This window comes from Cibotium barometz, chromosome 6, assembly GCF_041138505.1.
Source record: "Cibotium barometz isolate CiBa-2024 chromosome 6, ASM4113850v1, whole genome shotgun sequence".
In the NCBI taxonomy this organism is placed as follows: Eukaryota; Viridiplantae; Streptophyta; class Polypodiopsida; order Cyatheales; family Cibotiaceae; genus Cibotium; species Cibotium barometz.
In genome coordinates this window covers 64,550,373-64,694,551 of record NC_141051.1, presented here as the reverse complement: position 1 = coordinate 64,694,551, position 144,179 = coordinate 64,550,373, and positions in this window count along the sequence as shown.

Sequence of the window (144,179 nt, the reverse complement as noted above, 5' to 3'; positions counted from 1 at the left end):
TAGGGTTCTCAATAAAGGCCACATAAGTGTAAACAATCTACTTCTCTTTGAGGTACCACCTTTTGGTCTTTGACTCAAACTTCACTGATTTTGGCTCTTCTGATATAACCCTCTGATATCCTGAAAAATATAGAGAAAACCTATTAGGCTCAGCCCAGTATGTCTGAAAGTCTCCCTAGAAGGAATAGGAATCAAACTATGCTTGCTTGCATCATCTCTTCCTTATTCAGATTATTCACATAGTAAAAAGACCAACACATGTATATACATTTATGCATCATCTCTGTCACTCTTCTAACTGTTCAGGCTCTTTCTAGCCCGTTCAAATCCCGCCCCACTTTCCTCTTCTAGCTGGGATTTCAGGCTTTTTCCACCCCATTGAAATCCCAAGATAGCCTCCTTGACCCATTATTCTTCAAGTTCTTAGCTAATCTGAGATTTTGAAGGGCTAAAGGAGGGCTAAAGGAGGGTTAAATTTGTGGGTCCACCATATCCCCAGGCTTAATAGAGAATTTCAGCTCTATAGCATCCATCCCATACCATCAACCCCAGAGACTCTTTCCATTTGCTCTGCAAAGCATTCTACAGAAGGGAGAACCTTTGATTTTAAGGGGGGCGTAAGAGAACAGTTTGATTTTAAGGCGGGCGTAAGAGAACAGTTTGTCCTTCCATCCTAGATCTTGCCATCTACCCTTTGAGGAGATATGGGACTTCTCCACAAGATCCTTCAACATCTTAGTCCAAATCTCCTCTTGCTGAAGACACTTAGGAAGAAATAGGACAATCCTTGCTACAGTCTGAGAGGGAAGATGCAGAATACCAATACCTCCTTCAGTCTTGGGTACGCTTAATTTATCCCATGCAAACCAGGTTGAGATTTTCTTGTTAGAGCTTCCATTCCTCCATAAAAAAATCCCTTGTGGGACTCACAATCTTCTGCTAGTGACACTTCCCAAACTCTAGCACAAGGCATTAAAACATGATGTAAGCATTCAACACAATGTTACAAAACCTCTTTGTAAATTTTCCAAACTAAGTCTTTTAATGATGGCCAAAAGCCAATGAAGAATTCTACTGACAACCCATTCCACCCAGGGGATTTCTCTTTCCCTAGCTTTTGAAGGGCTACCCAACATTCTTCAGTATCTATCTCTCTCTCAAGACACTTGGCTATATTAGGGTCTATTCTGTTGTTAATTAGTCCTAACAGTTTCTTCTCAGCTTGAAACCTTCTACATGAGAAATCTTCTTTTAGACTAAGAGTGGAGCCCAAAATTCTACCCACCTTTTGGCAATCAAGTCAATTACTTCCAACCCTTGCCCATTTTCATCCAATACCCTTCCCATTATTTCCTTACAATCTTTATCCTCATCCATTTTGAAAAGATACCTATCAGGTTGTCTCCTATTATTAAAAGTTTTCCATTTATATATCTGACGTCCTCTCTCCTCACACATTTTTCATCCTCATTTTTCAAGCATGTTTGACACTTAAGATACAAAGCAACTTCTTCATCTGTGAGTTTCCCTATTTGTCTCTTTTTCTATAGAGTTCCCAGAAGTTCACTCCATCTCTTCCTTTCCTGTCTTTTTTCCTTAGCTCTCAGTTTTCCAACTCCCCTTCTTATACCCTACATCTCATTAGCAAAATGCCTGTAGGAGCCCTAGGAAATTCTTCTCTTTTTAAATCTCCCAATTTCCGCCTCAGTATATCTAACAAAGAGCATGATCATCCTTGAGAAGTAGGTTGTTCACTCTTAGTTTCCTGGTGGGGAACTTATTCAGTTTGGCCTCCTCCCAATTAGTTGTATGCCAATCACATTTCAAGGGCATTTGATCAAACAAAGCAGTGTTGGAGTCCAGTGTCATCTTCAGAGTGTGAGGAACCCATATAGCTTGTTGGTTGAGAAAGAATCTATCTATTCTAGATGATGAGCCAAAATATTGTAGGCTAAAATAAGTATGCCCAGGGTCAGATCCCCAATCACCCATATCCCACCCATCCATCAATGCCATTCTCCCTTTTAATTCCTCCCACCTCTTCTTTTCTTGCGCCATCAAAATAGTGCTCCCCCCACACCTATCCCTCTGTTTCTCAACCATGTTAAAATCTCCTAGAATAATGCATTTCCCTTGGATATTTAGATTAGCTATCCATTCCCACATCCCACTTCTAATTTTATGATTATGGGCCCCATAAATATTCACTACCCATATTCTTTCCCCATTCACTAGAATCTCCATTACCAAGATCCTACCATAAGGATGATTAGCTACAATACTAAGATTTAAGCTATTTTTTATAATAGTCAACACTCCACTAAACCCATAATTCACTCCCCCATAAAGCATAGTCCAATCCTTATATCTATCTTTTCTAAGAGACTTTCGACCAAACAAGTTATGTTCCTAGATAGCCATAATAGAAAACCCCCACTCCTTAACTAGTCCCCAAAAAGCAATAAATAAATAAAATTAATTCCCTTAACATTCCACGTGCATCCATTAACTTCTGATGACTTACTCATGTTAAGGCTATTTTGGCACCATGTCCGCTTTCTCCTTATTCCCTCTGTCAGCCCCATCTTAATGTATCTCTTTTCAAGCCTCCTCCACTTGCTAGTTAAACTTTTGAACATAAGAAGTTCCACTATCCCAATCACCCTAAGGGCTAAAAGGATTTGAATACTCAAATTTATTGGAGGCCTATTCCCTTGATTTTCTCTAGCAGCCCCTTTGTTGAGAACTTTCCTTGCCTCTTCTTTAGCTTGTCTCAAATTAGTTTTCCCCTTGTTGCCATATATATAGGCAGTGATGTGTGTGAACACACTTAAGACCGTCGGGGCACTTTTTCCCTCCTTAGGAGGTTTTTTTCCCCGGCTTGTATATACGCCCATCATTCTAGGGCTAACTTATCTTTGTACATTGACACAATCTAATACACTGTGTGTTGTGTGCATTCTTGCTTCTTCTTCTCCAAGCTTTGTGTGCTTTTCTGCAATCCTAATTCCAACAATTGATATCAGAGCAGGCATCGGCTCCTAGGGCTACACCACTAGCACCCTCCGACTCACATTCTCCGATTGAGGTGAGCTTTTCACGAGCGCTTGCAGGTCTCTATACTTTGCAGATCGGCCCATAGAGCTATGTGTTCTCAAAAATTGCATTTGAGGTCGTTTCGGGCTCCGTTTTTGCATTACAAGTTCTGTACAGGTGTTTTCGTCATTTTGTGCACAAATTTTGATAGTGCAGTTTTTTGCAAAACAGGCATACGTATTCCATTTGTGGACCATGCTATATAGCACAAGTTGTTTTCTGTTCAGTCTTTGCTTCATTACAGGTAGCTTTTGCATGAGTTTCAGTCAGTGGCCATGGCTGATAATAGTAATGATGTATTTTGCATGTTGTCTGCTCTGCTTGCTGATGTGATAAATTAGATGGAGACAGCAACTACCCACTTTGGGCATACATGATGCAGCATGTTTTGGTTGCAAAAAGAGTGTGGAACATTGTGTGGGGTATGGATGTACATCCAGGTTGTTGAGATATCGAGCTTATCTAGTGAGGCGGTGGACACTGATGACCCGCCTGGGGGATAGGCCCCACACTTATACCACTGGCATGGTTGGTGAGATCATGGGTGATATGCGGCCAGTGGGATGACAGGCTGTGTGACAGCCACTCTAGAGACTGGCATAGTTATAGCACCAGCTCACTTTGTTGGGTTCACACTATAGAGAATCCTTGTATGTATTTGGTTGAGTACCTTTTCATATATGTGTACTCTTATCTTGTATATGTCGTGTTGAGTGTTGAGTGAAGAAGAAGAAGATTTTCAACCTCTCACCTTGTGTGTTCTCTATTAGGGTTTTGTGAGTGTGTGTGTGCTTGTAACAGCTCAAGCTTTCTTCCCCCCTGCATCATGGTATCAGAGCAACCTGGTTCATGCTAAGGGCTAAGCTTCAAGAAAGAGAACCACAGGAAGCGGTATGAGGGTAAGAGCTTCAACTACTCTTTCCTATTTGTGTTGGTGACTACACCCTTGTCGGGAGCTTTATTGTCGGGAGTTCTACGGGAGGCACCGGCAAACGATCTCTGAGATTGAGGAGCTTTTTTCATGGGAGTAAAGCTATAGGGCAACTATACTGTCCTATCAGATAAAATTTCTGGATCGAAAACGTATTTCGGGTGCGTCTGGACCTCCATTTTTCACAAAGGAGGCGATTTCGAGCACTGCGGGTAAGTCATCGTCGATTCTCTGCAGAACTCTGTTTTAAGAACTACAGGAAGACAGATTGGCTGTGCAGACACTGTGTGGGTGCTGCAAAGAGGTCAACAGTTGTCATTGGGTGTATGTATGCACATTGAGGTCACTGGTTGTGACATTTAAGTGTACTAGAATACCGCTGTAGAAAATACAGCAGTTTGTGTAGGACAAATCAGAGTGTTGTTTTTGGTAAAATTGTGTGTCTGGCAAGATATCAAATTGTTAGATCATTGTAACGCCACTACGGGCGTTACCACAGGAGGGGACGACCTCTGGCTCACCACCCAGCCATAGAGGAAGAATGAGGGTTGCCCCTCATCCCCCAGGCTATATAGTGTGTGGCCTACCGTCCACACTAGCCTGGCCGCCCATGACTCTGTATGGGTGTCCTCTCCCACTGAACCCCGGATGGCCACGTCCTTGGCCATCCGGTCTGCCACGCCGTCGGTCACAGGCGTTACAGCCTACGTGACATTACCCCCCTTAAGAAGAGTTTTCATCCTCGAAAACAAACTGGGGAAACCTCTTGAAAATTGCACTACGACGTTCCCAGGTAGCTACCTCCTCATCCGTATCTGTCCATTTAACAAGTACCTCTTGGTACACTTTATGTCGGGTTTGTCTATCATGATACTGTAGAATCTTTTCAGGTTCATGTGGTATCTTTGGTGGCTCTATCAAGTCCACCAAAATCTCTGGAGAAACTACGTTCTCTAACCCGTGAACTGATTTCTTCAGTTTACTGACATGGAAGACAAGATGGACTTGAGAACTCTCCGGTAACTCAAGTTTATATGCTACATCCCCAATCTTCTTAAGGATTTTAAAAGGACCACAATATCTCGAAGAAAGTTTATCACACTTTCCCGTTTTCATGGTTTCTGACTGCGCAGGAACCTTGAGGAATACAAAGTCACCTTCTGCAAAGGTCACCTTTCTACGTCCTTTATCTACATCAGTTTTAGCGCGATCATGAGCGCTACAAATGCTCTCACGTGCGGCTCTGAGCATATCATTCATATCTTCAAGGAAATCCTTGACAGATTGAATCTTCTTCTTTTCTAGGCCTACAGCCATCAGAGATCTCGGCTGGAATCCATACATTAACATGAATGGTGTAAATCCAGTCGTTGAGTGTTTGGAGCTGTTATAGGCAAACTCCAATAAGGGCAAGTACTCTTCCCAATTAGATTGCTTCTTACTAACATAAGAACGCAACATATCCTCTAGAATTTGGTTAACTCTTTCAGTTTGACCATCAGACTCCGGATGATCTGCCGTACTCATACTCAGAGTAGTATCCAACTTTTTGAAGACTTCCCTCCAAAAATGCATGTTGAACTTTCTATCTCTATCTGACACTATATCTGCGGGCAGGCCATATAGCTTGTAGAGATGTTCAATAAAGAGTTTTGCCAACTCTGGCATTTTAACAGTTTTCTTCGTGGCGATAAACTTTGCCATTTTAGTTAACCTGTCCACTACCACCCACACCGAGTCATTCCCTCGACTCGTCTTGGGTAAACCGGTAATGAAATCCATGGAAATGCTTTCCCATTTCCCTTGAGGAATCTCCAGCGGATGGAGTAGTCCTCCAACCTTAAGACGTTCATGTTTATTGACCTGGGACTTACTGCATTTCAGCACATAAGTCTGGACGTCCTTAAACAAACTAGGCCAATAAAACTATCTTTTTACTAGTGCATAGGTCTTCTGAATCCCGGGATGACCCGCACTTGGACTATCATGACTTTCTTTAGAATTTGGGCTCGAAAGTCACCAATAATTGGTACACATACTCTACCCTTGTAGAGTAAGTACCCGTCGTCAATGGAGTAATTAGCATATTTCTCCCCCCGACAAAGTTTATCACTCCCCTTTGAAGCGGTGGCAGTCAAAGGTGATGAAGGGCCTACGTCAGAGCTCTCCGGCTCCAAACTATACCCAGAAGACACGGCTAGTCTCTCCGGACTAACTCTCGCTTCCCTTCTCCAAGAAATCATTCTTGAAACTGTGAAACTAAGTTCATTAATTTGTGGCATGCGACTAAGTGCATCTTCTACCACGTTATACTTACCTTTCTAGTAACGTATCTGAAGGTCAAACTCCTGTAGAATCTCCGCCCACCAAACTTTTCTACCCTTCAGTTCATTTTGACTTGAAAGCCATTTCAGACTTTCATGGTCCGTCCGGACCTCAAAAGTAGCACCATATAAATAGTGTCTCCTCTTTTTCAGTGCATGAACTATCGCTAGTAACTCTCGCTCGTAAGCTAAGTAGTTACGCTGCGCACGATCTAACTTTTTACTCTCAAATGCAATTGGGCGTCCCCTTTGCATAAGTACGGCTCCAATGGCCTCATTACTAGCGTCTGTTTCCAAAACAAACGGCTCATTTGGATTGACAATAGTCAAAATAGGTGTAGCTGCTACTACGGTCACCTTGAGCTTATCAAAGCTCTTCTGTTGGGCTTCCCCCCAATTAATGTTTTTAGTTTTTGACTGTAACTGGTCAGTCAACGGGATTGTGATCTTCGCGTAGTCCTTCACATACTATCGGTAGAACCTCGACATGCCAAGAAAAATCTGCAGTTGCTCGAGATTCTTCGACGATGGCCATTCAAGAATAGCCTCTACTTTTTCTGGCTCCATCTGCATACCATCGGCGGATATAATATGGCCAAGGTAGTGAATTTCTGTTTCAAAAAATTTGCAAATAGTTTGGCTTTCGCAACAACTCAAACACTAGACACAAATGCTCTTTGTGTTCTTTCTGTGTCTTACTGTACACAAGAATATCATATAGAAAAACTACTACGAATTTTCCCAGATATGGACGTAAAATGCTGTCCATCAGTGTCATAAACGTCGCTGGAGCATTGGTTAACCCAAATGGCATAACCAAAAACTCAAAATGCCCGAAATGGGTCCTAAATGCTATCTTCGCAACATCTTCTGCTTTAATTCTAACCTGATGATATCCTGATCTCAGGTCTATTTTTGTAAAGTATCTCGATCCATAGAGTTGATCAAACAACTCATCCATGCGTGGCATTGGATACTTGTTCTTAATCGTTATCTGATTAAGAGCCCTATAGTCTATGCACATCCGCATAGATCCATCTTTCTTCTTTACCAGAAGAATAGGCGATGCCCACGGACTTGAACTAGGCCGAATGAAGCCTTTGTTCAAATATTCCGTCAATTGCTTTTCCACCTCTTGTGCCTCGGAGTGGCTTAATCTATAAGCAGGTTTGCTTATAGGTTTTGATCCTGGCATAACTTCGATGCCATGGTCTACTTCTCTAGATGGTGGTAAACCATCTGGTAAATGATTAAGAAAAACATCCTGAAATTCCTCTAATAAATTCATTAAAGTATCTACGTACTTTTTCTTTAATGTCTCTTTCACCTTTGAATCGCATGCATTCCAAACAGGGTTTTCAAACAGTGGGTCTCATCCAAGGCTATTTTGTTTTTCTTGTTTGTCTACGCAAACATCAATTACAGTTTCATCAACGGAAACAGAATTCAAAAGAGGGTAACAAGAATATACCTCTGCTATCACGGTGGTCTCTGCGGACCGCTGTGCATAGCTCCATGGAGAAAATAAGTAGTGTGGCGGGGATAGTACGGTCGCCTTGTAGGGTAATGACTCTACCTCCATGCTCAAAACATAGCGTATTATGTAAGTAATTCCGAGCTAGACTAGGACCCAAGCCATATAGCCACTCCCTGCCTAGATATACGTCTGCTCTGGCTAGGTGCATGACCTGAAAGTCAAGCGGAGCCTCGTAGTCCTGCATAGATAATGGGACCCCCAATACTACGGTATTCCATACCGTTTTGTCATATCCGTTGGCTAGGCCAACAGTATACTCATGATCACTTCGGGTCTCAATCAACCCCAACTTCTTGACTAACGAGTAGTTCAAGAAGTTGTGGCTAGCTCCATCATCAATAAAAATTGTGACTCTACGGCCACCTATGGTGCCATACATGCGCACCATGTCATGCGGACCTACAATAGGCTGCCACATCGCTGGTGTCACTGAACAAGTGTGATGCTCATCACAATGACACACTGTCACCTCTCTGAACTCTGCGGAACTGAGAGGGAGTCTCTGCACTGTATGCAACTGCCTAGAGGATTTACCATCTTTTTTGGGCTCATTGCCACTCGTGCTGGCTTTAGGCTTTGGACACAGCCTTCGTGTGTCCTACATCATTGCAATTAAAGCAACAATTTTCCTTTCGCGCTTTAATATACTGCTCTTTCTTTTGGATTTCAATGTCTCTTTTCTTCTTGGATGGTCGCGGTTTTTTAGAACAATGACCACCCTGTCCTTCCTGGTTCGTCCTATCCCCTTGTTTATCACTGCCGAACCCTTTTCTTTTAAGGCCTGACCTCCTCTTTTCACTACCCTCGGCCTTGCTCGAACCACCACGCGCACTACGGTGCTTGATGTCATCAAATATCTGCGCATACTTAATTGCCTCTACTAAGTCTTTAGGCTGTAAGGGCTCTACGTACTCAAGGTAATCATCTTTGAGGCCTCTTTTAAAGCCTCACAATGTCTGGAATGCATCGATCCCCTTTAGCTTGAGTACTATCTGCCTATAGTCTGAGATGTACTGAGTTAGGGATTTGTTCTCCATCGAGCACTTGTCCCATAACTCCCAACTTCTCTCCGCCTCATTGACAAGAAAAAACTCTTTTCGAAACATCGTTTCAAACTCCGTCCAAGTGGCAGGACGAGTTGTCAAACTCATCCACCACTTGTATGCTTTGCCGGTTAATGAGAGGCTAGCCTCTACGGGTTGTATACAGCTAGGCTGCTGTCGCAACGTGTGCTAGAAACATGTTGATCGAGTCCTTGTTTCTCCTCGCCACCAAAACTAGGCGGCTTTAAGTCTTTTAATAACGACGACGCTATCGCCTAACGGACGGCCCCGCAGGCGCATCAGCCTGTACTCCTACAACCACTGGTGAGGCTACGCTCACCCATGCCGCAAGAGTTCGTCTAGGAGTCGGAGTACTAGCCGAGGCGGCTATCAGTGCATCTAACCGTGTGGAGATGCTTTGTAGCATCGTGACTAAGTTAGCCTGGACTTTACCCATATTGTTTAGTTTGGCATTAAGATATTTAAAAAGTCCACTAGAGAGCTCCGTCTCTGTCAGGATGTCGGCAGGGTCTAATAGGTCATAATCATTGTCGTTATACTCCAAGAGCTCCTCCTTGGTCCCCTCGACGACGTCGGTGTTTATGTCCTCTGGCTCATCTGCTAATGCAGCCGCTCTGCGGGCTCGCTGGGTCCTAAGGCAGGGTCAATAGATGAGGAGGGCACTGGCGGATCACGCGTGATCGACGAGCGTACTCCGGACCAGACAATGGTCGGGCGTGTACGGCCTGACAATTCGGTTGGGGTCAAACCTGCGACCGAGGACAAGAGACCTAAAAACCCTAGAGAAGTAGAAGGCGGTGGGGACACACTACGCCTAGCAGACATCTTTAATTCTTGCACAAAAGACAATGCGAGAACTCGTAAATTATAAAAGAAAAACGCTAATAAAATGAGCAATGGTGGAGAGAGAATAGTCACCCCCCTTACAGTCGCTTGCGACTGTCGTCGACTTTCGATTTGTGTTGCGCTGCGAGCCTCTACAAGCGTCGACTTTTGATTTGTGTTGCGCTGCGAGCCTCTACAAGCGTCGCTACTCCGGGATGCTCCGATCCGAGAGAAAAATGCTTGCAGATTATTGCTTTGGTGTGTGCGATGGAGAGAGAGAGTGAGAGAGAGAGAGAGAGAGAGAGAGAGAGAGAGAGAGAGAGAGAGAGAGAGAGAGAGAGAGAGAGAGAGAGTTCTTCCTTTCAATTCTGGCCGTCTCCCTCCACACACTCCATTATTGTGGAGATAAGGATGAGATTTTGAATGGTTGAAAACCATTGAGTGGGCTCCAGTCCCCCGATCATGCGCGGATCCTGACCCAATCGAAACTCATGCTCTGATACCAGTGTTAGATCATTGTAACGCCACTATGGGCGTTACCACATAGGAGGCGACGGCCTCTGGCTCACCACCTAGCCATAGAGGAAGAATGAGGATGGCCCCTCATCCCCTAGGCTATATAGTGTGTGGCCTGCCGTCCACACTAGCCTGGCCGCCCATGACTCCGCATAGGCGTCCTCTCCCATTGAACCCCGGATGGCCACGTCCTTGGCCATCCGGTCTGCTGCCGCCGTTGGTCACACAGGCGTTACAGCCTACGTGACACAAATGATGGCATAACCCAGATTGTGGCTGAGAAGCTTGATAAGAATAACTTCTTGGAGGTTCAGGTTGACGAATTTCCTGATGGGAAAGGGCTATTGGGACTACATAGAAGGTGAGCATGAAGAGGCACCAGAGATACCGGACATAAATTCGACTGCTCTGCAGATGTGAAAGAGTTTGAAGACTGGAACCAAGGAGCCAGGAAAGTTATGTATTGGCTCTCCATTAGTATACAGGACACTATGATTAGGCACATTCAGAATGCCAAGTCCCCCAAGGAGGCGTGGGATACCTTGGTAAAGCTCTATGAAACAAATGTTGAGATATTGAGCTCATCTAGTGAGGCGGTGGACACTGATGACCCGCCTGGGGGATAGGCCCCCACTTACGCCACTGGCATGGTTGGTGAGATCTTGGGTGATATGCGGCCAGTGGGATGACAGGCTGTGTGACAGCCATTCTAGAGACTGGCTCATTTAGTTGGGTTCACACTATAGAGAACCCTTGTATGTATTGGTTGAGTACCTTTCATATTATGTGTACTCTTATCTTGTATATGGTGTGTTGAGTGTGTTGAGTGAAGAAGAAGAAGATTTTTAGCCTCTCACCTTGTGTGTTCTCTATTAGGGTTTTGTGAGTGTGTGTGTGTGCTTGCAAGAGCTCAAGCTCTCTTCCCCCTTGCATCTTTTCATGGTATCAGAGCCTGGTTCATGCTAAGGACTGGAGCTACAAGCAAAAGAACCACACGAAGTGGTACGAGGGTAAGAGCTTCAACTACTCTTCCCTATTTGTGTTAGTGACTACACCCTTGTCGGGAGCTCTACGGGAGGCACCGGCAAACGATCTCTGATTGAGGAGCTTTCTTCGCGGGAGTAAAGCTATAGGGCAACTATACTGTCCTATATCGGACAACATTTTCTGGGCTGAACACGCGTTTCGGTCGCGTCTAGATCTCCGTTTTTCAGAAAGCAGGCGATTTTGGGCACTACCCAGGTAAGTCATTCATTCTCTGCAGAACTTTGTTTTAAGAACTACAGGAAGACAGATTGGCTGTGCAGACACTATGGGTGCTGCAAAGAGGTCAACAGTTGCCATTGGGTGTATGTATGCACATTGAGGTCACAGGTTGTGACATTTGAGTGTAGTGCAGTACCGTTGCAGAAAATACAGCAATTTGTGCAGGACAAACCAGAGTGCTATTTCTGGTAAACTGTGTGTCTGGCAAGATATCAAATGATGGCATAACCCAGATTGTGGTTGAGAAGCTTGATAAGAATAACTTCCATGCTTGGAGGTTCAGGTTGACGAATTTCCTGATGGTGGGAAAGGGCTATTGGGACTACATAGAAGGTGAGCATGAAGAGGCACCAGAGATACCTGACATAAATCCGAGTACTGCAGATGTGAAAGAGTTTAAAGACTGGAACCAAGGAGCCAGGAAAGTTATGTATTGGCTCTCCATTAGTATACAGGACACCATGATTGGACACATTCAAGAAAGTTATGTATTGGCTCTCCATTAGTATATAGGACACCATGATTGGGCATATTTAGGATGCCAAGTCCCCTAAGGAGGCGTGGGATACCTTGGTAAAGCTCTATGAAACAAATGTTGAGATATCGAGCTTATCTAGTGAGGCGGTGGACACTGATGATCCGCCTGGGGGATAGGCCCCACACTTACGCCACTGACATGGTTGGTGAGATCTTGGGTGATATGCGGCTAGTGGGATGACAGGCTATGTGACAGCCATTCTAGAGACTGGCATAGTTATAGCATCAGCTCATTTAGTTGGGTTCACACTATAGAGAACCCTTGTATGTATTGGTTGAGTATCTTTCATATTATGTGTACTCTTATCTTGTATATGGTGTGTTGAGTGTGTGTGTTGAGTGTTGAGTGAAGAAGAAGAAGATTTTCAACCTCTCACCTTGTGATGTCCTACATCGGACAACATTTTCTAGGCCGAAAACACGTTTCAGTCGCATTTGGACCTTCGTTTTTCAGAAAGCAGGCGATTCCAAGCACTGTCCGGGCAAGTCATTGATTCTCTGCAGAACTCTGTTTTAAGAACTGCAGGAAGACAGATTGGCTATGCAGACACTATGGGTGCTGCAAAGAGGTCAATAGTTACCATTGGGTGTATGTATGCACATTGAGGTCACAGGTTGTGACATTTGAGTGTACTACAGTACCGCTGCAGAAAATACAGCAGTTTATGCAGGACAAACTAGAGTGCTGTTTCTGGTAAAATTGTGTGTCTGGCAAGATATCAAATGATGGCATAACCCAGATTATGGCTGAGAAGCTTAATAAGAATAACTTCCATGCTTGGAGGTTTAGGTTGACGAATTTCCTGATGGGAAAGGGCTATTGGGACTACATAGAAGGTGAGCATGAAGAGGCACTAGAGATACCGGACATAAATTTGAGTGCTGTAGATGTGAAAGAGTTTAAAAACTGGAACCAAGGAGCCAGGAAAGTTATGTATTGGCTCTCCATTAGTATACAGGACACCATGATTGGGCACATTCAGGAAAGTTGTGTATTGGCTCTCCATTAGTATATAGGACACCATGATTGGGCACATTCAGGATACCAAGTCCCCCAAGGAGGCGTGGGATACCTTGGTAAAGCTCTATGAAACAAATGTTGAGATATCGAGCTTATCTAGTGAGGCGGTGGAAACTGATGATCCGCCTGGGAGATAGGCCCCACACTTACGCCACTGACATGGTTGGTGAGATCTTGGGTGATATGCGGCCAGTGGGATGACAGGCTGTGTGACAGCCATTCTAGAGACTAGCATAGTTATAGCGTCAGCTCATTTAGTTGGGTTCACACTATAGAGAACCCTTGTATGTATTGGTTAAGTATCTTTCATATTATGTGTACTCTTATCTTGTATATGGTGTGTTGAGTGTTGAGTGAAGAAGAAGAAGATTTTCAGCCTCTCATCTTGTGATGTCCTATATCGGACAACATTTTCTAGGCCGAAAACGCGTTTCGGTCGCGTCTGGACCTCCGTTTTTCAAAGCAGGTGATTTCGAGCACTGCCCGGGTAAGTCATTGATTCTCTGCAAAACTCTATTTTAAGAACTACAGGAAGACAGATTGGTTGTGCTGCAGACACTGTGGGTGCTGCAAAGAGGTCACTGGTTGTGACATTTGAGTGTACTGCAGTACTACAGAAAATACAGCAGTTTTGTGCAAGACAAACCAGAGTGCTGTTTCTGGTAAAATCTGTTGAAATGTCAAGCTCGTATACAGCTGGAAGATAGCACATGGGTGCTGACAGAGTGACAGTATGGTAGATAGATATCGTGTGGTGTGTTTATGACCGCGTCCAGCTGGTCATGTGTGGTATGGACATTACATTAGGTTTACTTTGTAGTGTGGACATAACACTATGTTGTGTTCTCCTTTGTGTGTGTGAGAGAGGTGATGACTATGGCTTCTCTCCTTCTTTATGATTGATGGATATGGATTAGGGTTTGCTTCTCTTGTGTGTGCTCCCTCCTGCTTCTGTTTTTTATCATGGTATCAGAGCCTAGAGCTCATTAGCTGTGTTGTGAGAGTGAGTGAGAGAAGAGGGAATAAGAAGAAAAAGCTGTGAAGGAAGCCATTGGAGCTTGGAGCAAAGGAGGAGCTGTGGAGCACACATCGGCATCAGATCTGAGAGCTAAGGACCATTGGTAAGTGTAGCAAGACCCCCTCTGCGGATTGCAGGTATCAAGAGCAAGTGTATGAGAAGATTAAAGGTGCAAAAGCAAGCAAAAAATTTTTGTTTTGAAGCTTTAATGGAAAGCTTATGAAGGAGTGTGTCTTGGCAAATATATTGGATCAAATGCAAAGCAAACACTGAGGCTCTCATGTATTGTGAATGAACACATGTATTAGCAACTTTGGGGCAAGTCATTGCATGGAAAATTGATGCATTACAGGCAATTTGTGAAGAAAAAAACTCTAGTTTTTTGGACTCTACAAAAACAGAGAACATATGCCCGGTGGAGGATCGATTGCAGAAGCTAGAGGAAGAATTGAGTCAAACCCTTCAAGCACAAGTTGGTTTAGGTCATTGCTAAGAATCTTATCACCTCAATTGTGAATTGCCCCTCTTCTACAGCCCCCAGGAGCAGGCAGCGCCTTCTGGAAGAGCTTCTTGGACAGTTTGCAATGATTATGGTCTAATTCCCTCATTTGGACACCAAATTGCATTAGTATACATGACACCATGATTGGGCACATTCAGGATGCCAAGTCCCCCAAGGAGGTGTGGGACACCTTGGTAAAGCTCTATGAAACAAATACCAAGGCACGATGGAAGAATGAACTTCATACAATGGAGAAAAAGAGCAGGTCTGTGAATGACTATGCGTTGAAGATAAAGGGTATTGTAGAATCCCTTGCATCTATTGGTGTGTCAGTAGATGATGATGATAAGGTGGAAGTCTGTCTACGTGGTCTCGAGCCACAATACAAGGTGTTCAAGACGTCTATTCAGACTCGGAAAAACATTCCCAATTTTACAGATTTGGTGTCTATGCTGATTATAAAAGAGAAGAGCTTGGGTGAAGACCAACAGTCTTCACAAAATAAAAATAGTTCAGAGCAACAGGCCTTCTACACAAGCTCAGGAAGAGGACGAGGTAGAGGAGGCCATGGACGCGGTCAAGGAGGTGGCCGAGCAGGTAATCAGAATTATAGCCACAGCAGCAACCAACAACAACAACAGTCCCAAAATTCACAACAACAACAACAACACGCAGGTGGAAGAGGCCAATTCAGAGGTAGGGGGAGTCAAAGAGGCCGTGGAAATTAGCAAAGGTAGTATAATGATGCACGTGGATGTTTTTATTATGGTAAGCCTGGACATGTGCAGGCAGAGTGTTATAAGAAGCAGGCCGACATGCAAAATGAAAAATTGCAGCAAAACAACTATGCATCCTCGAGCAGAAACAATGAGGATAATGAAAGGTTGTTTGTTATGCAGCATGTCATGAATGCAATGTCTAAAAATGTTGAAGCAGTACAGAAAGATGATGTATGGTATGTCGATTCAGGTGCTTCAAACCACATGACAAGTCATGGGGAGTGGTTCAAGGATATGAAAAACCCGGAAAGACCAGGTTTTGTGGAAACAGGGGATGACACTACTCATCCAATTGCCTATGTTGGAGATGTGCCATTGTCTATGCAGGATGGCAAAGTGAAGTACCTTGTAGATGTACTACATGTACCAAACATAACAAAGAATCTGGTTTCAGTTGGCCAGATGATTGAGGAGGGTTTGCAAGTTTGGTTTAACCCTGATGGTTGTTATGTTGAAGACTTTAAAGACAAGTGCAAGCTGGTTGCAAAAGACAACAGAGTGGGCAGAATGTTTACGTTGAATGTAAACATGCCTGAAGTGAGTGCTGCAATATTTGCAAATGGTTCAGGAATTGTTGTAGACACAGACATTTGGCATAAAAGGATTGGACATGTGAATGTACAGAGATTGAAGTCTATGCAGACTAAAGGAATTGTGACAAGGCTGCCAAAATTTAAAGTGGAAGGTATGCAGAGAATATGTGAAGCATGCCAATTTGGGAAGCAAACAAAGCATGTATTTCCATGTAACAGATATGTGAGTAGAAATGCACTAGATGTTGTGCATTCAGATGTATGGGGTCCTACAAAGACCATATCTATGGGAGGCTGCAAGTATTATCTCACGTTTATTGATGACCACACAAGAAAAGTGTGGGTATACTTCATGAAGGAAAAGAGTGAGGTGTTCACTCACTTTCAGAATTTCAGAGTTATGGTTGAAAAGCAAATAGAAAAATATGTAAAGTGCCTAAGGTCAGATGGAGGGGGAGAGTACTTCTCCAACGAGTTCTCTGAATTTTTGAAAAAGAATGGTATTCGGAGATAGTTCACATATAGATACACTCCGTAGCAGCAAAATGGAGTTGCTGAGCGAGCAGAAAAACAGGCACATTGCTGAGATTGCGGGAGCATTGATGGAAGAGAAGAATATGCCGCAAGCTATTGGGCTGAGGCTGTTTCTACAGCAGTTTACATCATGAATAGGACAGCAACTGTAGCCATACATGATGTAACTCTAGAGGAGAGGTTTACTGGCAGAAAACCTGATTTGTCTCATCTGAAAGTCTTTGGATGCATTGCATATGTGCATGTGCCAGATGAGCTGAGAACTAAGCTGGATCCAAAAGCTGAAAAATGTGTGTTTATTGGATATTCCCTTGAGCAAAAGGGATACATGTGTTATAACCCTGCTACACGTGAGTTGAGAGTAGGCAGGGATGTTTTTGATGAGATGAGCAGCTCGTATGCTGTTGAAAAAGAAGCTATTAGGGCTAATGTGAGTGGAAGTGTGGTTGCACAGAATGCAGGTCAGCAAAATCACAGTATTTGAGTAGACCAGGAGAGTCCTCATCTAGTGGGTCTGTTGAGAGACCATGGAGTGGCAGGTTGCGTCATAATACCAGCCCTGTTGAGAGACCATGGAGTGGCAGGTTGCGTCATAATACCAGCCCTGCAAATGTGATTAGTACATCACGTAAACGAAAAGAGAAAGTGGTTGAGCCCCTTAGTATGCCTGAAATTTCTACAGGGCATTCTCATGTTGATGGAGAGTCTAGTGGCTCAAAGATGAGCCTTGATAAGGAGCTTGGGATCCCAGCTATGAGAACACCTGGTGTAAAGAAGGCAATGGAAGCCATGAATGAAAAGCTGCAAAGATCTGGGAGAGTGAAAAATCCTGTGCAGAGATTTACCTATGATGGTTATGTGGCACATCACTATGAATATATGGCAAAAGTTGTGTAAGTTGTTGAGCCCACATGCATTGATGAGGCTGTTGGAAATGTGTGTTGAGAGAAAGCTATGGATGAGGAGATGAATGCACTATATGGAAATGAGACTTGGGATTTAGTGCAATTGCTTGAAGGCAAGAAAGCCATTGGATGCAAGTGGGTGTACAAAGTAAAACATAACAGTGATGGAAGCATAAACAGGTACAAGGCTAGATTGGTAGCCAAAGGATATGCGCAGACATGCAGCATAAATTATGAGGAAACTTTCAGCCCAGTTGTGCCAAGATGACAATAGTGAGAGTTGTGATAGCAGTGGCTACGTCAAAGCAACAGTCTTTACATCAGATAGATGTAAAGAATGCATTCTTGCATGGGGATTTGCAAGAAGAGGTGTATATGTTGCAGCCACCTGGTTATGAGGATGTGAGTCACCCCTCGCGCATGTTTGCAGGTTGAAGAAAGCCTTGTATGGCTTGAAACAAGCACCAAGAGCATGGTCTGACAAGATTTCTGAATATCTTATCACTATTGGCTTTCATGTAGCCAGATTTCTCGTTGTATGTGAGACATGGTGATAGAGGGGTTATGCTTGTTGTCATCTATGTAGATGACTTGATAATTACGGGGGACCATGATGCAGAGATCTTTGATGTAAAGGTCTTGTTAAGACAGAAGTTTGAGATGAAGGATCTGGGGGAGCTCAGATATTTCTTGGGCATTGAGGTGATTACGTCACCACATGGTATTAGATTACTGCAGAGACAATATGGCTTGGACATGTTGTCCAAGTATGGTATGAGAGGCTGTAAGCCTATCTCAGTGCCATTGGATCAGAATGGCAAGTTGAGTGTAGATTCAGGAGAGATTTTGGGGGACCCTACTATGTATAGGCGCATAGTAGGAAGCTTGATCTATATGACGATCACCAGACCAGATTTGAGCTATGCTATTGGGTTGGGGAGTCAGTTTATGTAGGTTCCACGAAAATCACATTTGGATGCATTGAGACGCATACTGAGATATGTGAGGTCTACTTTGCATTGTGGACTATTCTATGAGACTGGGACAGAGATATGTGTACATGGGTACACAAATGCTGATTGGGCTGGTAGTATCTCAGATAGAAGATCTACCAGTGGCTTCATGTTTTCTTTGGGGAGTGATGCTGGGACTTGGAGCAGCAAGAAGCAGCCTACGGTTGCTCTATCCAGTACAGAGGCCGAGTAGTACAGAGGAGCTGCTATGGCAGCATGTGAGGTAGCTTGGTTGAGAAAGCTACTTGCAGATTTGGGTCTATCAATGAATAGACAAGTTGTTATTTTCTGTGACAACATTAGTAGTATACAGTTGGCCAGGAACCCAGTTTTTCATGCTTGTACGAAGCATATAGAGGTCCACTACCATTTCATCAGAGAGAAGGTCTTGGCAGGAGATCTTGACCTTGTTGCCAGCATAGAGGATCAGGTAGCTGACATCTTCACCAAAGCATTGGATACAAAGAAGCTCCGCAGATTCAGGGCTTTGCTTGGTGTACATGAGATGGAGTTGAGCTCGAGGGGGAGTGTTGAGATATCTAGCTCATCTAGTGAGGCGGTGGACACTGATGACCCGCCTGGGGGATAGGCCACACACTTACACCACTGGCATGGTTGGTGAGATCTTGGGTGATATACGGCCAGTGGGATGATAGGCTGTGTGACAGCCATTCTAGAGACTGGCATAGTTATAGCGTCGGCTCATTTAGTTGGGTTCACACTATAGAGAACCCTTGTATGTATTGGTTGAGTACCTTTCATATTATGTGTACTCTTATCTTGTATATGGTGTGTTGAGTGTTGAGTGAAGAAGAAGAAGATTTTCAGCCTCTCACCTTGTGTGTTCTCCATTAGGGTTTTGTGAGTGTGTGTGTGTGCTTGCAAGAGCTCAAGATCTCTTCCCCCTTGCATCTTTTCAACAAATACCAAGGCACGTAAGATACAGTTGAAGAATGAACATACTCTGGAGAAAAAGAGCATGTCTGTGAATGACTATGCGTTGAAGATAAAGGGTATTGTGGAATCCCTTGCATCTATTGGTGTGTCAGCAGTAGTGATGATGATGATAAGGTGGAAGTCTGTCTACATAGTCTCAGGCCACAATACAAGGCGTTCAAGACGTCTATTCAGACTCGAGAAAACATTCCCAATTTTATAGATTTGGTGTCTATCCTAATAATAGAAGAGAAGAGCTTGGGTGAAGACCAACAGTCTTCACAAAACAAAAACAGTTGAGAGCAATAGGCCTTCTACACAAGCTCAAGAAGAGGAGGTAGAGGAGGCCGTGGATGCGGTCAAGGAGGTGGCCAAACAGGTAATCAGAATTATGGCCAGCAGTAGCAACAATAACAGTCCCAAAATTCACAACAACAACAACAACAACACACAGGTGGAAGAGGCCAATTGAGAGGCAGGGGGAGTCAAAGAGGTCGTGGAAATTGGCAAAGGCAGTATAATGATGCACGTGGATGCTTTTATTGTGGTAAGCCTGGATATGTGTAGGCAGAGTGTTATAAGAAGCAGGCTGACATGCAAAATGGAAAATTGCAGCAAAAAAACTATGCATCCTCGAGCAGAAACAACGAGGATAATGAAAGGTTATTTGTTATGCAGCATGTCATGAATGCCATGTCTGAAAATGTTGAAGTAGCACAAAAAGATGATGTATGGTATGTTGATTCAGGTGCTTCGAACCACATGACAAGTCATGGGGAGTGGTTCAAGGATATGAAAAACCCGAAAAGACTAGGCTTTGTGGAAACAGGGGATGACACTGCTCATCCAATTGCCCATGTTGGAGATGTGCCATTGTCTATGCAGGATGGCAAAGTGAAGTATCTTGTAGATGTACTTCATGTACCGAACATAACAAAGAATCTAATTTCAGTTGGCTAGATGATTGAGCAGGGTTTGTAGGTTCGGTTTAACCCTGATGGTTGTTATGTTGAAGACTTTAAAGACAAGTGCAGGTTGGTTGCAAAAGGCAACAAAGTGGGCAGAATGTTTACGTTGAATGTAAACATGCCTGAAGTGAGTGCTGCGATGTTTGCAAATGGTTCAGGAAAATTGTTGTAGACACAGACATTTGGCATAAAAGGATTGGACATGTGAATGTGCTGAGCGAAAAAACAAGCACATTGCTAAGATTGCGCGAGCATTGATGGGAAGAGAAGAATATGCTGCATAGCTATTGGTCTGAGGCTGTTTCTACAACAGTTTACATCATGAACAGGACACCAACTATAGCCATACATGATGTAACTCCACCAGAGGAGAGGTTTACTGGCAGAAAACCTGATTTGTCTCATCTAAAAGTTTTTGGATGCATTGCACATGTGCATGTGCCAGATGAGCTAAGAACTAAGCTGGATCCAAAAGCTGAAAAATGTGTGTTTATTGGATATTCCCTTGAGCAAAAGGGATACAAGTGTTATAACCCTGCTACACCTATTACACGTGAGTTGAGGGTAAGCAGGGATGATGTTTTTGATGAGATGAGCAGCTGGTATGCTGCTGAAAAACAAGCTATTGGGGCTGATGTGAGTGTAAGTGTGGTTGCAGAGAATGCAAGTCAGCAATCACAGTCTTTGAGTGGACCAGGAGAGTCCTCTTCTAGTGGGTCTATTGATAGACCATGGAGTGGCAGGCTGCATCATAATATCAGTCCTGCAAATGTGGTTAGTACATCACATAAAGGAAAAGAGAAAGTGGTTGAGCCCCTTGGTATGCCTGACATTTCTGTAGGGCATTCTCATGTTGGCTCAGAGATGAGCCGTGATGTGAGGAGCTTGGGATCCCAGCTATGAGAATACCTGGTGTAAAGAAGGCTGTGGAAGCCATAATTGCAAAGCTGCGAAGATCTAGGAGAGTGAAGAATCCTGTGTAGAGGTTTACCTATGGTGGTTATGTGGCACATCACTATGCATATATGGCAAAGGTTGTGCAGGTTGTAGAGCCCACATTCATTGATGAGGCTGTTGGAAATGTGTGTTGGGAGAAAGCTATGGATGAGGAGATGAATGCACTATATGGAAATGAGACTTGGGATTTAGTGCAATTGCCTGAAGGCAAGAAAGCCATTGGATGCAAGTGGGTGTACAAAGTAAAACATAACAGTGATGGAAGCATAAACAGGTACAAGGCTAGATTGGTAGCCAAAGGAAATGCGCAGACATATGGCATTGATTATGAGGAAACGTTCAGCCCAGTTGTGCCAAGATGACAACAGTGAGAGTTGTGATAGCAGTGGCTACGTCAAAGCAATGGTCTTTACATCATAAGGATGTAAAGAATGCATTCTTGCATGGGGATTTGCAAAAAGAGGTGTATATGTTGCAGCCACCTGGTTATAAGGATGTGGGTCACCCCGAGCATGTTTGCAGGTTGAAGAAAGCCTCGTATGGCTTAAAACAAGCACCAAGAGCATGGTCTGACAAGATTTTTGAATATCTTGTCACTATTGGCTTTCATGTAGCCAATGCCGATTTCTCGCTGTATGTGAGACATGGTGATAGAGGGGTTGTGCTTGTTGTCATCTATGTAGATGACTTGATCATTACGGGGGACCATGATGCAGAGATCTTTGATGTAAAGGTCTTGCTGCTAAGATAGAAATTCGAGATGAAGGATCTGGGGGAGCTCAGATATTTCTTGGGCATTGAGGTGATTAGGTCACCACATGGTATTGGATTACTGGCAGAGACAGAGTATGGCTTGGACATATTGTCCAAGTATGGTATGACAGGCTGTAAGCCTATCTCAGTGCCATTGGATCAGAATGGCAAGTTGAGTGCAGATTTAGGAGAGATTTTGGGAGGACCCTACTATGTATAGGCGCATAGTAGTAGGAAGCTTGATCTATATGACGATCACCAGATCAGATTTGAGATATGCTGTTGGGATGGTGTGTTAGTTTATGCAGGTTCCACAGAAACCGCGTTTGGATGCATTGAGATGCATACTAAGGTATGTGAGGTCTACTTTGCATTGTGGAGTATTCTATGAGACTGGGACAGAGATATGTGTACATGGGTACACAGATGCTGATTGGACTGGTAGTATCTCAGATAGGAGATCTACTAGTGGATTCATGTTTTCTTTGGGGAGTGCTGCTATGACTTGGAGCAGTAAGAAGTAGCCTACGATTGCTCTCTCCAGTACAGAGGCCGAGTATAGAGGAGCTGCTATGGCAGCATGTGAGGTAGCTTGGTTGAGAAAGCTACTTGCAGATTTGGGTCTATCAGTGGATAGACAAGTTGTCATTTTCTAAGATAACATTAGCAGTATACAGTTGGCTAGGAACCCAGTTTTTGATGCTTGTACGAAGAATATAGAGGTCCACTACCATTTCGTCAGAGAGAAGGTCTTAGCAGGAGATCTTGACCTTGTTTATGTCAGCACAGAGGATCAGGTAGCTGACATCTTCACCAAAGCATTGGGTATACAGAGAAGCTCCGTTGATTCAGGGCTTCGCTTGGTGTACATGAGATGGAGTTGAGCTCGAGGGGGAGTGTTGAGATATCGAGCTCATCTAGTGAGGCGGTCGACACTGATGACCCGCCTGGGGGATAGGCCCCACACTTACACCACTGGCATGGTTGGTGAGATCATGGGTGATATGCGGCCAGTGGGATGACAGGCTGTGTGATAGCCACTCTAGAGACTTGCATAGTTATAGTGTCAGCTCACTTTATTTGGTTCACACTATAGAGAACCCTTATATGTATTTGGTTGAGTATCTTTTCATATATGTGTACTCTTATCTTGTATATATCGTGTTGAGTGTTGAGTGAAGAAGAAGAAGATTTTCAGCCTCTCACCTTGTGTGTTCTCTATTAGGGTTTTGTGAGTGTGTGTGTGCTTGCAAGAGCTTAAGCTCTCTTCCCCCTTGCATCTTTTCATAGGTTCTGTGGATGTAGGATCTGTTTTGAGGATGTTGCAGGTTCTAGCAGCTCTACTGTTGCTGCTATTGTAGAGCGGTTCTCTCTACCGTGCAATATAGTGCTCATAGAGTACTACCGATCAACAAATGTGTTAAGAAACACAATGTCAATCCGAGGACTCGACCCGATTAGTGCATGAAGGCTTATCCCACGAGGGAGAGCTCACATACACAAACCACCACTTGACGATTCAACCATTCAGCACCTCAATCAATCTCTCAATCCCTAAATCCACTACACTAAACAAGAGAACAAGTATTGCATAGCAATCTCTTAATCCCATTCAAATATTGATTAAATCTTAGCTTTCCGTAATGCCCACAAACCCATAAGCATGCATCTACTAACCCACAAGGTTAAGCAAGCATAGAATGTAACATTCACAAACCCACAAGGTTAAGCAAGCATAGAATGTAACATTCACAAACCCACAAGCTCATAGAGAGAGTCTATCCATGAATAACTCATTGCCAAAAATGAAGTGGGCAAGAGCTTGCATCAATGGAGACTACACACATACACACACTACAAGCATGCAGCATACACAAGAGAAAGAAAGAAGCATTCAACTAATCATAGATTAATCTACTTCAATGATGCTAAAATAGATTAAGAGAATGAAGTGGAGCTATACTCATTGGAGCTTGATGCTCATTAGAGTACAATAGAGAGAGAGTTAGAGAGTTGCCATAGCTTGAGAGCTCAAGAGCTTCACTCAATAGCTTATGAGAATGGCCAAAAACGTCCACTTTCTTTAGCTAACATCTCTTTTGTAGAGATGTCACTAACCCTAACCCTAACCCTAGGCCTCTTTCACACATGGGCGGACAACCCCATAAGTGAGCCTTGCTTAATACACTTAGAACTCTCATTTAGAACCCACATTGCCTAAAACGATTTACACTGCACTTCGGCACAAAAATATGAAAAAATTATGTGCGTCTTTATGTTCCCATGGCTACAATCTCGCTCTCTTGCATTAATTGCTTCCGGCCTCCTTCCATAATCCATTTTCCCGTGAGTGTTCCCGTGGAACATTCCCCCCTTCCTAAATCGCGCACATCCTCGGGCACGGTAGAAGCAAAAGCTGCAAAAAACAATGGAAGACAAGTAAAGCCTTTTATTGAAAAAAAAAACCAGCAATGACAATCTCACACATGAGCATGCAAGTGAAAGGCCGATTAGAGTTTTAAAGAGTGCTAAAAAAAGTGAGTAAAGACTAGTCAAAGTGAGACTAAGTGGTAGATAGTGCTTTGCAAAGGCAAGTGTCCGCAGTCTCAATGTTGTTGAGATTCAAGCTCGATGTCAGTGTGAGCCAGTTATGCTATGTGCTGGCATGTTAGGTAGGAACATGTGTGAGACATAAATGACCGCATCCAACTGGTCATAGTGTGTGGACATTAGCTAGGGTTAGATGTGTGTGGACACAACTCATAGTGTGTCGTGTGTATTATGGATTATGGCTTTATGCATTGTGTGAGAAGGGAGATGGCTTCCCTCTATGGTTTATGGTTTGGGTTTGCAATATACATTAGGGTTTGCTCCTATGTGTGTGTCTTCTCTCCCTCTACCACTTTTTCAACATGGTATCAGAGCCTTGTGCTGTCTATTAGGGTTTATGAGTGAGTGAGAGAAGAGGGAGAAGAATCTGTGAAGCTTGCCATTGAAGCTGTGAAGCTTGGAGCACACCGATTACTATCAGATCTGAGAGCTTGGCCTACCGGGTAAGGTCTTCTAAACATCCTTGAGCATATTGCAGGTGATTCAGGCAAAAGCAAGGCAAATTAGAGCAACTCAAAGCAAAGAAAAATTTTGGTTTTTTGGAAGCTTTCCATTAAAGTTTGGAAGCACTGATGTATGGTGGAAATACATGTAAATCTGGCAAAGACACATGTATCTGACAAGGAGGAATGTATTGGCAACTCCTATGCAAGCCCTACACTGATTTTGGAGCATTTTACATGCATTTAAATGAGTGAAAAATTCTGGTTTTTGAGCTCTCACAAAATAGAGAAAAGCAACTCAAAATTTGATGCATTTGGAGCATGTTTTTGGCAAAAATCAAGGCATTTACTGGTTGCACACATACCTGTTGAGATTCAAGCTCGATGTCAGTGTGAGCCAGCTATGCTATGTGCTGGCATGTTAGGTAGGAACATGTGTGAGACATAAATGACCGCGTGTCCAGCTGGTCATAGTGTGTGGACATTAGCTAGGGTTAGATGTGTGTGGACACAACTCATAGTGTGTTGTGTGGAATATTGATTATGGCATTATGCTTTGTGTGAGAGTGGAGATGGCTTCCCTCTATGGTTAGGGTTTGCAATATACATTAGGGTTTACTCCTGTGTGTGTGTCTCCTCCCCCTCTACCGTTCTTTTAACATGGTATCAGAGCCTTGTGCTGTTTATTAGGGTTTATGAGTGAGTGAAGAGAAGAGGGAGAAGAAGCTGTGAAGCTTGCCATTGGAGCTGTGAAGCTTGGAGCACACCAAATACTATCAAATCTGAGAGCTTCGCCTACCGGGTAAGGTCTTCTAAACATCCTTGAGCGGATTGCAGGTGATTCAGGCAAAAACAAAGCAAGTTAGTGCAAATCAAAGCAAAGAAAAATTCTGGTTTTTGGAAGCTTTCCATTAAAGCTTGGAAACACTGATGTATGGTGAAATAGAGGTGATTCTGGCAAAAGACACATGTATTTGACAAAGAGAGATGTATTGGCAACTCCTATGCAAGCCCTAAACTCATTTTTGGAGCAAGTTACATGCATTTGAATGAGTGAAATTACTGGTTTTTTGAGCTCTCACAAAACAGAGAAAAGGAAGCCCAAAATTGATGAAATTGGAGCATGTTTTTGGCAAAAATCAAGGCATTGATGGATTTCACACATACCTAGGAGTGTTGGGGACTTGATTACCTCATCATTGAGCATTACAACCACTCCCAAAACCCTCTACAGCAGGCGGCACTGGCTGGACAGTAGAAACAGAGAAGATTTTGACATTTTTACTGAGTGGAGGACCAAATTACACCTTGGTACTTGATACATTCCACAATTGATTTAGCAATTAGTTGCTACACACATTGGAGAAGAGGTCTATGTGATTGGATTGATGAATTATGCCTTATTGAGCTAGGAATGAGCTGATTAAACAGGCTGTCCACTGGTTGTAGAGAAACAGAGCAATTTTAATTGAGCAATTAATCTTTGGTCTTAAACAATTGGACAAATTTCTCTTACATGGAGTTGATGGACACTATTGCTAAGCTAATGAATGCCTGGTTGCTCAATTTGGACAAATATTGAAGAAATTAGAGCCAAATTACTACTGGTTTTTCTGGTTTTTTTGGTTTTTTCCAAAACAAAGAAAGGGGTTTTCAAGAATTGACATGTACACATGTCAGATGGTGTTGATACTCTACATTGAGGTTGTTTAGGTGTCATTACAAGTTGTACATACTTGATTGCACCACTACATTGTGATTTGGAGCCGTGGATGCGCATCAAAGCAGGGTATCTTGGACTGCGTGAGACAGTTCATTTTGGATGATTACAGGTTGATTTTCTACATCAAATTTGGAGATTGTTGGCTACCTTGGAGTATCTGGAACATTCATTGGAGTGTGGTTGAGCTGAGGAAGGCTCATTTATAGATTTGAAGTGAGCAAAAGGTGTATGCATTGAGCAAACATGTCGGATAATCCAGTTCATATTGTTGGTGAAAAGCTGGATAGGAAGAACTTCCAGGCATGGAAGTACAGGATAAAGAATTTCTTGAAAGGAAAAGGATTTTGGAATATCATTACAGGTGCTGAGCTAGAGCCTGAGCTACCTCGACAACCTACACAGCAGCAGCATATTGCTCATAAGCAATGGTCAAAGAGAGCATTCAAAGTGCAGCATTATTTGTCTATATGTATTTCTGATGCTATGCTCATACACATACAGGATGCTGAGAATCCCAAAGATGCATGGGATACTTTGGTCAAAATGTTTGATGCAGACACGAGTGCTCGCAAGTCTCAGTTGTTGCGACAATAGATACATAATGTGAAAAGGAATAAAAGGAGCATACATGATTATGTGCAAGAAATCAAGAAGTTTGCAGATGCATTGGCCACAATAAATGCCCCCATGCTTGATGATGATTTAGTGGATATTACCTTGCGTGGTCTTGGCAAGGAATACAAATATTTTGATACATCTATCTCAGTGAGGAGTACAGGTTTACCAGACTTTGATGAGTTGGTTTTGCTCTTGCTTGTTGAGGAAATCAAACTCAGTGATTCATTTCTGGATGCATCTACTAGCCATGATGATGGCAGAAATCAGGCTTTCTATTCTCAGAGAGGCTTTAGAGGCAGGGGGAGATTCACATCACGTGGACGTGGTGGTAATAGTCGTGGATGGTAGGACAGGTCTCCACAACAGAATTTTCAGCCTTCATATGGTGCTCGAGGTGGTCGTGGATATGCACCTCACAGAGGCAGAGGTAACCCTCGTGGTCGAGGACGTTGTTTGGCAAGGCCAACAAAATTCTATGCAAGATGTGGAATGCCATTACTGTGGCAAATTTGGACATATGGCGAGAGATTGTTTCCGCAAACGGAATGATTTGAGAGGGGGTAGAGCACAACGTGGTGGTCATTATGGTGGAAATTATGCACAACATGGTGGTGGAAATTATGCATCAAGAAGTAATGATGGCACTGCAAATCATTTGTTTGCAATGAAGCATGTTGTGGGTTCTATGACGACAAATGCTGAGAATGATGACACATGGTATATGGACTCAGGAGCATCAAACCATATGACATGTCATGGTGAATGGTTTGAGCATATGAAGCCTATGGATGTAAAAGGCTATGTGGAGACAGGTGATGATACCCAGCATGTCATTACACATGTTGGAAGTGTACCATTGGTTATGCACAATGGTCAGACAAAGTCTATGTCAGATGTGTTGTATGTGTCTTCTATCACAAAGAGCCTCAGTTGGTCAAATGGTGGAACAGGGATTACAGGTTCGTTTCAACGAACATGGTTGCTTCATTGAGGACTTCAAACATGGATGAGGAGTCTTTGTGCAATTTCCTCTGATCATTAACAGTAAGTTTAAATTGTGCATGTGAAAGGGAATCCTTTTCTGAATCAGGAGTGTTGAGAGTCTTGATATCCCAAGCTCATCTACATCTTCATCGACAGTACATCATGAGCTTGAGAGGGGCTGTTGAGATTCAAGCTCGATGTCAGTGTGAGCCAGCTATGCTATGTGCTGGCAGATTAGGTAGGAACATGTGTGAGACATAAATGACCGCGTGTCCAGCTGGTCATAGTGTGTGGACATTAGCTAGGGTTAGATGTGTGTGGACACAACTCATAGTGTGTTGTGTGGATTATTGATTATGGCATTATGCTTTGTGTGAGAGTGGAGATGGCTTCTCTCTATGGTTAGGGTTTGCAATATACATTAGGGTTTACTCCTGTGTGTGTGTTTCCTCTCCCTCTACCGTTCTTTCAACAATACCTAAGTGTGTTGGGCACTTATTTAACTCATCAATTAGCAACTCAAGTACTCCCAAAACACTCAGGAGTAGGCGGCGCATTCTAGACAGCAAAAACAGGGCAGTTTTTGAATATTTTGCAAAGTGCAAGATCAAAATCAACTCCGGTGCTTGATATATTTCAAAATTGGTTTAGCAATTGATTGCTATACACACTAGAGAAGAATGCTACATGATTGGTTTGATCAATTATGCCTAATTTGTAAGATTCCTTTCCAGTCTCTCAAAATGTCCAGCATATTCCCCTGTAATCAATTCCCTCTTCAGAAATATAAGAGATCTTGTCTCTGCCTGTTTTGGCATAGAGAGAGAAAATATTCTAGAGAGAGAATATTCAGATTTTGAATATTTTTGGATAGAAAAATATCTCATCTTATTAAAATGAATTTCCCTGAAACAGAAATTCAGAAAGAACTTTCCAATGTGCAATTGGAATTATTTCGAAATGGGTATAAAGGACCTTAGCCTAAGGGTCTAGATTTTCACAAATTTTTGGATTATGGTCCAATTAAGGTTCCTATGAGCCAATAAGATCAATCCATGTGTGGGGAGGAGATAAATCCAATTTTGTAAAAGAAGATACCCAAAAATGAGTAAATGCTCACATAAGGTGAAGAGTTGAATATGTACAAGGTTTATTAGTAAAGCAATATTAAAAATATGAGATATTTTGGGTATAATGATTCCATTTTGACACCTATGTAAGGAAGGGGAGTCCCTTCAATTCTCACATAAGATGAAGAGTTGAATATGTACAAGGTTTATTAGTAAGAAACTACGAGCAATATTAAAAATATGAGATATTTTGAGTATAATGATTCCATTTTTGACACATATGTAAGGAAGGGGAGGGCCTTCAATGAGGCGCCTAATTCACATGCTTGAATGAGTTTTAAACTCATAAAAATTGAGATATTTCATCTCTCCTCTCTCCTCATTCAAGTCTAGTTCCAAAAAGTTAGCTTAACTGACCTAAAAATGGTAAAAAATTGACCAAACTGACTTGGAAAATTCTAGAATCAGTTTGTTTGGTTAGGAGCTCAAGTTTTCCTATAAATAGAAGCCTCCCCCTTGTTGAAAATAGATAGTGTTGTTACTCTATCTCACCCAAGTCAAGAACTATGAATTTATTAATAATTCATTAGTTTTTGACATTTCCCTCTTCCAAAGATTGGTTGACCACTCTTGTTCAAACAAAAGTTGAACCCTCAAACCATCAAGCCAAAGGAAAGCTTTCAAAGTCATTAGTAAGTTGGTGATTCTTCTTTTCACTTATTTTATGGTTTTTATGGCTTTAAATGGTTTTTATGCTTTATGTCTTCTCTAAAAATGTTATACCTCATTACGAAAAGGTCCTCTCTTTTCTAACAAAACCAACCATTCTCTATCCTAGGTGAATGGTTAATTGATTAATGTCAAGTTTTTATAATGATTATTTTATTATAAAAGTGTTACTTCTAGCATAATTGAATTTCATGCATAGAGGTATGCATAAAAGATGAATATTTTATTATAAAAGTGTTACTTTTAGCATAATTGAATTTCATGCATAGAGGTATGCATAAATGATGAATATTTTATTATAAAAGTGTTACTTTTAGCATAATTGAATTTCATGCATAGAGGTATGCATAAACGATGAATATTTTATTATATAAGTGTTACTTTTAGCATAATTGAATTTCATGCACAGAGGTATGCATAAAAGATGAATAATTTATTATAAAAGTGTTACTTTTAGCATAATCAAGAATTTCATGCATAGAGGTATGCATAAATGATGAATATTTTATTATAAAAGTGTTACTTTTAGCATAATTGAATTTCATGCATAGAGGTATGCAATAAAAGATGAATATTTTATTATAAAAGTGTTACTTTTAGCATAATTTAATTTCATGCATAGAGGTATGCATAAAAGATGAATATTTTATTATATAAGTATTACTTTTAGCATGATTGAATTTCATGCATAGAGGTATGCATAAAAGATGAATATTTTATTATAAAAGTGTTACTTTTGGCATAATTGAATTTCATGCATAGAGGTATGCATAAAAGATGAATATTTTATTATAAAAGTGTTACTTTTAGCATATTGAATTTCATGCATAGAGGTTTGAAAAAAATGATTATTTTATTGTAAAACTATAAAGTAAAAAATTATTATTTTATTATAAAAATGTTACTTTTATCATATTGAATTTCGTGCATAGAGATGAAAAAATAAATAAATTATTATTTTATTATAAAAATATTACAGAGAAAAAATAATTATTTTATTATAAAAGTGTTACTTTTATCACATTTGAATTTCATGCATAGAGGTATGCATAAAAGATGATTATTATATTGTAAAAATGTTACTTTTATCATAATTGGATTTCATGCATAGAGGTATGCATAAAAGATATTTTTATACTAAAAGTGTGATTTTCATCATAAATGGATTTTATGCATAAATTAGATGCATAAGAGAAATTCTTTTATTCTAAAAGTGTAATTTCTACTAAATTGAATTTATGCATAAGAAGATACATAAAAGATTGATTTTAATTCAAAAGTGTCATTCTCATTTAAAATGAATTTATGCATAAGAAGATACATAAAGATTGATTTTTAATTCAAAAGTATCATTCTCATCTAAATTGAATTTATGCATAAGAAGATGCATAAAAGATTGAATTTTAATTCAAAGTGTCATTCTCATTTAAAATGAATTTATGCATAGGAAGATGCATAAAAGATTGATTTTTATTTCAAAAGTGTTAGTCTCCTTAAATGGAATTTATGCATAATTAGATGCGTAAAGAAATCTTATATCAAATATAAGAATTTTCTTGTATTCTATAAATAGATATGGGAAGGGATAGGATGCGATAAGAGATGTATGAGATGTGATAAGATGTGATAAGATGTATATGAGATGAGTTAGGATGTGACAAGATGAGTTAGGATGTCTCTCGGACAAGATTGGTTAACTCCATTAAATAGGTCCGACCCATTGATTAGGGTCCGTCTCGGACAAGATTGCTTAACTCCATTAAATAGGTCCGACCCATTGATTAGGGTCGAGATGACCAGTCAAATGCTTGACGACATGGAGCAATAGATGCAGGCAATTCATAAAGATATAAAAGCTGCCCAGGATCGACAGAAACAGTATATAGATAAGAAGAGGACAGTCAGAGAATTCAAAGAAGCAGATATTGTCTTCATTCGAGTACGGCCCAAAAGAAGTTCTTTATCTCTTGGGGAGTATAAGTAGTTATCCCCCAGATATTGTGGACCATATCTGAATTCAAAGGAAGTAGGTGACTTAGCCTACGAACTTCTTTTATCTCTTCATCTCAAAGTTCTTAATGCCTTCTATAGAAATATGTGTCAAACTCGAATCATGGAAAGACGGTAAAACTTCAGAGGCAAGATACCCCGTTGTGGCTTCTAAGTTACGCTAGCTTCTTCTTTTATACAAGTCGTAACTCTTACTTGTCGCTCGCAGTAATCTTACTTCCATCAATCACCTTTCTTTCTTAATCTCCTTTATGGCTTGGCAGCAGGACTTGGTTTTATCCATGATGATTTCTCACCTTCAAGATGCAAACGAGTCTATGAAGAAGGATTTTATAGAACTGTATGAGCACTCACTTTTCCCTCACTTGGGAACTTCTGTAGCTCAGACCAAATGGCGGACCTATCAAGACATAATTAGGGTAACACCGTGGGGTCAGCAGCACTTTCGTAACAATGTCCGCTTGGCTATGGTTATTGAAGCTTTGGGTTTGGGTCCCCGATACTATTGCGTGATGAGATCAAGGCATGTTGGGTTTTCTGAGCGGGTCTTCTTACTAGCGTGTTTTCTTCCTCATCAGAAGATATGCCTTTATCCCGTTTTTGGCTTGCCTCTCAGAGGTCCTTTTAATAGGTCACCTCATACCAATGAGATAGGTGCTGCAATAACCGACCGAATTATTCCCATAGACGAGATCAAGGCATGTTGGGTTTTCTGAGCGGGTCTTCTTACTAGCGTGTTTTCTTCCTCATCAGAAGATATGCCTTTATCCCGTTTTTGGCTTGCCTCTCAGAGGTCCTTTTAATAGGTCACCTCATACCAATGAGATAGGTGTTGCAATAACCGACCGAATTATTCCCATCGACGAGTTACCTTATACGTGTGTAGCTTGTGAGTGCTGCTTTTGTGACCATATGATGGACGGGCTTATGGAAGTGTAAAAAGTTCTTCTATCTTTACTGTATTGTTCCAAGAGTGAATAAAGTTGAAATCTTTGTTCTTGTCTTGAGTCTTGCTCTCTTTGAGACTTTTCTTGGTGGTTAATCTTAATTAAATTTTCTCTCAGTCTCATATTCGTGCATCTTGCAAAATTATCCCAAGTTTGCAAGATGAGGACATCTCGCGTTTTTCAAGTGGGAGAGAATGTAAGATTCCTCCCCAGTCTCTCAAAATGTCCAGCATATTCCCCTGTAATCAATTCCCTCTTCAGAAATATAAGAGATCTTGTCTCTGCCTATTTTGGCATAGAGAGAGAATATTCAGATTTTGAATATTTTTGGATAGAAAAATATCTCATCTTATTAAAATGAATTCCCCTGAAATAGAAATTCAGAAAGAACTTTCCAATGTGCAATTGGAATTATTTGGAAATGGGTATAAAGGACCTTAGCCTAAGGGTCTAGATTTTCAGAAATTTTTGGATTATGGTCCAATTAAGGTTTCTATGAGCCAAAAAAATCAATCCATGTGTGGGGTGGAGATAAATCCAATTTTGTAAAAGAAGATACCCAAAAATGAGTAAATGCTCACATAAGGTGAAGAGTTGAATATGTACAAGGTTTATTAGTAAAGCAATATTAAAAATATGAGATATTTTGGGTATAATGATTCCATTTTGACACCTATGTAAGGAAGGGGAGTCCCTTCAATTCTCACATAAGATGAAGAGTTGAATATGTACAAGGTTTATTAGTAAGAAACTACGAGCAATATTAAAAATATGAGATATTTTGAGTATAATGATTCCATTTTTGACACATATGTAAGGAAGGGGAGGGCCTTCAATGAGGCGCCTAATTCACATGCTTGAATGAGTTTTAAACTCATAAAAATTGAGATATTTCATCTCTCCTCTCTCCTCATTCAAGTCTAGTTCCAAAAAGTTAGCTTAACTGACCTAAAAATGGTAAAAAATTGACCAAACTGACTTGAAAAATTCTAGAATCAGTTTGTTTGGTTAGGAGCTCAAGTTTTCCTATAAATAGAAGCCTCCCCCTTATTGAAAATAGATAGTGTTTAATGCATTGTTACTCTATCTCACCCAAGCCAAGAACTATGAATTTATTAATAATTCATTAGTTTTTGACATTTTCCTCTTCCAAAGATTGGTTGACCACTCTTGTTCAAACAAGAGTTGAACCCTCAAACCATCAAGCCAAAGGAAAGCTTTCAAAGTCATTAGTAAGTTGGTGATTCTTCTTTTCACTTATTTTATGGTTTTTATGGCTTTAAATGGTTTTTATGCTTTATGTCTTCTCTAAAAATGTTATACCTCATTACGAAAAGGTATTTTCCTCTCTTTTCTAACAAAACCAACCATTCTCTATCCTAGGTGAATGGTTAATTAATTAATGTCAATTTTTATAATGATTATTTTATTATAAAAGTGTTACTTCTAGCTTAATTGAATTTCATGCATAGAGGTATGCATAAATGATGAATATTTTATTATAAAAGTGTTACTTTTAGCATAATTGAATTTCATGCATAGAGGTATGCATAAATGATGAATATTTTATTATAAAAGTGTTACTTTTAGCATAATTGAATTTTATGCATAGAGGTATGCACATAAAAGATGAATATTTTATTATATAAGTGTTACTTTTAGCATAATAGAATTTCATACATAGAGGTATGCATAAAAGATGAATAATTTATTATAAAAAAGTTACTTTTAGCAGAATTAAATTTCATGCATAGAGGTATGCATAAATGATGAATATTTTATTATAAAAGTGTTACTTTTAGCATAATTGAATTTCATGCATAGAGGTATGCATAAAAGATGAATATTTTATTATAAAAGTGTTACTTTTAGCACAATTGAATTTCATGTATAGAGGTATGCATAAAAGATGAATATTTTATTATATAAGTGTTACTTTTAGCATAATTGAATTTCATGCATAGAGGTATGCATAAAAGATGAATATTTTATTATAAAAGTGTTACTTTTGGCATAATTGAATTTCATGCATAGAGGTATGCATAAAAGATGAATATTTTATTACAAAAGTGTTACTTTTAGTATATTGAATTTCATGCATAGAGGTATTAAAAAAATGATTATTTTATTATAAAATTATAAAGAAAAAAAATGATTATTTTATTATAAAAATATTACTTTTATCATATTGAATTTCGTGCGCATAGAGATGAAAAAAAACTATTATTTTATTATAAAAATATTACAAAAAATAAAATAATTATTTTATTATAAAAGTGTTACTTTTATCACATTTGAATTTCATGCATAGAGATATACATAAAAGATGATTATTATATTGTAAAAATGTTACTTTTATCATAATTGGATTTCATGCATAGAGGTATGCATAAAAGATATTTTTATACTAAAAGTGTGATTTTCATCATAAATGAATTTTATGCATAAATTAGATGCATAAGAGAAATTCTTTTATTCTAAAAGTGTAATTCCTACTAAATTGAATTTATGCATAAGAAGATGCATAAAAGATTGATTTTAACTCAAAAGTGTCATTCTCATTTAAAATGAATTTATGCATAAGAAGATACATAAAGATTGATTTTTAATTCAAAAGTATCATTCTCATCTAAATTGAATTTATGCATAGGAAGATGTATAAAAGATTGAATTTTAATTCAAAGTGTCATTCTCATTTAAAATGAATTTATGCATAGGAAGATGCATAAAAGATTGATTTTTATTTCGAAAGTGTTAGTCTTCTTAAATGGAATTTATGCATAATTAGATGCGTTAAGAAATCTTATATCAAATATAAGAATTTCCTTGTATTCTATAAATAGATATGGGAAGGGATAGGATGTGATAAGAGATGTATGAGATGTGATAAGATGTGATAAGATGTATATGAGATGTATGAGATGTGATAAGATGTATATGAGATGAGTTAGGATGTGACAAGATGAGTTAGGATGTGGTAAGATGTATATGAGAAGAGTTAGGATATGATAAGATGAGTTAGGATGTGATAAGAGATGTATGAGATGTGATAAGATGGGATAAGATGTATATGATATGAGTTAGGATGTGATAAGATGAGTTAGGATGTGATAAGAAGTGTATGAGATGTGATAAGACGTGATAAGATGCATATGAGATGAGTTAGGATGTGATAAGATGAGTTAAGATGTGATAAGATGTGTATAGGATGAGATAAGAAGTGTATGTAATGAGATGAGTTAGGATGTGATAAGATGAGTTAAGATGTGATAAGATGTGTATGGGATGAGATAAGAAGTGTATGTAATGAGATAAGATGTATATGGGTTGTGATAGGGTGAGAATGGATATGATGTAAAAGAATAGATGTGAAGGCGTACGGGGCTATACGAATGTGAATGTGGAAATGGATGTATGTATGTGGATGTGCGGATGTGAAAATGGGAGTGTGGATGTATGAATGTGAAAATAGATGTATGCATGTAGATGTGTATGTATAGATGTGAATGTGGATATAGATGTGGATGTATAGATGTGAATGAGAATGTGGATGGATAGGAATCAACGGATGTGCCTCTTCATGGGGAAAAAAGCATTGATCCCAATGATCCAAGTGCAAGTTTCTTCTTTGATCCGACCGAGTATCTTTATAGGTGCAGTCGGATCAGCGTGATCAGTAATGATCTTGACTACGTTAGAGGAAAAAGTTATCCTGGTGGAATCGCCCGTGCTTTCCGGGTAAGGGAAGTTTTTCCGAGTTCGGTTTTAGAAAAACCGATGGATTAGTCTTTTGTCCGGATATCCGTGGATGAGGCCCCGAGTGTGGGACCCTGCCCCGTGCAAGAAGTGCTACTTCCGCTGCTAGTACCCCGAATCCAATGCGCGGTGGGGACAGGGATCTCACACACACTATCACAAAGTGCTTGCAATCTAGTACAAAACATAAGAGGTAAGTTAGCACTTGGATTTGTGAGAATCTACCTCCCGTGCAACACTCATGCAACATCAGAGGTGAGTTAGCACTTGGCTTTGTGAAAATCTACCTCCCATGCAACATTATGCACCGTAAGATGATACAATGTGCAATGTATCAACGTGCAATGTATACAAGAGAATGAAGTAGGATCTTTCACAACATAAAACTTTAAAACTCAAATTGCACAATAATAGAGATAGAGAAGAATATCGTATTACTGTAGAGATATGATAGACAGCAAAGCTCCACATTCGTGTGCTACTATGTGAAGGGAGCTTCAATGGAATTGCTAAGAAAGAGTTTGTGTGCTACCTAGAAGCTAGGGAGTAAACTCACAGGTAATGATTGATGAATTGTGTGGACAAGGGGCTGGTCATGTATTTAGATAGGCTTGTATATACACGGGGTATGGCCATGACATGCCGTAGGTTCGCGACGGCCATTGTCGATGCCATCATTCGCGGTGTAGAGTCAGCCCCCATAAAGATGAACTAAAAACTACTATACAATTTGGGCTCATCTTAGGCCCCATTTGGGCCTCACAATGTCAAGGCAAGGTGTCTAGGAGTAAAGTCTACCTACTCCATGTGTGGACCATTATGACATAACGGTCCAGTGTAGAATGTAACCTATTTATAGCCCTTTCAATTTTTAAAACAAAAATATTTATGTTGCATTTCTTACGTTATGCTTGGCTTGAACAAGCTAGTCACCGTATCTTATTGCTTTCGATGTCCTTTTCAATTTATAAAATAAAAATATTTATGTTGCATCTACCAAACCTCATCCCCAAAAAATAATGCATGAGCCCAAGGTTTGTCATCTCAAACTCTATATCCATTATGTTTGTGAGTTCTTTTTCTCATAATTCCCTATCAAGATAAGGTCATCTACATAGACAACAATGACCACATAGTTTCCATACTCACAAAAGACATGCATAAGAGACTAACACTCACAAAGTCATAGTAAGCATCAATCCTCTGGTACCATGTTCGTGGGGCTTGTTTCACCCTATAGAGTGCCTTTCGTAACTTGTTTGTTTTTAGAATCGGGAACCATGAAACCATGTGGTTGATCCACATATACCTCCTCCTCAAGGTTCCATTGAGGAAAGTAGATTTACATCCATTTGAAGAACATGTCATCCCTCTTGCGCAATACAAGAATAGTGTGGATTGTGGTTAACCTAGCTATATGAACAGGTTTGTAGAAGCAAAGGTCTTTCTTGAAAGTCATGACCTTCAACATATGTAAAACATTTGGTGTCCATCCATGCCTTATACTTTTCAAAAGTGTGATCAGATCTACATTTTGCTTTATAAACCCACTTTGTACCAATTACCTTGTGTATTGGAGGACGATTTACAAGGTCCCAAGTGTGGTTTTTGAGGATGGAGTCATATTTTGCTTGCATGGCTTCCATCCACTTCGGATCTCCTTATGCTTTAACAAAGGTGGCAGGCTCCTAAATTTTGAGTACCTCTGTCATGAGAGCAAAATTCAAAAGATTCTCTCGAGCCCTATTTTTCTCCTCCAACCTTTTGGCTCTGCAAACATCTTGAGGCGCACTCGATTTCTCCTTAATGAGGCCAGAGGTTCTACTCCATCCAAAAGTTGCATGTACCACTTACGAAATGGCTTACCACTTATTATGGAATGGCTTATCTTTTTGTGGCACATCATGCTCTTGTTCTTCATCTTCAAAATCCATCTCTATAGGAAATGGAGATGGCTTACCACTTATTGAATGGATTACCTTTTTGTGACAAATCATGCTCTTGTTCTTCATCTTCAAACTCCATCTCCATAGGAAATGGAACAGCCTGCTTTTTTTTAGAATGAAAGGAAGCATGTGATGTATATAGAGGTTGTGTTGCTCCTAGTTGCATGAAGAAGAAGAACCAAGCTCCTCCTCCATCCGCCAATGTGATTGTTCTTAGAATACCACATCACGGCTCACTATGACCTTTTTTGCATGAGGGCTATAGAGCCGATACTCTTCGACTCCATTCCTTCAACCTTCTTAATGTGTGAATATCTTGAGGTGCATCCTTGATATGCCAGAGGTTTTTCTCCATCCAAAAGTTGCATATATTTGGCACATCATGCTCTTATTATTTATCTTCAAAATCCATTTTCCATAGGAAATTGTATAGGCTGGTGGAGGTTATGTTGCATTAGTGATTTCCTTGTTGCATGATGAAGAAGAAGGAAGCTTCTCCTCCATCCGACATGATTATTATGGGAATACCACATCATGGCTCACTATGATCTTCTTTGCATGAGGGTCATGGAGCCAACTCCATGTTGTAACCTAAGAAGGTGCATTTTTCACTTTTGGCATCTACCCTGGTTCTCTATAAGCATATGGAACATTTATATAACATTCACTCCAAAAAGCTTTCAAGTGTGCATGTTTCTTATGCGAGTAGGCTTGTAATGGACTCATCCCTTTGACGGCCTTTGTTACACTCTTGTTAAGAATGTAATCCTATAATGGAGTGATCCCTTTAACGTCCTTTGTTGTACTCTTGTTAAGAATATAGTCAATTGTGTTAATTGCCTTGGCCCAAAATGATTTAGGTAGATTCCTACCATTAAGAATACTCCTTGCCATCTCACAATAGCGTGATTTATTGTGCTCTACAATAGCATTTCAACGTGGAGTGTAAGTGGTAGTAAGCGCAGTGGTGTGTTGCTTTATACCTCTTTCTTTGTAGAAACCCGAGAATTCATCGGACACAAATTCTCCTCCTACCATTAAGCATATTCCTTGTTGCCACCATCTCCACAATAGCATGACTTCTTGCACTTTCAACACCATTTTCATGTAGAGTGTGATGTGAGCGGCACTTAGTGTAATGAGCTATTACTTTATACCTCTTTCCTTGTAGAAACCCAAGAGTTAATCAAAGACAAATTTATCAGACATGAATTCTCCTCCTCGGTCTATTTTGAAATGCTTCAATTTTGTTCATGTCTCAGTTTCAACCAATGGAAGTCATTTCTTAAACTTTCCAAAAGCTTGATACTTATTGTTTAGAAAATACACCTAAATATCCTACTATAAACATCTATTCATGTGAAAAAATTAAAAAGAACCTCCAAGTGCAAGTGTACTCATCTTTCCATAGAGATTAGCATGTGTTAGCTGAAGAGGAGCCTTGGCCTTAAAACTACCACTTGTGTTGGAAAGGGTTTTTGGTGTTGCTTATCCATGCAGGCTTCACATACATCTCGACTGTTAGAATCGGTGGCAAATGCTTAACTAGCTTACCTTTCTACATCTCTGAAAGAGTCTACATACTAAGATGTCCATATCTCCAATGCCAAGTTTTGCCGTTATGAGGACTCTGGATGATGGCCTCTATAACAACACTAGACACCACACAAGGGAAAGATGTACAGACACCAGAGTTGCCGGCTCCCAAAATCCTAGGTCCAAAAGAACCTATCAACTCAAATGATACATTCTGAGTCCTTGTGAAACAAAATAGGACCAAACCAACTACTATTACCTCTTTGGAGAGATGGATGCAGTCTCTTGCACTCCACTAGTTCTCTAGATCCATAGACTTTCATCCACCTTAGACCTTAGAAAAGCCCCTTGATGATAGCTCACACCTTGACCACCTTTTGATTCTATATCAACCCCTTATTCAAGCTAAAAACTACCTTGTTTCATAGTCCTCTTGAAACCAAATTTATCCCAGGTTGGCTCCCCTCATGACAGTCCAGAAAAGGCAATCCTTCTCTATTTTTTATGCTACCTGAATCCAAGGCATAAATAGACAAGGACACAAAGATAGAGCACCTCCAAGCATATAAAAAGGTAGACAAATAAGAGTGGCCTCCACACACAAGGTTGAACTTAACATGTACTTAATTCAAAATTTAATGTGTTGATGTCTATACCTACATGACTACTATCAACCTTGGTTGCACCTCCCCACAACCCTATAAGCCTTCTCTTGCTCTATCACAAAAGTCTCATCTCTAGTCTTACATCTATATGACCTGATCTATTCCTTCCAACCACTTCTCCAATATCATAGCCAAACTCACCAATGTTTTTTCTCCCTCCTTGGCTATGATGATCTTTCAAGAAGTCATCATTCTCAAGGAGCTTGTAGATATCTATAAGATATTTGCCAACCTCATTTTCCTTAACTAGGAGAGCTAGTGCCATGTCCTATAAGATTGGCTTGCCTCGATGATGATAATGATTTTGGAGCATCAAGTGCCGCAAACATTAGAGGATTATTTAGCTAATGTAGACATTTTGGAAGAAGCCCTAAATTGGATTTTGTAAGATAGCTGAAGGCAACTAAAGACAACTTTGAAGAGATCACAAGTGGTCATTATTACCTGCTTGCTCTTATGCTCCCCAAGGGACTCTGCCAAATTTAACCATGAAACCACCCATCTAGGAGTCACTTAATCACCACTGATCTCCTTTCAAAAGATTTTTACAAATAATAGACTCAATCCCCAAGTATCTATCTCTGTTCAAATTCAGAGAACCATGCAAATCCACCCAATTACTCAATCCCCAAGTATCTATCTCTATTCAAATTCACAGAACCATGCAAACCCACCCAATTACTAAGATCAAACCATCAAAACTAGAGATTGACTCCTTTAGTTCAACATGCACACAAGCTCAAGACTCAGGACCCACCATCAGTAGTCCATTGTTCAAATGTTGAACCATTAGATACATAATATTTAAACAACCAGCAACACTCTATTATATACAAATCTAACAATCAAACTCTTCTCAATGGAGCTTTCAAACAGTAAGATAAAAGACAATGGCAACTTTACGCTTTAAATGCTGAATTACTTTGAACAAATTGAAGAAGATGAATCCCTCTGTGATGAACTCCCAACAAATAGCAACAATCCCATAGCTCACACCAGCTCTAATCACCAAAAAAGGCATAGGGAAGAGCCAAGTTCCAACAGAGTGTCCTATAGGTGATATGGTCCTCCAATTCTCCTGGGCCTTCACCTACTCAACCACCTTTGCTCTGTTTCTAAATCGCACAATCAAAATGTCCAAATCCCTCTGTAATTTCACCCCCCACAGCTTCTGATTTTGTTCCTTCTCTTCAACTCTTCAATTCACCCTTGATTTAGCTCTTCTAATCATCCAATTTCCCATCCCCTGTTCTTCGGCTCCTTTAATCGTCCAACATACAAGCTCTCTCTCTCTTCCTGTCAAACTCATCATCCCACTTTTTGCAGGGTTGCATGCATGCCCCAATTTGGAATTCTCTCACCAAAATTGTCACCTTCTATTCATACCTTCTTTGGCCTTTCTCAACTGTTGATTCCTTCTCTCTATGCCAAGTGGACTAGCTTTCTAAGCATGGATATTAGATACTCATGGCCATGCATCATCATTATGCTCATGACCAACCATGGGTCATTCTTAACATCATCTTACATACACCCACACATCCCTCATCATCCCTACACTATGGATCAACAAAATAAATAATGAGATAGAATGACAATAAACAAAAACATGCTTACTTTTCTTTGTATTATGTGCGCCTTTATATAGGCAAAAGGTTCATCATCAATTAGATCTCTAGGTTACATATTCTCCTCCATAATCTTCTCCATAAAATCAGCTCCTTGATTCTCTCAATAATATACTAGATGCTCATGAGTTTCCCCTTTTATGCTTGGTGAAAGTGTTTTACTAAATGAATCATATAATGCTAAAACAACCTTATGAAATTTAGCACATGTTTGGGGATTATTTCTAGCACCCTCCCATGAAGCAAACATGGGTAAAGTTGAAAAAGTCTAAGATGACCTAAACTTGAGTGCCCTCCCATAGCCAAAAGAAGGTAAAAAGCTGGAGATACAATGGTTATGATGACCAAGGTGAGTTTTCCATACATAAAAGCGGCCATCTCACTAAGCTAGATGTCCATATAAAAGATGGCACATCAGATAAAAACTCTTGGTTTACAATACCATAAAAAGAGTACCTAAGCTTTTTTTTAAAAAGATGTGAGAGTATAATAGGCCAAATCCATGACCATCAAAAGGCATAATCATAGTAATCAAAGCAAAGGTTGGCCTCATGGGGGTGGCCTTTCAATGGAGAGTCCTTCTTTCTTCTCTTCGGTAAGATAGGATTTTTGGCCTTTTTTCTTTGCAAAACAAAACTCCTTAAGATGTCCTTTTTTGCCACAAAAAGTGCAGTTGAAGGTCTTCTTGGTTTTGGGAGTGGCTTTTAAGGATGAGGCTTGCCCTTTCACAAAATAAGCACCATCAACATGGTACTCACTCTTCTTTAGAATCCTCTTCTCTTCTTCCAAGAGAAAGCTTCAATGTCAATGAGGGATTGAGTAGGAAGATTTAAAAGAGTTGTGAAAAGGGTTGAATATTCATCAAGATATGACAAACTCTTAATCAAAACAACAATTTTATCATCATCTTCTATTTCCTTCTTTATTCCTATGAGTTCTGTTGTTAAGAGGATTTTAAAATCATTAATGTGGGTAGGCATAGTAGTTGTGGAGACCTTTTGTATAGCCCAAAGAACTTCACTAAGAGACTAACCTTGGAGTGTTTACATTTAGCACCAAATAATTTATCTGGGGTTTCCCATGCATCTTGAGTGGCTCAAATTACTTTGTTGTTGGTGGTGAAGAATAAAACACAAGTGTCAAACTAAATAATTATGACCACTTAAATTAATCCCCACAAGAAAGTTAATAACCCAAATCTTCTTTCACATCCCTTGTCCCATACAAATGAAAGTTTGATGCAAGATAATGACTGAAACCTATTAATGCCTTCTTTATAATACCCAGGTTTCTTTGGATTCCACAATTTTCTAGAAGATCTATTAATTTTTTTTCGAATGGGCAGATTCTCTCTCCTAGAGGTGCTTAGGTGTAGAGGTTCTCGGTGGGTCAAAGGAGGGGACTCAGAGAAGGGGAGTTAGAGAAGGGGTCAGAGGAGGGGAGTTAGAGAAGGGCATATAGGCATTAGAGGAGGAGTCAAAGGAGGGGTAAAAGGAGGAGTCAGAGGAGGGGCTAGAGGAGGAGTAAGAGGGGTCAAAGGAGTCAGAGGAGGGGAGGCATTAGGGGAGGACTCAGAGAAGGGGTTAGAGAAGGAGTCAAAGGGGACAACTAGGGGTTAGAGGATTCATAGGAGGGTCCAAAAGAGGAGTTAGAGGGGTAGATTATTGGTGGCTAGCTAAATGCTACTCATGTTGTCACCAATAAATGAGAAAGGCCATGTCCACGGGCTAACCTATATCATACCTCACAAGAAGATGCCATATTAGCACCCATATACTTTGCTTATAATCGACAAGGCAACTATTGGTTGTGTTTTGCTATTTCTTGTTACTTCAACTCACAGTAACGCTCCCAAAAGAAAACATAAAACTTTTAGTAGATCTCTTATCTGGGATACTCACAGCACTCCCAAAAGAAAACATAAATCTTTTGGTCTTGTGTCTGAGATACTATTAGCCCAATCTGCATCTCTATACCCATGTTGTTGTATCCCTCTACTACCAACCTCTTAGAAAAGTCCATAATCAACACTGGACTTTATGTATGTTAGAATCTTTCTAACCACATCCAAGTGTGGCTTCTTAGGGGCCTGCATAAACTAACTCATAAGTCTAACAACATAGCTCAAATCTAGCCTATAGTACTGGTCATGTAGATCAAGCTACCCGATATGCACCTATACATAGTGGGGTTATAGGAGGAGTCTCAAAGGAGGGGGTAGATGAGGAGTCCTGAGCTTGTTACAAAGGTTCCTACGTGCACACAGGAAGGAGTCAGAGAGGAATCATAGGAGTCAGAGGAGGGGAGTCAGAGAGGAATCATAGGAGTCAGAGGAGGGGAGGAGGAGTCAAAGGAGAGGACATAGGAGGAGTCCCTAACTCACAAAGCTTCCTGCGTGTGCGCAGGAAGTGGCATCACCAAGGGCAACATCACTAAGGAAAATGGACACCATGTTTTGAAATTTCCAACTACAATAAATAAAAGTACTAGGAGTCACTTACTTGCTAAGCTTCAACAATCCTTGGAGCTCTTGTGCCATCTCAGAAAGCTCTTTCTCAGACATGTGTTTTCCCATATTTGTATCTTCATTTGTAAATGCTTTCAAAATTAATTCCCTAGCAATAATAATTTGAATCTTTCTCAAACCAGCATTGTATTCCATCCTAACTACTCAAGCAACAAGGTCTTTTGTGTTTCTCAAAGCTGCTTTACACATCCTCTTTGGCTCTCTTTGCTTAATTTTGCCTTAAAAAAAGAGGAGACCATAATTAAGAGTCTAATTAATCTCCTATTTTAGATTAATTTACACAATTGTTGATGCACAAAGATTAGCATTCCCTTGTTCTATCTAATGATGTCCTCAATTGTGTGAATTAATTAGAGATTAGTGGGTAATTAGATTCCTTGATTAGTGTAAAAGAGGGAAAGATTAGTGAAAGAATTAATCTAGGATTAATCCTTAATCAATTTTTCACATAACTCATTAAGGCTAATGAGAATTCAATGAGTAGACGCTCATGAGTTGTCAAAATTATCCATTTTGGGGGTCATTTATGAAGGGTGTAAGGGGTGTCATTATAAAAGGTTGACTTTTTTAATTCCCACTTACCTTTTTAGGAAAATGCCCATACCCAGTTCATTTTAAATTAAAAAAATATTCCCTCCCAAAAAGGAAAATTCTTATTTCCCACAAGACTCCCAAAAAAAGGGCCATGAAAAGTTCGACCGTGAAAAAAATCTGGCCATGAAAAATCCAGACATGAAAAAAATTCTGATCGTAAAAAAACTCTAACCGTGAAAAAATTCTAACCGTGAAAAGATAGACGTGAAAAATTTCGGTCGTGAAAAATTTCAACCATCGTAAAAAGGCAAACAAACGTGAAAAATATGTCCATGAAAAAAATTCCAGTCATGAAAAAAAATCTGGCTGGTGAAAAATTTTTTGACCCGTGAAAAAACATTCTGGCCCATGAAGTCAAACATGAAAAAAAAAAGAAACTCGACGCTCTAAGGCTCATCGAAAAGCTGACATCGAGATCTTCGACATTGGACTTGGTCATCCAAAGTCAAAATCAACCATTTTGGCCTTCGACCAGCAGCCTCAAAATTTGACTCAGAAATCAAGGCAAAAAATAGCCCAAAAAAACCACGAAAAGCTGCAAAAAAACAACGCGAAAACGACGACGTGCCATATTTGGGCTACTTTTTGAGGGTCTAAATGACAAAATCACAGACGACTCAGGAAAACAAAGTTATAGCACTCCAAAAATACTACAACTCCCTCATACAGAGTTTTTCATCAAAATTCCTTTTGAAACACCCTAAAAAACGTACTGCTACGAAACATGAAAAAATTCTAAAAAAACATTCGTCTTGAGACAGTGATGGAAAATAGGGTTTAGGACCTCTTCTTCCATCTGGGAAGTTACTAGCATATGCTTTTTTCAAAAAGTTATCTCTAAGGTCGTTCACGTGTGCATACAATGCCTAAGCTAAATAGGGTGAACGGACACTCATTTGATCCAACAAAGATTACTCCAAGCCTCTTGAGACTGTATAACGGGTTTTGGGAGAGTATAAAACGCCAAAAAAAAAATTGTGTTTGCTCAGTTAGGAGCATTTAGGCACTTTGATATGGCCACAATAAAGGGATTGCTAGGGATCACACAAGGACTGAACCCAATGGCTGACATCTTCAAGCCATTGAGATCTATGCCACAAATTCACCTCCCAAGGCCATTGGCCATGCCTATAACAACTGTGTCATCAGGTTTTACACCCCCTAGCACTTCGATCCCACCGGGTGTTGGTTCCTTCCCTAACATTCTCGTAAATCCTATAAGTACCAACCCTTTCATGGATGCCCACACCTTGTACATACTGACTAGTCTAGGAAGGGGCGTGGCCCAAGGACTCAATGAGTCTCTTCCAATAAGAGCGCTCACATATGGCCTCAATGACATATAGAAATACGATTGTACAAATTTTCAAAATTATGAGCAAATATGACAGAACAACAGCCCTATTCAATTCATTTTCAAATGCTTGAACAGAGATGTAAATCCTTTGGAAATCCCAACTGTCCCACTAAGGCACATGCGTTGAACTTATGCTTAGAAGGAAAAGCTAGTCGATGGTTCATTGCTGCATTGATGCCAGTGATCAAGAACAACTTCAAAACCTTGAAATCAACCTTTATACATGGCTTTTCTAGACAAGGTGATCGGTGGAGTGCAGTGACAAAACTCTATTCAATTGAGCATCAACCAAATGAATCCATTAGAGATTTTATCCTTTCAATAAAACTCTTGGACTCACGTTGTGAGTCATGGGAAAAATTAAACGATGTTTAATTGAAGAGATGTTTCGTTCTGCACTTTTGCCGCACAGGTCATAGCTGGGGACCATATGCGAGCCACGAATGGCTACAAGCATACAACCAGGAAAGTAAGCTCAAACAAAATGCAAGAGTCTGTCACTCACCACTCTAACCGCCGTCGTGAAGGATTCCTGCGTCGCAGCAGTGAAGGAGGAGCCGCCGTCGCCGCTCTACTGCCTCGCCACCGCCGTGCTGCTACACAGTGCTCGATCGCTCTCTCACTCTCTCACTCTCTCTCTCTCTCTCACACACACAGGAGGAGAAGGAAACCAAGGAGATAAGGCAAGAGCACTCTTGTATTCAACACATGAGAATAATGGTTTTAGGGTTACATTTGACTCTTATAGGTGACTTGGCCGTTCACACATGGGCGCCCATACATGGCCGGCCGATCCTAACCCTTATCCTATTGATATTCAAGGTGCGCCTCTCATTGGCGATCACCCAATCCCTTTATCCTTTGCATATGGTGCCGACAAGCCCGGCCCATGACTCAGAATAGTTAAACTAATTACATGACATAAAACATAGTACGTCTCATTGTCCGTCATAGGTTAACATGCCCCCCTTCTTGATGTAGATTCCGTCCTCGCTCGGAAGCTATGGTATGGTAAGCTCGATAGGGTTGTTGTGGTAGACCGTCTGCAAAACAGGAAAGTAGAGTGAAAGTATGCTGGAATTCAAAAGATATAAAGTGTATAAATTGAAGCATGTTAGACCACAATGGATGTTGCTATGAGAACTTAGTTTAAGGGGTCACATGAATGAGCTAGTGTAGCAAATTAACAAGAGTTTAAAATTATTGCAAGTAAATCAAGAGTTTACAAGGTGTCAAAGGTTAATCAAGGTTTATAACTGGCCTAAGTCAAGGAAAATAACCAAGCTTAATAAATAAATAGATGACCACACTGTGTCTACTCTAAGAACAAGTTAATACCATGAGCCTAGGGACACAAGAAACATCAGAGTTACAGGAGCCTTTTGCCTTTATTTTTTTAATGCACGCGATAATTTTTACACACAATGGCGACCTTCCTAAGGCAAAACTAACATCGATCCTAGTACCATGTTTAACACAAGGCATTATCCAGGAATCTATTAGTTCACCTTAAGCAAGGCTACCCCCTACCAACCAAGGCATCGGTCTGGAGTAGAATACTCCTCGCCTACCAAGTATCAATAAGGCGATAGGCCAACATTAAAGCACATCATAGACTTGTATTGCCATTTATTGTAGGCTTTTTTTTTTTAAATTTCTTTTGATCTTCGCTCCTGAACTATAATTTGTCTTGCATCCTTTCGACAAAGGGGTAAAAGCTATGTCCTAGAGGTCAACACACACATGGCCAGGTGTCAAACATTAAGATGGTTTGATCCTAGACCTAAGACAATCGTATTCCAAGATTAACTAAAGACTGCATGCATTCTCAAGAATATATTCAATAAGGTTAAACTCATTAATGATTCACACTGGCACGTCAGGCAACTTCAAAAACTAAGTAGTACATTGACAATTTCCATGTGGTCATGCATTATAGTTCATGCAATTAATTGAACAGTAAAAACGAAAGAGAGTGGGTATGAAAGAATTACACCTGTATTTTGGAGATCTCCTTGATTCGATGAGAAAAATGCCCGCAATTTGATGAGATATTTATGTATGAGTGTTGCGGCTATCTTAGGACTTGAAAGCGAACCCACCTCAAACTTTTCCACCTAAACAACCAACTAACAAGCACTATACCTCGAGAGGCACATCAGTGTGAAAAATTAAAGACTCGTTTAAGGAATCCAAACTAGAAAAAACTTGAAAACACTAACCTACCTACCAGTCACCACACTACTACTGAGGATACGGTAAGAGGATGTTGTAGAGTCCTGGCTCTAGCCCTAAGGCTAAGCCTCTATCCGCATCATCCAAATAAATAAAGTCAACCTCAGTAGTGCCATGAGTTTCATCCGTCCATTCATCATTGTCAGATATTTCCTTTTCATTTTCCCATCCACATAAACTCATCAAGAATGTAAGCATGCGAGGATAGTCATCTTGTGGAAAAGGAAAGCATTGGGCTAATAGGGATATGTCCTCTACGGAGTAGGGGTCAGTCATGGTCAATAGTCGAATTAGCCATTCTAATTCCTCAACATTTTCCTCTCTGGGCTAGTACATCTATATGATCCCATTCAATTTCAATTACAGGATAGCACATGTGGAATATTTGAGAAAGGTACAGATGATACCTCTCACCAAAGGTGGATGAAGTGTGCGATGCTCTTGCATTTGCCATATCTGCAAACACAGATATAGCATCAGTAGGTTTATGACAGGTCAATCTAGTTCCTGATTGTTTACGGGTATTTCTCCTTTTTTTGTGCTCTTGCTCTTTTTACTATTTTTTGTTTTTCTCTTTTCTTTTCTATGTATGAAGCTATATATATACATCCCCTTGAATTTGGCAATTACATGGTCAGGGGAGAAGGTTAGGGAGGAAGCAATAGAATGTCGAGCGTGAGTACATGCTCCCCCTTTCCTTGGGTAGATCATATTTTCTGCAATGATGTTGCAGCCTCTTGGAACCAATTTGTCCAGCGGGTCATAGGTTGTGATGTGGGCAGATAGCTTTTTATGACCCTTGTGGCCACATCCAATTGCAGAGATGTTAGTGTACGCTCCCATTGACGAATGGAGGAAATGGTTTCCGAGACGATACTTTTACAAAGGGAGACATAGACTCATTGGTCTCTTGTTGGGTGTTGACAAGAGTAGGTGTAGAGCATGTAGAAACTTCTAGATCAGCGTGTGCCTGGCATGAGGAGCTAGAAGCTTCATGTGGTTCCCCCCTTCCTGAGCTAGGTGGTAATGATCGATATCGTTTGGGAATCCAAACTAACTCTGGAAGAAGTGGTGCGGAGCACTCTGTTACCTTTCCCTTGAATTGTCGTTGGGGTGGCAACAATTGGTTTGCAAGGTTTTACAGGTGATGTAGAGGGATTCAGCTTATGTTTAGGGACCCAAATCTGGTCATTCCCCTCGTAGTACCCTTGGGCTACTAATAATTTTTTAGGGATCCATCGTGATGTTACATTGCCCTTTCTTGGGTGGGTAGCACGAGGCTTCTTGTCTGAACAAGATTGAGCAGGAGAAGTAGCTGTTAAAACGAAGCTTTTGGGACCCGTTTGTATGTATTTTTTGGCATAGTAATCGGAGCTTTAGAGACCACCCTGCATGTTTCCACTCTTGGTGTTGAAGCGTTAGAGGGGTGGCAAAAAATTAAAGATGGTTTTGCCAACTGGACTTTGTGATTTTTCATTATCTAGCATTTTGTCTAGAGTCGATGGCTTAGGAGCGGGATTTTGAGCGGTCATACTGAGTGTTGGTTCTTGCATTGTGACTCGTCTGGTTGCCCAATCGATATTGCACTTGGTGGCCAACATCCATTTGCGCCCTAAGTTTATAGTGCCTTCCATGGTACCAGCACGCATAACCAAAAAGCTTTGAATTACGGTCCCCTTGTCATAGGCAACCGGAGTGTGCACAATTCCTGAGATAGGGGTTTTCTTCTTGTTGATACCTTGAACTTGGATAGCACTCTTGGATAAAGGTGGTTTTCCAAGTTGACACCACACGCCATATGATAGCAAATTGTGTTGAGCTCCTGTATCCAATAATGCATTATACAGCACCTCCCCGTAAGGACTCTGTAACTCAATTGGGTATCTTAGAGGTGGGTCAGATTCTAATGAATCCTCCTCTGCCTCCTCAAAAAATGCTTGTGTAATCCCCAAGTTGGCTTCTCGTTGGTGCCTAGCATGCTGTTGACGTTCTTTGGCTTCAATTCTTGCTTGTATCTTTTTAAGCTCAGTTTGTTCTTTAGCTGCCTTCTTTTGATCAATTGCATGTAACTCCTCTTGGCTCAGGGGGTCATAGTACCTTTTGAATTTACTCCCATTAAGGAATCCAATGGTTTCAACTCCGTCGAGAGTCTCCACTCGGATGGTACCTTGCGGGGTAATTTCACATACTCTATACGGTCCCTTACCAGTATATTTGAGCTTCTTTTTTTCGTTTCGCACTCCACACATCAGGACTTTATCCCCAACCTTGATGTCCTTGTCCTTCAGGTGGCGATCAAACCATTTTTTCCTTCTATCCTTCTCCACAAGGGCATTGTATACAGCCAATTGTCTTTCTTCGTTTAGCCGCTCAAGGATATATAGATGCTCTACTAAGGGATTACCATCCCAACCCTCTTGAGTAGCAACACGAAGACTAGGAATGACAAATTCCCACGGCATTACTGCTTCTTGGCCATATACCATCTTGAACGGCGTGCAATTATTAATAGCCACTTTGTACGTAGTACGATAGGCCCATAAAGCTGTTGTAAGCTTTAGATCCCAATCTGTGCGATGAGCTTCAACTGTCTTTGTCAAAACAAAGATTAAGGTCTTGTTGGTACTCTCGGATTGGTCATTCGCTTGCGGATAGTAAGGAGTAGATTTATGATGGGATATCATGAAATTTGTTGTGAGCTCCTTAATCACTTCATTTATAAAATGCGTACCATTGTCTCTCACAAGTTCAAAAGGATAACCGAAGCGTGTGATTATATTTTCAAAGAGGAACTTGGCTGTTGTCCTTGCATCTGCCTTACATGTCGCTTTCGCTTCAGCCCATTTGGTCATATAGTCAGTGGCCACAATAATATAGCGAGATTGTGTGTTGCGGGCCACTGGGCTAATTGGACCTATAAAGTCTAAACCTCACTTTTCAAATGGTTGGTTTACTTTGATCGGATGTAGGGGCATCTGATCTTTCCTCTGGGGTTTCTTGTATCGTTGGCATTCATCGCAACCCTTCACAAAGAGTGATGCATCTTGGAACATAGTGGGCCACCAATACCCTGATTATAAGATCTTTCGTGCAGTTAAGTCTCCTGAGAAGTGACCACCGGCTACGCCCAAATGTGCCTCTTGCAAAATGTATAGATACTCATCCTCTCGGGCACAACGCCTAAGAACGTCATCCTTTCCTCTTTTATAAAGAGTCCCGGCTATCAGGCAATAGGGTTTGCATTCTTTGATCAGCTTTCGAGCTAGATCTTTACGAAGCTCCTTGGGTGGAAAGCCATTAACCAAAAAGTTAACAATCTTCTAACTCCATTCAGGCATTGTCTCCACCATGAATAGGGAAGTGTCAGGTAAGTCATCATCAACCCCCGTAGGAGCCCCACCATTAGGTATGCGAGACAAATGATCAGCCATAACATGTTTTTTGCCAAGTCTCACAACAACAGTGAAATCAAACTCAAGAAGAATCAATAGCCATCGTGTGATTCTTCCTGTGGAGCATGGTTTGTTTACTAGATACAACAATGCTTGATGATCCACATAGAAAACAAACTTGGTGGCAAGGAGGTAATAACGAAATTTCCTTACTGCATATATCATTGCCAACCCTTCTCGCTCTGTAGTGGTGTAGTTCATCTTAGCATCGTTCAACTGGCGACTGGCAAAGCTAATGGGGTAGTCTAGCTTGTGTTCTCCAGGTTGAGTTAACACACACCCAATAGCAAAGTTTGATGCATCAATATGCACATGGAAGATTAAATCCCAGTTAGGCATCCTCAAGATTGGAGCACTCACCAAGGCCTTCTTTAATAGCTCATAGGCACGGTCACATTCTTCGGTCCAAATAAACTCGATGAGAAGCTTATACAATGGTCGAGCTATCTCCGCGAAGAATAGAATAAACCTTTGACAATAACCAACGTGGCCCATAAAGCGTTGGACTCCCTTATAGTTGGTAGGTGGGGGCAATTCCAGAATGACCTTGATTTTACTCTCGTCAATGGAAATCCCATTTTTGGACACTATATGCCCTAAGATAACTCCGTGTTTAACCCAAAATTGGCATTTGAAAGGATTCAATGAGATGTGATATAATCTACACCTCTCAAATATTTTTCGTAAACACATCAAGTGCTCGTTCCAAGAGGAATGAACACAAAGATCATCTAAGAAAGCTTCATAGAAGTCCCTTAGATATTCCTTAAAGGCCGTGTTCATCAATCATTGGAATGTTGCAGGTGCATTGGTCAAGCCAAAAGCCATGATGCGAAAGGCAAACACTCCAAACTCCGTGATTTTAGCTTGGTCCTCGATTGCAATTGTGATCTGATTGTAACCCGAGTGCCCATCTAAAAAGCTATATGCCTCCTTGCCTGCCACTCTTTCAAGCACATGTTCAGAATATGGCAAGGAGTAATGATCCCTTCTGGTGGCTGCATTAACCTTTTTGAGATCAACGCACACTCTGAGTTTCCCATTCTTCTTTGGTACGATGACTATCGGAGAAACCCATTCTGAGTGCTCAATAGGGTATATGAATCCACATTTTACAAGCTTTTCAATTTCCTCTTGTACAATCTTTGCATACTTAGGATTCATTGGGTAGGGACGTTGCTGGACTGGTTTAGCAGTGCTAATCATTGGAACCGTATGTTGCACCACCGAGGGTGGAACACCCTTCATATCATGATATGTCTAAGCAAATATATCCTTGAATTCCTTAAAAAGCTTCATAAGTGCAGCTTCTTCCGCCTTGGTGAGGTCTTGAGCAATAAAAACTGGTTTAGACTCCTCACTCGGATCTGCTAAGTCTATCTCCTTAACTACCGCAGGGCCATTGTAGACACCGCTACTCCCATTGGTAGGCGTTCATTGGGCTTTTGTGTAGACCACTTTACGTTCCCCTGTGGTGAATGATTTGAAATGCTTGGGTGCAGGGTGTAAGTCTACTGGTTCTTGTTGTGCCCGATTTTTTTCTTTTAATTCCGCCTCCTTTTGTTGCTGAGCTAACTCTTGGTTTTGCTGCCTTCTTACAGTACGACTTAGTTTTGGCTTCTCTTCGATTTCTAATTGGGTGACGTCATGAGGTTGCGGAATACACCACATGACACTTTGGAGGTATTGTCCCCAATTATTTGCTAACTTTCGATGAGCGTCAATAGCTCCCACATAATTAAGCCATTCTGCAGTGGATCTCTCCTTGTTTATTGTGGTTCGCACATTAGCTCGATAGCGTTGGCGCTTATGTCTCGTTTTCTTCTTACCAAGTTTTTCATTTTTGTTTCTATCAGATTCGAACTCACTTGGTCGATTTTCACTTGTGTCCCCCTCACTTTCGGATGAACTGCAGGAGGTCACTGTCCTAGGCCTTGAGCACCTTGCTTCCACATTTGGGTGAATATTTGATTCATCCCCCCCATCAAGCTCAGAGTCAGTTTCTTCTTGATATTCATACTTAGAGTTGCATTGGTCAGAGTCTTCACCACTTTCAGTGTCAATGGAGGTTACCGCTTTCTCGCCATCAAGAGTCAAGTGCATAACACCTATCATGTTTATTGGCACTAACGGTGGCATATCTTGCCCCTCAGGTGTTACCCAACTTGTGCCTCTATTTCCCCATGTGTCTATGGTTGCCGCTAGGTGTACCCAATCCACGTTATCTGACTCAGTCATACCTGCTAGGACATCCATATAAGGAGAATCTTTCCCATCATCAGTCTCTTTTTTGCATGTATAGCAATACCTTAATGGGGCGGAGTGAATAGTGGTATCCGATCAATTATCAATGATAACCTTGCTTCCTAAAGGATGTGCACGATCATTCTCAAGATCAACTCGAATGACAGAGTCCTGGAATTGTAGGTAGACATGGTTTTTCGACCAGTCATGCACCATTTGTGCTTCCCTCATGAAAGGACATCCTAAGATCATTTGATATGACATAGGATGCTTGGAGAAAACCATTACAATGAAGGTATGTCTTACCTTGTATCCCAAAACCTTGATCTTAAGGTCCCTTAACATTCCAATAGGTTTAGCTATGGTTCCGTTTGCCATCTTAACCACTATGTTTGTGACTTCGAGGTGAGGTCTCCCCATAGATTCCCAATAGTTTTTAGTCACAATGCTTACTCCAACACCACCATCAAGGATTCCCTTTAGAGTTAATCCCTTGGTAGTAATGGGGAGGGTGGCATTAGATTTGTCACCTTCAAAGTACTGTCCCAACTTGTTCACAGGTATTTCAACGACCGAGTCTTCATCTAGGTTGGGTTGTAGATCCCAATGTTCCCCTTCATCTTGAAGCGTGTCGGGTCTATCCATATTTGCAAATTGTGGTAGCCCCGCCTTTAGTTCTCCATTGAGAAATGCCCGAAGAGCTAAGAATAGCTCAGGATCTCCATATAATTTGGATATGATCGTGGTTCTGATTTCAGAGGACATGAAATCCATTAGCTTAGACACATTCAACGGTACTTTTCGAGACATCGCCCCTTAACTAGGGACTGGTGAAGATGGAATCACTTCCTCTTCGATGGGGTCAGGCATTCCCTCACTAAACATTCTTTCAACAAGCAAAAAGGATGTTTGCCCACTTCCTGATGTCCTATCCTCACTTTATTTCGAATGATACTAGGTATAGCTAATGGTTTATGGTTCCTGTGAGGCTGAACTTGTATAGGAAACACTGTGTCTGGAATTTTGATTTTTCTCGGGTTTAGCTCCAGTTCTCTTTGTGTTTCTTCCACCAAACCCCTTAAGTGTTGCACTTGTTCAATCTCCTCAAAACTGGGTTTAGGTAAGTTCCAATCTTTTTCTTGAGGGTTTTTGGCCCACGTGGCTTGTCTTGGGGAGTCTCAGTCAGTTTGGGCGGTCGAGAGGGCATTAACTGACTTGGTTGTGGGACCGAGGAAGTTTCCTTCTGTCTCCCCTTATTTATGTACTCGCTTGATTCTCCTTCGTTGAGCTCCCAAGTGGGGTCCTCCCTTAAGGTAGTGGCTTTGGTCCCCATGGTTTCTATTGAATCAGAACCATCTTCAGGATCATTCATATACATGGGGTCGTCTCCTATCCCTATGTTAGTCTTTGAACTAGGCTTGGAGCTCGTGGCATTAAGCGATCTCTTCCGTCGCGTTTTCTTTTTCTTTGCTCGAGCAATTGATGTAGTATCCCTCTCTTCAAGAATGTAGTTTTGATTTTGAAGCATTGACCGTGTAACTACATTTGCGGGTACAACATGTATGGTTCCTCGTGCCTGGTTGGTGACCTCAACCAAATTCAATGGCATAATCTTGGGTACACTAGGATTATGTGGACATTGAGCAATCAAATGATCTATGCCACAATGATTACATGTAAGTACCAGCATTCCCGATGTGCTCCCTTGATTTGGTTGCATCTGAGTAGCGATCTTCTGTAGCCTATTAGGGCACTCCGCTACATGATGTGGTCCACCACACTCATAGCATTCAAGAGGTGGTCTCCTCAAGGTATTAAGGTTTTGCCCTCTTGTGGCGAGAGAAGCTGCTTGATATACAGGCTTGACTTGCCCGAAATGATCCTCCATGTAGTACTGGGGAGTCATTTCAAACGTATCAATCCCGTATGGAGCAGTGGGGTCTATCTCCTCTTCATAATCCCCACACGCACTATGTGACTCACAACCCATGTGGTTTATTGGGGTAATCCTTGGATGTGGAGGTTGTGGTCCTAGCACTGGCGGTGGTAACGGCACAGACTGGACTACATTCGGATTCCTTGGAACTATGTGCTGTGCCAGTTGCTCGATAGGTTGTGTAGGCATTAGCGCGGGTACTTGAGGTGTGTTTGACCAGGCTAGTGGTGCCTGATTTGCCAACATTCGCTTAAGTACTAGGCAATCTTTAGATTGATGGCCATACTTACCACATGCATTGTAATTCCCATTGAATTTGACTCTGAATGTGGGATATTCACTCGTGCTGTGGTCCTAAGCAAACCGAACACCATTGTTGCTCTCTTCTTGGGTACATATGGCTATTTTGAGGAGCTCGATTACCCCTAAAGTATTCTTGGAGAGCCTTAGTAAGGTCAGTCACACAGACATTTCGGATATCTTGGGCTCCTTGGCAATAGGTTTTACCGTCATTCGCTCGTGCCAAGATACTTGCGAACTAACGGATTTTGTCTCCGAAGACACCTTTTTACCTGCAATCATCAAGTTGTCTTCTAACTGGATTGCATTGGTAGTGACTGGTTCCCACGTTGTAAGACCTCTAATGACTAGGCCATTGTATATGTCCTCGTGGCGCAATCCTCGGATGAATCTATCGAGCAGTTGGTTATTATTGAAGCGCTCACATCGGGAGTGCAACGAGAATTTAGACGCTTCAATCGACTTATAAAGTCTCTCACTGACTCCCCTTCCTCACGTTCAGCTTTTTGGAGTTGAGATGCTACTCCCCAAAGCACACCCTCATGTATGTATTCTTTCAAGAACAATCTCTTGAGAGTGGGGTAGTGAGTACGCTCTTCAACCCTTAAGGTTCGATACCAATCTCCGGCCTTCCCACTCAAGGTTAAGCCTAAGGCTTTACACTTATGCAGCTCATTGTGCTCTTCCAAGGAATCACACACGTGTTGAAAAACTTCAATGTGCTTCCTAACATCCTCGTTACCACTGAAGTTTTGAGTGAGCTTAGCCACTTGTACTGCCTTGCTTCTAGGTTCTCACTCAAGCATGCCCCGTATGTTTTCCGCAGTAGATCGTCCGATCGTCTGAGTAAACGCTGCAAGATCACCTAGGTGAGCAGGCATAGCGAGTGGAGGCACTTCTAGGATAGCCTGGCTGATAGGAGTTGGCGTTGGTCTGGGTATGTTGGCAAATGACGTAGGATATGATATGTGACTAGGCCTAACTCCTCTTGGATAAGGGTTGTGATAAGGCGGTCGTGGAGCATACGCCATTGGCATACTAAGAGGCGTAGGAGCTACATGAGCATGAGTAGCGATAGGCACATATGGTTGATAGGCACTGGCACGCACTGTTGTATGTACTGTTCCACTAGGTAGCGGCGTTGTACTAACTACAGCGGTAACAGGTGCACTTTTCGTTATGCTCATCATTAGGGTAGGCATTGTGGATTCCTTAATGGAAAGTTGAGCCAAGGTTGGAAAGCTAAAGTTACTGCTCGTGGGCTCAAGCTGTATTGAGACTCCAGGCGAAACAACATACGAAGGGTCTATGGGACTCACCGAGGGAGTCTCCAATTGTGATAGGGTTGGTTGTTTGGCCTTGCCTGTATCCAAAAATCTCATAGGGCCAGTGGAACCTAAGTTCACTCCCCTATTTTGCCTCTCAATTTGGATAATTCTATGAATAACCTCACATATCATTTGTTGTTGCTCCTCTAGATTAGTGGCGCTAGTGTAGATCGTAGGACTTCTAACCAACCTACATGGTATGTGTAACCCGTGTATAGGTCAGTTAGAGTCTCTGTGTGTAGATCATATTCCCAATTTTCATTGAGAAATATCCCATCCAAACTTGGTGTGGCCAAAGGTTCTCTTGAAGTGGACGCAATGTCACTTCTTATGGATTGGCTTCTAGAGGGACCTCTACTTTAGGAAGAGCATCGAAAGGTGGTAGCTCAGTAGGGCCCTCATTAAACGAAGTGGGTAGAATATCCACATGGACACTCTTTGGGAGGGTAGGGTCTACATGAGATGTGAATGGCGAATCCACTACCCCTCCTTCTTCATTTACTTCGCTTGTCGCATGTTCAGAGCGTGTAGCTCTACTAAAGGTCTCTATTAGATAACTAAACATGCTAGATCCGGGTTGTGGGGCCCAAATTGGCATGTTCTGGCTTGTCTTCTCAGGGTTCTTGGTAAGGTGCCCTTCCATGGCTTCTGAGTCAGAGGACGAGTCACTAGCCGCTATTCGCGGATCTTGGGTTGCACTTCCTTGGGTTCCAGCAGAAGGCCAAGATGCTAACGTGGAGGGATGGTGTGAGCCTGCGTAAATTGAAACACTTTCTAGTGGCTCAGACTCTAGCACCTGACCATAGCGTAGATGCATGTGACGTAGGTACCCTACGAGCATTGGTGACTACCTTTGAAGCCCACACAAGTGGTTTCTTAGGTGTTTCGCACCCCGTTTTTACTTGTTTTTATATTGTTTTTAACTCGTTTTTTATCCCCCTACTTATGGTCGAACCTGGACTAGGGCGTGTGATAGCTCGAAATGAGCGTATTGTTTAAAGGGTCCTAGCGTGCTTTACAGCACCGTGTTCGCCTATCCAGAGCTCCTGTGGTCCTCAAAATAGTCTATTTCCTTGTGGGGGAAAGGGTGAAGGCCTATTTGCTTGTGGGGGAAAGGGTGAAGGCTTTATCCCACATGCTCACTTCACTCCTTGGGGAGTGGGCTACATATAGGGCTCAACTTCCCATAAGCTCTCACTTGAAAGAAAGCTATGGAGACTCACTCTCCTATATATATATATCAAAAGACCGAGGCCAAGGCCAGGGTCGGGGTCAATTGGGGTTTTTTCTTTTCAAAAATTTTTTCTCCAAATGAAAAATCTTTCCTCTCCACACGTTTGGTTTTTTTCTTTTTAATTTTTTTTTCGATTTTTTTAAGGATAAGTTTTCTAGAGTTTCTTTCTAGGGTTTAGCCTTGGCCGCAGCGCAGTTCGCACACAGCGCAGGTCTCTGGGGATTCAAAAATCCCCCCACATGCAGAAAACCAGAGAACAGAACGCACGCGGAGCAAAAAAATAACAAAAGAAACAGAATTGCAGAAGATAAATTGCAGAAACAGATTGCAAAACACGGAAACACCTCAACAACAAACACACAGTCGCCTTTCCTACAGTGTAAATTTCACTTCACGTAGCAGCAGCCCGAGCTAGAAACTGGAGCTTAGTGCAGGGCATCTCCCTGGCAGCGGCGCCAAAAATGTGCGCTTTTGCCGCACAGGTCGTAGCTGGGGACTTGCCGAACACCGTATGCAAGCCACGAATGGCTACAAGCATACAACCAGGAAAGTAAGCTCAAACAGAATGCAAGGGTGTGTCACTCACCGCTCTAACCGTCACCATGCAGGATTTTTGCGTCGCAGCAGTGAAGGAGGAGCCGCCGTCGCCGCTCTTATAGGTGACTTGGCTGTTCACACATGGGCGCCCATACATGGCCGGCTGATCCTAACCCTTATCCTATTAATATTCAAGGTGCGCCTCTCATCGGCGATCACCCAATCCCTTTATCCCTTGCATATGGTGCCGGCAAGCCCGGCCCATGACTCAGAATAGTTAAACTAATTACATGACGTAAAACATAGTACGTCTCATTGTCCATCATAGGTTAACATTCGTGATGGGCTTAAATAATAACTTACACAACTCGATTATTGTATCCAATCCAGAAACATTCGATGTTGCAAAGAAGCAATACGTTTAGATGACAACATGCTAGAAGATGATTATGCTACAAGGTGTTCCTTCATCTAAACCAAGTGAAGCAAAAGAAATATCGATCTTGGAATTGACATTCCCATAATTTTATGCAGCCTTGCTTAAAACCTTACAGCCAACATCTCTAAAGAGAGAATGAAAACCTTCAGAACTAGACATCCTTAATGTTGAGAAAACGTGGTGCTCATGCTAGATTAAGTGTGTGGAGGTGAGGGACTCACAAAATACAAGAAAAAATCTCTTGCTTATTAAGTTGTTTATGATTACAACTAGGCCTTGCTCAATACAAAATGCCTCATAGCTCCACCTTTAAATAGGTGAGCTAGTGGACCTTAAGTCCCTTCACACTCACACCCTTCTCTTCCCCTTCTACATAACCTTAGTCTCTTAATACCCCCCTCAATACCAACTATGAAAGAATGGAATAGGTGGTATTGGACATAAGATGCCTTTATAACATTAGGCGTACAATGTTTGGAATATAGGTGTGATTACATTGAGAATTAAAATAGTTTCTCAGCAGAGTTAGAGGCTGATACAAAGTTAGCCTCTGACTCTTTGTTAGGACATTTAGAAGTGATATGTCCCCTTTGTTTACATTTGTTACATTTTATTTTGTTGGGATATTTAGTCCAACAATTATTTGGCAAGTGACCCACCTTTTTGCAATGGGCACATCTTACTTTGACCACTTGATGTGACAAAGCTTGTTCGATAGTCGATGAAGTGGTTGCATTTGAAGATTCAGCTCCTCCCTTTGGCCTTTTTTCTTCATCAAGACAATATTGAATGACTCCTTCGAGGGTGGGATTAGGTATGTTCTTCAGGGTGGTGACTAAAGTGGGGTACACCTTTTTGACTGCTTTGAGCAAAATAGCCACTGCATCATCTAAATTCATCCATTCTTGCATTTACTGATGCAAGTTGAGCCATAAGGCCCTTCAAGTGAGAGATGAAGGCTCCAATGCCTTCTCCCTCTTTGAATTCCAAGCTAAAAAATTCAATTTTGAGTGAGATCTTGGAATTCTTACCACGAGCTCCGTAGAGCTTATCAAGCTCATCCCATTTCTCCTTTGCAGTCAGAAGTTGGTCCACATGGTGAATGAGAGTCTCATCAAGATGAAGCATGATGATGGCTTGTGCCCTCTCATCATCTTCAATATCTTCAGCCTTTGTTCGATCAATAACCTTGGTGCCGGAGATGAATGGCCAAAAGCCTTTGGACATCATCTTGTTCTTGATAAGGACTTGCCAAGTGTGGAAGCCCTCTCCCGAGAACTTCTTGATTTGGGTGTTGTTCTTTGACATTGGTTATTGAAGGAGAATAGTAGAAAGTAATGGGCTGATTTATGAAGAAGAAAAAACCAAACATTTATGATATTTAGGCTTAATTAGAAAGAGAGAGGCTTATGAGAGTGCAACAACCCTAATCAAGTCAAGAATGTTGCATAAATAGGAGATTAAGATGGTAAATATATGGTTTAGCATTTAGGGTTTGTGCCCAACCATTAATATTGATTTAGAGAGCTTAATTAGTGTTAAAGAACACTTTCTTTGGTGATTAAAATCACCATTAGTGTTTAAAAAACATAGTTAGTGATTAAAAGCATATTTTTAGCATCTAATGACACTTATTTTGGTGATTAGATTCAGCATTAGTGTTTAACAACACTCTTAGTATTTAAAAACACTTTAGAGTGACTCCCCTTTGCTGGATTAGAAGCTTCATTCGTGTTAATCATCAACACTATTAGTGCTCATAGCACATTTTGAAGAGATTTGAGAGCTTGAAGATGAAGAGGAATATCTTGATGACGTGATGAATGAGACTTATGATGCCTCATATGGTTGGCCACTGCTTCAAAATCAAGAGAAAGATCAGCATCAAGATCTCACATTATCACTTGGGTGATTAGAGCAAAGAGGGGAGGATTAGAGCAAGAACAAAAGATAACTTGAAGCTTTAATGGAAAGCTTCCATGGAGTTGAAGAGAGCCGCCTAGACTTTTTATTGTAGCAGCTGCGTTGATGCACCATTCAAGCTAAAATTCAGGCCTGTATAGATAGTGGAAAGAGTGGACTTCAAAAGCCCTCAAGTCCCATGGCTTATGCGACGGCCTACAAGCGGCGAATCGCTGTACGGCCAACAACGTAGCAAGAAGCCGGCTCCCTCAGTAAGAAATGCTATAGCAGTGCAGCATCATTTCTGTCAATTGGTCGTACATTCGTGAATCCCCATGCCTCCTCTACAAGTTCCTTGAAGAAATCTCGACGAGTTATGGCCTCCACGAGTTGCTAGAGATCCTCCATCAGCAGAGGGTTGAGCTCCACAAGGAAAAGATAAGAGAAAATGAAGATTTTTGACCTATTCTACACCACAAATGTGACCTACTCAACCAAAGCTCTAGATACCATGTTGAGAAAATGTGGTGCTCATGCTAGATCAAGTGTGTGGAGGTGAGGGACTCACAAAATACAAGAAAAAATCTCTTGCTTATTAAGTTGTTTATGAATACAACTAGGCCTTGCTCAATACAAAATGCCTCATAGCTCCACCTTTAAATAGGTGAGCTAGTGGACCTTAAGTCCCTTCACACTCACACCCTTCTCTTCCCCTTCTACATAACCTTAGTCTCTTAATACTTAATGCCTCTAAAAGTGAGGAATCACTACGATCATCCCAATCCTCATTGTGCTACATACAAGGCACCTGTTCTTCTATACTGCATATATTGTAAAACCTTTGACCATGATACTAAAAAGTGTCGTGCTTCATCCACAATATACTCAAAACCTCCATCTCCTGTGCACCAAACAAAAATAGTCCAAAGGGTAGAAACTGCTAAGGAAACAATTAATCGGACACTTCAGTGTTTCTATTATCGTGGACCTCACAAGGCGGTAGACTGCACAGTTTGGAATACTTCCATGCCCATAGTCACTAACACCTTGTGACCAATGTGTGAATGATGTGGCATTGATCACATGTTCCAAGATTTCCCAAGAGGAGTTGCTTCAATGCAACTTGTCTCACAAAATGCAACTCTTAATATCTTAAGTGTACAAAACGGGCAATTGTCCACGGTGCCCTTGAATGTGCTTACATGATTACAATCCAAGGCATGAGAAATCGTCAAAAGGAATACAAAAGACAATACCTCAACATGGGTAGAAGAACGTGCTTCAAAACAAAACCCAAAAGAAGGAGCAAAACCTTCTAAAACCAAGAAAAACAAAGGACAACAAACTGTCGAAACCAAGGTCGAATTAAAAGACAAGGAAAAGGAGCCTTTAAAGGACATAAACCCAAAAGGGGACATAAAAACAAAAGAGCCAAAAGCTATACATGATGTAGAAGCATCCACCTCAAAGACTACCACACAAACCTCAACACCCATATGTGCAACACAGGATACAAAAACCGAAAAGGAAATTCAATCTCGTCGCATGGGTAAACGTAATGAAAAACTGATAGACCCAAGTTCTAGTATATCACTAAGTGAGGATGAAACAAGTTCTTACTCTTTGCTCAATGCACCACATAGACCAGTCAAGAAACTAGAACCCATCCAACCACCCCAAATGGATAATAATGATCACATGACATATGCGAAATGCAAAAAGCAAGCTCAAGAGAGCATGCTTAAAAGCCTAGATGAGTACTGATTCCCCTTTTAAGAGGAAGACATACTCTCTACAGAAGAGTCATTTGAAATAGATTGTACGAACTATACGCGTGAGAAAGCACGTGAGGAATTTGATAATTTCCTTATAAGATTAAAACAATCTCTCAAAACCTCATTCGGAGGAATGCTCTTCTCTTATGATAAAGCCAGCATCACATCAGCACTTGCACCTTTAAGGGCTCAACTTGAGTTATACCAAGACATAAAGAACTCCATAAAACAGGACTATGAGGATTCGCAAGTTTCCAAACAAAACCTCATTAAGAATTGTCAAAGGGCCAAGTGTGCCAATGTATGCATTGGGTACTCTTGAAAAAACTGAAAACCAAAATGAGAATGAAAAAGAATGGGAGTATGAAATAGAAATAGGATCTGAAGCCGAAACAATAACCAAAACACCCATGGTTTCTTTGGAAGATTCTATCATGGTATGGTTGGATTTCCCTACAGGCAATGATGTCAAGTGCAAACGCACATTGATTAGCCCTCAAGCTAGTCATAACATCACGATAGTAGACACTTGGGTATCATTGGGACAACCTAAACTCATCCCTACAAGCAATAGTTTTGCAAGAGGAGCCAATGGACAAAACATTGAAGTTCCGGGTTACTTTAGATACACTACTCAAACAATCGATGTGGCGATATGGAATTTACATTCCATGTTACCCTAGATTCCCTTGAATATAATGTCATCCTTTTGGTGGAACTTGGATAGGTGAATCGTTGTACTCACTAGATGAATCCATGCAAATAGTCACCTTAAACACTCTTGCATGCATGTACAATTGCTATCACGGGAGGAAGAGATCTTGCAAGAGCTGGAACTTCCAACATATCTTATTGAAAAGATCCCTAGGATTCTGGTTGGATTGGAAATTGCAAATAAAATCACCATAGCTCAAGCACAGCTTTATCCAACACAAGAACACAATATCATGACCCACGAGCTATGGGAATTGTTCGGTCAACCAACACTCGCGGCACATTCTGAAAGGATTACCTTTACACAAGACTCGAACATGCCATGTTTGGGGTATTTTGAACCTACAATGTATATTGAAACTAACCCCCTTACTTGCAAGTTTTTTGTGGTTGAGTATGTGTTGGAAGCAAATTTGATCTTGGGGCATAAATGGATTGTTGCTGCCCAAGCACCACTGTGCTTTGCCTAGTGATAGAGTCATCATGATGGTCAACAACAAAAAGTTGACAATACCATACTGTAAGGAAGAGGATCCAACTTTAATGGATTTCTATGTGAGAGGAGGGATGAGGATCTGTAGTGCAATGCGACGGTGTGACCGCTCACGAGAGGCACGATGGAATTGCTTCTCAAGGAGTGGTAGAGCTTGGAGACCTCAAGAGTTACGAGCTCGGCCATTGGTCACGATAGTTGCATGTATTTATTTATATATGCATACATACACACACACACACACACACATGTATATATGTATGTATATATATGTGTGTGAATATATATATGTATGTATGTATGTATGTATATATGTATACATGTACATATATATATACATATGTGTGTGTGTGTGTATGTATGCATATATAAATAAATACATATACATATACATACATACATATATATGTGTGTGTGTGTGTGAGTGTATATATGTATGTATCCATACATACATATATATATTCACACACATATATATACATATGTGTGTGTGTGTGTATATGTATACATATATACATATACATGAGAGAAAGGAGAATGAGGATAGTCCATGTGAAATGAGCTAGAGAATAAGGGTTATTCTAAGAGCTACATTGTTCTATTGTGTATAGACATAAGACGAAGGCCCATTTATAGTAGTCAATGGTAAAGCTCAATTAGATGATCTCTACTATGGAACATGACTTTATGCAGTATATAGATAAGTGCTACAAATGTATTGTAAAGACGTGAGCAGCATGGGTAGTAAGAAGTTCTTCATGCCAAGTATTACAAGGAAGAAACATGAGGATGATGGGTTACCCCTTGCATACTTTTCGCATGTTTACACTTCCCCTCCCCCTTTCTCATAACCACTGGCCATCTAGTCCTCCCTAGCCCCTTTTCCACTTGGTTCTCCCCTTTTCCCCAACAAACGCACACATATACAAGAAGTGCTCCGTGCCAAGGAGGATGAGTGGAGAAAGATAAAGATGATGGCTTACCCCCTTCACACTCTTTTCATGTCTACACTTACCCTTCCCCTTTCTCATCACTAGCCGCATAGCCCCTAGCCCCCTTACCACCCAGTTATCACGTTTCCCCAACAAACTCACATACATACACATATAAACTTATGTATACACACGCCTGCCCTTGCTATGCCCCAAACCATGTCTCTCTTTCTCTCTCAATCTTGACATGAGAAGTCAGAGGAGAAAAGGAATGCTTCATGACTTGAACAAAACAAATGCATATTTATTGGCAAAGGCTCTCGCCGTGATTGGTTCAAAGGCCACAACTTTGCATGGTGAAACAATTGGCTGTAAGAAGGCATATGCTTATTAGCTCCTTTTTTATTGTGGTCCTATTGATGGTTATAACTATAAGAACTATTTCTTTCTTAGTTACTAAACTAGGGTTCTTAAATTTAATAGCTAGGGTTTTTGAGTGGAAGGTTAGGATCTTAATTATTTTGTTTAATCACTTTCTATTATGAAGATAGAAAATCACCATCAAATATGGCTTGCATTATGTTTTGAGGGGTGCATATTTTTGGTGAGCTTCCTATGGTGCATTTTTTTGGCAATTACAGAGTGAGCTTTTTTGCAATTTAGGCTAATAACACAATTTTTCATCCTCACTAGGCAGGCTTTTCGCAGACTATAGTGAGTTTTATGGATGAGCAAGTTCCTAAATAAACTCTCAAAAATGGTCAGAAGGATAGGGATGTGGAGTTAGGTAGCTCTTAACTCACATCCCGATATCACTTATGTAATAACCATCGATGATGTCTCATGCCCACATTTGGAATCCACGTATGGCTTGTGTGGCCAGAGCGCAATGTCTAATTCACCACAGGGTCTATCAACAAGAAATGGAAACATCCTAAGGATAAATGAAGCAATCCCATGAAGCAATGTAGCGCAACATGAAATTCATCAATGCATGGTAACTTACTTTGCCTAGATATGTGACATTTCTTCTTCTCCAGAGAGCAGGGGTCATTTTCCAGAGAGGCTTGCAAGCCTACAATTGGCTCCAACCACTTTAGTATGAGCAAAGCACCTAAAAACAATCATGTCCTAGATCTTATCAAAAAACATTGTCCTAGATCTTATCAAAAAACATCCACAAACTCCAAGGAGTCGGAGGAGCAATCCAAGGAGGCGTCAGATGAGGAGTAAGAGGAGGGGTCAAAGGAGAAGTCAAAGAAGGGGTCAGAGGAGAAGCCAGAGGAGGGGAGGACTCAGAGGAGGGGTCAGAGGAGGAGGACTCAGAGGAGAAGTCATCAGAGGAGGGGAGGAGCCAAAGGAGGGCTCAGAGGAGGGGACTCAAAGGAGGAGTCAGAAGAGGGGAGGATGGGTCAGAGGAGGAGTTAGAGGAGGGGTCATAGAAGGGATCAGAGGAGGGATGGGGTAGAGGAGGAGACTCATTGGAGGGGACTCAGAAGAGGGGAGGGGGAAAAGGAGGGGACTCAAAGGAGGGACTCAAATGAGGGGTCAAAGGAGCAGTCAGAGAAGGGGTTAGAGGAAGGGAGGAGTTAGAGGAGGGGGCAGAGAAGGGGTCAGCCAAAGTAGTAGTCAAAGGAGGGGTCAGAGGAGCAGTCATCAGAGGAGGAGTTAGAGGAGGGGAGTCATAGAAGTGAGAGGAGGGGAGAAGAAGCCCTTAAACATATCCTTACCCATCAACATGTACAAGCTTTGTCAACCTCATCATCACCACAACAACAACCTATCCCGACACACTGTTTTTTGCACACTTTCCACTAAAACAATCTTCAACTGTTTCTACACTACCAACCAAATAAGAGACATCCAACCAATTACCTTTAGCATCTTGATCAGCACTCACCTAGGTATCTCTATGATTGGATTTCTCCATCACAACACATAAACCATCCTCTCACAAAACAAAACCTGTTTGTAGGAACTCAAAGCACTCACCCTATCCTTCCTCTATGTACAGACACTTCCTCCAATGAAACACCATCAGCATCTTCTTCATTCCACAATCTACTCATTGCATCCACAATCTCATCATCCTCCATACATTCTCTAGAATCCACCTCTACTCTAGAGTGTCCAAAAGATACACTTTCCCCTATCTAGGTATTAACGGACATCAGAGCATCCCGACTCTCCTTCTCACAAACCATTGGTCCTATAGTTACAGGATCATATAAATCAATCAGCACATCATCAACTTCCTGAAATCCTTTGTCTTCTCTACCCTATTGTTGTCTGCTGATGATAATATCATTATGATGTCACACTAACATCCTTAATTGAACTCTGCATATCCTTGAAAACTTGAGACAATTTCTCCTCAGTACCTATATCCTAGCCATGCAACTCCTTTAAACTATTGGGACTATCACAATCTGAAATCCCAGATCTGAAGAATGTACCACATTGGTACTACATCTGGCAGGGACATCCATACCTTCATTAGCTTTGGACAAAAAACTTTGAACCTATTCAACTCTTTCCAAACTTCATGGGAAGTCCCCTTCCTTGCAAATGTTCTGACAACTAATTTCTTACCCCTATCCAATCTTGCTTTTGATCCCATCTAACATCATCCCACCACCATCTAGATGATCCTATCAATAACAAATCTAGCAATTTCAACCTATTTTGATCAGTATCCTTATATGTAGCCAGCTCCAACCTTCTAAGAAAGTGATCCACATCTTCATCCTCCTTCCTTTAAAACTCCACCAAGCTCACCCAAATACCCCCAAAAGGCTTGAGATAACTTTAGGGAAACCTCAACCAAAAAGCCAATTAGATCCTTAGTGGATTTCCTCATAGGGGGCACCAAAACATGGGGAGAGAGAAAAAAATCCACCCTGAAGTTATCCTTTGACCCTGTGTTGATGTACTCGAACACCTAAACTCCCTCAGTTTGAGTCAGCTGACCCACCAAAATGTCTTCCTAGCTCAGATCTGACTCTCAACAACCCTGATCTTCAATCCTGACACCTTAGTTGACCTCTTTTGATTAGCTCTACTGACCTTATCTAACCCCAACTGATTGTTAACTGACCTTATCTAACCCTAGAGCCGACTGCTGTTCTGATTTTACCTAACCCCAACTGACCTTATCAAAATTTTCAGTAGCTTATTGTTTTCTAGACTCCCAGATTTTCCTCAATAACCAACAATCCTCAAATCCCTTGCTCCCAAAACTATGCTGATCACGTCAACACTCCTCTGCTTGACTACTTGACTCCTATCTAATTCAGCCCTTGACTCAGCTGACTTCATACCTTCCCACTTATATGTCCCCTAACACTTACAAACCCTTAAACACCTTAGATCCCACAATGATTCAGCACTACAACCCCTTATCTAACATCAACTAACCTCTAGCTGACCTTGTTTGACATCCCAGCTCACAAAAGTTGTCTGACTCTAACAAACTTTTGGATATTAGCTTTGACCCTAATTGGCTTCCTCTCAGCCCAAAAATATTATTTCTACTCTTCTACACCTTTCGTTGACTTATCCCGACACTCAGCTCACACTATCAAAACCAATATCAACATGGGGAGACAACCATGCAAGATCACCTTACATATTGGGGTGATTCTATTCTCTTCTAGATTATAGCCGTGATTGTTGTATGCTTTTTTCATACTTAATAGAAATCTCTTTCTTGAAAAAAAAAACAATCTCAACAACCCTCAGACTATGGGCTCAAACGAGAAAAAAAAAACCATAAAAATAGAGGGAACCTATACAAGTAGCTCCCCTACGGGCAGTAGCTCTCCAAGTCTTCATCTTCATCTCCACAGCTTCAAATATTCTTGTTGGATTCCATAGCCAACTTTTGCAGAGTTCTCTCTCTCTATCTTCTTCTTCAAACACACAAACTACAGCTGAGCATGTCCTGGGTGGGCAGCACCGAGTTCTAAGAGAGATTCAATCAAAGATCTTAGGCTTGCCTCCTGCAACCCTCAGCTGATCCTCTAACTCACACTCACTCTCTCTACTCTGGCCCAACCCACACCTACTCTCAACTCCTCACTCTGATCTCTTCTTCCTCTCCAATCTTTCTCTCTCTCTCTCTCTCTCTCTCTCTCTCTCTCTCTCTTTGGTTCTTTGTCGCACCCTTATCCCTATTTGTAGTCCACAATGCCTCCAAGATGGTAACTTTCTCCAAAAAGTGACATCTGGCATAATTGTTACTAAATCCAGCTATCTAGCCCATGTCTTTCCAAAGCCACATGTAAATACATGTCCAGTCCATATTGTAGTCGATTCACCATTTCCAGTCCCTGTTCACATGCTTTTGGGATTCCTTGGTAGCAATGCTAACACCTGCCCCACTATCTAATATTGTGATTGTGATAGCCCTTTAATCATTACCTTGAGGACTACATTCATATCATCGCCCTCATAGTACTAGCCTACTCAATTTTAGAGGGACCTCATCCACATGGTTATCGTGCAGGGCTATTTCTTCTTCAAACTATGATGAGGAGTCACCACTTGAGAGGGTATCAAGGGGAGAAGGGGTAGCTACTATCCATCCAACCCTTAACATCTTTCCATAATCTGGGGGGGGTTTCTAGAAAGTAGGACCCAAAGTGATATAATGACCAATGTGGACAATGCATTCCCCCTACATCTTTTGATCTCTTGGCTACAACGCGGCTCATAAGCTCACAAAGGATCCTATGTGCATGCGGGATCCTTTGTGGCATCACAAAGATCCTTTGTATCCTTCGCACTCAAAGATACAAAGAGGTATGGGTAAATGCAAAAAAGGCTCAAAAGCTCACAAAGGATCCTATGTGCACACAGGATCCTTTGTAGTATCACAAAGATCCTTTGTATCCTTCACACTCAAAGATACGAAGAGGTATGGGTATATCAAATTAGGGTTCAATTTGGATAAGTACTATAAGAGAAATTAGGAGAAAGACTTGGATAATTTATTTTTATCAATTTGTAAGCTGGAATTAGTATGCTAAGAAAAGGAAATACCTACATCTAGAGAGAGAAGACCCAAAATAGGGTAATTAGAAATTTGTCTCTCTAAACTCTAGGATATCACAGAGCTCAGCCATTGTAGCCCTTGATTATCGTCCCTCAGATAAGCTCTATTCCATGGTTTCTTTGTGTTCAAAACCCTAGCTTAGAAGCCCCATTTTTCTTAGCGGTGCTGCTCTTTGTGATGCCACAAAGGATCTTGCACATGCATAGGATCCTTTGTGAGCTTGTGAGTCGCCCATGATTTGGAAGCTCCATTTTCCCATGACTCCCCTCCTCTAACTCCTCTGACCCCTCTGCCTCCTCTCCGCCGCCGCTGCCCCATTTTCCTTGGTGGTGCTGCTCTTAGTGATGCCACAAAGGATCATGCGCACACACAGGATCCTTTGTGAGCTCATGAGACATCCGACTTGGAAGCCTCATTTTCCTTAGTTGTGCTGCTCTTGGTGATGCCACAAAGGTTCCTGCATGCACACAACATCTTTTGTGAGCCCGTGAGCTGCCCACACAAGTATGGAACGTTAAGACCCAAGCTCCTCCTCCAACACCTCCTCTGACTCCTCTCATTCCTCTCTGACTCTTCCAACCCCTCCTCTAAACTGTGAGCCTCCTATGATCTGGAAGCCCCATTTTCCTTGGTTGTGCTGCTCTTGGTGATGCCACAAAGGTTCTTGCATGCACACAGGAACCTTTGTGAGCTTGGGACTCCTCCTCTGACTCTTCCTCTGCCCCCTCCTTTAGGACTCCTCCTATGACCCCTCCTCTGACTCCTCCTCCCCTACTTTGACACCTCCTCTAATTCCTCTCTAACTCCACCAACCCCTCCTTTGCTCTCATGAGTCGCACATGACATGGAAGCCTAATTTTCCTTGGTGGTGCTACTCTTGGTGGTGTCATAAAGGTTCCTGCATTCATGCAAGAACCTTTGTGAGCTCGGGGCTCCTCCTCTACCCCCTCTTTTGAGACTCCTCCTACGACCCCTCCTCCCATCCTTTGACTCCTTTGATTCTTCTATGACTCTTTTGACCCCTCTCATGAGCCACCCATGACATGGAAGACCCATTTTCCTTGGCAGTGCTACTCTTAGTGATTCCACAAAGGTTTCTGCGTGCACGCATGAACCTTTGTGAACTCCTCTGACTCCTCCTCTGCCCCCTTTATGACTCCCCCAATGACCCTTCCTCTGACTCCTCCTCCCCTCCTCTGACACCTCCTTTGATTCCTCTCTGACTCCTTTGGACCATCCTCTAATCTCGTGATCCACCCATGATGTGGAAGCTCCATTTTCATAGCCACAAAGGTTCCTGAATGCACGTAGGAACCTTTGTGAGGTGGGGACGACTCCTCTAAATCCTCCTCTACCCCCTGCTCTGAGACTTCTCCTATCACCCTCCTCTGACTCCTCCTCCCCTCCTCTAACACCTCCTCTCACTCCTCTGATTCTTGTCTAACTCCTCTGACCCCTCCTCTTATCTCGTGAGCCACCCATGACCTGGAAGCCCCATTTTCCTTAGTGATGTTGCCCTTGGTGGTGCCACTTCCTGCGCACATGCAGGAACCTTTGTTAGGGACTCCTCCTATGTCCCCTCCTTTGACTCCTCCTCCCCTTCTCTGACCCCTATGATTCCTCTCTAACTCCTTCATGTGTGCACGTAGGAACCTTTGTAACAATAAGCTCAGGACTCCTCCTCTACCCCCTCCTTTGAGACTCCTCCTATGACCCCACTATGTATAGGTGCATAGTGGGCAGCTTCATCTGCATGACCATTACTATAGGCTAGATTTGAGATATGTTGTTAGACTTATGAGTTAGTTTATGTAGGCCCCTAAAAGCCACACCTGGATGTGGCTAGAAATATTCTCACATACATAAAGTCGAGTGTTGATTTAAATGGATTTTTCCAAGAGGTTGGTAGAGGGATACAACTATATGGGTATAGAGATGCAAATTGGGCTAATAGTATCTCAGACACAAGACTAAAAGATTTATGCTGTGAGTATCCTAGAAAAGAGATCTGCTAAAAGTTTTATGTTTTCTTTTGGGAGCGTTACTGTGAGTTGAAGTAACAAGAAATAGCAAAACACAGCCAATAGTTGCCTTGTCGATTATAAGCAGAGTATATGGGTGCTAATATGGCATCTTGTGAGGTATGATATGGGTTAGCCCGTGGTGGACAGCAGGGCCATTCTCATTTATTGGTGACAATATGAGTAGCATTTAGCTAGCCAATAATCTACCCCTCTAACTCCTCTTTTGGACCCTCCTATGAATCCTCTAACCCCTACTCTGTCCCCTTTAACTCCTTCTCTAACCCCTTCTGTGAGTCCTCCCCTAAGGCCTCCCCTCCTTTGACTCCTTTGATCCCTCTTACTCCTCCTCTAACCCCTCCTCTAACTCCTCCTCTGACTCCTCCTTTTACCCCTCCTCTGACTCCTCCTTTGATGCCTATATGCCCTTATCTAACTCCCCTCCTCTGACTACTCCTCTGATGCCTATATGCCCTTATCTAACTCCCCTCCTCTGACCCCTTCTCTGAGTCCCTTCCTTTGACCCAGCAAGAACCTCTACACCTACCAAGAACCTGTAGGAGAGAGAATATGCCCATTCGAAAGAAAATTAATAGAGCTTCCAGAAAATTAATAGAGCAAGAACCTCTACACCTACCAAGCAAGAGAATATGCCCATTCGAAAAAAAATTAATAGAGCTTCCAGAAAATTGTGGAATCCAAAGAAACCCGAGTACTATAAAGAAGGCATTAAAATAGGTTTCAGTCATTATCTTGCATCAAACTTTCATTGTATGGGACAAGGGATATGAAAGAATATTTGGGTTATTAACTTTCTTGTGGGGATTAATTTAAGTGGTCATAATTATTTAGTTTACCACATGTTTTATTCTTCACCAACAAAGTAATTTGAGCCAAACTTGTGAAACTTTAAACACTGGCCTTGATCTTACAGGAGGTAAGACCTTGCTATGGCTCCTAGTGAGTTGAGAAAAAAGTTAGAACTTTCACACTTGGAAAACTAAGGTAAAGTTTAATCTCATGAAAAAGGGCTTGTGAAACATTGTTCAAGGGAAAGAGGAAAGACTTATTACTAGGGAGAGTAGTGCACAATATAATTTAAAGGATGTTAAGGCACTAGGCATTATAGGGTAGCACTTGGATTGTTAAAATTACAGCAATGTGATGAGCTATGGTGGATCAAATGCTAGAATCAACATCATTAAAGAGATTAGATGATAATTTAGACGTGATTAGCGATCGAGCAATTAACTAATAGCTTAATGTAGTCATGGATAATCAAAACCAGCAAATTCTCATTAGGCCAATGCCTCAATTTATAGTGTTTACATCCAAGCATCTAATCCCACTGATTTCTCCTTGATTCACTCCACCTCTTTTGCTTGATTCTCTCCACCTCTCCCAGAATATCTCCACACTTCCTAAATCTTCTCATGTTACCCCTTTATTCTCTCCCAGTAAATTCTTCTCACCTTTTCATAGGTTCTCTCACATTTACAGATTCTCTTTTATAGCCTCTAACCAAGGGCTTGTTCCCGCACACACCCTATTCACTTGTATATTTCAACACCTCCCCCCTCAAGTGAATACTCCTAGCACACCTGGACCCTATACCAAGTGTCCCTCTTACTTGATAGTCCCCGCGAGAGTGACCAGTGCCTAGCACACCTCCCCTCAAGTGAACTTAGCACACCTGAATCCTGTACCAAGTTTCTCTCTTACTTGATAGTCCATGACTAGTGCCTCAAGTCCCTAAACTCATAGTCCTTGACACACTCTCTCTCTATGTGTCCAAGGCTACTATAAGTGCTTGCAACCTTGACTAAAGTGCTCACACATACATCTACCACGTGGCCTATATCATTGGTGGCTCAGAGGTGGTTTTACTTTGTTGTGGCAGGTTACATTGGGTTGTGGGGTCTCTCTCTCTCTCTCTCTCTCTCTCAAAGATTTTCACATGGCTCCTCACTCTTTGGAGCCTCACATCTTCGCTTGTCTCTTCAGTCTTCTTGTCGGGGCAGCTTCTCTTCACGCATCCATGTCTTTCTCTTCTTTTAGTCTTCTTGTTGTGGCAGCTTCTCTTCTCCTGTCCATGTCTTCCTTCATCTTTTCTTCTTGGTGTGGATCTTCCTCTTGGAAAGAGATGTTCTTCTTCTTTCATGGGGCCATGAGCTTGTTCGTCAGTTCTTGCTCCATGTGAGCAACATGTTTAAACATTTTGTTGACAAATCTTTTGGGCTTTTGATGTTTATCTTGTGTCATTATGCAATGCAAACCCAAATCTATGCGGGAGGTCTTACCTCTTGCCTTATTTTAGACAAGGGCAGTGTCTGATCCCATTTTTACACTGATGTAATGTGCCCAATACATAATGCATATAGCATTCATTCTTATGCACATTCCCAAATGCAACTTTGGCTCTGAATAATCTTGAATTTGAGTGTGATTTGTAGGCATTAACCAAGGGTTAAATGTAAAATGATGATTACCACAAATTTATCAGCATAATTTTACCAGAAATTACATTAAATCAAGGGTGACCAATTTGTACGGAATGGTTGGAGTATCAAACCAACTCTGAATTGCAATCTGAAGTTATAGGGATCTGTATATCAAATACCTAATGGTTAATTTGAACCCTCAATTGCACCAAAATACAGTGATTAGCATTGATTAGCAAATTAATTCTCTATTTTGTGTGCAAAAAATAGAGTATGCGGGGAGCCCAGATCTGGGGCCTTAGACTTCAAATGACTCAAATCCTTTCAAGGCCATCAGTAGCAATTAGTCTAGTAGAGGATTAAGCCAAGAAAGACAAGATTTGACCAAACATTAAATGCTTAATCTTTGTTTTACCAAAGTCACCTGCAGATTTGATGAAGAGCTTGGATCTCACTGTAGACTTGATCAAATCAAATTCTGACTTCACCAGCTTGTAGAGCATGCTTGAAAACACGTGGGGCTAAGAGGAATCAGACCCATTTGATTTGATGAAGTAGAAATTATTGATTTGCTATTGCAAAAAAATGGCACTTGAAAAAAACGCGATTTCTCCTAGATGCGGCGGTTTGTGCTTCTGATTTGACTGGCTGGAGCACAAATGAGTTGGCTATCTATGGGTAGAAGGGTTTGGGCTAATTTTATGTGTGAAAGGAGAGGGAGCTCCTCCATTGGCTGGGGGTACAGAAAGCTTCTTGAAAATAACTAAGAATTTGATTATTTTCTAATTATATACGAATGCTAATTAGCTAGATGATGGGCTCATAAACTTGATGGATTCTAGGCTCTGATACCATGTTAAAATTACAGCAATGTGATGAGCTATGGTGGATCAAATGCTAGAATCAACATCATTAACAAAGAGATTAGATGATAATTAATTAAGATATGATTAGTGAGCAATTAACTAATAGCTTAATGTAGGCATAGATAATCAAAAACCAGCAAATTCTCATTAGAACAATGCCTCAATTTATAGTGTTTATATCCAAGCATCTAATCCCACTGATTTCTCCTTGATTCCGACTCCACCTCTTTTGCTTGATTCTCTTCACCTCTCCCAGAATATCTCCACACTTCCTAAATCTTCTCATGCTACCCTTTATTCTCTCCTAGTAGATTCTTCTCACCTTTTCATAGGGACTCTCATATTTACAGATTCTCTTTTACAGCCTCTAACCAAGGGCTTGTTCCTGCACACATCCTATTCACTTGTATATTTCAACATGGATGACACTTTTGTACATCACATTTATACTTGTGATACATCTCAAGATGCATGGGAAACCCCAGATAAATTATTTGGTGCTACATGTAAACACTCCAAGATTAGTCTCCTAGTGAAGTTATTTGGGCTACAAAAGGTCTCCACAACTACTATGCCTATCCACATTAATGATTTTAAAAGCCTCTTAACCAAAATTTGCATATAAGCTTGATCCGATGTCCGTTTTGGATGTTATAAAATCCTATATTAGGGTAAAATATTTGGGCTCAAAATTTGAAGATTCTAAGTAGAAATGGATCATTTAATAAAATCATTGATTTTTATACCATATAAACTCATAAATTCATCTATTACATGGACATTTCTTTATTAACACTAGTTCTGTAATTGGACACTAAAGTGTCCTGAAAAGTTAGCATTTTTCTTGAATTTTTGTGGGCAATCTATTAAGAGTTTTGAAATGCTTAACATCCACAAATGTTCCTCAAGACCCAAAAAATCCTTGAGATTTTTTAAATTGCACTTTTCTTAGCTTTTGCAAGGCAATATTTTAATTTTCTTAGACACATGCTGATAAAACGCATGATTTTTGCTGTTTTCAAAATAGTAGTAATTTGGACATAACTTTTAGAAGGGACATAGTTTGATCATGAAACTTGGCTTGATGGAAAGCCCATGATGTAAACTAAATCCTGGAATCATCAAACGACGGATAAATTTTTGACTCGCTAATATTGAAATGATGTTTTTTATACAGGTGGAGCATGAATTTTTCTCCTTCCATATGCAAGCTAATAATGTAAAACTTGAGGTGCACCCATATTATATAGGGTAAATACTACTTTGTTTTGAATTTTCCAAAACTTTAGAGCCACTTTTTGGGCCTCTTCTCATACATGGCCTTTTGCGCAACCTGTTTTTAATACATAAAATGTCTAATTATGAGCCTAATTTTGATTTTCATCAAAGGGGAAAGCTGTGTAAGTGCATTATTTGTTGTAACTATAGGTTTAGACTACTTGTGCAAGCATAGTTATGATTAGTTTTTGATAAAAGATGATCAAATTTTACATTTTTATTTTTTACAGTTTTTTTTAGAACTAGAGGATAAGAACCTACTTAAGTGGAGGCTAAGTAAGTGTCATACACATCAAATTATGGCTTATTTATCTCATCTCAAGCATGAAAACCAATAATCAACATTCTCATTAATAGGGCTACATTATTTTTTAGTGGCGTGATTGAGTTTTGATAATACACGTTACTTTTGCTGATTTTATGCAACTTTTTTGGAAAAAATTCTAGGAAAGGAAAATGATTTTTTTGGTGAACTTCTACCTCCTTGGACTGATGTATGCTATCAAAATATCTTGGGAAAAATGCTATTGATATCATTGGATTTTTTTTTTGAGAGTGATGCTTGCATATTTGGAAAAATCCTGAAAAATGTTCATTTTCAAGACATATGCTACTTTGTTGCTTATGTACTTCCAAATAAAAAGGCATTTTATATGTTTAGCATTTTTTACATAAGCATAGGGTTATGTTCTACATGCCCAATGAAGCATTTTGGTTTTTAAAGCCTACATTAGGAGTTTGATTTTTTTGCGCAACCCCCAAAAAAGGCCACTCAAGTGTCCTGTTTTGGTACCAAACTAATGTTAATGAAGATGGGTATGTTACATCCATTTCGTTGTGACCGAATCATTACCAAACAATTTCCCTTCCATGGGTATGCTTTTCATGTTCTCATATCAATCTTTAAAATTTGTCAATCCCTACATACATACATGTGATCTAAGGCCCAATCATGCACAAATTTGGATTCCCTCAGGAAGGGTCTCCCCAATATTATGTCATATGAATCAAGTTGGCGCAGGAAGTCCATGACCACACAAATGTATGATGGTAGTGAAACGTAAAGAGTTTGAATTTAACATTCTCTAGAAGTCCAATGGGCCTCGAAGATGTTCCATCAGCCATTTTAACGATTAGATCTACGTTTTTTAGATCTTCCCTAGTTTTCCCTAGTTTTTCCTACAACGTTTTGTGATGATGCCCCACATCTAGGATAGCCAGTGCCTACTACTAGTACCCATTATGATGAATCGAAATTGTAGCATTTGTGTTGTTGCTTTCGTAATAATGCTCCAGTTGATTAACTGGTATCTTAATGACTCGAGCTTTCCTTGTGTGTCTCAAGGTTCTTTCTGCCAGAGGTGACACAGAGCCTCATCTTTAGTATCGGCTGGCTTTAGTCTACCTTCTACCCATTGTTTTATGTCTATCCATAGAGTTGGTGAATTGCGTAATAGTTTCCCTAATGGCATTTGTATAGGCGTGGACAGCACAGCCACAAGACTTCCTATGTCTCTGGGTTCTTTGGAGATAGAGTGTTCTCCCCATGTGTGTGACTCGCATTCCTCCATAGGGAAGGAATGGATGGACTCCCCCAATGCATTTTCCTCAAACATTCTGGATAGTGTGTTTGCTTGGGATCCCTCTTCTATTTCTTCTGGAATTGGGGTAGGTACGTCCAATTCCCTCTCCCTGGTTGGGTCGTTTTGTGGATAAATTGTATCTATGACACAGTTAGCCCTTAGCTTTTGGCTTCATGAAGCCGTTGGCATTCTTTGACTAAGGCCTTTGCCTTGGCATCTTTGAACTTTCTTATTTTCTCGTCGACATTAGGGTATTCGCCAACTCCTTTAGGAGTTGTTGGTTGCTTCGTTTACTCTTCTAGGTCCGGCCCCTTGTGATTGATCCTTTGATCCCCCTCTTCTCTCAATTGGGTGGATCTGATGTGTCGATTGTATCTTCTTCGGATCCATCTTGGATTGTTACCCTTGTGTCACCCTTACCCACTTTTTTTTACTCTTGTCCTGTGGCCAGTTCTAGAAATAGTCGCATCTGCTCGGTTCTTTCCCTTGTCTCCTAATTGAGCTTGAGCTCTTTTTAGGACATTGAGTGGTGTGATATTTCCAGGTTACTCACTAATGGTTTGGATGGTGGCCTGATTGGCAGTAGAAGTCAAACCACTTGTGTGGTATGGACAATCTTTGATCAAATGGTCAATCCCACATTTAGTACAGGTGAGTACTGGCATGTCACTAGGCATAATAGCCACTTGTTGGGGTTTGTGTGTATGAACCATATTCTTGTTTGGGCATCTCGACGACTCAATGCAACCAAGTATGAACGATATTCTTGTTTGGGCACTCGACGACTCAATGCGACCAAGTATGGGGCATCTCTCTCTCTCTCTCTCTCTCTCTCTCTTAGAGATTTTCACATGGCTCCTCACTCTTTGGAGCCTCACACCTTCTCTTGTCTCTTTAGTCTTCTTGTCGGGGCAGCTTCTCTTCACGCGTCCATGTCTTCCTCTTCTTTTAATCTTCTTGTTGTGGCAGCTTCTCTTCTCGTGTCCATGTCTTCCTTCATCTTTTCTTCTTGGTGTGGATCTTTCTCTTGGAAAGAGATGTTCTTCTTCTTTCATGGCTGGGGTCATGAGCTTGTCCGTCAGTTCTTGCTCCATGTGAGCAACATGTTTAAACATTTTGTTGACAGTTCTTTTGGGCTTTTGATGTTTATCTTGTGTCATTATGCAATGCAAACCTAAATCTATGCGGGAGGTCTTACCTCTTGCCTTATTTTGGACAAGGGCAGTGTCTGATCCCATTTTTACACTGATGTAATGTGCCTAATACATAATGCATATAGCATTCATTCTTATGCACATTCCCAAATGTTGCACATTGGAAAGTTCTTTTTGAATTTCTATTTCAAGGGAAACCATTTGACACTAGGAGGATTTTTATAACCAAAAATATCTCAATTTTGGATTACCTCTCTCTAGACATTTTCTCTCTCCTGGCCAAAACAGGGTAAAATAGAATCTTTCTTTTATTTCAAAGAGGGGAATAATTATAAGATCAGAAGGGGAGGTTCTTATACCTGTACACCTCAAAAGATGGAGGGAGGAATCTTATATCCTACCCCACTTAAAAAACGCGAGATGGAGGGAGGAATCTTATATCCTACCCCACTTAAAAAACGTGAGATGTCCTCATCTCGCAAACTAGAGGACAACTCTTTCCCTTAAGATCCAACTGATTCTAGGGTTCCTTATAGTCTGGTCAACCCAACAGAATCCTGGGATAAAGATCCCTTATATAGAACTCATCATCGCATAACAATTCATTCATATCATTCATATCTTTAATACAATAATGGTCCATTAGATCAGAAAAATTTATTTTTGAACATTCCTCCATGGGAATTTCAGTCAAGCAAGTTCTCATTTTGTCATCCCTTAACTTGATCCACCAGGTCAAGTGTTAATAGTAGCAATATGTCTGCATAATCCACTAATCTCATAGTGATTTGTTGAAGTCATTATCTTCATTCTACGAATATCATCATAGGGACTCGTCCCATTCATCCTCATTATGGTTTTACTCAGCTTATCACTTTTCAACCAAAATTCAAGAATCATCTTTATTCAATCAGAATCCAAATCCTCTCATCAATTCTCAACCAAAATTTTAAAATTATATCAACCACATTCGAATTCATCATCTGGATAGCATTTTTGCTTATAATCTCAATGTCTTAGATTTATTCGTATATACTGCCAATAAAGAACTGCCAATAAAGAGTTACAGTTATACACTCGGTATATATGGGTAGTCACGGTCTTGGGAATTATAAGGTAAATACCATCATGTCTAGGCCTCAAGCAAGTAAGGGATTCCATACAATTGCGGTACTTCCATCTGAAGACCCAATTACCAATTTATGAATTTCAGTCTGAATATCAGTTTGTATGAATTTCATCACACAATTCTAACCTTTTATTGTTACTTCATAAATTTTTGACATCTTTGGCTTTTTAGTTGATCCTCTTTAGTCAATTCGCTCTGATACCACACCTGAAAGATCCCCGCCCCCTCCGCGCAATGGATTCGGGGGTGCTAGCAGCGGAAGTAGCACTTCTTGCATGGGGTAGGATCCCTCACTCGGGGCCTCGCCCACCACACGGATACTCGAACAAGAGACTAATCCCTTGGTTCTTCAAAAACTGAACCCTAAAAAACTTCCCCCCTACCAGAAAGCACAGGCGATTCCTCCAGGATATTTGCACTCTAACGTAGTCAGGGTCATTATTGACCAAACTAATCCGACGGAACCTGTGAGTCACTTGGTCAGATCAAGGAAGAAACTTGCACTTGGATCATAGGAACCAATGCTTTTTTCCCCATCGAGAGGCACAGCTGTTGATTCTTTTTCCATAGAACAATTACTATTTGGGATTTACTTCATCTAGCATACTATAACAGAATTGAGTCTCATCTTACGGATCCATCAGTCTAGCCTAAACCCCATCTAGTCCCATGGGTTAGCCAACCACCCAACCATTGTAGTGATGGGATCCAATTAGTAATTTGGTTAGGTTTTGTCCCAAGTACCAGGGAAAGTACCAGGGAAAACAGTTCCCAGGCCCCCTAGCCGAATATTCATGCAAACTTCAAGATAGTCACACCACTTACACATCCAATATGAAATTCCCTGTTTCATATATTCAGTTGACTTTAAAACAATCTTTAAATGAAACCATATTATCACTGATCATAGTCCTCCAAAATATCTGATTGAATCCTAATTTCCAATCATTCCTTCATCGGTGTACTTATAGCATCATTGGCAACTAGAACGCTCACCACCTGTCCACTCAAGGGCCTTTTCCGATAGTTCCTAGCTCATAGTACCCGGTAATATATTCATTTATAAAAATCAAGATGAAATCCCCATTGAAGATCAGCAAGATCAGCCAAGATATCCATATAAAAGAGCCATGGACTCATCCCTTGAGGACTAGCAAGGTCAACCAACCCGATCCATGCCCGGTTTCAGAAAACAACTCTTACTCCTCCTTGTTCAATATCTTCCACGGTGCACATGTGGGTATCTTTGGCGACCCAGAGCCCGAGTACCGTATGGTCAGCACCCTCTAGGATCCTTCGCTTGCCAGGTGACCTAACGCTTCACTCATAGGCTACTTCCTTAGTCCCTCATCCACCATACTGGAAGCTCACCATTTAAATCAAACCAAGGCTAGTCAAGACCTCAACCGACTTTGCTACGCGAGACGTCCTCCGTTGACTGTTGCAATTTTATCGGTGGATGAGGGACCAAGAAAGAAACCTATGAGTGAAGCGCTAAGTGACCTGCAAAGGATCCTAGAGGGTGCTGACCATACGGTGCTTAGGCTCTGGGTCGCCAAAGATATCCACACGTGCATCCGAGAAGATATTGGAACAAGGAGTAAGAGTTATTTTCTGAATTCGGGCATGGATCTGGTTGATTGACCTTGCTAGTCCTAAAAAACGGATGAGTCCATGGATCTCTTATATGGATCTGTTGGTTGATCTTGCTGATCTTCAACAGAAATTCCATTTTGATATGTGATATATTGCCAAGTACTATGAGCTAAGAACCATCAAAAAGGCCCCTGAGTGGACAGGTGGTGATGCCATAGGTACACCGATGAAGGAATGATTGGAAATTAGGATTCAATCGGAGATTTTGGAGGACTATGATCAGTGACTCTACGATTTCATTAAATGATTGTTTTAAAGATAGCTGAATCTGTGAAAAAGATAATTTCATATTGGGTGTGTAAGTGGTGTGACTAGTTTTAAGTTTGCATGAATATCCGGCTAGGGGGCCTGGGAACTCTTTTCCCTGGTATCCGGGATAAAACCTAACCAAATTCCTAATTGGATCCCATCACTACAGTGGTTGGGCGGTTGGCTAACCCATGGGACTGGATGGGGTTAGGCTGGACTGATGGATCCCTAAAATAAGACTCAATTCTGTTATGGTACGATAGATGAAGTAAATCCCGGATAAAAATTTTTCTATGGAAAAGAATCAACGGCTGTGCCTCTCAATGAGGAAAAAAGCGTTGGTCTCTATGATCCAAGTGCAAGTCTTTTCCTTGATCTGACTATGATACTTATGGGTTCGATCAAATCAGTTCAGTTAGTTAAGGCTCTTGACTACGTTAGAGTAAAAGTATCCTGGAGGAATCGCCCGTGCTTTTCGAGCGAGGGAAGTTTTGTCTGGGTTTGATTTTGGAAGAACCGAGGGATTAGTCTCTTGTCCGGATATCCATGGGCGAGGCCCCGAGTGAGGGACCCTGCCCCATGCAAGAAGTGCTACTTTCACCGCTAGCACCCCTGAATTTGGTGCACGGAGGGGACATGGATCTTTTAGCTCCTCATATAAGAGCAAATTGGCTAAAGTGGATCAACCGTAAAGCCAAAAATGTTATAAATTTATGAAGTAACAGTAAAAGGTTAGAATTGTTTGATGAAATTCATACAAATTGTTATTCAGACTGAAAGTCATAAATTAGTAATTGGGGCTTCAGATGGCGGTACCGCAATTATATGGAATCCCTGACTTGCTTGAGGCCTAGACATGATGGTATTTACCTTATAATTCCAAGGACCATGACTGCCCGCACATACTGAGGGGATATTTACAGCTCTTTACTGGCACTATATACGAGTAAATCTAAGATCTTGAAAATATAAGCAAAAATGCTATCCAGATGATCAATTCGAATGTGGTTGATATGATTTTAAAATTCTGGTTGAGAACTGATGAGTTGATTTGGATTTTGATTGAAAAATGATGATTCTTGAATTTTTGTTGAAAAGCGATAAGTTGAGCAAAACCACAATGAGGATAAATGGGAAGAGTCCCTATGATGATGTTCGTAACTGGAATGTTAATAACTTCAGCAAATCACTATGAGATTAGTGGATTGTGCTGAGACAGATTGCTACTGTTGATGATGTTCGTAACTGGAATGACGTTAATAACTTCAGCAAATCACTATGAGATTAGTGGATTGTGCTGAGACAGATTGCTACTGTTAACATTTGACCCAATGGATCAAGTTAAGGGTTGACAAATTAAAAAACCTATATAATTAAGATTCCTATATGGAGGAATGTTTAGATGAGAGTTTCGGTCTTATGGACCATTATTGTGTTAAGGATATGACAGAGATGATCTGAAAGAATTGTTATCTGATGATGATGAATTCTATATAAGGGATCTTTATCCCTGGATTCTGTTGGGTTCACCAGATTATAAGGAACCCCAGAATTAGTTGGATCTTAAGGGAAAGAGTTGTCCTCTAGTTTGCGAGATGAGGACATCTCGCGTTTTTTAAGTGGGGTAGGATGTAAGATTCCTCCCTCCAGCTTTTGAGGTATGCAGGTGTAAGAACCTCCCCTTTTGATCTTATAATTATTCCCCTCTTTGAAATAAAAGAAAGATCCTGTTTTACCCTATTTTGGCTTGGTGAGAGAAAATGTCTAGGTGGAGGTAATTCAAAATTAAGATATTTTTGGATATAAACATCCTCCTACTGTCTAAAATAATTTCTCCTAAAACAGAAATTCAAAAAGAACTTTCCAATGTGCAATTGGAATTAATTGAAAATAGGTTTAAAAAAGACCTTAGCCTAAGGGTCTAGATTTTCTAAAAATTTTGGATTAAGGTTCCTATGGACCAATAGGAGTAATCCAAATTTTGGATTAAGGTTCCTATGGATTAAGGTTCCTATGGACCAATAGGAGTTATCCAAATTTAGGGAGGAGATAAATTGAAGAATAAAAGAAAACCCCCCCAAAAATGAGTAAATGCTCACATGAGATGAAGAGTGGACTAAGGACCAAAGAAAACAATAAAAAAAACTGCATTTTGACACCTCAGAGTGGGGATCTCCCCTCATGAAGGAGGCACCTTTTTTCTCATCTTTCATTACCCCCAAATTTAAATCAATAAAATGAGACATTTCATCTCTCCTCTCTCCTATTTTAAAACTAGATCCAAAAAATAAGCTGAATTGACCCAAAAATGGTCAAAAATTGACCAAACTGATCTGGAAAATTCTAGAATCAGTTTGCTTGGTTAGAGGCTCACTTTTTCCTATAAATAGAAGCCTCCCCCTTTGTAAAAGCTTAATGGTGTTTATGCACTGTTCCTCTGCTCCTATCGTCTCCTTAGCCATCTACATTGAATTTTTAAATAATTCAAGTGTTTTTCACCTAATCCTCTCCAAAGTGAATTGGTGGCCACTCTTGCTTCAAACAAGAGTAGAACCATCAATCCCTCAAGCCAAAGGAGAGCTTACAAGCTCCATGTAAGCTAATTTCCTTACTTTGTTTACGAATTTTTAATGAAAAATCTATGGTTTTCTTTATTTTATGTTTTGCAAATGTTTTAATTAAATTCAAATGCTATGCCTTTGATAAAAAGGCCACCCCCTTCTCTTCCTTACATTCCAGCCTTTCTTAATCCTAGAAAGATTAACTCTTCTTATTGTTTACTCTCTTGAATTTTAGAAAATTATGTTGATTAAAGATCTATGAATCTAATTTGGATTAATTTAAGTTGAAATAGAATGTTAAGTTGAAATATGAATCTAATTTAAGTTGAAATAGAATGTTAAAAATGAGAAATGGTCAACCATACAAAGGAGGTTATGGTAAATCTAGAATATTATGGAAACGAAAGTTTGTTTTTATGTTATTCCAAAAGAGTAATTCCCACCATTTTTGCATCTAAAAGAAATATTTTAATTGCTCCATGTACATATTCACCTATGCATATGCATGGATATCACTGATATTAATTATTAAAATTGATTTTTATGCATAGAAAGATGCATAAAGGAATTATTTTTATTTCAAAAGTGTTATTCTCATTAAAATTGATTTTTATGCATAGAAAGATGCATAAAGGAATTATTTTTATTTTAAAATAGTTATTCTTATTAAATTTGATTTTTATGCATAGAAAGATGCACAAAGGAATTATTTTTATTTCGAAAGTGTTATTCTCATTAAATTTGATTTTTATGCATAGAAAGATGCATAAAGGAATTACTTTTATTTCGAAAGTGTTATTCTCATTAAATTTGATTTTTATGCATAAAAAGATGCATAAAGGAATTACTTTTATTTCGAAAGTGTTATTCTCATTAAATTTGATTTTTATGCATAGAAAGATGCATAAAGGAATTATTTTTATTTCGAAAGTGTTATTCTCATTAAATTTGATTTTTATGCATAGAAAGATGCATCAAGGAATTACTTTTATTTCGAAAGTGTTATTCTCATTAAATTTGATTTTTATGCATAGAAAGATGCATAAAGGAATTATTTTTATTTCGAAAGTGTTATTCTCATTAAATTTGATTTTTATGCATAAATAGATGCATAAAGAATTTTTATATCAAAATAGGAATTCTCTTAAATTCTATGAATAGATGTGATGTGAATCAGATAGATGGAAATGAATGGATGGATGGATGTGATGTGAATAGAGGTGATGAGATGTGAATAGATGTGATGTGAATCAGATAGATAGAAATGAATGAATGGATGGATGTGATGCAAATAGAGGTGATGAGATGTGAATAAATGTGATGAGATGTGATGGAAATCAAATAGATGTGAATGAATCAATGGATGGATGTGATGTGAATAGAGGTGATGTGACGTGAATAGAGGTGATGAGATGTGAATAGAGGTGATGAGATGTGAATAGATGTGATGAGATGTGATGTGAATTAGATAGATGGGAATGAATGGATGGATGGATGTGAATGAGTATGTGAAGAATGGATGTGAATGTGTATGTGAAGAATGGATGTGGATGTGTATGTGAAGAATGGATGTGGATGTGTATGTGAAGAATGGATGTGGATGTGTATGTGAAGAATGAATGTGAATGTGTATGTGAAGAATGTATATGGATGTGTATGTGAAGAATGGATGTGGATGTGTATGTGAAGAATGGATGTGGATGCATGTGGAAGAATGGATGTGGATGTGTATGTGAAAGAATGTGAAGAGATGGATGTAAATGGATGTGATGTAAATGAATGTGATGGACGTGAATAGATGTGATGTGATGTGAATCAGGATGTGAATGAATGAGACGTGATGTCATGTGAATCGGGATGTGAATGAATGAGATGTGATGTCATGTGAATTGAGATGTGAATGAATGAGATGTGATGTAAATTGGGATAGATGTGATATATGATGTGAATGAATATGGTGTGATGAGATGTGGATATTGGTAGATGGAGTGGGTGAGATCTGATGTGGATAAATGAGACAGATGAGATGAGATCTGATGTGGATAAATGAGACAGATGAAATGAGATGGAAAATGATGTGATGAGAATGGGAATACATATGAAATAAATGAGGATTGATGGGGAACAATGTGGAAAGATGAGAGTTCGTGATAGAAATTATATTTATGACCTGTTTTTAAATGATTGTTTTATGTCAAAAATGACTGTTTTATGTCAAAAATGCTCGGGAAGCATTTTGACCATCTTGTGAATGAGATCGTGGTGGAGACCTATCTGATAAAGTTGCAACAACTGATAGAGAGTCAACGGAGGACGTCTCGGGTAGCAAGGTCGGCCGAGGTCTTGACCAGCCTTGGTTCGATTTAAATGGTGAGCTTCCAGTACGATGGATGAGGTGAAGCACTAGGTGACCTGTGAAGGATCTTAGAGGGTGCTGACCATACGATGCTCGGGCTCTGGGTCACCAAAGATATCCACACGTGCATTGGGGAAGGTATTGGAACAAGGAGTAAGAGTTGTTTTCTCAATTCGAGCATGGATCTGGTTTATTGACCTTGCTAGTCCTCAACGGATGAGTCCATGGCTCTTTTATATGGATCTGTTGGTTGATCTTGCTGATCTTCAACAGAGATTCCATTTTGATATGCGAATCTATTGCCGAGTACTATGAGCTAGGAACCCCTGAGTGGATAGGTGGTGCGCGTTCTAGGCTGCCAATGATGCTATAGGTACACCGATGAAGGAATGATTAGAAATTAGATTTTGGAGGATTATGATCAGTGAATCTATGATTTCATTAAATGATTGTTTTAAAGATAGCTGAATCTGTGAAAAAGGCAATTTCATATTGGGTGTGTAAGTAGTGTGACTAGTTTTAAGTTTGCATGAATATCCGGCTAGGGGACCTGGGAACTCTTTTTCCTGGTACCCGGGACAAAACCTAACCAAATTCCTAATTGGATCCCATCACTACAGTGGTTGGGCGGTTGGCTAACCCATGGAACTGGATGGGGTTAGGTTGGACTAATGGATCCCTAAAATAAGACTCAATTCTGTTATGGTACAATAGATGAAGTAAATCCGGGATAAAAATTGTTCTATGGAAAAGAATCAACGGCTGTGCCTCTCAATGAGAAAAAAAGGGTTGGTCTCTATGATCCAAGTGCAAGTCTTTTCCTTGATCTGACTATGATACTTACGGGTTTGGTCAAATCAGTTCAGTTAGTTAAGGCGCTTGACTACGTTAGAGTAAAAGTATCCTGGAGGAATCGCCCGTGCTTTTTGGGCAGGGGAAGTTTTTTCTGGGTTCGGTTTGGAAGAACCGAGGGATAAGTCTCGTATCCAGATTTATGTGGACGAGGCCCCGAGTGAGGTACCCTACCCCATGCAAGAAGTGCTACTTCTGCTGCTAGCACCCCTGAATTCATTGTGCGAGGGGACAGGGATCTTTCAGCTGGTATCAGAGCGAACTGGCTAAAGTGGATCAACAGTGAAGCCAAAAATGTCATAAATTTCAGTAAAAGGTTAGAATTGTGTGATGAAATTCATACAAATTGTTATTCAGACTGAAATTCATAAATTGGTAATACACTTGACCCAGTGGATCAAGTTAACTTGGGTTGACAAATTAAAAACCTGTTTAATTGAAATTTCCGTGGAGGAATGTTCAGATAAAAATTTCAGTCTTATGGACCATTATTGTGTGGGGAGAAAGCTATGGATGAGGAGATTAATGCACTTTATGGAAATGAGACTTGGGATCTAGTGCAATTGCCTGAAGGCAAGAAAGCCATTGGATGAAGGCAAGAAAGCCATTGGATGCAAGTGGGTGTACAAAGTAAAACATAACAGTGATGGAAGCATAAACAGGTACAAGGCTAGATTGGTAGCCAAAGGATATGCGCATTAATTATGAGGAAACTTTCTGCCCAGTTGCCAAGATGGCAACAGTGAGAGTTGTGATAGTAGTGGCTGCGTCAAAGCAATGGTCTTTACATCAAATGGATGTAAAGAATGCATTCTTGCATGGGGATTTGCAAGAAGAGGTGTATATGTTGCAGCCACCTGGTTATGAGAATGTGAGTCACCCCGATCATGTTTGCAGGTTGAAGAAAGCCTTGTATGGCTTAAAACAAGCACCAAGAGCAGGGTCTGACAAGATTTTTGAATATCTTGTCACTATTGGCTTTCATGTAGCCAATGCAAATTTCTCGCTGTATGTGAGACATGGTGATAGAGGGGTTGTGCTTGTTATCATCTATGTAGATGACTTGATCATTACGGGGGACCATGATGTAGATATCTTTGATGTAAAGATCTTGATAAGACAAGTATTTGAGATGAAGGATCTGGGGGAGCTCAGATATTTCTTGGGCATTGAGGTGATTAGGTCACCACATGGTATTGAATTAATGCAGAGACAGTATGGCTTAGACATGTTGTCCAAGTATGGTATGACAGGCTGTAAGCCTATCTCAGTGGCATTGGATCATAATGGCAAGTTGAGTGCAGATTCAGGAGGGATTTTGGAGGACCCTACTATGTATAGGCGCATAGTAGGAAGCTTGATCTATATGACGCGATCACCAGACCAGATTTGAGCTATGCTATTGGGTTGGTGAGTCAGTTTATGCAGGTTCCACAGAAACTGCATTTGGATGCATTGAGACGCAACTGAGGTATCTGAGGTCTACTTTGCATTGTGGACTATTCTATGAGACTGGGACACAGATATGTGTACATGGGTACACAGAGATATGTGTACATTGTGGACTATTCTATGAGACTGGGACAGAGATATGTGTGCATGGGTACACAGATGCTGATTGGGCTGGCAGTATCTCAGATAGGAGATCTACTAGTGGATTCATGTTTTCTTTGGGGAGTTCTGCTGTGACGGAGCAATAAGAAGCAGCCTATGGTTGCTCTATCCAGTATACAGAGGCCGAGTACAGAGGAGCGGCTATGGCAGCATGTGAGGTAGCTTGGTTGAGAAATCTACTTGCAGATTTGGGTCTATCAATGGATAGACAAGTTGTCATTTTTTGTGACAACATTAGCAGTATACGGTTGGCCAGGAATCTAGTTTTTCATACTTGTACGAAGCATATAGAGGTCCACTACCATTTCGTCAGAGAGAAGGTCTTGGCAGGAGATCTTGACCTTGTTTATGTCAGCACAGAGGATCAGGTAGCTGACATCTTCACCAAAGCATTGGGTACAGAGAAGCTCCGCAGATTTAGGGCTTCGCTTGGTGAGATGGAGTTGAGCTCGAGGGGGAGTGTTGAGATATCGAGCTCATCTAGTGAGGCGGTGGACACACTGATGACCTGCCTGGGGGATAGGCCCCACACTTACACCACTGGCATGGTTGGTGAGATCATGGGTGATATGCGGCCAGTGGGATGACAGGCTGTGTGACAGCCACTCTAGAGAACTGGCATAGTTATAGCGCCAGCTCACTTTGTTGGGTTCACACTATAGAGAACCCTTGTATGTATTTGGTTGAGTACCTTTTCATATGTGTGTACTCTTATCTTGTATATGGTGTGTTGAGTGTTGAGTGAAGAAGAAGAAGATTTTCAGCCTCTCACCTTGTGTGTTCTCTATTAGGGTTTTGTGAGTGTGTGTGTGCTTGCAAGAGCTCAAGTTCTCTTCCCCCTGCATCTTTTCACTACTAAGCTATAAAAATAGTGTTAAAGAGAGCGTAAAGTGAATTAAAAAGGCATAAAAGTAGTACTATTGAGCTGTTAGGGGAATATTTGAAAATGGCTACCAGGAGATAAACCGTTTTGGCATAGTTAATACCTGGCGAGTGTCTGTGAGCATACATCCTTACCTTCAGAGACTCTCTCATGAGTGTTCCTCTACAAGTGAACGACTGTACTTTTATGAGTGAATTCCCATTTTCCAACATAAGACGGCTGTATATTTCCTCAATGAATGATCATTACTCTGCCAAGCAACACCTGTTCCTCTATCTATTTATGTCATACCTTACCAACATATGAACAACCATTGCTCTACTAAGGATAGACCGTTCCCATTCTTAACCCATGATTGTACCTCTCTCTAGCAATGTACATATGCAACTCTCACTAAGCTATGCTTGTACCTTCATGAGCGAGAATTGTTCCTCTATGAAACAATGGCCATTCATTGTAGCAAAAAGTCCCCAATTAGCTACCCAAGAAGTTAGCCAAATATCAAAACCCAATTGAGGAGAAGGGAAGATTGAAGGCTGCTCAACGAAGGATTGTTAAGCTCCATTGGAGGAGAAACCTCAAGCAGTTCAAACTGCAAGAAGTTTCCCTATGCCAAACTTAAAACAACCCAAAAAAACCTAGGAGCTTAAAATAAGTCCAAATCACCAAGAACTCCTTGATAATATCCCTCAATAGGTAGACCTGAAATCCATGATAGTTTCTCAACAGGTGGACCCTATGGCATCTCTTAAGAATCTCAGGATGACCACCCAAGAATACCATATATTGAAGTTCATATCCCTATATCCTACACCTTGACAAGTCTAAGCATGAATAGAGAGAAGTAGATTCACAAGCCTACACCCATTCTAAGAGATATTACAAGTCTTTTCTCCTTTCTGTGTTCACAAGTCCATATTCCCATTTGCACCTTAATCCAAGGTATCCCGATTATATGGAAGGATTAGATGGAAGAAAGGCTTCAGGAATGGAATAATAGGTGGAACTACAAAGTTCCAATGAGATCGGTGAGGAAGGATCCATAGAATTAAATGGAATTACAAGCATTCCCACAGTTCATAAACAAGCTGGGAAAAATGGGGAAAACCTCCTATGAAGTCAATATTAGATAAAATGGGAGAAATCCCTCAAAATGGGAATGTATTTAAAAAAATTATTTTGGCCATAACTTGAGCATGCAAACTCCAAATTTGTCAGACAAAGTAGATCTAGATTCTACTTTTTAAGCTCTTTCCAATGATATGTCACATGAATATGTTTTGACAAACTTTTGGATGAGTTTACCATACCCCCACTTTTTTCATGGGAATGGGATTTTTCCCACTTTATCTAATATTGACTTTATGGATGAAATCGCATTCATTGTCCACCTTTCTCATAGCTTTTCTATAGGTTTGAAGATCAAGATTCTCAGAACCAATTTTCGACACACCTTTGTGTGGTGATGAACTTTGGCTAGCAATCGGTTTCCTATGATTGCATCTTAGGATGACCCTTTATGAGAGAAGCGAGGATGATCCATGATTGGGACACGGATCACATTTACATCCAGAAAAAATTTTGAACACTATAAAGATTAGCCTATGCACTTAGAAGATCCATCCGATGAGTGGGGGACCCTTGGCAGAAGATTAGGTGACTATTGAGAGATCCATGACAGTACACTTATGCCAAACATGCCATAAGACTTTAGACAAGGAATGGGATAGCATGGAATTCTCACCTCTCCTAAAGCCAAAAGACTTCGAGAATTGGATGCACATCTTTGCTACCGTGGACATACTTCCAAAACTACACAACTACAAGATTTTCTATGGGTGATGGGTAAGAGATGACATCCCTCTACATGCTCAGTGTCATGTGTATGGTCAGTGTCATGTGTATGGTCGATACTACAAGACACAAACCTATGGGTAAGAGATGACATCCCTCTACATGCTCAGTGTCATGTGTATGGTCGATACTACAAGACACAAACCTATGAGCATCAAAGAGGAAAGAACGGTATAATAAAAAACCACCCATAAAACCTATAAACAAATGGCTTCATAGGAAAGGAGGCTTACATCTTCCCAATAGAATAAGGAGACATTGGATGAGATATGTAGAAGCTGTAATGACACATTCCTACTTGTGCCAAGTCTAGAAAAAGGAGGTCAAATGAGTTCCCCATTCTCATCAACACAGTGACCACAAAAAAAGATGAGTCTGCCGATTCCCAATCCAAACCATAAATGCTTTGCCACTCTACATGAAATGATCAAAACAAAACATTGGCGCTAGTAGCCGAGCGAGAAGCAAAGAACGGATGAGGAAATCACTAAATCTAAGGAGACCAAACAAGTCCCTCAACAATTCAAAGCCTATAATGTAGGAGATCATTTTGTACAATACGAAAAGGCCCAAAGAACCCATGATGGGAATCCGGGACTATCTTATGATGGTCTAGAGAATGTCAAGGAGATCAACTTGGTAGGCGCAGGGGAAGATCCTAGGCTGGCATCTACATTAGGGAAGACCCTTGTGGTGCAAGAAGAGGAAGACCTTATTAACCTCCTCACATAATTTTTGGATTTCTTTGCTTGGAAATATACGGATATGGACGTACCTCTTGAAGTGGTTAAACACACCATCCCAATAGTAGAAAGAGGAAGTCAAATGAAGCAGAGAGCATACCAGCTGATCGATCAGCTCATAGATGCTAGATTCATCTACAAATTAGAGCACACCAAATGGATCTTACCCATCATGATAGTGTCCAAAAAGAATAGAAAAGTGAGAGTGTGCATGGACCTCAAAAAGGTCAATGCTGGCACAACCTGAGATCATTATCCATTGCCCTTCATAGAACATGAAGCCTACAACTTCCTTGATGGGATTTCTTGGCTATAACCGAGTCGTAATCAACCCAAAAGATCAACATAAAATAACTTTTCCCACTAAATGGGACACGTATGCAAATTGAGTCATGCATTTGGTTTGACTAATTACCCCCAAGAACTTATCAATGCCTAATGTGCACATCTTACAAGGAATATCTATGGAAATTTCTTGAAGTCTTCATGGATGACCTTTGTGTTAATTAGGTTAAAGCATGGTTAAGTGGTACCGTTTTTTTGCTTTCAAGTAGAAAAAAGGATGATTGATTTTAGGGTTACTATTTTGGTTTCAAATTCTAAATAATATTCTTCAAAGTACTTTTATGGACAAGAATCTTAAAAAAGTACTACTAGTTTTTTCTAAATTTACTGAAAACTTTCTAAAACAAAATAAAAAGTACTATTAAAAGCAATGTGAAAGACACTACTTTTTGTACCAGTTATCCATGCTCTCACCCAATTTTAAATAGAAAGCGCATTTGTGGTATTTGAGAAAATTACTAGAGAGATGCAGGGTCTATAGGATCTCTCTTAACCCTCTGAAATGTCAATTTTGGGTCCGAAATGGGGTGATCCTAGGACACATTATCTCAGAACATGGTATCTCCACAAATGACAGCAAGGTGTGACTCATTCTTGAGCTACCACCTCCTACTTCAAGGGAGTCAGGGGATTCATGGGACATGTAGGTTATTATCGATGTTTCATCTTTATGTATGCCAACATAGCTCATCCTCTTTACAGACTCCTGGTGGTTTTTGAGTATACAAAAGAGTACCAACAAAAAGTGTATGATACCCTTAAAAAAGAATTAGCAAGCACTCCCATTCTGAGATCCCCTAATTAGAAAATCATATTCCTTGTCCACATAGGTGCCTCTACTTTTGCAGTTGGTTGTGTGTTATGGCTGAACATGAAGAATACAACAAGGAAATCCCTATTAGGTTTTCTATTCACTAATTAAACAAAGGAGAGCAAACTTATACCACCATGTAAAGAGAAGGGTTGGCCCTGGTTTATATAGTCAAAAAATTTTGTTATTACCTTTTGGGGCGATCAAATTTATTTTCTTCATAGACCTTCAAGCTCTTCCTTATGTGGTAAATAAACTATGCACCAAAGGTAGAATCACCAAATGGATTTTAATTCTACTAGAATTTGATTTTACCATCATGGTATGTAAAGGCTCCCAACATGTTTTATATGACCATATGTCACACATTCCTAATGGAGAGCCACCAGTGAGTGTTGATGATGACTTGCTAGATGCCCCCTATTCCAACTATGCTTGATTCTTGAATGGGGAGAGGAAGTTGCACACTTCCTAGCTAATGGCCTACTTTACCAAAGCACTGATCACAACAAGGATCGAGTAAGACGTCTGATTAAGAAAGTCACCCCTTATCAATTGATGGAAAGGCAACTCTACAAACAAGGAAAAGATGGAATAATGAGACGCAGTGTTTGTGTGAGGATGAATATGTATCTATTTTGGAACAAGCCCACTCTAGAGTCACAAAGTGGACACTTTGCAGGAGATACCATTGCTTGAAAGATCCTTTTGGCAGGCTTATGGTCACCTACCTTGTTTGGAGATGTGGCTTTATATGTCGAATGATGCAATGAATGCCAACAATAAAGGGAATGCGGGGGGAGAGAGAGAGAGAGAGAGAGAGAGAGAGAGAGAGAGAGAGAGCTTGAGTTCCTTATAAGTAAAATGCATACACACAAGAGATTCCAAAACACAAGAGAGAGATGTATGGCTGATTTTTCTTCTATCTTCTTCTCTTCTCTATAACCATATAACTAGAAGATATATAAAGGAAAATTACTCTCCTACAACAACATACAAAATGGTTGGTCTATAATGTGAACTCGGCTATATGAGGTGGCGCTATAACTATGCCATAACTCTAGTACTCCAAAGTGCCTATCACACAACATGTCATCCACTTTGGCGGCATGGTCTCACCAACCATGCCAGTGGCATAAGTGCAAAAGCTATCACCCAAGTAGATCATCAATGTTTCCCATAGTACTAGTTGAGCTAGATATCTCAAAAAATGGAGGGTGATTCTACACAATAAGGATTGGATGCCCCTTTACCCTATCATGTCCTTACAACCATTTGAGAAATAGGGCATCAACTTTTTGGGTCCCATTAGTCTGGCTTCTCAACACACCAAGCCTGGTACATCATAGCAACCATAGACTACTACACAAATTAGGTTAAAGCTTGAGCCATAAGAAAAATTGATGCTAGGTACATGGCTAAATTTCTTTACAAGTGCGTGATCACATGCTTTGGTTTCTCGTCACACACTGTAAATCTTCACCCTATTACCCCCAAGCCAATGGCCAAACAAAAAGCATGAACAAAAACCTTTATGCCATCTTGACAAAGATTGTAGAGGCAAGTCGTGGGAATAGAAGTTGCTTGTTGCGCTATGGGCTTATTGCACTGCATATAAAGTGGCCATTAAAATGACACCCTTCATCTAAACATATGGAAGTGAAGTGGTTATGCCTATGGAATTCTTGGTGTTAATATTAAGGGTATCCATACATGAAAGACTCACCAGAAATTTCCTAAATGATTGGCTATTTGAGCTTGAGAAACTTGACAAAACGTGTCTAAGGGCTATTTTATATTTTCATATTTTTCTCATGTTGTACCACTCCCATTATAAACAATCAAAGGTACAAAATGGTCCTAGGGCCATTCCTCTATTAATATATGTTTGTGTTCTTAAATTTAAGAGAGTCTTGAGCAAGCATGCACTCATATTTACCTCTTCTAATAACAGATAAGGTAATAGTTTAAGGGACCTATGAAGCAACGTCTAGAGTAAAGCTTATTCTATTATTCGAACTAAAACTTCACTTACTATTTGAAGGTACACATTAGCACTAGAATGGTTGATTGCCCCACAAACTCCAATCTAACTTCAATGTGTTGCATATAGGGTTGTTTGTTCTACTTTTATTTCAAAGCACCAAATTACAAGAGTTTCTCTTTACTCTTCTGCAGCCTTAGAATGGCCCTAGGACCATTATTTTATCTTATTCTTGGACTATTAAAATAACAATGTGGCACATGGTCCTTCTTTATAGCACTAAAAACCACAAGAAAAAACTCAAGTATAGAGGATTATGACCCTTTCTAGTGACCAAAATAACCCCAAAGGGTGTAATGTGTATTGAAACTCTTGATGATGTCGAGATAGTAGGTTATTTGAATGGTAGAAAATTGCAATGCTACTGTGGATCTCTCATGTAGAACACCTTGAAGGAAATTCGCCTCAAAAAGGAGGAGAAACAAAAACACAATTAGATGAAAACAATAACACAACACAAACCCAAGGAATGGCAAGTGAAACTTAGAGGCTAACAAATTAGAGTAAACATGGTTCATGTAGACCTTGAAGAAGAGGATTGGCAAGTGAAACATGCCCATTTGTGGTTTAGGAATGACCACTCTGACAAGTTTTACCTAAACGTTAGTGCTTAATACAGGTGCAAATCATAATTTAATATCCTATGACACATTGCACTCTCTCAAGAGGCCAACCTTACTTCACACCTCGGCCACTATCACTCTGATCGCTTCAAATTCTTTTAAATGCTTAGATGCTATTACAATTTTATTTCACATTGGAAATAACCCCTTGGAAGGCAAGTTTGATGTCATGGCTATAGGAACAATGCAAGAAGAAGTCCTTTTGGGACAAGGATGGATTGGACACAACCATTGTCATATTGATTGGGATGGAAGGAAGGGAAACACTGCAAGTTGTCTTAGGGCAAGTTACTATCCTTATGATGACAGATGAAGAGTCGGAGCTGCCAATCTCACCTAGATCAGATGAATATGCTTAAGGATGCAGTTGCCTTTCTTGAGGAAATCGTGGAAGATCTTGATAGATTTCTCCAACATCAATTTCATGAAGTAGATGACATAGCCTCTTCCAGCTTCTCTATTTGGTCTCACAAGAATAATGAGTGTGGCGTCACCTCCCCACCACTCATCTATTGCATGACAGACACATAGAATTATGACAACAACTCATAGATAAAATAGAACAGGTGCAAGATCTTAAAGATCAATTAGCTACCCCCACTGATGCCACACATAATAACAAGGTCATCATTAAAAGTTTAAGGGCTGCTGAAGAGCAAGAGGAAAGAATAACAATGATGGAAGGGAATAATAGGCTGATCAGCAAGACAATAGTCCAAATCACCAAGGAAAATGAGGAGCTCAAGTCCCAATTAAAACAAGCAAAAGAACAACTTCAGCAAGAAGTGGCAACAAACACCAAAGAAACAGAGCTACAGCACGCACAACAACAACTGAGAGAAGCACACACCGCCTTCTTTCAAGCCAAGGAAGAGGGGTTCATAGGACAAATCAACGAGCTCAAGGAAACAAATATTGTTTTATTTTCATTAAATTTGAGAATTGTTCGGCGGAATTGGAAATTTTGTGACGATGGGATTCTTAGGAAAAATAAGGATTATTCTAGAAGTTGTTTTTAAAAATCTTAGAAATTAGTATTTTTAAAATATCAATGGTATTTTGGCAAATCTATTTGCTATTTTTTTTTTGAAAAATATAGGTTTGGAATGCCATAAGATAGATTTGGTGGAATTCATAGTTATCGTATTTTGAGGCCATATAAAATTAGGAGAAAATCATGATATTTATTTTTCTCAAGATTTTAATATTTTCGAGGGTTATTTAATATTGAAGTACGTTTTCTCATGCTAACATTAGATAGATGCAGGTTATTCGCATATTAGTAATATGATTATACCTCGTATTAGTAGATATTTCTATTTAGATTAATTCTGAACAATATTTTCATGATTTTTTTACTTTATTTAGCCATTCTTTTTGGACATGTTCCTTAATTTCTTCAATGATGGCTAGAACCTATGTTCAAAGTGTGTTTCACCTTTGACACTTTTCTATGATAATTTATTTTACACTTATTTAAGTGTGGTCTATGCTTCATTTCCTAAGCCTAAGACAAATTCTATCATGGGTTAGTTGATCTGTTTGTTTTGGTGGATTTTATTGGATGTTTTTCAAGTTTTATATGGACTCATCAGGTTTTGCCTAGATCACTTGTGTCTAGGGGTTTTTAATAAGTGCCACACACATGTGTTTCACTTGCTTACTTTGGAGTTACTTTAGGTGATTTATACAGTCAACTTGATGGTTTACGGATGGACATATGTGGCTCATCGAGACGTTGATTACTCTCTATGTTGATATGGGTAAGTCGGGACACCGATAATTCCATGAGCAGATGTGGGGTACCTCGGGTCGTCGATGGTTGGATACCTAGTTTCTGCTGTTATAATGCCATGTTCCGAATGGTTTACAAAATGAGAAAAGTACTTTGAGTATGACTTTCTCTAATCATCCGTAGTTTGATGAGCAAACAGAGTGTATGAATCAGATTGTAGAGGACATGCTTTGTGCATAGTCTCTAGAAAAGCATCAAATTGGGAAAAAATCCTCCAATGATGGAATTTGTCTATAATAGTTTTAAACATACGGCTATTGGTTTTAGTCCGTTCATGTTTATGTATGGGTTTCAACCCAAGGCACCTATTGATGTCGGTCTTAAGGATATCCAGCTTGATGCATCGAGGGGTTTCTTGCATGATATGCGAGAAATGCTGATCGAAGCTTGGGATTCTATCAGGAGTGCTCAGGATAGGACACAATTTTATGCTGATAGTAGGGGATGCTTATCTCAATCTTTTGAACTAGGAGTAATGGTTTTAATATTCCTAAACATTGTCAAACTTTGTCAATAGGAGAATGCTCGAATTTATCTCCTGGATATTGTGGTCCATTTTGATTTATACATCAGATTGGCATGGTTGCGTATGAACTTAACTACCTCCACAAGTTAGAGTTCATCCAGTCTTTCATATCAATAGATTGAAAGGGAAACTGGGAGAAGTACCTCCACATGTTAGAGTTCATCCAGTCTTTCATATCAATAGATTGAAAGGGAAACTGGGAGGTGAGGATAACATAGTCACTCCTCTCGTTGAAGTCAAAGAATTATCCTATTATCCACATGAACCTGATAAGTTACTTGAATATAGGGAAAGGAAACTTTCTAGTTGACTAATCCCTGAGGTTAAAATTAGGTGGAAAGATAGGGAAATAGAGGTTTCGACTTGGGAGTCAGTTGAGATTGTTCAGCGCAATTCTCCTTCTTTTCACTAGGAGGCTAAGCCACATTAGGCTTGTGAGCATGGGAGCATGGGAACAAGCCCTGGTGGCGCATGGGTTAGGACTAACCTTAAGGGTTAAGTTTAGGGTCAGGCATCCAAGGGCCACACATGGGAAATGGAGAGTTAAGAGTCACTTGAGGGCCCTCCTATATATAATAGGAGTCACTTGAGGGCCCTCCTATATATAATAGGGGCATGGGGCACACTCAAGGGGGGCTTGGAGGCTTAGGCTATGGTTTTTTGTGTAGAGGATCATATATCTACTCACCCACCATTTCACAGTATAGCTACATGCTATTGGATTAGAGTTATACCTCTTGATGGTATGGGACATCAAGGTAAAGGTATGATGTATTTCATTATATTTCATGTGTGCATCCCTTCTTGGGCTTGGGGGTGGTCAGGTGGATGAGTTTATGCCTGATTTATGCATGTTTATGCGTACCAATTACCTAGAGAGATCTTAGAGTTTTAACAGAGATATACATAAAAAGCATTCTAATTAAGCATAAAGATTAACTTTTTTATGATTAATCATTAAAACTCTTAGAGAAAGCTTGATTTGCCTTAAAAACAACTAAATAGAAACTTCTCAACCTTGAGAGGGGTTGAGAAGTGAAATCATTGAGAATATAATCAAAACCATGAATTTATTCTTACCCTTAGGTTTGGCTTGCTTCTTTATCTTAGAAGGAAGCCCCCAACCAATCAATTGGTTTAGTATGTTAAAAGAAAGCTCCAAGGATTGTTGACGAGAGAGAGAAGCTCCAAGCTCTCTAAAAGTAGAGGATTTTTAAGGGATAATAGAAAATATCATTATTTCAATGTAATACTAGCATGGTATAGTTCACAGATTTTTTTACAAAAGACTAAGGATCTATTTATACGTGAGGGAGGCCACTAACCAAGTCCAACTAGGCTCTAGAATTTTTCAGGTTGAGTTTGGCTCAATTTGAACAAGATTTGGATCAGTTGGGCTTCCTTTTTTATTTGGTTTAATCCAGGAGAGAGAGAAGAGATAAAAATATCACAATTTTTTTGAATTAAAAACTCATCCACATGTGTGAAATAGGTGCCTACCTCAAAGGTCTCCCCCTCCTTACCAAGGTGTCAAAAATTCATCATTTCTCCAAAATATCTCATTTTTTAGTAATATATCTTAATTTTTAACTAATAAACCTTGTACTTAGTCAACTCTTCATCTTATGTGAGCATTTACTCATTTTTTGGTATTTTCTTTTATTCTTTGGATTTATCTCATCCCAACACTTGGATTAATCTTATTGGCCCATAGGAACCTTAATTGGACCATAATCCAAAAATTTCTCAAAATCTAGACCCTTAGGCTAAGGTCCCTTATATCATTTTTAATTGATTTCTAATGCACATTGGAAAGTTCATTTTGAACTTCTGTTTTAGGGGAAACCATTTTAAACACTAGGAGGATTTTTATATCCAAAGATATCTCAATTTTATGGATTACCTCTCTCTAGATATTTTCTCTCTGTAGGCCAAAACAGGGTAAAACAAGATCTTTCTCCTACTTCAAAGAGGGGAATAATCTCAAGAACAGAACGGGAGGTTCTTACACCTTTACACCTCAAAAGCTAGAGCAAGGAATCTTATAAAATTAGAGCAAATGGAGAAGATGCTAGTAAGCCACTAGTAGGTCCTTAATCATGTCCACAAACAACTCAACACACAAGCCAAAAATTGGCACAAGAATAACTAGTGCAATTACAAGAGGCTCAAGCCCAAGCTAGTGCCAATAGCATTGCAAAAGTAGAGGTTGAGAGAAGATACACTGAGTTAGGGACTACTCGGGATGCATGAGAAGCGGCAATATTCTCCCTTCTCAACGAAAAGGATCAAATAATCTAGGATTTGGAACAAATGCTCGCCCTCTAGGAATGTCCTCAGCAGCAAGAGAAACCTACGACAACTCATCAACAAGCGCCTTTCAGCAAAGATATAATCCTTTGCTGATGACTCCTCGGGCCCCTCCTCAACCACTAACTCTCTTTTGTCTATGTAAGATTCCTCCCCCAACCCCTTTTTGATGTCTAGTATCTTCCCCTGTAATCAACCCTCTTCAGAAATATAAAGACCCTGTTGCTAACTATTTTAGCCTAGAGAGAGAAAAATTATTCTAGAGAGAGAATATTCAGATTTTGAATATTTTTGGATAGAAAAATATCTCTTATAATTCAGATGAGTTCCCCTGAAACAGAAATTTAAAAAGAATTTTCCAATGTGCAATTGGAATTAATTGGAAATAGGTATAAAGAACCTTAGTCTAAGGGTCTAGATTTTCAGAAATCTTTAGACTATGGTCCAATTAAGGTTCCTATGGGCCAATAGCATCAATCCATGTGTAGGGAAGAGATAAATCCAAATTTGTAAAAAGAAGATACCCAAAAATGAGTAAATGCTCACATAAGATGAAGAGTTGAAAATGTACAAGGTTTATTAGTAAAAAACTATGAGCAATATTAAAATGATGCCATTATGACACATATGTAAGGAAGGGGAATTCTTTAAAAGAGGTGCATATTTCACATAAGATGAAGAGTTGAAAATGTACAAGGTTTATTAGTAAAAAACTATGAGCAATATTAAAATGATGCCATTATGACACATATGTAAGGAAGGGGAATTCTTTAAAGGAGGTGCATATTTCACATAAGATGAAGAGTTGAAAATGTACAAGGTTTATTAGTAAAAAACTATGAGCAATATTAAAATGATTCCATTATGACTCATATGTAAGGAAAGGGAATTCTTTAAAGGAGGTGCATATTTCACATAAGATGAAGAGTTGAAAATGTACAAGGTTTATTAGTAAAAAAACTATGAGCAATATTAAAATGATTCCATTATGACACATATGTAAGGAAGGGGAATTCTTTAAAGGAGGTGCATATTTCACATAAGATGAAGAGTTGAAAATGTACAAGGTTTATTAGAAAAAAAAAACTATGAGCAATATTAAAATGATTCCATTATGACACATATGTAAGGAAGGGGAGTTCTTTAAAGGAGGTGCATATTTCACATGCTTGAATGAGTTTTAAACTCATAAAAATTGAGATATTTCATCTCTCCTCTCTCCTCATTTAAGTCTAGTTCCAAAAAGTTAGCTTAACTGACCTAAAAATGGTCAAATATTGACCAAACTGATTTAGAAAATTCTAGAATCAGTTTGTTTGGTTAGGAGCTCAATTTTTCCTATAAATAGAAGCCTCCCCCTTGTTGAAAAATAGATAGTGTTTATGCATCGTTACTCTACTCCACCTAAGCCAAGAACTGTGAATTCATTTAATAATTCACTAGTTTTTGGAGCTTCCCTCTTTCTTCAATCCCCATTAGTGGCTCCATCAACATACTTAACCAATTGATTGGTTGGGGGCCTCTACCGTGAACAAAGAATCAAGCAAGTTGTAAGGTAATTAGTGAATATTGATCTTTCTATAATTTCTCAATGTTTCTCTCTTCTCAACCCCTCTCAAGCTTGAGAAGTTTAATTGGTATGGTTTTTTTTAAAATGCTATTGAAGTTTGAATAGTAGTGAAGAGTTACATAATGCTATTGAAGTTAATTTTCATTTATGTTTAAATTCTAATGATTTTTATGTAAATTCTTTCTCTCACTCAAGAAATGGTCATACTCATGATCCATTCTCAATCCAAATCAAGCTTTTCATAAAGCTTTTCCTTAACCCAAGATTAAGCTATGCTTGAGGCCAAATTAATGGCTTTTTTCTATGCTTTTAGTTTATGTATATTAATGATTCAATCCATTATGGATTAATAATCCAATTAGAGATCATTTTAATTATTTCCTTAATGATAAGCATTATCCCTTAGAAAAATTGAGATTTATCAGTCATAGCAGCGGAGCTATGGCAAAATTTTTATAAAAATTATGCATAAAATAATCTCATTCAAAGCATAAAAAGAGGACTTCCTACCATATTCTAGGAATTATCATCCTAGATTAATTGAAAGAATTTCATTACAATCATGGAGAAATTGAATTTTAATATCATGCATAAAGGATAAGTTTTTATATCAAAAGTGTTATTTTTACCATTTTTATTTCATGCATAGAAGTATGCATAATGGATAAATTTTTATATCAAAAGTATTATTTTTACCATTTTTATTTCATGCATAGAAGTATGCATAATGGATAAATTTTTATATCAAAAGTGTTATTTTTACCATTTTTATTTCATGCATAGAAGTATGCATAGTGGATAAATTTTTATATCAAAAGTGTTATTTTTATCATTTTTAATTTTCATGCATATAAGTATGCATAAAGGAAATTTTTTTATATCAAAAGTGTTACTTTTATCATTTTTAATTTTCATGCATAGAAGTATGCATAAAGGAAAAATTTTTATATCAAAAGTGTTACTTTTATCATTTTTAATTTTCATGCATAGAAGTATGCATAAAAGAAAATTTTTATATCAAAAGTGTTACTTTTATCATTTTTAATTTTCATGCATAGAAGTATGCATAAAAGAAATTTTTTTTATATCAAAAGTGTTACTTTTATCATTTTTAATTTTCATGCATAGAAGTATGCATAAAGGAAAAATTTTTATATCAAAAGTGTTACTTTTATCATATTGGATTTCATGCATATAGGTATGCATAAAAGATATTCTTTTTATACTAAAAGTGTGATTTTCCTCATAAATGGATTTTATGCTTAACTTAGAAGCATAAGAGAAATTCTTTTATTCTAAAAGTGTAATTCTCTACCAAATTGAAATTATGCATAAGAAGATGCATAAAAGATTGATTTTAATTTCGAAAGTGTTAGTCTCCTTAAATGGAATTTATGTATAAATAAATGTGTAGAGAAATCTTATATCAAATATAAGAATTCTCTTTTTTTTAAAAAAGATATGAAATGTGATAAGATGTGATAAGAGGTGTATGAGATGTGATAAGAATTGATAAGATGCGTATGGAAAGTGATAGGATGTGTTAAGAGGTGTATGAGATGTGATAAGAATTGATAAGATGCGTATGGAAAGTGATAGGATGTGATAAGAGGTGTATGAGATGTTGTAAGAATTGATAAGATGCGTATGGAAAGTGATAGGATGTGATAAGAGGTGTATGAGATGTAAAAAGATGTGATAAGATGTGTATGAGATGTGATAAGATTTGATAAGATGCGTATGGAAAGTGATAGGATGTGATAAGAGGTGTATAAGATGTAAAAAGATGTGATAAGATGTGTATGAGATGTGATAGAATGTGTTAAGATGAGTTAGGATGTGTTAAGATGTATATGGGATGTGTTAGGACGAGAATAGATGTGAATGGGAATGTGGATGTGGATGTATGTATGTATGTGGATGTAGATGTGGATGTATAGATGTGAATGGGAATGTGGATGTGGATGTATGTATGTATGTGGATGTGGATGTATGAATGAGGACGTGATAATGGATGTATGCATGTAGATGTGGATATATGGATGTGAATATGAATGTGGATGTGGATGTGGATGTATGGATGTGGATATGGATGTGTATGTATGAATGTAGATAAGGGATGTGGATGTATAAATGAGGATGTGAAAATGGAGGTATGCATGTAGATGTGGATGTATGGATGTGAATATGGATGTGGATGTGGATGTATAAATGAGGATGTGAATGTGAATGTGGATGTGAATGTGGATGTATGGATGTGGATATGGATGTGTATGTATGAATGTGGATATGGGATGTGGATGTATAAATGAGGATGTGAAAATAGATGTATCCATGTAAATGTGGATGTATGAATGTGAATTAATGTGTCGTCGATATGAGGAAATGGATGAGAATGAGTACACATTGAATGGAATGTGGAATAAGTATTGTGGACTAAGGAGGGATAATGTGGAAAGACGAGAGTTTGATTTAGAAACTGTATTTTGTGACTGTTTGTAAATGACTGTTTTATGTCAAGAATGCTGGGGAAGCATTTTGACCATCTTGTGGATTAAGGTCATGAAGACCTAACTGTTAAAGTTGCAACTGCTGACGGAGAGTCAATGGAGGACGTCTCGCGTAGCAAGGTCGACCGAGGTCTTGACCAGCCTCGGCTCGATTTAAATGGTGAGCTTCCGGTACGGTGGATGAGGGACCAAGGAAGCGGCCTATGAGTGAAGCACTAGGTCACCTGCGAAGGATCCTAGAGGGTGCTGACCATACGGTGCTCGGGCTCTGGGTCACCGAAGATACCCACACGTGCGTCGTGGAAGATATTGGAACAAGGAGTAAGAGTTGTTTTGTGAAACCGGGCATGGATCTGGTTGATTGACCTTGCTGGTCTTCAATGGATGAGTCCATGGCTCTTTATATGGATCTGTTGGTTGATCTTGCTGATCTTCAACGAGAGTCCATCTTGATTTTTATAAGTGATTATATTGCCGAGTATTATGGGCTAGGAACTATTGAAAAGGCCCCTGTGTTGACAGGTGGTGAGTGTTCTAGTTGCCAATGATGCCATAGATACTCTGATGAAGGAATGATGGGAAATTATGAATCAACCGGATAAATTGGAAGATTATGATCAGTGGTACTATGGTTTCATTAAAGGATTGTTTTAAAGTTAGTTGATGCTAAGAAAAAGGCAATTTCATATTGGGTGTGTAAGTGGTGTGGCTAGTTCTATGTTTGCATGAACTTCCGGCTAGGGGGCCTTGGAACTCTTTTCCTTGGTACCCGGGACAAAACCTAACCAAATTCCAAAATTGGATCCCATCACTACAGTGGTTGGGCGGTTGGCTAACCCATGGGATCGGATGGGGTTAGGCTGGACTGATGGATCCGTAAATCGAGATTTAATTTCTATTATTACGATAGATGAAGTAAATCCCAGATAGAAATTGTTCTATGGATAGGAATCAACGGCTGTGCCTCTTGATGGGGAAAAAAGCGTTGATCCCAATGATCCAAGTGCAAGTTCTTCCTTGATTTGACCAAGTACCGTTAAAGGTGCAGTCAGATCAGTTTGATCAGTAATGATCTTGACTACGTTAGAGTAAAGAGTTATCATGGTGGAATCGCCCGTGCTTTCCGGGTAAAGGAAGTTTTTCCGGTTTCGGTTTTGGACAAACCGACGGATTAGTCTCTTGTCCGGATATCCGTGGGTGAGGCCCCGAGTGTGGGACCCCTGTCCCGCGCGAGAAGTGCTACTTCCGCTGCTAGTACCCCGAATCCGTTGCTCGGTGGGAACAGGGATCTCACAGTTGGTATCAGAGCAGTTTTGAAAACTAATAAAGATAATTAAATTCTTATCTGAAATTGGTAATAAGAATTCAGAAACAGCATTTTCATAATGTATTTTCATTCCGTAAGCTTCTTTAATGAAGAAATTTTAATCAAAGAAATTGTTTTTATAGATGGAAGTTCCACATTTATCTGGTATTCCCGACCTCACCCAGTCTCAAGATATGATTGCATTTGCCTTCGAGCATCTCATCTCTTCCGCTTCAACTCAAACAAGCCGAGCAAGACTCGCACGCCATTTCGCGGATTTATATTTTCCTACCCCAGCGGCGGAGAGAATACAACATAAGTGGTTTGCAGGGCAATATGTCCATGCCCATTGCAACCACCATACAATGCTGTGGCAGAATCTCTCATTGACTATGATCCTGTTAAAGCTGAAAATGGTGCGTGGTGTCATTCTATATCATTCGACACCTCGAAATTTCAGACTTTCATGTCGAATTTATAGACTCCTTAGTCGATTTATCCCTAAGGAGAAAATAATAGCTCCCTTCGCAGTTAGAGAACTTATGTAACAGGGCATGACTATGGCCCAGTACCGTCGTCTTATGCGTCTCTCGAAGAGATTTTGAATTTTGGAGCCGAGCCACTCTATGTAATTATTGCAACTTGTATATAAATATACAAATGTTTTTTTTACGGACGATCGGATAAAGAAAAATCTATTTATCAGACTTAAGTCATACATCTCCAATAAGATCAACTGAGGAGCAAATTATGTCAAAAGTTTATCAAGACGCACAAAAAGGTTGTAATTGTTTGATATAATTCATACAAATTGTTAATTCAAATTGAAATTCGTAAATTAGTAATTGGGTCTTCAATTGGAAGTACCGCAATTGTATGGAACCCTGACTTGCTTGAGACCTAGACATGATGGTATTTACCTTATAGTTTCGAGTATCATGACTATCCGTATATACCGAGGGTATAACTGCAGCTCTTTACCGACAGTATATACGAGTAAATCTAAGACTTGAAATTATAAGCGTTAATGCTATCCAGATGATGATTTTGAATGTGGTTGATATGATTTTTAATTCTGTTTGGGAACTGATGAATTGATTTGGATTCTGATTGAAAAATGATGATCCTTAAAAATGGGTTGAAATGTAGTAAGCTGAGCGAAACCACAATGTGGATGATTGGGACGAGTCCCTGTAATGATAAATGATGAAAATGATTCAGCAAATCACTATGAGATTAGTGGATTATGTTGTCAAATTGCTACTGTTAATACTTGAGACGGTAGATCAAGTTAAGGGATGACAAATTGAGAACTTGCTTAACTTAAATTCCGTGGAGGAATGTTCTGAAGGAAATTTTCGGTCTAATGGACCATTATCGTGTTAAAGATATGAATGATATGATTTGAATGAATTGTTATTTAATGATGAATTCTATATAAGGGATATTTATTCCCATATTCTGTTGGGTTGACCGGAATATAAGGAACCCCAGAATAAATTGGATCTTAAGCAAAAAAGTTGTCCTCTACTTGCGAGATGAGGACATCTTGCTCCTTTTAAGTGGGGTAGAATGTAAGATTCCTCCCCCAACCTTAGAGGTATACAGGAGTAAGAATCTCCCTTTCTGATCTTATAATTATTCTCTCTCTAAAATAAAAGAAAGATTCTGTTTAAAAAAGGAAGAACCTTTTTCCTGAATACTTCTCAAGAGTTCCACCTGTTTTAAGGATTCAGAACAACGAGTTCAGAAGTGAGAATCGATGTTTTGGATATCAAGGTTTTGGTCTCGAGTACGGCCCAAAAGAAGTTCTTTATCTCTTGGGAAGTATAAGAAGTTATCTCCCAGATATTGTGGACCAAAGAAAGTAGGTGATTTAGCTTACGAACTTCTTTTATCTCCTCATCTCAAAGTTCTAAATGCCTTCTATAGAAAAATATGCCAAACCCAAATCGTGGAAAGATGGTAAAACTTCAGTGGCAAGTTACCGTTGGCTTCTAAGTTACGCTAGCTCCTTCCTTTATATAAGTCGTAACTTTTACTGGTCGTTCACAGTAATCTTACTCCCATCGATCTCCTTTCTTTCTTAATCTCCTTCATGGCTTGGCAACAAGAATTAGTTTTATCCATAATGATTCCTCACCTTCAAGACGCAAGGGAGTCTGTGAAGAAAGATTTTATAGAACAGTATGAGCGCTCACTTTTTCCTCACCTAGGAACTTCTGTAGCGCAGACCAAATGGCGGACCTATCAAGACATAACTAGGGTAACACCCTGGGGTCAGCAGCACTTTCGTAACAATGTCCGCTTGGCCATGGTTATCGAAGCCTTGGGTTTGGGTCCTCGATACTACTGCGTCATGAGATCAAGACATCTTGGGTTTTCTGAGCGGGTCTTCTTACTGGCGTGTTTTCTTCCTCATGAGAAGATATGCCTTTACCCCGTTTTTGGCTTGCCTCTCAGAGGTCCTTTTGTTAGAACACCTCATACCACTGAGATAGGCGCAGCAATAACCCACAGAATCATTCCCATAGATGAGTTACCTTATACTTGTGCAGCTTGTGAGGACTGCTTTTGTGACCATATGATGGACGGGCTTATGGAAGTGTAAAGAGTTCCTCTATCTTTACTGTATAAGTTCCGAGAATGAATAAAGTTTAAATCTTGTTTGTATTTTGAATCTTGCTCTCTTTAAGACTTATCTTGGTGGTTAATCTTGATTAAAATTTTTCTCTAAGTCTCATATTCGTGAATCTTGCGAAATTATCACAAGTTGCGAGATGAGGACATCTCGCGTTTTTTAAGTGGGGTAGAATGTAAGATTCCTCCCCCAACCCCTTTTTGATGTCTAGTATCTTCCCCTGTAATCAACCCTCTTCAGAAATATAAAGACCCTGTTGCTAACTATTTTAGCCTAGAGAGAGAAAAATTATTCTAGAGAGAGAATATTCAGATTTTGAATATTTTTGGATAGAAAAATATCTCTTATAATTCAGATGAGTTCCCCTGAAACAAAAATTTAAAAAGAATTTTCCAATGTGCAATTGGAATTAATTGGAAATAGGTATAAAGAACCTTAGTCTAAGGGTCTAGATTTTCAGAAATCTTTAGACTATGGTCCAATTAAGGTTCCTATGGGCCAATAGCATCAATCCATGTGTAGGGAAGAGATAAATCCAAATTTGTAAAAAGAAGATACCCAAAAATGAGTAAATGCTCACATAAGATGAAGAGTTGAAAATGTACAAGGTTTATTAGTAAAAAACTATGAGCAATATTAAAATGATGCCATTATGACACATATGTAAGGAAGGGGAATTCTTTAAAAGAGGTGCATATTTCACATAAGATGAAGAGTTGAAAATGTACAAGGTTTATTAGTAAAAAACTATGAGCAATATTAAAATGATGCCATTATGACACATATGTAAGGAAGGGGAATTCTTTAAAGGAGGTGCATATTTCACATAAGATGAAGAGTTGAAAATGTACAAGGTTTATTAGTAAAAAACTATGAGCAATATTAAAATGATTCCATTATGACTCATATGTAAGGAAAGGGAATTCTTTAAAGGAGGTGCATATTTCACATAAGATGAAGAGTTGAAAATGTACAAGGTTTATTAGTAAAAAAACTATGAGCAATATTAAAATGATTCCATTATGACACATATGTAAGGAAGGGGAATTCTTTAAAGGAGGTGCATATTTCACATAAGATGAAGAGTTGAAAATGTACAAGGTTTATTAGAAAAAAAAAACTATGAGCAATATTAAAATGATTCCATTATGACACATATGTAAGGAAGGGGAGTTCTTTAAAGGAGGTGCATATTTCACATGCTTGAATGAGTTTTAAACTCATAAAAATTGAGATATTTCATCTCTCCTCTCTCCTCATTTAAGTCTAGTTCCAAAAAGTTAGCTTAACTGACCTAAAAATGGTCAAATATTGACCAAACTGATTTAGAAAATTCTAGAATCAGTTTGTTTGGTTAGGAGCTCAATTTTTCCTATAAATAGAAGCCTCCCCCTTGTTGAAAAATAGATAGTGTTTATGCATCAATACTCTACTCCACCTAAGCCAAGAACTGTGAATTCATTTAATAATTCACTAGTTTTTGGAGCTTCCCTCTTTCTTCAATCCCCATTAGTGGCTCCATCAACATACTTAACCAATTGATTGGTTGGGGGCCTCTACCGTGAACAAAGAATCAAGCAAGTTGTAAGGTAATTAGTGAATATTGATCTTTCTATAATTTCTCAATGTTTCTCTCTTCTCAACCGGGTTGTTGCAAGATCAGGGTATCCAGTTTTGTCCAGTTTATGCAGAACTGGGACATAGCTTGGAGAGCAAATTTTGGGGGGCAAGGTACTTAAAATTAGATCAAGCAAATAATAAAAAATACACTTGCCCTTAAATTAACCTAATATAACTTAAATTAATATAAATTAGTCTAATTAATCAAAATTAATCAAAAATATGATGAAATAATAAACAAATGATCTTTCCATACTTAGAGTAATCCAATTTATTTTTCCATAGATACACCATTACAAGTACACTAGTCCCTATAGGTTTTAGATGATTCACATCAAAAATGTAATTTTACTAATTAGATTATTAATATTTGCAGGCCTTCTGATAGTCTGGAAGAATTTTGAAAAAGAGATCATTAAAAATCCAACCATTGGATTTGCAATTTTTACTAACCACCACATTCTACTAATGTCTTAGTATCTACCCACTCTTTTGATCTACAAGATTGAGGATTTTAAGTGGTAGCTATTGTGGGTACAAAAACAGGCGTATATTATAACACTTTAGAGACCTTGAAATATTTAAAGAAAATAGACAGACATCTTAAAATTTTCTTGAAAAATCAAGTTAAGCTCCATATTATGTGAAGATCTAAGGTACAAAGTGGGAATCTCATATGACTTTATATGTAAAAGATATTAGCATTTTATGGAATCAGTTCAAATTTGGGACAGGGTGTATACATTGACCTTGTACCTAAGAAAATGAGGACTTTTGACCATCTAATGCTTAATCAAATTATGCAACTATATTTCCAACTTTGAATATGATGTTCCAACAAAAGAACTTGAAACGAAATTCCTTCATTTACTAGGAGAGATTAGCCACTAAAGGTAAACAAATGCCTGTTTTTTTACTGTTTACAGGGTGCCTGAGTGGACAAAACTGGGCACCCTGATCTTGCAACCACCCAACCCCTCTCAAGCTTGAGAAGTTTAATTGGTATGGTTTTTTTTAAAATGCTATTGAAGTTTGAATAGTAGTGAAGAGTTACATAATGCTATTGAAGTTAATTTTCATTTATGTTTAAATTCTAATGATTTTTATGTAAATTCTTTCTCTCACTCAAGAAATGGTCATACTCATGACCCATTCTCAATCCAAATCAAGCTTTTCATAAAGCTTTTCCTTAACCCAAGATTAAGCTATGCTTGAGGCCAAATTAATGGCTTTTTTCTATGCTTTTAGTTTATGTATATTAATGATTCAATCCATTATGGATTAATAATCCAATTAGAGATCATTTTAATTATTTCCTTAATGATAAGCATTATCCCTTAGAAAAATTGAGATTTATCAGTCATAGCAGCGGAGCTATGGCAAAATTTTTATAAAAATTATGCATAAAATAATCTCATTCAAAGCATAAAAAGAGGACTTCCTACCATATTCTAGGAATTATCATCCTAGATTAATTGAAAGAATTTCATTACAATCATGGAGAAATTGAATTTTAATATCATGCATAAAGGATAAGTTTTTATATCAAAAGTGTTATTTTTACCATTTTTATTTCATGCATAGAAGTATGCATAATGGATAAATTTTTATATCAAAAGTATTATTTTTACCATTTTTATTTCATGCATAGAAGTATGCATAATGGATAAATTTTTATATCAAAAGTGTTATTTTTACCATTTTTATTTCATGCATAGAAGTATGCATAGTGGATAAATTTTTATATCAAAAGTGTTATTTTTATCATTTTTAATTTTCATGAATAGAAGTATGCATAAAGGAAATTTTTTTATATCAAAAGTGTTACTTTTATCATTTTTAATTTTCATGCATAGAAGTATGCATAAAGGAAAAATTTTTATATCAAAAGTGTTACTTTTATCATTTTTAATTTTCATGCATAGAAGTATGCATAAAAGAAAATTTTTATATCAAAAGTGTTACTTTTATCATTTTTAATTTTCATGCATAGAAGTATGCATAAAAGAAATTTTTTTTATATCAAAAGTGTTACTTTTATCATTTTTAATTTTCATGCATAGAAGTATGCATAAAGGAAAAATTTTTATATCAAAAGTGTTACTTTTATCATATTGGATTTCATGCATATAGGTATGCATAAAAGATATTCTTTTTATACTAAAAGTGTGATTTTCCTCATAAATGGATTTTATGCTTAACTTAGAAGCATAAGAGAAATTCTTTTATTCTAAAAGTGTAATTCTCTACCAAATTGAAATTATGCATAAGAAGATGCATAAAAGATTGATTTTAATTTCGAAAGTGTTAGTCTCCTTAAATGGAATTTATGTATAAATAAATGTGTAGAGAAATCTTATATCAAATATAAGAATTCTCTTTTTTTAAAAAAAGATATGAAATGTGATAAGATGTGATAAGAGGTGTATGAGATGTGATAAGAATTGATAAGATGCGTATGGAAAGTGATAGGATGTGTTAAGAGGTGTATGAGATGTGATAAGAATTGATAAGATGCGTATGGAAAGTGATAGGATGTGATAAGAGGTGTATGAGATGTTGTAAGAATTGATAAGATGCGTATGGAAAGTGATAGGATGTGATAAGAGGTGTATGAGATGTAAAAAGATGTGATAAGATGTGTATGAGATGTGATAAGATTTGATAAGATGCGTATGGAAAGTGATAGGATGTGATAAGAGGTGTATAAGATGTAAAAAGATGTGATAAGATGTGTATGAGATGTGATAGAATGTGTTAAGATGAGTTAGGATGTGTTAAGATGTATATGGGATGTGTTAGGACGAGAATAGATGTGAATGGGAATGTGGATGTGGATGTATGTATGTATGTGGATGTAGATGTGGATGTATAGATGTGAATGGGAATGTGGATGTGGATGTATGTATGTATGTGGATGTGGATGTATGAATGAGGACGTGATAATGGATGTATGCATGTAGATGTGGATATATGGATGTGAATATGAATGTGGATGTGGATGTGGATGTATGGATGTGGATATGGATGTGTATGTATGAATGTAGATAAGGGATGTGGATGTATAAATGAGGATGTGAAAATGGAGGTATGCATGTAGATGTGGATGTATGGATGTGAATATGGATGTGGATGTGGATGTATAAATGAGGATGTGAATGTGAATGTGGATGTGAATGTGGATGTATGGATGTGGATATGGATGTGTATGTATGAATGTGGATATGGGATGTGGATGTATAAATGAGGATGTGAAAATAGATGTATCCATGTAAATGTGGATGTATGAATGTGAATTAATGTGTCGTCGATATGAGGAAATGGATGAGAATGAGTACACATTGAATGGAATGTGGAATAAGTATTGTGGACTAAGGAGGGATAATGTGGAAAGACGAGAGTTTGATTTAGAAACTGTATTTTGTGACTGTTTGTAAATGACTGTTTTATGTCAAGAATGCTGGGGAAGCATTTTGACCATCTTGTGGATTAAGGTCATGAAGACCTAACTGTTAAAGTTGCAACTGCTGACGGAGAGTCAATGGAGGACGTCTCGCGTAGCAAGGTCGACCGAGGTCTTGACCAGCCTCGGCTCGATTTAAATGGTGAGCTTCCGGTACGGTGGATGAGGGACCAAGGAAGCGGCCTATGAGTGAAGCGCTAGGTCACCTGCGAAGGATCCTAGAGGGTGCTGACCATACGGTGCTCGGGCTCTGGGTCGCCGAAGATACCCACACGTGCGTCGTGGAAGATATTGGAACAAGGAGTAAGAGTTGTTTTGTGAAACCGGGCATGGATCTGGTTGATTGACCTTGCTGGTCTTCAATGGATGAGTCCATGGCTCTTTATATGGATCTGTTGGTTGATCTTGCTGATCTTCAACGAGAGTCCATCTTGATTTTTATAAGTGATTATATTGCCGAGTATTATGGGCTAGGAACTATTGAAAAGGCCCCTGTGTTGACAGGTGGTGAGTGTTCTAGTTGCCAATGATGCCATAGATACTCTGATGAAGGAATGATGGGAAATTATGAATCAACCGGATAAATTGGAAGATTATGATCAGTGGTACTATGGTTTCATTAAAGGATTGTTTTAAAGTTAGTTGATGCTAAGAAAAAGGCAATTTCATATTGGGTGTGTAAGTGGTGTGGCTAGTTCTATGTTTGCATGAACTTCCGGCTAGGGGGCCTTGGAACTCTTTTCCTTGGTACCCGGGACAAAACCTAACCAAATTCCAAAATTGGATCCCATCACTACAGTGGTTGGGCGGTTGGCTAACCCATGGGATCGGATGGGGTTAGGCTGGACTGATGGATCCGTAAATCGAGATTTAATTTCTATTATTACGATAGATGAAGTAAATCCCAGATAGAAATTGTTCTATGGATAGGAATCAACGGCTGTGCCTCTTGATGGGGAAAAAAGCGTTGATCCCAATGATCCAAGTGCAAGTTCTTCCTTGATTTGACCAAGTACCGTTAAAGGTGCAGTCAGATCAGTTTGATCAGTAATGATCTTGACTACGTTAGAGTAAAGAGTTATCATGGTGGAATCGCCCGTGCTTTCCGGGTAAAGGAAGTTTTTCCGGTTTCGGTTTTGGACAAACCGACGGATTAGTCTCTTGTCCGGATATCCGTGGGTGAGGCCCCGAGTGTGGGACCCCTGTCCCGCGCGAGAAGTGCTACTTCCGCTGCTAGTACCCCGAATCCGTTGCTCGGTGGGAACAGGGATCTCACAGTCTACACTAACCCTCTCATTAGGAACTCAATGGAGTCTTTTTGGGCCCTTTAATTTGCCATGAGGTTATGGAAACGTTTAACTTTTTGACAAATAGGAGCCCGCCATGTAAGCAAAAACCAATGGTTTGTAAGAGAGGTGTAAGAGTGGTCAAAGGGTGCACTTTTTCCCCCAAAAAGGGGAGGGGGCAATTTTACAATTTTCGGACCTCCATAACTTCTACATACAAGCTCCGATTTGAGCAGAGATTATAGATCCGTGATCTACGCATCAAGAGCTTTCCATAGATATGTTACATGATATGGTTTTATCCGCTAGATTTTAAATTCCATTTTCCCCCCAAAATTCAAATTCGAATAAAGTAGCCGTTTTGAAGCTTCTAATTAGAAAACGTTTCTTCTTAAGAGAAAAGGTTTGACTCCCTTAAACTGCCAAATAAAAGGGCCCAAGAAGACTCCATTGAGTTCCTAATGTTTTGTCTACACTAACCCTCTTTTTGTCTACACTAACCCTCTTTTTACTTCAATATGAAATTAACTTAACATAAGACCTCAGGTTAGGAGACCTTACACTAATACATCAAAATACGGAGAGTGATATCGACCCCACAAACATCATGGGAATCCTAAGGGGAGATATAACTATTCTTACCAACCCATCTGATATCTCCTTTTTCCAATTACATTCTATCATGCTAAACCTACGTAGTTGGTGTCAGGTGTTACAATAATCAGCTATCTTGGATCATAGTGTTGATAAACTCGACATGTTCATGCCAGATACAATGCCATCCACACCATCTAGCTACTATAAGGTTATAGCCCATAACTATAAATGGATTGTAAGCCAAGGGTGGATGGAAGTTTATGATACACATCAACACTTAAACCTTTCTGAATCCACAATGTATCATCCTTTAGGTAGTATCATAAAACTTTATAGAAACATTCATAGACATTTGGAGGCCATGTTAATGAGTGTTCTTTATGATTTTGATCTCACTCACATTGAATATCCAAATATAGCCATAGATGAAATCACATAACTCCATGAGTTTATGAAAACAGTTAAACATACACACCCACACCCTAGTTTAGGGCAGTAGAAGCCCCAGGATCATCCCAATCTATCACTTATCCTATTTTTCCATCCCTCTCTAGTAAGCTCTTAAATCCTTATCCAAGTGTCACTCCTTCTAATAAAACAAAGGATAATTGATTATTTTCACGCTTCTCTTTACCCTTTGTGGATCTTCCCACTAACCCTCTAGACCCCAAGGAGTTACCAACAACATTATCTCCCCAACGGCCATTCGACAAGGTACATGCTCCCATTCCCATTGATGATGTACAGACTTTCACTAATTAGAATGTTTTGCAAATATTTCTAGTTGTAGGACATGAGAGCATGATCAAATACGTGAATCTTGTACTAAAGCCCAAGTTGATGTTCGAAGTGCTGATGCCAGATCACTCCCTTTGATCGGACACAAAGAATTATGCCTGAGGCTTACTCCAGCATATAGTTGAGGTGGCAACACAATGTCCCTTATCCTCTCAGAGCCCCAATGCCAGATCTAAAAGAATTGCTACCAATATGAGGAGAAGGTACACTATAGGACAATGTGGCAAAGCATACAAAGATGGCAAACTTGCATCTCACAGATTTACTGGAGATCAAGGTAGTTACTTTTATGATCATTTATTGTTTCCGTAGATGGCAATGCTACCAGCATCCACCCAGTGCACACATAGGGGTGGTTTTTATGCAATCAAGACTACAGATGGAGACAACCCCCGCGTGGAGGATTTCCGCATTCAACTGGAATGGCATAAGGAATATCTGATTACTCGAGAGTAATGTTGGGAATATAACAGCTCAACCCCCAACAAACGAGTCAATGAAGTCTTCATGCCTATCAAATGGAGACTCATGCCACTACGGTTCAAGGTAGAAAAGGAACAAGACTCCCATGTTTTCTACAATTTTTCAAAGTTCTCGCCATTGGAGTTTCCGGATATAGCAAATCAAAAGAACCAAATGCTCACTTGGATCCACTCATGGTAGAGAGTACCAGATCTAGATATAGTGGCTATTTATGATAAGGTTCCTGAAATTAATTGTAGTACTCATTGACTAGCCAACAGAAACACATGATGGATACAATGCAGAACGTCTTTGCTTTGACATGAACAGGGGCCGAGATGAGCGAAGAATGATGGCCCTTTATTACCATCGACTACGGTGTCTTCCAGGCTAAATTCATATTACATTCAAAGATACAATGAGCACCGGGTTCTCGCCACCACACTCTGCATTTCAAAGAACCCTAAAAAAGCTTCAATTATGCCGAATTTCTATAGACATAAATTTGGCGACCGTGTCTTCCAACGTTGGTGAAAGGTTTTTGAGGATAGAACCTACTTCACGTAGGAGGGATGTTATTTCCCTAGGATGCTTGCGTAAGCTAGTCTTAGAGCAGAAATCAGGGAAACCTATGCAAGTTGAATTGGCTAGTGGGAAGATTCTTTTCACTCACCACATGAGATAGATCATATTCAGTTTAATCTAGATGGGAATGCAGTTTAGAGTCTTACCTTGGGAGTTCTCGATGGAATCCTTGGAAGGGATTAGCTCCACAAAAATGAAGCTGACATTCACTGTCACAATGGAACCATTTCCTTCCATGATCTTCATGGGAACAAAGTTCAAGGAACTGGAATTTTCGGATCCCCAGATCTACAATTAGTAAAAGCTTCTAGGTTACTAAAAGGACTTAGAAAGAAGCAGCTCATTTATGGTGTCAAAATGAATCTGGTAGATACAAAGTTAAAGGCTAAAGAACCAGAATGGTTAAGTGAGTATGATGATTTATTCCTAGCAGCAGAGCTAATTGAGATGCCTCTGATTCGGGAAGTAGATCATAAAAGAAACTATTTTTCTAAACTAGTCACACCTTCTTTCCTGGAAACTGACGGAAGAGTTTGTTGGTCTTGGTCATAGCCTGATTTAGGGTTCGAGTCTGATAAGATTTTTCCTGAACTATCTTCCTCGAAAAGGTTTAATAATTCAATTACTATTTCACCAAATTTCTTTCTTTGAATATACACTTAACGGATTTCTAAATTAGCTATGAATTGCAATGAGGAATAAATTAATCATTTATCTGAATAATTCGATCTTGATAGATTTCTTGAATTTTCTTTTTACAAACCGTGTGAATATAAAACGATAGAAATTTCTCTCTTAGAGTATTTAATTATTCAATTATCAATTACTCATAGAATTTAAACATAGAATTTAAGAGAATTCTAATTTTGATATAAAAATTCTTTATGCATCTAGTTATGCATAAAAATCAACTTCAATGGGAATAACACTTTTATATAAGAGAAAATCCTTTCATGCATAAAATCAATTTAATAGGAATAACACTTTTAAAATAAAAAAAATCCTTTATGCATCTTTCTATGCATAAAAATCAATTTTAATAAGAATAACACTTTTGTAATTAAAAAAATTCCTTTATGCATCTTTCTATACATAAAAATCAATTTTAATAAGAATAATACTTTTGTAATAAAAAATTTCTTTATGCATCTTTCTATGAATAAAAATCAAATTTTATAAGAATAACACTTTTATAATAAAAAATTCCTTTATGTATCTTTCTATGCATAAAAATCAAATTTAATAAGAATAACACTTTTATAAAATAAAAAAAATCTTTATCCATCCTTCTATGCATAAAAATCAAATTTAATAAGATTAACACTTTTATAATAAAAAAATTCCTTTATGCATCTTTCTATGCATAAAAATCAAATTTAATAATTAATATCAGTGATATCCATGCATATTCATAGGTGAATATGTACATGGAGTAATTAGAATGGTGGGAATTACTCTTTTGGAATAACATAAAAATAAACTTTCTTTTCCACAAAATTCTAGAAAATTTTGCCATAACCTCCTTTGTATGGCTCCATTTCTCATTTTTATCATTCTATTTTTAACTTAAATTAACCCAAATTAGATTCATAGAACTCTAATCTACACAATTTTCTAAATTCAAGAGAGTAAGCAATAGGAAGAGTTTAATTAATCCCTTAGTTAATCTTTCTAGGATTAAGAAAGGCTGGAATGTAAAGAAGAGAAGGGGGTGGCCTTTTCATCAAGGCATAGCATTTGAATTTAATTCAACTACTGCAAAACATAAAAATAAAGAAAACCATAGATTTAAAATTTGTAAATAAGTAAGAAAATTAGCTTACATGAAGCTTGTAATCTCTCCTTAGGCTTGAGGGATTGAGGGTTCTACTCTTGTTTGAAGCAAGAGTGGCCACCAAATCACTTTGGAGAGGATTATGCAAAAAATAATTGAATTATTAAGAAATTCAATGTAGATGGCTCAGGACAGCTAGAGTAACAGTGCATACACACCATTAAGATTTTACAAAGGGGGAGGCTTCTATTTATAGGAAAAAGTGAGCCTCTAACCAATGCAAATTGATGGTAGAATTTTCTAGATTAGTTTGGTCAATTTTTGACCATTTTTGGGTCAGTTTAACTTACTTTTTGGATCTAGTTTTGAAATAGGAGAGAGGAGAGATAAAATATCTCATTTTATGATTTAAAATTGGGGACAATGATGAGAAAAAAGGTGCCTCCTTCATGAGGGGAGATCCCCACTCTAAGGTGTCAAGATTTAATTTTTTAATTGTTTTCTTTGGTCCTTAGTCCACTCTGCATCTTATGTGAGCATTTACTCATTTTTGGGGGGTTCTTCTTTTATTATTCAATTTATCTCCTCCCTACGTTTGGATTAATCTTATTGGTCTATAGGAACCTTAATCCGAAATTTTTAAAAAATTTGGACTTTTAGGCTAAGGTCTTTTGTGCACATTATAATTTATTTCTAATGCACCTCAGGAATTTCTTTTTAAACTTCTGTTTCGGGGGAATTTATTTTAATAAGGGATATTTTTTCATCTAAAGATATCTAAAAACCGAATTATCTCTCTCTAGAATAGTTTCTCTCTCTAGGCCAAAACAGGTAGAAACAAGATCTTTTATTATTATGAGAAGGGGATTGATTATACAGGGGAAGAAATTGGACATCATGAGGGGCTGGGGAGGAATCTTGCATCATCTCCCACTTGAAAAACGCGAGATGTCCTCATCTTGCAAACTGGGGGTAATCTCGCATCAGTTCGGCTTCTTTCTCCCAGGTGGCGCTTCAAAAGGATAGAACTTCCATTTGACTAGTAATTCTCTCAGAATTCTGTTCCTGAGAACCTTCTCTCAAACATCAAGGATTTCTTCAGGTTGGAATTCCATCTGCCCTTGGGTTGAAGAAGTTAAGAGTTCATTCATTAAGCACATGATTTGGGCTCAGTACATACTTCTTAAGTAGGCTGACATGAAATACATTATGTACTTTGAGATGAGGAGACAGAAGAAGTTCATAGGCTAAGTCACCTACTTTCTTTGTAATCAGATATGGCCCACAGTATCTGGGGGATAACTTCTTGTACTTCCCAAGAGATAGAGAACTTCTTTTGGGGCATACTCGAATGAAGACCATATCTGCTTCTTTGAATTTTTTGTCTGACCTCTTCTTACCTACATACTGCTTCTGTCTATCCTGGGCAACTTTTATATCCTTGCAAATTGATTACATCTATTGCTCCATGTCATCAAGCATCTGTCTAGACATCTTGACCCTAATTAATGGGTTGGATCAAGTTAATGGTGTTAGTTAGTCTTGTCCATACATAGCTTTGAAGGGGCTCATCCCGATACTTCGGTGATAAGAAGCATTGTAGACGAATTTGACTAGGTGCAGATAGCTTAGCCACTTCTTGGGTTCCCTGCCACAAAATCTGAAACTAAGTTTGAGACCTTTCGAATTGATCTGTGGATTGAAAAGATGCAGGGGGGAAGAGAGCTTGAGCTCTTGCAAGCACACACACACTCACAAAACCCTAATAGAGAACACATAAGGTGAGAGGCTAAAAATCTTCTTCTTCTTCACTCAACACTCAACACACCATATACAAAGATAAGAGTACACATAATATGAAAGGTACTCAACCAATACATACAAGGGTTCTCTATAGTGTGAATCCAACTAAAATGAGCTGGCGCTATAACTATGCCAGTCTCTAGAATGGCTGTCACACAGCTTGTCATCCCACTGGCCACATATCACCCAAGATCTCACCAACCATGCCAGTGGTATAAGTGTGGGGCCTATCCGCCAGGCAGGTCATCAGTGTCCACCGCCTCACTAGGTGAGCTCGATATCTCAACACTCCCCCTCGAGCTTAACTCCATCTCATGTACACCAAGCAAAGCCCTGAATCTGCGGAGCTTCTCTGTACCCAATGCTTTGGTGAAGATGTCAGCTACCTGATCCTCTGTGCTGACATAAACAAGGTCAAGATCTCCTGCCAAGATCTTCTATCTAACGAAATGGTAGTGGAATTCTATATGCTTCGTACGAGCATGAAAGACTGGGTTCCTGGCCAACTGTATATTGCTAATGTTGTCACAGAAAATGACAACTTGTCTATCCACTGATAGACCCAAATCTGCAAGTAGCTTTCTCAATCAAGCTACCTCACATGTTGCCATAGCAGCTCCTCTATACTCAGCCTCTGTACTGTTGGATAGAGCAACCGTAGGCTGCTTCTTGCTGCTCCAAGTCACAGCAGCACTCTCCAAAGAAAACATGAATCCATTAGTAGATCTATCTGCTGAGATACTACCAGCCCAATCAGCATCTGTGTACCCATGTACACATATCTCTGTCCCAGTCTCATAGAATAGTCCACAATGCAAAGTAGACCTCACATACCTCAGTATGCGTCTCAGTGCATCCAAATGCAATTTCCATGGAACCTGCATAAACTGACTCACCAACCCAACAGCATAGCTCAAATCTAGTCTGGTGATCGTCATATAGATCAAGCTTCCTACTATGCGCCTATACATAGTAGGGTCCTCCAAAATCTCTCATGAATCTACACTCAACTTGCCATTCTGATCCAATGGCACTGAGATAGGCTTACAGCCTGTCATACCATACTTGGACAACATGTCCAAGCCATACTATCTCTGCAGTAATCCAATACCATGTGGTGACCTAATCACCTCAATGCCCAAGAAATATCTGAGCTCTCCCAGATCCTTCATCTCAAACTTCTGTCTAAGCAAGATCTTTACATCAAAGATCTTTGCATCATGGTCCCCCGTAATGATCAAGTCATCTACATAGATGACAAGAAGCACAACCCCTCTATCACCATGTCTCACATACAGCGAGAAATCTGCATTGGCTACATGAAAGCCAATAGTGACAAGATATTCAAAAATCTTGTCAGACCATGCTCTTGGTGCTAATTCTAAGCCATACAAGGCTTTCTTCAACCTGCAAACATGCTCGGGGTGACCCACATCCTCATATACAACATATACACCTCTTCTTGCAAATCCCCATGCAAGAATGTATTCTTTACATCCATCTGATGTAAAGGCCATTGCTTTGACGCAGCCACTGCTATCACAACTCTCATTGTTGCCATCTTGGCAACTAAGCTGAAAGTTTCCTCATAATCAATGCCATATGTCTGCGCATATCCTTTGGCTACCAATCTAGCCTTGTACCTGTTTATGCTTCCATCACTGTTATGTTTTACTTTGTACACCCACTTGCATCCAATGGCTTTCTTGCCTTCAGGCAATTGCACTAAATTCCTAGTCTCATTTCCATATAGTGCATTCATCTCCTAATTCATAGCTTTCTCCCAACACACATTTTCAACAGCCTCATCAATGCATGGTGGGCTCTACAACCTGCACAACCTTTGCCATGTATGCATAGTGATGTGCCACATAACCATCATAGGTAAACCTCTGCACAGGATTCTTCACTCTCCCAAATCTTCAGCTTTGCATTCATGGCCCTGCTGGCTATAATTTTGATTACCTGTTTGGCCACCTCTTTGACCGCATCCACGGCCTCCTCTGCCTCATCCTCTTCTTGAACTTGTGTAGAAGGCCTGTTGCTTTGAACTGTTTTTGTTTTGTGAAGACTGTTGGTCTTTACCCGAGCTCTTCTCTTCTATAATCAGCATAGACACCAAATCTGTAAAATTGGGAATGTTTTCCCGAGTTTGAATAGACGTCTTGAACGCCTTGTATTGTGGCCCGAGACCACGTAGATAGACTTCCACCTTATCATCATCATCTACTGACACACCAATAGATGCAAGGGATTACACAATAGATGCAAGGGATTCCACAATACCCTTTATCTTCAATGCATAGTCATTCATAGACATGCTCTTTTTCTCCACCGTATGAAGTTCATTCTTCAACTGTATCTTACGTGCCTTGGTATTTGTTTCATAGAGCTTTACCAAGGTGTCCCATGCCTCCTTGGGGGACTTGGCGTCCTGAATATGCCTAATCATGGTGTCTTGTATACTAATGAAGAGCCAATACATAACTTTCCTGGCTCCTTGGTTCCAGTCTTTAAACTCTTTCACATCTACAGCAGTCGGATTTATGTCCTGTATCTATGGTGCCTCTTTATGCTCACATTCTATGTAGTCCCAATAGCCCTTTCCCATCGGAAAATTTGTCAACCTGAACCTCCAAGCATGGAAGTTATTCTTATCAATCTTCTCAGCCACAATCTGGATTATGCCATCATTTGACATCTTGCCAAACACACAATTTTACCAGAAATAGCACTCTAGTTTGTCCTGCACAAAATGCTATATTTTCTGTAGCGGTACTGTAGTACACTCAAATGTCACAACCAGTGACTTCAATGTGCAAAAATACACCCAATGGCAACTGTTGACCTCTTTGCAGCACCCACAGTGTCTGCACAGCCAATCTGTCTTCCTGGAGTTCTTAAAACAGAGTCCTGCAGAGAATCAATGACTTACCCGCAACGCTCGAAATCACCTACTTTCTAAAAAATGGAGGTCCAGACACGCCCGAAACGCTTTTTTGGCCCAGAAAATGTGGTCCGATAAGAAAGTATAGTTGCCCTATAGCTTTACTTCCGCGAAGAAAGCTCCTCAATTAGAGATCGTTTGTTTGCTGGTGCCTCCCGTAGAGCTCCCGACAAGGGTGTAGTCACCAACACAAATAGGGAAGAGTAGTTGAAGCTCTTACCCTCGTACTGCTTCCTGTAGTTCTCTTGCTTCCAACTCAGCCCTTAGCATGAACCAAGCTCTGATACCATGAAAAGATACGGGGGGGAAGAGAGCTTGAGCTCTTGCAAGCACACACACACTCAAAAAACCCTAATAGAGAACACATAAGGTGAGAGGCTGAAAATCTTCTTCTTCTTCACTCAACACTCAACACACCATATACAAAGATAAGAGTACACATAATATGAAAGGTACTCAACCAATACATACAAGGGTCCTCTATAGTGTGAACCCAACTAAAATGAGCTGGCGCTATAACTATGCAGTCTCTAGAATGGCTGTCACACATAGCCTGTCATCCCACTGGCCGCATATCACCCAATATCTCACCAACCATGCCAATGGTATAAGTGTGGGGCCTATCCCCCAGGCGGGTCATCAGTGTCCACCGCCTCACTAGAGGTGAGCTCGATATCTCAACATGGATCAAGGTTAGAGAATTCGAGGAAGCCTGGTATGAAATTCAAAATTCCGTTCAAGAAGAATTCGGGATACTAATTCAAGAAATACTCCTTGTATTCAAAATAAAGTCAAACAAAAAACTTGCATAGAAACCCTGTTTTCTTAAAGGACTGTCTTACGCCATAATGCTGGAGGGAGCATTTGGTATATGTTTTTCTAAGGGAAGTTTGGTTACATCAGCTGGCGGTCGGGGAGTGTTCAAAGGACGGCTCACGTGGCAAAGCCTTCCCAGGTCTTTCGGTATGCTTGAAAAATGGTGTGCTTCCGATATGATGGGCGACAGCCGACGAAGCGGTCCCTTAGTGAAGTGCCAGGACACCTAAGGAGGATTTTGGAGGGTTCTGACCAGGCGATGCATGGGCTCGCGGTGCCTAGACACCCATGCATATGTCGTGGAAGATATGTATGATGGACAAAATGATTATTGTATTCTGTTACTGGATCTCGTTGTTGCTAACCAATGGGTCTCAATGGAGAGTCTAGAGTGATACTGTTTTTTTTTAGAAACAAGGGATTGGATGGAAATTTTGAGTTATGATATATGTAACTAATAATTGTTTGTCAATGGATTATTTTATATATTAAAGTTTTAAAGAGGAGTGTGTGCGTATCTGTATTCGAAAGCAAAAGTTAAGAAAGGCATTCAATTATGGGTGGGTGAGTAATTGTCTGGTTCTATCGATTCCAATGGTTAACCCATGGGTCGAGGCTAGAATCAGTGGAGTTTTAATAATTAAATTAAAATAATAGGAATACACTTAGAATTCGAGTAGTTAAATAAAATCCTAAAGAATTTCTCAAATGAGTAGATCAACGGCTGTGTGCCTGATTTCGGTTAGGAAAAAAGCGTTGATTTCCTCAAATGATTAGATCAACGACTGTGCCTGATTTTGGTTAGGAAAAAGTGTTGATTTCTTCAAATTAAGTCAGTGATAGTTTTCCTTCTATATTTGGTTTATTCAGGTGAAGGATAGTTTAGTCTCTTGATCCCATTAAGAAAATCAAAAAGGTGGAATCGTCCCCATTTTCTGAGCAAGGGAAATTTTCTCGATTTTGGTTTTGGAATTACCAGCAGATTAGTATCGTGTCGTCCAGACATTTGAGGGTGAGGCCCCGAGTGGAAAACCTTGCCCGCACAAGAGGAAGCTACTTCCGCTACTACTGCTAGCAACTAGGAATCCGGTGTGCGGAGGGGGCAGAGGGGTGTCACATCTATATCCATATAGTTATATATCTCTACAAACCTCATAGAAAATTCCATAACTAGTAGTGGACTTTATGTATCTCATAATTCATGTAGCCACATCTAAGTGTGCCTTCTTGGGATCCTACATATATTGGCTCTTACAGGTCCAACATCATAGCTCAAATCTAGCCTAGTGATGGTCATATTTTAAAGATATCTCACCAAGCCTAATGTAAAAAGTATTGCATTTTCCTAGATGAATTCTCGAGAGAGAAAACTAGTCTAGAAAATGTTGACTTTTGAAAAATATGTTTGAATGGGATTCTTCCATTGGATCTTGAGAACTCTCGTGTTCTTTAGAATTTGAAACAAAAGTAAACAAATTAGCAAGGAAACTTAAGTATATGGATTACCATGGAAGTACCCCTATGCCAAGACCATAGATTTGCGGGAAACAAATAAATAAGAGATTCTCCTAAGGAATAAATGATTTTCTAGAAGAAATCTCATAAACCTTGAAGAGACGTGGTGTAGCAATGGTAATGTGTTTTGATACAAACTTCTATCAGGTGGACATGTTTCACTTTTGGAATAATGACTCAAATACATATGTATAACAATGGGAGAGTAAAAGTGCACCATTTGAAATACCACCATTATGGTAAGGAGAAATAGATAAAGACATGACTCATCTACATGAAATGGGTCTTGCTCTCATCATATACACATAAATATAAAAAAATGGCAAGGCACAATCCACATGGAATATTTTTACTTTTTAAATTCCTTGATACTTAAATAATGCTTATGCTAAAAGAATATTGAGTACCTCTAGAAGCAGTTAAAAATTATCAGTGCAAAAGTCCTCATAGAGTCGTAAGAAGTGTCATGAGAATCACAAGTGCTTATAGCACTTAGAAAACTAATTATGCAAAAGTTTCATAAAATCGTAATGAGTACTCTTTGATAATTAAAGAATGATCTATACAAAAGTCATAAGAATAATGAGTGCTTATAGTACTTAGAAAATTACTTATGCAAAAGTTGCATAAAAAAGCAACAAATACTTTTTGATAATTAAAGAATGATTTATACAAAAGCCATGAGTGATTGGTACTTTAAAAAATACTTATAAAAATGTCTTCTCGTGAGGTGTCAAAAGAAGCACCTTAAAAGCATGAGTACTTGTTGGGAATTAAAAACATCTTATGAAAACAATAAATTGATAATAAAATAAACAATGCATGGAATTGACCAAAATAAACCAAAATTATCATATAAAAGGATAAAAAAGTTATCCAAGGAAGTCATGGTTGTTAGCTCACAATGGAGCTAAACTCACATACACAAAGTGCTCAATGATAAGAACACAAGGGTGTAGCATGTGAGATAATGGATAGCTCAAAGGGGGAGATGAAGCTTTTTACAAGAACAAAGAAGAAAGAACAAACGAGTACACACACAATTGGAAGAAGCCAAGAATGAGTTAGCTTAACAAACTATCTTTGATTATAGTACATGCACAACTAGAAGCAGCCGAGAATGGGGTAGCTCACCAACTCTCACAAACAGAACATGGATGCCCTCTCATTTCCATACACACAACAAGAAGTATCTAAGCATGAGGCATCCATGACACAAACTGGGTGGGATAAAAGTTACCATGGCATCAATACATGGCCTCACTGTAGTGCGACCATAAATATCTAATAGTGGTACCAATCTAAGTGTAATTTCCTTTAGTAAAGAATAACTCCATGTGATATGTAAAAGGTGAAAAGTTTAGGGAAAAAGTGAGATCTTAAGCTCTTACAAGCAAACACACATTCACATAATAATGGATAACACACACACACAGAAAGATGGAAGGCTGAAATCTTGTTCTTCTTCTTACTCTCAAAAGAAGGCTACAAACGATAAGTGAAAAACCAACATAAGTACTAGAGTACTATGTACAAGTGGTCCATAATGTGAACACACTAAATAGGTGAGCTAGCAAGATAAATTTTCTATAACTCTATTGGACTAGGTAGGTATAGTCTAGCTATAGAATCATTGGTGAAGATCTGTCGTGTCTACTACCAAACATGTTTTCTATAACTCTGTTGGACTAGGTAGGTATAGTCTCGCTATAGAATCATTGATGAAGATCTGTCGTGTCTACTACCAAACATGCCAATGGTGTAAATGTCAAATGGTCACCCAGGTGCATCATGAGTGTTAGCTGGTATTAATCTTGACATCTCTACACTCCCCATTATGTGTAACTCCAAGTGTAGAATGTGTGAAGCTTCTCTCCTTCTAAGGCCTTGGTAAAAATGTCAGCCACTTGTTCCTCTATGCTGACATACGTGAGAACTATTAATTACCGACACTAATGCACTTCCAAAATTCATTCGATATGCATCCAAATCTTAGGACCATGCATTCATTTTCTTCATATCAATGTCCTCTAACTCCGTATGCAAGTAATTAGTCCAATTGTGAAAAGGGGAAAGACTAATCGTTAATTTAGTGAAGCTCTGTTCACTGATCATAGTTGATAGATCTATTAATCCTACTTAATCCAACTCCTTTTTCTTCATTACACCCAAATCAGAGCTTATGGGTTATATCCAAAGGTACATACACATGTGGGGACCAATTTCTAAGTCTATTATGCATGATATACCTCCATTTGAGCTTCATATGATTTTTCTACTCCATCATGGATTTTTGTGTTGATTTTCAGCCCTCTTGTAGATGATTTAATTACTCCACTAAACCTTGTTTGAATGTGACAAGTGTTTGGGGCAAGATGTAAGAACTTGCATTATGCCCTCACATCAATGTGCATAGAGTGACCCTCCACCAATGGCTCTGATTTCATGCATACATATCTGTTCTTCTATAGATCAAAAACCATAATTTTGACCTCTTCAATAACACAGATTTTGACCTCTTCAATAACACATAGATTTTCTCCAAATCAATTAAGGGTTTGCATAAGAGTTGCTATTCCATTCACCAATGCCACATACATGTGTCCTTCACCTATTACATGCATCTGCCTCTTCCTATCAAGCTCTCAAGCTTTCCATTAAATCTTGCAAAAACCAAAATTTCCACTTGCGTTGGGCAACTCAAATCTTGCTTTGTTTCTATCAAATCACCTGCAATCAGCTGAAGGGTGTTTAGCTTTTCTTACCCGTGGTACTTAGCTTTCAGATCTATTGAGTAGGTGTGTGCTCCAAGATTCCCTTTACTCCAGGCTCCAAGCTCCAATGGATAGCTCCAAAATAGTAATTTTCCTCTTCTTCACTCACTCACAAAACGCTAATAGAGAGCACCAGACCCTGATACCATTATAAAAGACAGATAATGAGAGAGAGCACACACACAAGAGAAAATCCTAATATATTGATGTAACCCTAACCATAGAGGGAAACCATATCCAATCTCACACAATGTATAATAGAAGAAGATGCACTACATGTGTTGTGTTCACACACCAAATAACCCTATCTAATGTCCACGCACACTGTGGCCAGCTCGACGCGGCCATTTATTATCACACACATGCTACTGTCTACTATCATGCCAGCACATATCGTGCCTGGATCTAGCTATCATCGAGCTTGTAATCTCAACAAGAAAGGGGGGAGAGAGAGAGAGAGAGAGAGAGAGAGAGAGAGAGAGAGAGAGAGAGGGGGGGGGAGGTTCATTTGGAGGGAAAAAGATAGGGTAGAGATGGTTTTAGGTGGAAATTGAGTTAAAAAATTAATTTTATATATGTATATGGGTTTGGGTTAGGTTTTAAAGCATGAGAATTCAAAAAAGATGAAAAAAAATCAATATTTTTGGCCCCCTCCTAGTTGCGAAAGTGATAGGATAATTTGGAGGCATTTAATGAGGGTGATTTGGTGGGGGAAGTGGAGGCAATAAATGAGGGAGAATGAGATTTCACATTTAAGGGGATAGAGGAGGTTTTGGGGGGAAGTGGAGGTTGAAAATTGAATTTTTGATATATATAAGGGTCTAGGAAAAGTTTCAAATCCAAAAACCTGTCAAAATGAAAACAAAAATCACTATTTTGGGCCCCCCTTAGTTACGAGCTTGGTGATATGGAAAGTGCTTTCTACAAGAGAGAGAAAATGACTACTTTAGAGCCTAAAATTATAGGCTAGAAAGAGAAAACTATAGGCTCCAAGTAGGCCTCTTTATTTCCCTTCTCTCCTTAAGAATGCTCAAAATTAGCCTTAATCCCTAAAAATCAAGAAACCTTACAAGGCCCAAAAAATGTCCAAAGGCTATCTAATGATTTTGCCATCTTGCATAAACAATGACACTTTACCAACATGCGTAATGGGATGCATAGTATCGTCACTTGTTTCTACATAACCTCATTTTTCCATTTTTTGTACATCTCTAAACCACTCAGTATGACTGGTCATGTGGTTACAAGTGCCAAAATCCATATATCATGTATCTTTAGATCTTGATACATCTCTTGTTGGAACTAAGCATGAACTAAACATTGTTTGCACTTCCAAAATGCAATATGAGAACTATTATAACTAGATTTCAAACAGAGATAGTTCTCAAATAGAACTTCTTGGAACTACCAAAAACACCTTGCAGAGTGACTGAAACATGCCTGAAATGCATATTCGATTGCAAAACTATAGTACAAAGTATTATGCACCTTATATGCATCTCCAAGAGGTCAATCTTGTGGTCCTCCGATCTGGACGAGGGGAGCTGGGGAGGGAAGCTGTCCCGAATAAAAATCTTTTGAAACTTTTCATGGAGAACCGAGTACTTCTCAGAAGCACTGGCCACCGTCTGGGCTGTCTGGATGTAAATCATCGCACATCTCCTCAATTACTAGGCAAAATATGGACTCTCATTTTTTCCCCTTAAGGATTTCCACACCTCTCTTCAGAAAAATGGGCTCATGGTGATTTTTTTGCAAATCAAATCAAAATTTGGTGGAGATTGCAGATTTGGAATCTTCTCATTGAGACCTTTCCAAAAAGATGCATAGAATAATGGGAATTTTTTATTATTCAAGAAGTCTATAGCATGATGGAAAATTTTAATTATTCAAGAAGTCCCCAAATTGGTCATGCCACGTTATCACCAATTTGCGGAAAATTCTTAAGGGGAAAAAATAAGAGTCCATATTTTACCTAATGTGGGGATGTGTAGCTCTCAAAGCTACCTAAAGGGTGCCAATAAGGGAAAGATATGATGATGCTCTTACCTATGTATCACTTCCTTGCTTGTTTTATTTTTGCCTCCTTAGCTCTCACACCAATCAGAGCTCTGATACCATAAAGAGAATGAAGGGGAGAGAGAGTAAACACACACATGCACACAATAAATCACACACACACAATAAATCTGACGAACATGATAGTCACCACTCTACTGGTTGGAAGTAAATCTTTCAATGCCTAAGCCCAATGGGTTTGGAACTCACAAGCTGAAAGATTAGTCAAAGAATGCACATAGAAAACACAGAAGCTCACTCTCTCATTACTATGCTCCTTAGACTTGTACAATGCTACTTTTCTCAAAACTAACTCTATCTCGATTGTTCTCTCTATCTCACTATATCTCTATCTCCTAACTACTAACTACTTCTTGCTTTACTATCTCAAGTGGAAGGACCCTCTTCTTGTCCCATTCTATCATTTCCCTTACTCTTACAAGAACATTATGTTATTAAACTATTACAATAGTATACATATGATTACAATAAGTGCACATGTGTGGTGTTGTCTCTGCACTTTTGTTTTACTATCGGCCCATGTTCTACTGCCAGTTCTTTAAGTTCCACAAGTATGCAGCTTCTGCAAGATGGTAAACACCTCACATGCCTAGTGGATCTATGCTAAAACTTGCTGCCTCATAGTAGGTTAATCAAAATTATTGACGGATGGCTAGGGGTGGGGCCTAGTGTGGTCGGCGGACTAGAACCACCCTTTATTCTTCAGCCGATGCTTTTCTACTTCCTTAGGGATCACCTTCTAAGCCTCCCCTAATATCATGAGGCTAAATTATATCAAAAACTCTATTTTCATTAGTATGTACATCTTGGTAGTGTGATGTGAAAAATTGATATCTTTCATTGTCAATTTTGTGCATATTTTGATGGTTCCTCAATGGTAATAAGGTGGAAGCTTGTCCAAGAAGATTGCGGCACCCACAATGGAATAACGGTGTGGTGATGCGGCGGCTTGGCGGCTACCCCCCCCCCGATAACAGCATTCTATCTTCAAATATAATGGTTTTAGTTGATTTAGGGTGCACACATTGTAAATGCCACAAGTATGCTTGATAAATACTTTGGTATGGTAGATAGGCTAGTGATGTGGAAAATAAAAGTGGGCCTTCATGCTCACATGGATTTTAATTGTATTATTAATATGGTATTCACCATAAGGCTACAAGTTGGGGAGTGTGGAAGGCGTGTGGAGGAGTGTGTGTAGGTGCATAATTGGGAAAGATTCTTCTAGAATGCCTACATGGAAGAGGAGAATTCCGCCATGTGTAAGTGGGATCTCCACCTACATGCCACTTAGACTTGGCTATTATCTCATCACACTCTCAAAGTCAAAAAGTCTTCAATTTAATAATCAATAGAAGACTTAGCCCCTAAGAGGACAATTGATGGTGACATCTACCCTTATGTCACTGAAGGGTTGAAGATTTTTATGTTGTAATTTTTAACAATGGAAGAGAGGGTGATTCTCCACCTATAAAAGGAGCCCTCCTCTCCCTTTCAAATCAAGGGAATGAAGCCTCCTCAATTGAGCATTTTATGTCATTGTCACTCTCTTATCTTTCCAATCCTATTCAAACACTCTCTTTACATGTGAATATCTCATTTAGCATTAGCTCCTCATGCTTAACCCAATGTTGGACCTCTTTGATAAGTGGGATAAGGAGTTATTATCTTGGTGGGCCTGTGACTTCTCAAGGTAGCCCTTGCCTTATTGCCGCCCTCCTTTGGAGGTACCAATGGTTTTAGCGGTAATGAGCATGCGGAAAGACTTTGGGGACCATAGGTAAATCTTTACGATTGTCCGCTGAGAAATGTTAACCCTTACCCTCTAGCTTGAATCATGAAGGAGATGAAAGGCAAGAGGCTATGTGAAAATTGAGGTTTCATGCAAAGAGAGGGAAGTGCAGTTTTGTGGTCCCATACCCGAATTTCAACCGGTAATTACTCATCACTCGGGTATTGTTTTCTAAAATTGATCATATGGCTAGGAAGCTCTTTATATGCTCTTTCCATTCATGCAACTAATTTCTTAATCCCTAACTTCATTGATGATCAGAACTTCTCCCACAGTTGCTATTTTTAGGCGAATTTTGGCAGTTTTATAGTCTTGTAGTAAAATGCTCATAACTTTTCGCTCGGTTGTCTGTTTTTGAAAGTTTTTATATAGGCACAAAGCTCTCTTCAAGCTCTACACATCTATCTAATCCTCTCTTATATAGCCTATATGGATTTAAAACTGCAATTCTCTGTGTATCTCTGTTTTTGTAGAATTTTGGCAGTTTTATAGTCTTGTAGTAAAATGCTCATAACTTTTTGCTCGGTTGCCCGTTTTTGAAAGTTTTTATATAGATGCGAAGCTCTCTTCAAGTTCTACGCATCTATATAATCTTCTCTTGCATAGCCTATATGGATTTAAAACTGCAATTCTCTGTGTATCTCTGTTTTTATAGACTTTTGGCCATTATTTCTTCTTAATCATGATTAATTCCTCCTAATCTCTTCTCAAAAGGCAAACCCCATGTGTCTTATCCTCTTGTAAGTGATTGCTATATTTATTTTCCTTGGAAGATTTTCTTCCAACAAAGAATCGCCCTCTTGTTTGGAGCTGCAAGACTGGCAGAAATTCTTACTTCTCCAGAGCCTTTCATCTTTCCTTCCATGAATTATGATCTCACCTTTGATGTGTATATCTTTATCTTAACCTAGGGAGAGAAAGGGAGGTGAGGAGGCTGTGAGGTTTCATTCAAATGTGTTTTTGATTCTAAGAAGTGACCGAAGTCCAAACCCCAACTTCGTGTCACATCTTTTGGTGGAGACGGTGGGCAGGTTTTACTTAGAATTATTCTATTTTAACCTCAAGGTCCCGCATGATTAAAGGAAAGTTGTTTTGAAACAAGTAAATTTCCCTTGTTGCTACTCATCTTTTGGTGCAAGATGTTCAACATTCCTGTGTTCCAAGGATCAGAAGGAGAAGACCCAGGGAGTTATCTCCGGGAGTTTAACCAAGCATGCCGCTTGATGGGTTGGTCTATGAAGGAGAGGGCAGAAATACTTCCAGATTTCTTGGAGGGTGTGGCCTTAACTTGGCATGAGGCTTTGCCAGAGGAGTCCAAGAATGATTGGGAAAGGTTGACCAAAGCAATGAAGGAGAGATTTGGGATAGTGGAGTCGCCAAATGCTTTACTATTACAATTGGATCAAATTTTCCAAAAGGATGGAGAGTCAGTTTCTGCCTTTTCAGTGAGGTATGAAGCCTTATTCATCAAATATCAACAAGCTGCTTTACATGTTGTTGCTTCTTCTTCTTCACCTTCTATGGAAGATTCAAAGAGTTCTTTAGCAATGGAGCACCTTAAGATGAGCAAGTTATTAGGGCTTTGGATCCCCGCTTGCATGGAAAAGTTCTTAGCAAAGATCCCACTAATTTTAAAGAGGCTCTTCGTATTGCTGTGAAGAAGGAGGCCACTCTTCATATTGAGTCCACATTCCAATCTTCTCTGAGTGTGCCAACCCCACTCTACGAGTAGAGATAGCCTCAACATCTCAGGTACAAGCTCCATCCTTGGATCATAATATTGCACAACTTATGGCAGAATTTGCTGATTTGAAGTTACACTTAGTCAATGCAAGGCCACCTAGGGTTCCACGAGCTGAGGATAAACCTAGGGATAGAAGTAGTGTCACATGCTATGAATGTCAAGAGAAGGGGCACTATTGAAAAGATGCAGGGGGGAAGAGAGCTTGAGCTCTTACAAGTACACACACACACTCACAAAACCCTAATAGAGAACACACAAGGTGAGAGGCTGAATATCTTCTTCTTCTTCACTCAACACTCAACACACCATATACAAGAATAAGAGTACACACAATATGAAAGGTACTCAACCAAATACATACACGGGTTCTCTATAGTGTGAACCCGACTAAATGAGCTGGCGCTATAACTATGCGTCTCTAGAATGGCTGTCACACAGCCTGTTATCCCACTGGCCGCATATCTCCCATGATCTCACCAACCATGCTAGTGGTGTAAGTGTGGGGCCTATCCCCCAGGCCCGGGTCATTAGTGTCCACCGCCTCACTAGACGAGCTCGATATCTCAACACTCCCCCTCGAGCTCAACTCCATCTCATGTACACCAAGCAAAGCCCTGAATCTGCGGAGCTTCTCTGTACCCAATGCTTTGGTGAAGATGTCAGCTACCTGATCCTCTGTGCTGACATAAACAAGGTCAAGATCTCCTACCAAGACCTTCTCTCTGACGAAGTGGTAGTGAACCTCTATGTGCTTCGTACGAGCATGAAAGACTGGGTTCCTGGCCAACTGTATACTGCTAATGTTGTCACAGAAAATGACAACTTGTCTATCCACTGATAGACCCAAATCTACAAGTAGCTTTCTCAACCAAGCTACCTCACATGCTGCCATAGTAGCAGCTCCTCTGTACTCGGCCTCTGTATTGGTTAGAGCAACCGTAGGCTGCCTCTTGCTGCTCCAAGTCACAGCAGCACTCCCCAAAGAAAACATGAATCCACTGGTAGATCTTCTGTCTAAGATACTACCAGTCTAATCAGCATCTGTGTACCCATGTATACATATCTCTGTCCCAGTCTCATAGAATAGTCCACAATGCAAAGTAGACTTCACATACCTCAGTATGCATCTCACTGCATCCAAATGCGATTTTCGTGGAACCTGCATAAATTAACTCACCAACCCAATAGCATAGCTCAAATCTGGTCTGGTGATCGTCATGTAGATCAAACTTCCTACTATGCGCCTGTACATAGTAGGATCCTCCAAGATCTCTCTTGAATCTGCACTCAACTTGCCATTCTGATCCAATGGCATAGAAATAGGCTTACAGCCTGTCATACCATACTTGGACAACATGTCCAAGCCATACTGTCTCTGCAGTAATCCAATACCATGTGGTGACCTAATCACCTCAATGCCCAAGAAATATCTGAGCTCCCCCAGATCCTTCATCTTGAACTTCTGTCTAAGCAAGATCTTTACATCAAAGATCTCTGCATCATGGTCTCTCGTAATGATCAAGTCATCTACATAGATGACAACAAGCACAACTCCTCTCTCACCATGTCTCACATACAACGAGAAATCTGCATTGGCTACATGAAAGCCAATAGTGACAAGATATTCAAAAATCTTGTCAGACCATGCTCTTGGTGTTTGCTTTAAGCCATACAAGGCTTTCTTCAACCTGCAAACATACTCGAGGTGACCCACATCCTCATAACCAGGTGGCTGCAACATATACACCTCTTCTTGCAAATCCCCATGCAAGAATGCATTCTTTACATCCATCTGATATAAAGACCATTGCTTTGACGTAGCCACTGCTATCACAACTCTCACCGTTGCCATCTTGGCAACTGGGCTGAAAGTTTCCTCATAATCAATCCCATATGTCTGGGCATATCCTTTGGCTACCAATCTAGCTTTGTACCTGTTTATGCTCCCATCACTGTTATGTTTAACTTTGTACACCCACTTGCATCCAATGGCTTTCTTGCCTTCAGGCAATTGCACTAAATCCTAAGTCTCATTTCCATATAGTGCATCCATCTCCTCATCCATAGCTTTCTCCCAACACACATTTCCAACAGCCTCATCAATGCATGTGGGCTCTACAACCTGCACAACCTTTGCCATATATGCATAGTGATGTGCCACATAACCATCATATGTAAATCTCTGCACAGGGTTCTTCACTCTCCCTGATCTTCACAGCTTTTCATTCATGGCTTCCATTGCCTTCTTTACACCAAGTGTTCTCATAGCTGGGATCCCAAGATCCTCATCAAGGCTCATATCTGAGCCACTAGACTCTCCATCAACATGAGAATGCCCTGCAGAAATGTCAGGCATACCAAGGGGCTCAACCACTTTCTCTTTTCCTTTACGTGATGTACTAATCACATTTGCAGGACTGGTATTATGACGCAGCCTGCCACTCCATGGTCTATCAGTAGACCCACTAGATGAGGACTCTCCTGGTCCACTCAAAGACTGTGATTGCTGACCTGCATTCTGTGCAACCACACTTCCACTCACATCAGCCCCAACAGCTTCTTTTTCAGCAGCATACCAGCTGCTCATCTCATCAAAGACAACATCCCTACTTACCCTCAACTCATGTGTAGCAGGGTTATAACACTTGTATCCCTTTTGCTCAAGGGAGTATCCAATAAACACACATTTTTCAGCTTTTGAATCCAGCTTAGTTCTCAGCTCATCTGGCACATGTACATATGCAATGCATCCAAAGACTTTCAGATGAGACAAATCTGGTTTTTTGCCAGTAAACCTCTCCTCTGGTGGGAGTCCTGTTCATGATGTATACTGCTATAGAAACAGCCTCAGCCCAATAGCTATGCGGCATATTCTTCTCTTCCATCAATGCTTGCGCAATCTCAGCAATGTACCTGTTTTTCCGCTCAGCAACTCCATTTTGCTACGGAGTGTATCTGCATGTAAACTGTCTCCGAATACCATTCTTCTTCAAAAATTCAGAGAACTCATTGGAGAAGTACTCTCCCCCTCCATCTGACTATAGGCACTTTACATATTTCCCTGTTTGCTTTTCAACCAAAACTCTGAAATTCTGAAAGTGAGTGAACACCTCACTCTTCTCCTTCATGAAATATACCCACACTTTCCTTGTGTGGTCATCAATGAAAGTCACATAATACCTGCAGCCTCCCATAGATATGGTCTTCGTAGGACCCCATACATCTGAATGCACAACATCTAGTGCATTTCTACTCACATATCTATTACGTGGAAACACATGCTTTGTTTGCTTCCCAAATTGGCATGCTTCACATATTTTCTGCATACCTTCCACTTTAAATTTTGGCAGCCCTTTCACAATTCCTTTTGTTTGCATGGACTTCAATCTCTGCACATTTACATGTCCAATCCTTTTATGCCAAATGTCTGTGTCTGCAACAATTCCTGAACCATTTGCAAACATCGCAGCACTCATTTCAGGCATGTCTACATTCAATGTAAACATTCTGCCCACTCTGTTGCCTTTTGCAACCAACCTGCACTTGTCTTTAAAGTCTTCAACATAACAACCATCAGGGTTAAACCGAACCTGCATACCCTGCTCAATCATCTCGCCAACTGAAACCAGATTCTTTGTTATGTTCGGTACATGAAGAACATCTGCAAGGTACTTCACTTTGCCATCCTGCATAGACAATGGCACATCTCCAACATGGACAATTGGATGAGCAGTGTCATCCCCTGTTTCCACAAAACCTGGTCTTTCCGGGTTTTTCATCTCCTTGAACAACTCCCCATGACTCGTCATGTGGTTTTCGAAGCGCCTGAATCCACATACCATACATTATCTTTTTGTGCTGCATCAACATTTTCAGACATGGCATTCACGACATGCTGCATAACAAACAACCTTTCATTATCCTCATTATTTCTGCTTGAGGATGCATAGTTGTTTTGCTGCACTTTCCCATTTTGCATGTTAGCCTGCTTCTTATAACATTCTGCCTGCACATGTCCAGGCTTACCACAATAATAGCATTCACGTGCATCATTATATTTCCTTTGCCAATTTCCACGGCCTCTTTGACTCCCCCTGTCTTTGAATTTGCCTCTTCCACCTGCGTGTTGTTGTTGTTGTTGTGAATTCTGGGACTGTTGTTGTTGTTGCTGCTGCTGGCCATAATTCTGATTACCTGTTCGGCCACCTCCTTGATCGCGTCCATGGCCTCCTCTACTCATCCTCTTCCTAAACTCGTGTAGAAGGCCTGTTGCTCTGAACTGTTCTTGCTTTGTGAAGACTGTTGGTCTTCACCCAAGCTCTTCTCTTCGATAATCAGCATAGACACCAAATCATTAAAGTTGGGAATGTTTTCCCCCCGAGTCTGAATGGACGTTTTGAACGCCTTGTATTGTGGCCCGAGACCACGTAGACAGACTTCCACCTTGTCATCATCATCTACTGACACACCAATAGATGCAAGGGATTCGACAATACCCTTTATCTTCAGCGCATAGTCATTCACAAACATGCTCTTTTTCTCCACAGTATGAAGTTCATTCTTCAACTGTATCTTATGTGCCTTGGTATTTGTTTCATAGAGCTTTACCAAGGTGTCCCACACCTCCTTGGGGGACTTGGCATCCTGAATGTGCCCAATCATGGTGTCCTGTATACTAATGGAGAGCCAATACATAACCTTCTTGGCTCCTTGGTTCCAGTCTTTAAACTCTTTCACATCTGCAGCAGTCGGACCGGTATCTCCGGTGCCTCTTCATGTGCTCACCTTCTATGTAGTCCCAATAGCCTTTTCCCATCAGGAAATTCGTCAATATGAACCTCCAAGCATGGAAGTTATTCTTATCAAGCTTCTCAGCCACAATCTGGGTTATCCCATCATTTGACATCTTGCCAAACACACAATTTTACAAGAAACAGCACTCTGGTTTTTCTGCACAAACTGCTGTATTTCCTGCAGCGGTACTGTAGTACTCTCAAATGTCACAACTAGTGACTTCAATGTGCATACATACACCCAATGGCAACTGTAGACCTCTTTGCAGCACCCACAGTGTCTGCACAGTCAATCTATCTTCCTGCAATTCTTAAAACAGAGTTCTGCAGAGAATCGATGACTTACCCACAGTGCTCGAAATCACCAGCTTTCTGAAAATGGAGGTCCAGACGCGCCCAAAACACGTTTTCGATAACTATATTGTCCGATAGGACAGTATAGTTGCCCTATAACTTTACTCCCGCGAAGAAAGCTCCTCAATCAGAGATTGTTGCCGGTGCCTCCCGTAGAGCTCCCGACAAGGGTGTAGTCACCAACACAAATAGGGAAGAGTAGTTGCAGCTCTTACCCTCGTACTGCTTCCTGTGGTTCTCTTGCTTGCAGCTCAGCCCTTAGCATGAACTTGGCTCTGATACCATGAAAAGATGCAGGGGGGAAGAGAGCTTGAGCTCTTGCAAGCACACACACACACTCACAAAACCCTAATAGAGAACACACAAGGTGAGAGGCTGAATATCTTCTTCTTCTTCACTCAACACTCAACACACCATATACAAGAATAAGAGTACACACAATATGAAAGGTACTCAACCAAATACATACACGAGTTCTCTATAGTGTGAACCCGACTAAATGAGCTGGCGCTATAACTATGCCAGTCTCTAGAATGGCTGTCACATAGCCTGTCATCCCACTGGCCGCATATCTTCCATGATCTCACCAACCATGCTAGTGGTGTAAGTGTGGGGCCTATCCCCCATGCGGGTCATCAGTGTCCACCGCCTCACTTGACGAGCTCGATATCTCAACAACTATCGCACTAAGTGTCCAAAGTAGAGGAAAAGTGAGGATAAAAGTTTAGCACTTTTAGAGGAAATATGCTTAGAAGAAGAGGAAACATTGATGCCATTAATGGCAAAAAGGGGTCATAAAACTAGAAGCCAGGAAGAAGAAGAACAAGAAGATAAATCTGAAGAAGAGGAGAAAAATAAGAAGAAGAAGAAGTCGTTCAGGAGAAAAATTGGACAATCTGACTTTCCTCTTGGACAAGGATCTCTTAGTTATGACCTTTTAACAGATCTTAGGGAGAAAACGGCACAAATCACATTTGGGTAGCTTTTGGCACTCTCTCCCAAGCTCAGAAAGGAATGGGGTAAGCTGGCTAGCACAAGGGAATCTAAGAAAAAGAAGAAGAGGGATAATGGGACTCCTATGGTTCAAAAAGTGGATATTGATGTAGGAGATGATGTGCCTGTGAATTGATGTCATCATTGAGGGGCAAACAATTTCTAATGCATACATTGATGGAGGTGCGTCAATCAATGTCATGAGTGAAAAAACAATGAAAGATGCTGATTTAAAGTTGTCTTCTACTAACTCTCCCTATCGCATCAAACTTGCTGATAATACTAGGGTGAAAACCTTACGAATTGTCAGGAATTTGGGAGTGGATGTATGTGGTATTTCTGTGCCTACAACTTTCCAGATCATTCCTACAAAGCCTGATGCTAGGGCTTACCCATTGATACTGGGTAGGCCATGGCTTCGCCAAGTGAAGGCAATTCAAAAGTGGGAGACAGGTGATCTTATTCTACAAGGTGAGAATAAGAAGGTCCACTACAACATCAGGAGTCCTCGTAAGAAAGTGGTAAGAG